Genomic DNA, 124,211 nt, shown 5'->3' on the forward strand with positions numbered 1-124,211 from the left:
TACACTGACAGGGGGTTACATAACCGAACGCACGGAACATTTGGTTCACGTAGTCGACGGTAATGGTGGCACGAGCTATCGTGCAACGGAGATACATGAATGTCGAAAAATACCTTATTTACAGGCTGAATGAGTTGCACGATTCGAAAAAACACTTTCCCCAGCTTCAGAAAGTCCACAAGAACTAAAGTACTTTCTCGTCTTTTCTCCTGTAAATTTCAAGAAATGTGTTTCCGGTATATCTAATCGTTACCGTAGTTTTAAAAATGTAGCATGTAAAAATGAACTAGGAACTAGGGGTTCGTAGTCCGAATCCCAATTTTGACATGAGTGATTTCTGCGAGTGTCACCTTCATCAAATCATTACTCATCCTCGATTACCCACAAGTGGCAGAAAAGCGAAGTAAAATAATCTCATTCACTGCTCTGTTAAACGAACTATAAAGCCAGGCTTTCTTTCGCTTGATTTTTTCGCTTTACACTCTCCAGTTTAAACTTGAGAATTACTAATTCCACTTTAATGATAATAATAATAATAATAAGCAAATTTTTTCACTCCTCAAAATCTTCAAATTTCTAGCTTCTTTATTTGTTGATAAATTAACCTTTTGAAATCGCCAGCTTTGTGCACACGGGTCCGGTCAGTTAGGTTCAATTTATGGCCAGCTAGTGGTTTCCCGAGTGCTGTTGGATCGGTGCCGTGTGAACATAGTTACGGGAGGGTGACGGGGGGTTGTTGGAATGGCGGGGGGGAGGATAATATGCTCTTAGGTTGAAAAAGAGTATAGGGCTCCTTCAAAAGGGGCGCTTAAAATATTATCCTATTGCCATATGGCAACCCGAGTGGGCGGGTTTTGGGCAGGGACGGAGAGGGAGGGCTCATGTGGCTAGTGGTATGGAAATGTAAATTCACCATTAATGTTTCCTGAACTTGGTGCTCGCGAATACGTTCGCTAAAAGAAACTGCAATGTTGCGGTTATTGGGGGGGCGGTGGGAAGAGGCGGGTCTGGGCGGAGCATAATAATAGATTCTGTACTCTGCTGAAGTTCGCGCTCTGAATATCAACAGGGTTTGAATCGTTTACGAACGGGAGGGGGGAGGGGATTCCACTGCCATTTGTGATCGGGTTGTTTAATGAGGAACTACATGGCAATTACACATTTCTTTAAATCTAATTTTTACCCTTAGCAGTAGCCGAAGCCTCTTGGTCGTGTTGTTGGATGCGTGGATTAAATATTAAGTTAGATATCCTTCGGTGGTTGTCTTCTATACATACCAACTAGAGCAAGCTCTTAAAATGCTTGTCATTTAAATATTACCATAATATAAGCTACTTGGGTGGGCTGGGGGGATCAATGAATTCTATAGTGGTCTAATGCTCGCCACCTCTGCATGGTGCGAAAAATCCGGTCTTTACTAGAGTCCCTGGATGTATGACTTTGCCGTCATATACGAGTACTCGCGACCGCCATTTTGTAGGTGAAAAATCTTGGTTTGCACTTCAAATAGAATTGGATGTTATGGAACGCAAGGCATCGCGAAGCTATAATTCTTGTAATAGATTTGAATGAAATGCCCGAATTTCGTCCATCATTTTAGAGGTGAAGAAATGAAATTTATGTGAAAATTAAACAAATGATGCCTACAAAATTTGAGGTCAAAGTCTTACTTGGGTTATGTTTACAGGTGATAATAGAAAAAAAATAATAAAAACTATAAATCGGAATTCGAATCCCGGTCTGGACATGAGTGTTCTTTGTGAGTGTCCCTTGATCAATTTAATTATATCAGCACTCATCCTCATCTTCGCGATTAGCCAAAGGAAGTAAAAAAAAGCGAGGTAAAATAAAGCATGCCAATCTTAACGCTAATTACGACGATTAGAGTGAATGACGAAGTGACTCTTAAAGTATAACCCCTCTGAAGGACGGGACTCGAACAAGGGACCTTCATTTATGAGTGTACAACCGAAATAGTTCCTTGTAGGGAACCTTATCTAGGAACTCCTTTGCTATTATGTAGAAGAGTTGGCCGAACATGTCGTCAATCGTGGTCGCCATCTGAGACAGAACTGCTTTGCTGTTGTCCGTCAGGATTATGTTCATATCGTCGCCTGACATGAATCCTGAAATGTAATTAAGGATAATAGCGTGAATCACTGAAGATTGTCCTTGTAGTCGCACTTAAACATTCGTATGATGGAACATTATGTTATTGATCACATCACAAAATGTTACCAGTGACGTACACTGAGGAGTAGCTAGTCTAGCAGAGATAGATCAATCAATCTCACATCTCTAATTATTTTCAAATCACAGTTCTTATTGTCTTGTTAAAGCCATAGTTCATATGCAACACCTTTTTTCTCTCGCACTTCTCGTCACTCGGTGCGATCCGTGGGCAAAGCTGGGCTAGCTCGCTTTTCCTCATCCTCAACAGTTCCAGAAAGAAACGGCCGTCCGAAGGAAAAGGGAAGATTTCTGCCTCTACCTCCCTTGCCCCCCGCAGCAATGGTTGAAAGTCCGTGCTTTCAGGTCCCCCAAGGGGAGGTCGACCTCCGTGGCGAAGTGGTTAGCAGAGCGCGCTACAACGCCAGGGGTTCCGGGTTCGAGTCCCGGGTAAGGCATGGGTATTTGTGATTGTCTGTCCTGAAAAAGTCCTGAAATAGAAATGTGAATGAAATGATATGAGTGAATGTGAGGGGGGAAGCTTCCGCTTAGGGGGCTTTCCTTTTTTTATCAAAAAAAAAAAAAGTCGGTAACGCGTCTGACTACCATGCTAAAGGTCCAGGGTTCGATCCCCGGCCGGTTCAAATCCGGGAACTTTTCTAACGATGGAAGCGGCACCGGCGCCCACCCAACGTCGAATAGCATGGGTACCTGGGGGAAACCCTGGGGGGTAAAGGCGGTCAGGGGCGTGGTGCTGATCACATCACCCCCACTCGCGACCGGATCAAGAAAGTGTGGGGCGTTACACCCACACCCCCTATACGCCTTCATGGCGTGGTGCTATGCACAGGGGAACACTTTACTTTACTTTTTTCACTTTTAATTTACTAAAGAACTAAAGGGATAATTTTCTGCAGTACATGTACTTATGTTCTCTGTATTTACACACAACTTTTTACACTTTGTACAATATGGTAGTATATTATATTCGATGACGTCATAGCGTGGGAAAAACCTCATTATTTTCCCACGGTGTAAGCAAAAATTGCTGACTAAGTGTGATAAAGCTACTAGTTAACTACTATCTTGCATACATAACTTGGACAGTAAGTTCTCATTCCATAGCAATTTAATAGCAATTATATACTAACGACGATAATTCTTTACGAACTTACAGTAAGTGCGGTTACCTGTAATAAGGTGTATGGGCGTATGGCCCTATGTTCTTCGAGGAGGACACTTTTGGAGGAATCCCGGACGTGTTCTTCGTAACCGTGGGGATTTTCCAAAGCCCAGATCCTCACATTTTGTTTGTTTTCCCCGAAAGATGGACAACAGACTCAATGAACCCATCTCTTTATATAAGATTTTGCATAGCAACGCAGAACCCAAGTCTCTTATCTAGTGTTGTCCACGGGACGAGACGGGACAGGCTTTTAAAAATTCGAGATGAGACGAGATTGACCATGTGTCATGAGACAAACGAATATTTTCGAGACGAGACAGCATTTCCACGAGACGAGACAGGGCAAAGTCTCGTCTCGTGGGCAACACTACTCTTATCCTTGTCGGTAGGTTTAAGCGCCTGCAACAATTTCAATCGGTAAGGGTAAACTTTCAAATGTTTTCGCAGAATCTTCCACACTGTTGTCTGCTTCAAGTTCAATTCTCTGCTTGCACGAAACGTTGATTTTTTGGAGATTCTGACGAAAGTCGCACGCACACGATCGACTGTTTCATCACTAACTCCTTGGCCGGCCTGTTGATTTCCTCTTTCAGATACACCCACTTTCTTTAAATTGTCTCTACCACTTTCGAAATGAGTGCCCGCTTTGTGTGAAAAGTAAAGGTACTTTATGCAGAACGGTAGAGATTGGATTTTATTTTTATCAACATTATATACGAGGGGGGGGGGGGGCTGGAAAGTTCATGAAATCACCCAGAAGAAATACAGCTGAAACAACCATTTTAATACATTATTCAACGTATTCCCCCCGAAGCTCAATACACTTTTCACAACGATGTTTCAACATTTGTAACCCTTTCAAATAGAAGGTTTTGTCCTGCCATGCAAACCAGCCCTCCACCTCCTCAACCAGTGCCTCTTCGGACGTAAAATGTGTGCACTTGAGATGTTTTTTGAGGTTTGGAAAGAGGTGATAGTCGGATGGGGCGAGATCAGGGGAATAGGGTGGGTGGGGTACACAGGTAAAGCCCAGATCCGCCAGCAATTGCATGGTTTGATGGGCCTTGGGCGAGGGCGCATTGTCCTGGAGAAATTGCACACCACGGCTCACTTTTCCCCGACGTTTTTCCTTCAGAGCCGCCTTCAATTCAATCAAATATTGGGAATAAACAGCAGCATTGATGTTTTCACCCTGTTTAAGATATTTTATGAGGATGACACAGTCCTTATCCCGAAATACCGATGCCAGAACCTTCGCGCTGACCTTTGACTTCGGAACTTTTTCGGTCGAGGAGACCCACTGTGGCGCCACTCCATGGGTTGCTTTTTAGTCTGTGGGTCATAATGGTGAATTCATGTTTCATCTTCAGTCACCAGACAGCGCAAGAAATCATCAGGGTGTTGAAATTTGCGCACGATCTCCCGTGACATCTGCACCCGCGTTCTCTTCTGGTCAGCATTCAGACATTTGGGATTCATTTCGCACTGAGCTTCCGCATGTCCAGATACTCTGATATTATGACCCCCACATGCTCACGCGATATTCCCAGTTACGCAGCAATGGTTTTGGTGGATATGCGCCTATCCTCCATGAACATGTCGTGCACTTTGACAATGTTTTCCGTGGTCACTGCACTTGCAAGCTTGCCAGAGCGGGGTTTATCTTCAGTCTCACCATGTCCAGTCTTAAAACGCCTCACCAATTTGGCTACTGTTGTATATCCTGGGGCATGTTAACCCAAAGTCTCATGCAAAGTTTTATGGATATCCATGGGGGATTTGATGACACTGCGAAGCTCATTCTTCTCAAATTTCCTTAGGTCCTCCGCCATCTCTCCTTACTGAACGTGAAACAAAAAAAAATAACAATGACAAAAGGATCATATGCAGGATAAGAGGTTTACAATATATGCTCTTTCTAATGGCTTCAACGATTTGTTTCAATTTTTATTTCTTCTGGGTGATTTCATGAACTTTCCAGCCCCCCCTCGTACATATTTTCCAATGTCATATAAAATTTGAAACGTTCTTCAGGTGAAAGCAACGTTCTGAACGAATAAGAGAGGAATATTCACTCAGAAAATTAAATATTATACTCTCACAATTCACTTTGTTAAATGTTGTAAATGGACTATACTTGACTAATCCTGTGACGTCATAGAAGCTGGTGTGAGGCCCGTACATAAGTATAAGTATCTCGAAGGCCCCGGTTCGTATCCCGGTCTAGGGTGATACGCCTTGTTCATTTTGGCGATATGTAATAGTTTATTTGTTTTCTGTTAATTTGTAATTTTTGCTATATATTTGTTACATGCAATATCGGAAGCGGAAGTCATTTCCGGTTTATAAACATTTGTAGAACTGTCTAATATTTTATTGATTCGGTTGCCGGAACAACATTGCGTGAAAATGAAAAAGTAAGTTGAGTTGCGTTGAGATGATGTTAATTTTGTGAAAAACGCTGTTATAAAGGAAAAGCCGCAGCTTAATTGAAAGGTGATTGTGTTTGTGAATATTGTTGTTATTTTGCAGTTAATGTTTAATGGTAAAATGTGTTATTAAACTTGTAAATGACAAGAAGCTATTTCTTTTTCAAATCGTTACGTCCTGAGAATGCTCATTGTAGCATAACATTAAGGAGAGTCTCATAACTCCGCCGCACAAGGAGATTGGGTAGTTACCGTGACGTAGTGATCGAGTGGCGAACAACAGAAAGGAACGTCACAAGGGGTCCCGTATACCGGGTGTTCTTTCTCATCGAGACAGGGAAGATCTGATGTGGTAGCTTGGAATCTCGGCACGTGGATAAGATGGATAAAGTACTACAGTTATTATAATTATTAAATAATAATATCAATGTATTATTATTTCAAAGAAGGGCAGTGTAACTCAGGGGCGAACGGCTACAAAAAGCTGGACAGTAAGGGCTATCGACCAGTGCCCGCCACTCTCTTGTCATCATCTCCAACGTCACCACGGCCTGGCCGTCACCTACACGAGGGAGCCTAGGAGAACCTGCCTGCTGGGTGAGCGTGCTATGTTCGATCTCCTTCCTACCCTTATCTACTACTCTGAAGATGAAGTACACACACGAGTGTAAAAACCATTATTTGATCTACTCTTCTATCCCAAGCGACGGGTTCCTTACCTAGCTCAATCTCAAGTCACATAAGCGCCCCTCCCCCCCCTCTTACCGCCCTTCAAATACCACCGTCTTTGTTAATAATCAACTTTGAACACTTAACACTTGGAAGGTGTTCTCACTATTAAATGTATATATCAGACGCTTCATCTTCGAAATGAGGCTTGTCCACCCTAGCATTAGTTCCTCGGGTATACCTACAGTAGAGGAAACAAACGAGAAAAAAGGTCCTAACCCGGAAATAATTGCAAAACAAATGTTATTTGTGCCAGATTGTGCGGAATGGTATAGTGAATATTATATTAAAAATCCGACATCCAAATGTTTGGGGGAAATCCGCCATCTTGGAAAATGGCGGCAAAAATTCAACTTTAAAATTTAAAAATAATAATATCTCGAAAGCGGTGCATTGTACACAAAAAGTGAAGATAACAAAAATGAAAGAACAGAAAATTTGTTAAAATATGTTTTTCGTTTGATAGAGCTACCATAAATTTTAATTGAATTAGAAAGATTCAAATATTTTCCTTAATTTTTTGAATTCGCGTAAAAGTTGGTCTCTGACGCAAGAATAGCGTCTTACGCGATGCCTTGCGTTCCATAACATCCAATTCTATTTGAAGTGCAAACCAAGATTTTTCACCTACAAAATGGCGGTCGCGAGTACTCGTATATGACGGCAAAGTCATACATCCAGGGACTCTAGTAAAGACCGGATTTTTCGCACCATGCAGAGGTGGCGAGCATTAGACCACTATAGAATTCATTGATCCCCCCAGCCCACCCAAGTAGCTTATATTATGGTAATATTTAAATGACAAGCATTTTAAGAGCTTGCTCTAGTTGGTATGTATAGAAGACAACCACCGAAGGATATCTAACTTAATATTTAATCCACGCATCCAACAACACGACCAAGAGGCTTCGGCTACTGCTAAGGGTAAAAATTAGATTTAAAGAAATGTGTAATTGCCATGTAGTTCCTCATTAAACAACCCGATCACAAATGGCAGTGGAATCCCCTCCCCCCTCCCGTTCGTAAACGATTCAAACCCTGTTGATATTCAGAGCGCGAACTTCAGCAGAGTACAGAATCTATTATTATGCTCCGCCCAGACCCGCCTCTTCCCACCGCCCCCCCAATAACCGCAACATTGCAGTTTCTTTTAGCCAACGTATTAGCGAGCACCAAGTTCAGGAAACATTAATGGTGAATTTACATTTCCATACCACTAGCCACATGAGCCCTCCCTCTCCGTCCCTGCCCAAAACCCGCCCACTCGGGTTGCCATATGGCAATAGGATAATATTTTAAGCGCCCCTTTTGAAGGAGCCCTATACTCTTTTTCAACCTAAGAGCATATTATCCTCCCCCCCGCCATTCCAACAACCCCCCGTAACCCTCCCGTAACTGTTCACACGGCACCGATCCAACAGCACTCGGGAAACCACTAGCTGGCCATAAATTGAACCTAACTGACCGGACCCGTGTGCACAAAGCTGGCGATTTCAAAAGGTTAATTTATCAACAAATAAAGAAGCTAGAAATTTGAAGATTTTGAGGAGTGAAAAAATTTGCTTATTATTATTATTATCATTAAAGTGGAATTAGTAATTCTCAAGTTTAAACTGGAGAGTGTAAAGCGAAAAAATCAAGCGAAAGAAAGCCTGGCTTTATAGTTCATTTAACAGAGCAGTGAATGAGATTATTTTACTTCGCTTTTCTGCCACTTGTGGGTAATCGAGGATGAGTAATCATTTGATGAAGGTGACACTCGCAGAAATCACTCATGTCAAAATTGGGATTCGGACTACGAACCCCTAGTTCCTAGTTCATTTTTACATGCTACATTTTTAAAACTACGGTAACGATTAGATATACCGGAAACACATTTCTTGAAATTTACAGGAGAAAAGACGAGAAAGTACTTTAGTTCTTGTGGACTTTCTGAAGCTGGGGAAAGTGTTTTTTCGTATCGTGCAACTCATTCAGCCTGTAAATAAGGTATTTTTCGACATTCATGTATCTCCGTTGCACGATAGCTCGTGCCACCATTACCGTCGACTACGTGAACCAAATGTTCCGTGCGTTCGGTTATGTAACCCCCTGTCAGTGTAGCAACCACGCGGTAGTTTGACAGGACGACGTGTGAGAGGTTTTTTTTTTCAATTTAAGGTAAGACTAGTTTACGTCCTTTTCCTAAAAAAATACGTGTCATATATCGTTGGAAAGCTTATTTTATAAGGAATTCAACAACTTAAATCCCAAAGCGATGAATAATTTCCTGAAGGAGTAAATCGAGAAAAACCGATGTTGTCCGGATATGCGTAATTGAACGTACTGAGGAATTTTTTTGGGAGCCATTTTACCATACCGGGAATTTCTCCATTTTGTTTGAAATTCGGCATACTCACTAATTTTGGCCCCCTAATCACGAATCTGCAGTTAAAATTTAGCGCTCACACGTGGAAATAGCAAAATAATCTAAATTAAGTGCTTACTTCTACACCCTCTATTTCCAAATTCCCCACCGATTCCGGGCTCCTCCCCTGGGGTAATTGACCTACCGCCCCCAACCGCTAACGCGGCCCCGCATCCGCCCCGTCTCCCCGGCATTATCTATAGAGTCCCTGTTAAAAGCATGTCAGAAATTGGCCGGATTCACCTGCCCCCAAATAAGCGCCAAATTTTAAGTGCAGATTCGTGATTACGAGGCGCAAATTAGTAAGTATCCCAAATTTAAAACAAATTGGATAAATTCCCTGTATTGTTAAATTATACCTTTTTTTGATGATGAAGCACATATTTAGGGGTGAAATGAGTACTAATGGAACCTAACCTAACAGGCCTAACCTAACCTCGTATGCATACCTCGTCCCCGTTAATGGTTAGTGGGGCAATCGTGAACAGAAAGTGTAAAAAGAAAAAGGTACTTACCCAAAGAGACGCCGGCTGCCGCACCACGAACGTTTTGTGCGGCATTTATCGGTTCATAAGTTTGGTAACACTGCATATGAGCTGACGATCGACAACGCGAGTCAAAATTTGGCCGCCAATTAGCAACGACCAATAAATAACAATAATGTTAAAAATAACGCTTTTTTCATGAAAAAAAGTTATCCCAATTTGAAAAATGTTCCGCTATGCATATTAGGTAAGTAGAAATGAATTTCATTTCAAAATAAACGAGTTAAATGTGTTTCCGGGATATCTAACTGGTATCAAAACTACAAATTCGAATTAACAATTTAAACAGAACAGTACAACAAAATTACATTATAAAATGTATATTATATTATATATTACCTTAATATCTCTAACAGAATGATCATCTAGGAACACCTCATACTATGGAACTGCTGGCAAAATTGTTTTCACAAAGAGAGGACCAAGTGACATGCACAAATGTATTACTTGACTTACGGGGAACTGCACATATTTATATAAACACCATTAAAAGTTAAATTCTATGGTCTCCAAGATACGTTTTCTAAGGAAATAGAAACAACAAACAAACATAGAACTGTTACCTTGGATTCACATTTCCAAACATTGTATTACAACAATAATAATGGTAAAATAATTAAGCCTTGTTTCCATACTAAAAACACTAAAGTTGCTGACCAAGGCAGCTTATTAAGAATTAAAAGCACTTTACACGTACCTTCTATCAGGGTCTTGCTCAGACGAAGAACTAAACTTAGACCTTCATAGAGGGTAGAAACGTTACGTGTAAACTGCTATTAATTTTTAATAAACTACCTTGGTCAGCAACCTTAGTGTAGACAATAACAAATAATTCCTGTAACAAATAAATACAATACCCAACGCGGTACTGCCATTCCTGGACGTCAGACCAAGAAGAGAACGTGACGTAGGACGTGAATTTCAGCAAAGTTTGAAGGCGTATTTTTTTCAAGAACCAAAACAAATATCGCGAAGATATCTTGAACATCTCCTTTTTGCGTCATTATTCGTAAAGTGAATGCTGTCCGTATGACAGTTTGTATCGAGTCGTGGAAGCGGCAGACCGACCCGACGACAAAAAAAAACAAAACAAAAAAAAACAGAAATGATTGGTTGATTGATTTGCTGTTTTAAGTACACGTTATGCACTGTAAACCTAATCGGATCATGCAAATGGCTCTCAACCGGTTTCTACCTTACCTTAAGTTCAAAAATCCGTGTCTTACCCCGATGTGAAACTTCCTTTCTCTGTTTCTACCTTCATGACCTTATTCAATATTTCCAGTTCAGTATACTTCGGTAAGGAAACCCACTACACTGAAACTTTTTGTTAACTCGTGTATTAAGGAGAGAACCTTTCGCTTATGCTCCATCTAGAGACTAAGTATGCAGTTCAAAATGCATTGCATTATTTATAGTGTACGGCGTCATTTGTTTGCATTCATTCGCCAGAGAAACATTGTTTCTCGGAAACTGATAAAATATCAGTTACAGGGTCATTGCATTTTTACTGTCGGCACATTATTGATTTAATTCTTATTAGTCCACCGTGCATTGTTGCATCGTTGTTAGGTAGAAATATGATTGTTATAATTAAAAATAAATGATAGTTTTCTGAAAGGTCATATGAAGATTCTTGTAAATGATATTTATGAAACAATGGTTTATTATTCAAAATTATTATTATTATTATCGTGAATGTATTCATTCATCTGGCTATTGACCTAAGGTTGGAATTTTTCTGACCTTGTCCTCACATAAAGCGGCTCTGAGACCCACCCAGCCTCGAATCAATGGGTACCTGGGAGTGACTATGGGAGTAAAAGCGGCCGGAGCGTGGTGCTGATCACAGCACCTCCAAAGTGACATAAGTTGAACGAGTTAAGGCGAGGAGGAACAATTACGCACCAGTTGTGATTTTTATTTCAATATCGTCGGATTGGGCACTGCTATTTAAAAAAGGGTTTAGTATGCAAGAGAGCGTAGCTTTTTTACTCTACATATAACTATACACCTTTTATTTTTTTTAAAAAAAAGAAATAAAACGCACAAGTCTACTACATACAAGTTTATTGTTCTAAAATTAACCTATTACAAAATGAATACAAATTCAAAGTAATTTTACAAAAGGTTATACATAGCGTTTACACAACGCTTTACACTTTTTTATAAGTCAGGTTATACATATACAGAATACATAGCGTTAACACAACGCTTTTCAGTTTCTCAAGCAAGATTGTACATAGAAAGTAAACAGCTTTAACACTATGCTGTTATATTTATACATTATAACTACTCAAAGTACAAAGTCTTTTTTGTTACTTTGTGGAACAAATAGCTTCCCAGAACTCGTTCTGCAAAGAGCGATCATGTATGTGAACAGCGTGCGAATCTCAAGCACAAATAGAATCTGGTATACAGGGTGATTCTAAAGGTATAGTACAAACGAAAACCACAGATACCTCCCATGAAATAGAGACGAAAGTTCCCCTTCCACTTTGCCGAGAGATGCCTCCGTGAGGAGCTAGACAACGCCGAAAACGTGTGAAAATGAACTTCACACCTCTGTACAGCCAGTACCAGTGAAGATAGAAAGGCGGAACAAACGAAGTCAAAAGGAACACCAAAGTCGCCCATCCGAAAAACACTAGGCGGCAGCTGCGCAACGCATGCGCATGGGGTTCCACAAAGGAAATAGGAGTGTCCCGCAAGACAAGTGAAGGGAAAGGGTAGCGATCGACAACGGTAAGGAGAAAAGAAGCTATGAAGCATGAAGTAACAATTGCACAGCGGGAAACAAACACTATGACTGAAGCAGTGCAGTCGAGAAAAGTAGTGCGGGGTTGCAGAACCACGGGAGGACGACGTAGGATGTAAAAACACACCGAGAATGCAAGCAAAGTGGTCCGTGACACTCGACAGGCAACAGACGCGTACATGGTTCGGGGCAGAAATGGCGGCGCTGGCGGTGCAGCGCAAGGGGAGTCCCGAAAACACAGTGGGGAGACACCGCAGCAAGAACAAAGCACGGTGCAACAAAAGAGAAAGAGGACCGGACGGGGAATGGTACCTGTCAAGGAGACAACAAATGCGGGACGAGGGATTCCCCGTAGCAGCACCGAGGGGATGTCACACAGAGGTCGTGCGCCAGCAGGACAAACACAGGAGGTTATTGCTAATGAAAGGTGCACGTACAGATAGGACCACGTACCCCGTACTGACGTTGTAACAAACGTCGTGATGGGGCCCAATCAGCCTCTTAGAAATGAAGCCGGAGGCACATCGCTGGGTGGGAGCGGGCGAAAGGCTGCTGGAGTGTCGTACGGACCCCACCACTCCGTACGGTGGACGACACTAATGGACGAGGTCGGAATGTTTCCATTCCGATCACCAGGTCCACCGTTCCCAGACCTGACGCGGCTGCTTGCTTCCGAGCGCAACCCCAGCCGAACAACTCGAGTCCCTCCTCGGCCGCAGCCTTCCGCTCCGAAACAAAGCGTGGCCTCACACCACCGCAGCCGCACACTGCCGCGTGGGTGTGAAACCGGGCCGAGCAAGGCTGGACAGATAAACTGCGTGAGACAATCGTGTAATGAAGCTACGTGGGGGTATGCAAGTCTGTTCAACTGCTGGGTTACCCCACATTGGTGTACACAAACACCACACGATCGTACGTAGTGCTCCCCGTCGGCTCGAACAAGACGGACGAAGTACGTGTTGTGGGTGAATGGGGCAAGAATGAAGGACGCTACATGTGTTCCACGATGACAAGGCTCCAGAGTACATGGCCCCACCTGACGGCAGTGGTCAGGTAGTGAAGAGCACAGGCACGGGTGGCTCAGGAACGTCAGCTGATTGTACCACAGCGTCGTGCGGACGTGTGGGCTGATTGGAAGTGCAGCGTCAGGGAGCGTGTCAGTGAAAGAGCCGGTGCGGTGGTGGTGTGCTTGACGTACGACAATTGAGTACGTTGTTTCGAAGCCGTTGTGACCAGTGTGTGTGCCACCTGTGCACTGCAGTACAGTATTCCATAATTGGCACTATCCTCACCGTACCATGGAACGCTACACATTTGTAGAACTGAGGGACATGCATTTTGTCTACGGCCTTGCAGATGGCAATGGCCGAGCAGCTGCACGCCTTTATCGCGGACGGTATCCGGAGAGGCGACAACCCGACAGCACGTTGTTTTCGAACGTGCACCGTACCCTTGGTGAATCGGGTGTGTTACGTGCAGGCCATCATGTCGGTCACCCAAGACATGTGCGCACCGCGGCGGTCGAGGAGGGCGTACTTGCTCGCGTGGACGACACACCGTCCACTAGCACCCGTAGCATTGCACGTGCAGTGGGAGTATCACAGTCGACAGTGTGGCGTGTCCTTCATGATGATCTGCTGTATCCCTATCATCCACGGCGAGTCCACGCGTTGCAAGCTGGAGATTACCCACGACGTGTGGAATTCTGTCAACGACTGTTGCAGTTTTGTACCGACGATCCCCGCTTTTGCGCCATGTGCTTTTCACGGACGAGGCAACATTCACCCGTGAGGGCATCTTCAATTGCCGAAACAGCCATGTGTGGGATTATGAAAATCCACATGCAGCAGTCGAGGTGCACCATCAGTAGTGTAATTGATGCTATTATAAACTCAACAAATGATGAGCCCCCCTCAGGCAGATTTGGCTACACTTAAAACAAGCTCAACATGCCCATATGAGCTTTTTGCTCAAGTGTAGCACCCTGTCTAACCCAAGATTTTTGTAAAAATGCCCTCGGGAATTTCCCGAAACTACAGTGTACAAATGATGAGCCCATTCAGATTGATTTGCCCACACTTACAAAAGTTGCATCAGCCAGATTGTTGTCCATAAGCTTGTTAAAAATATGCCCCTCTTGATATTGTTTTGGATACACTTGAAATTAAGCCAAGATCCTCATAAAACCCACACACACACACACACATATTTACTTCCGGTTTAAGTTCAATGGATACCAGGTTCAATTTGTTTATCTAATATTAAAACAATGTAATATGCAGAGACTTTCTAGAATTGCTCTGTAACTCTCTCATTTCTTACATCATAAACATATGATTTTTCACCTATGAGAATAACACTACATATGGTGTCATCAGGGAGTGTATCGTGGAATTCACAGATAATTTCAATGTTTGTCCTGTCATTAACCACAACCTGTTAACTTTTTGAGGTGTTGATGACAAACATGGGTCTCTGTGCTTTGAATTCATCTGGTGTGTAATACATATCAGTATTGCCAGTAGTGACCCTTTTGTATGCTGTAAATGCTTCACATAATTTAAGAAAATCATCCTTGGACATGTCTAAATTATAATTTTCTCTAGGGAACACCTCATTTCTGCCATTTTTAAGATATATGTTCTTGATGTTGCAGTTATCAAATTTACTTGAATTTTTTTCCTGATTATTGTTTCTTCCAGTCTGAAACAGAACCACCACAAAATCTGGCATGTCATATTGTATACTGGAGAATGAATTTGTAGCATCAAACTCATAATAGGTACCAGTGGCAGGCTTCTGTACACATTGATATGTATAAAATTGTAAAGGAATCTGTGGATTTTTTAGAATATCTGCTTTGTATTTAAGAGCATAACTGGCTTCATATTCAACAACTGGCATTCTTAGCTCCATAGTCTGAATAATGCATTTGCCTTCATCAGGTAGGGTATTAGGCAGAGCTTCCCCTGTAGAGTTTAATGCACTGTACCTCATCAAAGCATTATTATCATTGGCAGCTCTTCTAAATGTAATTCTTAAACCACCCTTCCACATAATATCTTTGTAATCTGAGAAGAATCCTGGCAACAGGCGCATGGGGAACAGCACTGTGTGGTTTTTAGATAATATCTTATCACCAGCCTCAAATCCACCTATTTTGTAGTAAGAAGCCTCGGTTTTGGATAATTTTAGTGTGGCCAAAGCTGTGGAGGTAATACCCGGATAATCTTCTCTGTTTATAACAACACCATGTTTTCTGATCTCAATTTCAGAGAACAGATGTGGCACAAAATTATCCACCAATCTTATGTTTGAATTTGCCGGATAATCTGTACCATCGAGCTTTACAACATCAAATTTGATGTATAGGTCTGCTCTGTGGGGGTGTATAAAGCCATCCCCTACATCAAGATCAACCTCAATCTCTGTGTTGGGTTGATTTAAATTTGCAAATCTCCTCCTGTTTGGGGGGAATGATTGAAGCTCATAACTCTCAATATTTTCCATTTTTTTTGTATGTATTTTTATTTAAATATTAATCTCTATGATAGCAGTTGTTGTGGCTCCAGCAAAATCAATTAATTCTTCTTTTTCATTAGTGACCATCAACTCAATATAATCTATTCTGTTATGACACACAGGAAAATATAATGTTGGTGATGGAGTGTAGATGATGGGCTCCATAAATTCAGAATTAGGTTTGAATGTTGCGATGATGCCAGTTTGTTTGTGAGTGCCTATGCCATTTGATTTGTTAATCATACCGTCGGCCACATTACAGTGAATATTCAGAGTCTCTATGGCTAAGAATTTAGATATATTAATAGCAGTGTGTTTGATGGCTGGTTCAAGTTTTGTGTTGTTCTCAAATCCTAACAGCTCTCCTATAGTACCCAGATCCACTGTTTCTGTAGCAGATACAATCTCTACTCTGTGAGTGACAGAATTTTGACTTAAAACTATACCTCTGGGTAATTGAGCATTTAGAGTAGATAGATTATACTGCCCTGGAGTGATGACAATTTTTTGATCCCCTACTGCAATTGTGTTGTTGTGGTGTGTAATATTAGGGATCAAGTACATGCCATAAAATGCTCTGAGAGATATTGTTTTGGGATACACTATGTCATCATGTAATTTGAGTTTCAATATTGAATTTTGGCTGGTGAGATGGAATACCCCCATGATGTTTTAAATACCACAGGGCTTTTTGAAAATTTTCAATTGATGGTTTATTTATTTGAGACATATATCTAAGAACAGATAAACACAAATGTCCACAATTAACATCTTTGAAATTTTGAACACGGGCATTATTGTAATAAAGATTAGCTGATTTTAGATATTTTACTAAATTTTCAGGTGGAATACCTCCAAATGAATCAAACACAAATGCCTTGTTTTTTAAATATTTAAGATAACAAATCCAGTGAGTGCCCTGATTTTTGTACTTATCCAAATTAACTATGCCACACTCTTTGTTGAGTGGTTGTTCTGGTAAAGAATCAGACATGTACACACCTCTAAAATTGTTGATGCCCAGTGGCTTGATTAAAGCTTCAATATCTTGGTTTGTAAGCGGCTCTTGTTTTTTTTAAACTTATTCATGGCTCTCTTAACACCTTTGCCTTGTTTCTCCATGGCCAGGTTATGGCGCCTCTGGTCATCTAATTCTGCCTTATTTTTCTTGGCGTCTATTACCGTTTTTGCTATGGCAGCTGATCCCCCAGCCAAGCTCCCCACAGCCCCAAGTGCTGCTAAGATGGCCGGGATAGTAAATATAAATCCACCCACATGTGATTTTTTTCTAGATTGCTGTAATTTTTTTAATTGGGGGGTGCTAAGCAACAATTTCATACCATGGCCCTTGGCAAGACAAGAATTTTTTTCTTGCGCTGCTTTTTGGTTAAAAGACTATCAATAGTTTTAAGAGATTTAAGACCTGCATAAGGTATCTGATACATAACACCCTTGGCCTTCATCCTAGGTTTATTATATACATATTCACAGCCCCCACCCCAGTTTTTGTTTGGTGTTCATATCTATGGTGGTCCCCAATGCTGCTATTTTTTCACTTAAAGAAGCATCTTTGCTTACAAATCTACCAAATGCAGCCTCTTCTAATTTCTTGTCTGCAACATGTCGCCTATCAAGATCAGAATGTGTGTTGTATGCTATGTCATGGTCTCTACAAGCAGCATCTAGGGGATTAACACCAGGATCCCCTCTGTTTAATCTATGGTCCAATTTTGTACCGGGACCACAATATTGATAGCCTGGAATGTGTAGTTCAAATGGCAGCTTGTTTATAATGTCATTAACCAGCCCCCGACCCTCAGAGATATTCCAAAATTTGGGTGGTAGAGTTTTAATAATTTTTATAAGCTATCCAATCCCCTTAGTGTCATTCACTATAAAATTAGACAATTTGGTGCTTATCATGTCCATAATTCCAACCTTTTCATTGTAAAAATTGTGGTTGCCAGCATTTTCCTCCCCAGCTATCACCAGCAACCTATCTACAAGTTTCCTGACATCATCAACCCACACAAATTCTTTAGGCAGGGTGTTGTATTGTTTGATTCCACTACCAGTCTTGATCTGTGACCATATGGGCTTGATTAAATTGTTGTATTTTGCTCCACTGCTCGACTTGACTCTTTTTTGTGTGGGATCATTGTTCTGGTATAGAGCATCTGATTTTATTAATATTTCTTTGTAATACTCACAATCTTGATCTGTATAGCTGCCAGGTCTCTTCCTAGTCATCAGTTCCCACAATCCAGGTGTTCCAGGATACTTAACAAAAGCACCTTTTTCTCCAAGATGAGATTCTGAATATACAATTATATCATCTCCCATAAATGTTACTCTGAAATTGCCAATTCTATGTATGATGCTACCATCACGCTCTGTGTCAGCATATAAGCCAAAGAACTCATCTTTGTTGTCTTTAGGTGTGCTTAAATATTTTTGAGCAAGATGACCCAATTCAATAGGATCCTGAGTAGCTTCAATTCTTCGAGGACCAACAGGACTAGGTGTATGAAGACTAGAAAGTGGGGTGAATGGATAATCTAATATGTTCCTAGCAGCTACAGGTACAAGCTCTGTGATCAAATTTTGATTTTGCTCTGTAACAGTTTTGATATTTTTACCTAATTCACTAATAGCATCAATAATAGGCTCTTCTGTTTGTTTGTGTTTTTCATAAATTCCTCGGTTCTCTGATTTCCATCCCTTAAATCTTTTTACAAGATAATCTCTTAATTTAAGCTCATCAATGATTGGCCTTTTCATGGTTATTTATATATGTTTCAATGTCTAGAAAATTGTTGATTTTATTTCTGTATTTGCCACTATTGGGTGTTCTTGTCATATCAATTGTGACAAACCCATAACTGTCCTGGTTCCAGCACCTACTGCAAATCTTAGAAAAATCATTGTAGCTCAAGTCCCCACCTACATATTCATCATGTATGTGTTTGAGGTTGGTATGATCTTGATGAAACACACATATAAAATTGCTCTTGTCTCGGATCAGCTGCTTGGGTATTTTAGAAAAAGTCTGTGCCAGGTAGAAGCAATCAATGTTTTTGTGTCGCCCCTGTGTAAAGAAATTTCTAACCTTGTTTTGATTATCCAGTATAATGTCATCAAACACAACAACAGAGTTATCAAGACATTCATGGAGTGGCTTAACATCTGATTCAAAAGTGGCTATATCCAGTCCATCATATAGCTTCATCAGCTGTTGATATTTTAATTGTTCCAAGCTCTTAGAGAACACATACAAGTGCCTGTTTTTCCAGTCTAACCAGTTGGGTGCCAATAAAAAATTATCAATCATTAGTGTAGTTTTACCACAAGCCGATGGGCCAACAATAAGACATCTAATATTATTAGGCAGCAACTTACCATTTCTCTTAATCTGCTGTTCAGGTTCTGGCAGCCTCTTTATAACATCCCAGGTGCTCATATTATCACTTTGTCTGCATCGATCCAGCTGTGTTCTGGGAGTCCTAGCCATTTGACAAATAACTTGTTGCCTTTTCTGCGGATGATTTTTTCTATGAGATATGTGTCAGGCTGCTTAGTTTTGCTGAGCTCTTCTTCATAGAATCTGCCTTTGAGAATTTCTCCTCGGTGATCTTTTATTATATATGTGTTAAGGGTCCCAGGTTTAACTTGAACCACTGTAAATAATTCAGTGCTCCAGTTTCTTGTAAAGCCTCTTTTGAATAAGTGCTTATATTTGCTGATTCTTACTTCATCACCCACCTTGTATTTGGCTTTTCTTGTTGTTGGCTGATATTTAGGATAATAAACAATGCTGATCAATTTTTGCTCATCAGATGAAGTCACTTCAGAGGGTTTCATGTTGATTGTGGAATGGACCGAGTTGTTATATTTATGTAGAAGTTCTGGAAGAATATTAAGCCATTTATAATTACCTTGAAGTGTAAATTGTTTATACATATGATTTTTTAGGGTTTTGTTGAATCTCTCTACAATTGAGGCCTTGAGATCACTGTAACTCGAGTAATGTTGTATTGACTGGCTTTTAATAAATTGTTGGAACACAGAATTATAAAATTATTTGCCATTATCTGTTTGCAAATAGCGCGGTGATCTTCCACTCTGATTGATGATTGTTCTAAAAGCTTCTGTAACACATTTTCCAGTCTTGGATTTGAGTGGCACAGCCCAGGCAAATTTTGAAAATGTATCTATGACAGTGAGTAGATACTTGTAGCCCTTGTTGATCTTGTCTAAGTTTTTCAGCTGTCCACTTGCCATTTCCACCAAGTCGCTCTGCCATAAATCATCTATGCCTTTTGTGACTACTGGCAGTCTCTTATAATTATGTCTGGCTTGTCTGTGTAATTCATCAACAATAATTTGTCTAGACATAATATGTAAACAAGAATATTGCAACTATAGGGTGTTCAGCAGCTGATACTACAGGATTTTCTAAATATAATTTGTCTCCTATTTGTATATTAAATTCCAGAGAGCCATCATCTTCAGCATAAGATGTTTCTAATGTATTGGGGTCTGTAAAATCCTCTAACTCTACACTGGTGATTTTTGCTTTGTTATCAGCATTTGTTATTGATAAGGTGGGGTAGTGGTGTGCCTGTGGTTGAAGCCAATATTTGATCTTGATTGGTCTAAGTGTGCCCCCAACAAAAAACTGGTAATAAAATTGTGCAGGGGACAGCATATATATTTTGCCACCTGGTGTAAATGGTGAATCATATTCTTTGTTGGGGATACTGTACAATTCAAGAATTACTGTATGTTTAGGATTCTCGATTATGCCAGTTATTTCTTTTTCTGCTGTAAGCAATCTACTTGTTACAGATTCAAAGTGCTCATTGATAGTCCTAACAACATCATCATGGCCTGGCTTGATCTTTATGTCCACAACAAGTTTCTTGTATTGTTGCACAATTTCTTGTAGCTGGGTGGCAAAAACAGACAAAGCATTTGCTTGATTGGATTCCATGGTCCCTAGCTGTTGCTTGATATTAGCTACAATTTGCTGTAAATTTTCAACAACTGCTAATTTTGAATTTTGAGCAGTAAGATCATGGACTTGTCTTCTGATATCCTCAAACAGGGCATGCAGTTCATTAATATGTTGATTAGTTGGTAGAGTGGCCACTGTCTGAGTAAGGTGCTTGATCTCTGTCTGGATATTCTTGATATCGTCTGATTTCAATATGCGATTCACAGCTCTCTTAATATTTTTAAGTTCCTGTGATGTAGGCAGATTTGATACAGTATTTTGCAAATATTCAAGTGCCAATTTCACATTGTTTAATTCAGAAGCATCAGCCACATTTTGCATAGCATCTTGGAGCAGGGCTATATCTGCCTCAGTAGGTGTTGATTGTTGTAAAATTTCAAGTTTTGTTTGGATATCATCGATGAAGTGATGAAAATAAGATAGCTCAGATTCAGTGTTGAGGTTTTCAAGCTTTGTGATATGTTGCTGGACACTGACAAGAGTGTCTACAATACCAGGCAAGCGGGATTCTAGAGATTCTTGTACATTTGTCAAATCATTTTGCACTGCTGCTATTGTACCCTCAAGATGGGTTATGGTACTTTGAATTTTTCCAAAATCTTCATATGTTTCAAGTTGCAGCTTGATGTATGCAACACTCCGAGTTATTGCACTCAAAGCATCAGAAGATGGCAAGTTGTTCATAAAATTTTCAAGTGTCTCAATTTTTTCTTTAACCTCGGCTATGGCATTGTTCAGAGGGCCCAGATTAGGTATCTCCAGTGATTGAATCTGTTTTTTTAGAGTGGAAATCACTAGATCAAAATCTTCTTGTGATTTTATGCTTTTGACAATTGTTTGGAGCTGTGTCTGGACATTATTAATCTGCTCTTCCAATTGTTGTTTCAATTGCTCAGAGTTGGTGGCCTGGGTTTTAAATTTGGCTTGAAGAGCTGTTACAGCTTCTTCTAAACTTTGAAAATTATCCAATTTGGCCAGGTCAGTATATTTCTGAAGCAATAATTTAAGTTCTGAGTCAATTTTAAGAAGAGGGTCCATGCATTGTGATTGTAAATTTGTAATTTCTAATTGAACACTGGCATTGAGTGTAGTTTGTAAAGCTTGTAAATCACTTCTTAATTTCTTGACTCTGACATCAAGCATCAGAATCTCATCACTGTGATCTTCATGCCTTGTATGGCCAAATATATCATTAGGCATTTTGATTTAGTGGTTATTTATTATTGAATATCTAATTCTTAATTCTATAAAAAAAGGTATAAGCTTGTCATAGGATCCCGGGACCTCAATATATAAGCAGTCACCAGCAGAAACAGTATATACAGTGCCAGAAATCATGTTTGAGTGCTTTATCCTGTAAATATTTTTGCCTACTGAAATCTTGACATCACCCTCAGGGGTTGTAATAAATTGTAATTGACCACCTACAGGTAATTGGTAATGATTTAAATTATTGTTAAATATGTACAATGTTTTACCTGTTTCATCATCAACATCTGTAAGTATGCTGTTCAGATGAATAATTAACAAAGCACTTAGTTTAGATATTATATCAGAAGAGGGTTGTGGTGTTGGCAGGTCCATAACAGCCTGTTTTTTGAACCCAAATAAGTTCATAGGCATGTTTATTTATTTCAAATCATGCTCTGTAATTGGACATTGATTGCCATTTTTCAAATCACAATGACCCCATGGTAAAGTATGTATGCCACATGATAAAATGCATCTCTTATCATCATGTGGGTCCAGAGCCAGTTTTCTTACAATATTGCTAGTCAACAAGTGATCCACACACTGAATTAAGGATTCTGATGTTCTGATTGTGCTACATGATTTGAGGCAATTTTTGTAATCTTCAAATTCAAGCTCTTTGTCTACAGTCACTCTGCCAATACCCTTGGCTTTTTTGGCAACAACACCACTACATGTTTCAAAGCTGTACATCTTGGCCCTTAACCCAGCAAATGCAACAATAACATCACCAAGTGTCTCATCTTTTAACTTGCCAGGCACCTTTTTGTTGTGGTGTTGAATTTTTGAATGTTCACTGGTATCAAAGTATTTAAACAATTCAGGCTGGGACATATCTTGATAAACATCTTCTGTCTGAATATCAAGAACAAAACTATCTGTGTCCATGTACATCAGTTTTACACGATCCTTATAAAAAGGCTTCAACACATCATAATACAATTTTAACATGTGTAATTTGACCAATTCCAATATCACAGCCCCTACATAAATAGGCTTATCAAACTTAATCTTTGTTTTTTTCATATTAAAAAGTGCCATATGCTCATCATAAATTCTTCTGTAATTGAAGTTGGGCTTTGCTATCAATTTTTTGCTCCGGCTGGGGTCAGTAATTATTTTAACATCAATATGTTTTCTGACATTTTCTATTGTTTTGCCATGCACAGAATTGACCATCAATTTAAACAAGGTCTTACCAAATTGGCTCATTGCAGATGTTCGAAGCTCTGTGTTTGTATCAATATATGGCTTCAACCATCTTGAGTGCCTGAACCTCAAAACTTTGCCAACTTTGCGCACTTGAACAACATGATGCATCAGGAACTGGAGGTTTTTGTAATATATGACATAATCCTGTTTTGGCTCCAGAGTCATCATCAATTTCTTTTGTTTAGAGCCAGGTGAGCACTTAACCTCAGGAATTGGGGGCAGATCAGAAAATATCTTGTGTAAATTATCTGGAATTGTCAGATCAACCTCTAAGAATAGGCCATAGTTACTGTCATCAAAATCCTTGAGATCTTCAATATTGAAATCTTCAACCCACTCAAGCCCTGCATATGGCAGTTTATCCATCATAGCATAACCATAGAGGCTGTTTGCATCCACATACAGTATATAATTTGATGGCAGTGCTGGATCATAATCAGGAATATATTTGTTGTTAGCTCTGGCATATCTCTGAGAGCATTGCACCATGCCTCCTCTTATACATTGCTCCATAAACAGATACATATCTTGATCTTGGATCAGATCCAATTGCATTTTAGTGTTCAAAAACATTGCAGACCATGCTAGGCCTGGCGCACTGTAAAAATACATTGGATCCAGCTTATAATTTTGCATGGAAGATTTTCTGAATGCCTGCAGTATATCAGCTAAGAGGGTCACATCAAGTTTTAAATATGCCTTGTGATAATCACCAAATGACTTGCATTTTAAATTGTTCCACATCAATTGGGCATGGTGATAATCATCATCAGTGATTCCAGATCCTCTGATTTTGCTGTAGAACTGTTGTTTTGGTGGCAGAGAACACTCATCAAATTTAGAAAAATCTGTAACATAGTCATATGGATATACACCCTTCCGCCTAATTAATTTCAGGTCCTGATTTGGAAACAAAGAACATGTGATTTTGAATTGATCATCAGATAATTGAGTGGCCAGTGTAGCCAGGCTAGCAGACAGAATTCTGTATGAATCAAGAAATCTTAAGTGAATAGGAACACCATTAACTTTAATTATATTGCTAATAGCAATATATTTCTCATTATTTTCACCTAAAATATTTAAATTCTGCTTGTCAAACCCCTCGTACCTAATCAAATGATGAAAATCATAATTGGATGCACCATGGCAAAATATAGGGACAAATTTTGGTCTCTGGATCTTAATATTACAGTTATTACACAGTGCCATTAAAAATTTACCATCTGTATGAGAATGGTGTTTCACCTTGATATTTGTATCTGAAAATTCAGAATCACATACCGGGCATTTTTCTGCATTGTTGAAATCTTCAATCTGATCCTCTGTTAAAGGCAACATGGGTTTTGATTTTAATAAGATATTAGATGCTATGTCATGGCCCTCATTTTCTATTCTATGTGCAAATTCTTTGATAGCATTTGGTCCCATGTATAAGTGTGGTTCACTAGCTACACCATCCCGTATAATTATATAACAAAAGCTAGACGGTTCATGTAACTGGTATGGTGTAATTGAAGATTCATCAGGGTCTGGGCTACAGAATGCAAGAGGTTTGAGATTTGATTCAAAATCACAGACTATATATGCTGGGTGTTCCAACAAGGCTTCAAACTTTTTGAATTTGACATTTTCACTTGGCATTGGCATCACCATATGAACAGGTTTATGGTTGCCACAGTATTTCAGATGCTCAAGTAACTTGTTTTTAGCAATTTCTGAATTCACTTCCCGAACCCCATTCACCATTTTTTGACCATCAAATACAGTTAAACATCTTCTGCACAACTTAAATATTCTATTAAATTTGTCTAGTTGTTTTCTTACTAAAGCTTCAAGATTTTGTATCAGAGTATAATGGTGTGTATCATCCCCTTCAATTAAGAGCAAATCAATCGGAACAGCAGAATCATCATCAAGTGTACTGATTCTGAGAGGTTCTATCAAGCAATTGCCACGGCCAGTAGAACAAATATATACATTAATAGATAATTGTTTACCATTGATATCCCTGGCCTTTTTTTCAAATTTATCAATATTCTGAACTGACATTGGATATTTTAAGCCCCCCATTGCTTCATTAAAAATGTGTTCATGCTGTTTATAATAACTTATTCTCTCAGGATTCCTTAAAACTGGAAACAAAGCAGCTAAAATACACCACAAAAAGCATTTCTGGTCGGTATTTTCTATGTTAACCACGGCTCGTTTGTTTTTAATATTGGCAGGTAATAGCAGATATGTAGATCCTTGTAATGGGCTGAATTCAGAAATATTAACATATAACTTGTGTGGAGATCCGCATAGGCTCCATCCTGATTCTTTTGCTGCAAATTCAGAGTGATTAATATTCAATTGATCTATCAAACTGCTTATTATTTTGTTTGAATTTGCATTTGAATATTCAGGTACAGTTTCTGTTATGTGGGGCTGTGTAAATTTTGTGCCATTTGGCTTCTTATATTGTGTAAACAATTTGAGGGACAGCTTATAAGAGCCATTTTGTGCATTAAGAATTGCCTGCACATCAGGATTTACACTGTTCAAAAAATTCTTAATACCACATTTTTGCTCTGATACACACCGGTAATCCCTAAGTTGGCCATTAAAACTGCTATGGATAGGTGGTGCATAGCGTGGCTGCTTTACTGTTCTAGCATTAACAGGTGTTTCATGCTTCCTTTTCAGACCAGATGTAGATGGTTGTGGGGGCAATGTTGATGACTGTGCAGAACAAGAGCCTACATGTCTATTGAAATATGCCTTGCTAAATATTTTATAGCATTTGGAGCATATTTTTGTGGGAGTTCTGCATTTGTCTGGGTTACAATTCTTTTCGTGCCTAGCCCAATTGGGGCTGGATATATTCTTATTACACTGATTGCAATATTTTTGATTTGGCATTTTTGTTGTTGGTTTATTATATAAGATTTCCTGGGGTTCAATTCAAAATTTTGTACTTAATATATATATATATTTTGTTCAGCTGTATGCTTTGTATATTTCTTGTGTATATTTAATATGTTAATATTATTAATTTTTATCCTCGGTTTATTATATAAATTTTTTTGGGTTTTAAATCAAAACTCTATGCTTACTATGACAGGTTGTAAAGCTAATAGCCTACAAGTGGAAAAAGAGAATAAATATTGATCTACACTGACCTAGCACAAATGCCTGCACAGACATGCATGTCCTAGAAAGGCAATGACCTAACACTGTGTGTTATGTATTGATTTTTGTATAACAGGCTGGGACAGATATAAGCCTGACTCTAAATATGAGTGGATTACAACAAACAAGCTGGATGTAACAAATATCAGATTTTTTTATACAAAATATAAGCCCTTTTGTTCAATATATCAGAAATATATTTAATATGAATAATAAGAAATGTTATATATTAAACCAAACAGGCCTGTAGTATGAGAAGCACTGTAACAACACATATGTACTCCTCAGCCACTCTCACAATACTGGCTGATATGTAATGGAAAATCTCTTTATATACCCTAAGCCGGTCCGAGAAGAAAAAAACAGGAATTTCCCGTGAATTTTGTTTTTACGGGAAATTCCCGAGGGCTTTTTTTACGGGAAATTCCCGAGGGGTCATATTTTTCACGGGAATTTCCGGAGAGCTTTTATTAAAATTATCTGTGAATTCCACGATACACTCCCTGCAGACACCATATTTAGTGTTATTCTTATAGGTGAAAAATCATATGTTTATGATGTAAGAAATGAGAGAGTTACAGAGCAATTCTAGAAAGTCTCTGCATATTACATTGTTTTAATATTAGATAAACAAATTGAACCTGGTATCCAATTGAACTTAAACCGGAAGTAAATATGTGTGGGTGGGTGTGGGTTTTATGAGGATCTTGGCTTAATTTCAGGTGTATCCAAAACAATATCAAAAGGGGCATATTTTTAACAAGCTTATGGACAACAATCTGGCTGATGCAACTTTTGTAAGTGTGGGCAAATCAATCTGAATGGGCTCATCATTTGTACACTGTAGTTTCGGGAAATTCCCGAGGGCATTTTTACAAAAATCTTAGGTTAGACAGGGTGCTACACTTGAGCAAAAAGCTCATATGGGCATGTTGAGCTTGTTTTAAGTGTAGCCAAATCTGCTTGAGGGGGGCTCATCATTTGTTGAGTTTATAATAGCATCAATTACCCAGTTTGCAGTGAATATCTGGGCAGGTATCATCGATGAACAGATTATCGGTCCATACCTGCTGCCACCACGTTTAAATGGCCGCCTCTATCGCACCTTTCTTGCATCAGTCCTTCCGGAGCTGCTAGAAGATGTACCCCTCAACGTGCGACATCGTATGTGGTTTCAATTGGATGGAGCGCCTGCACATTTTGATGGCACAGTGCGAACCCTTTTGCACCGTACCTACCCACAGCGCTGGATCGGCAGAGAGGGCCCCGTCCCCTGGCCCGCCCGTTCGCCTGACCTCACACCAATGGATTTCTTCTTGTGGGACCATGTGAAAACACTCGTCTACGAGACCCCGGTGCCTGACAAGGAAACATTGGTAGCGCGGATACTTGCAGCATCGGCCGAGGTGTGTACCATGCCAGGGATTTTTGATAGGGTTCGCCAGAATTTCCTGCGACGCTGCAATGCCTGCATTGAATGTGGTGGTCGTCAATTTGAGCAACTTTTGTAACAACGTCAGTCCGGGGTACGACTACGTACTACGTACTATTCCTATCTGTAAGTGCACCTTTGCGTGGCAATAAACCTCCTGTGCCCGTAGTTGCTGTGTTTGTCCTGCTGGCGCACGACCTCTGTGTGACATCCCCTCGGTGCTGCTACGGGGAATCCCTCGTCCCGCATTTGTTGTCTCCTTGACAGGTACCATTCCCCGTCCGGTCCTCTTTCTCTTTTGTTGAACCGTGCTATGTTCTTGCTGCGGTGTCTCCCCACTGTGTTTTGGGGACTCCCCACGCGCTGCATGTGTTTGTTTCCCGCTGTGCAATTGTTACTTCATGCTTCATTGATTCTTTTGTCCCTACCGTTGTCGATCGCTACCCTTTCCCTTCACTTGTCTTGCGGGACACTCCTATTTCCTTTGTGGAACCCCATGCGCATGCGTTGCGCAGCTGCCGCCTAGTGTTTTTCGGATGGGCGACTTTGGTGTTCCTTTTGACTTCGTTTGTTCTGCCTTTCTATCTTCACTGGTACTGGCTGTACAGAGGTGTGAAGTTCATTTTCACACGTTTTCGGCGTTGTCTAGCTCCTCACGGAGGCATCTCTCGGCAAAGTGGAAGGGGAACTTTCGTCTCTATTTCATGGGAGGTATCTGTGGTTTTCGTTTGTACTATACATTTAGAATCACCCTGTATAGATAGGCCCTTTCCCACAAAAGGGAAACTTTTTTGTTGGCTTTTCGTTATATTTAAACAAACAGAATATAACCTATGATATCCATGGTTGCATACTATCTGAGTCTGCATCGATAATAGCGAGTTCTTTAGGAATAAAGCTGCCAGAATTGTCGCGGAATCCTTGTAAATCAACGACAGCCATCATATTATGATCTGTACTCCCTCCAGCCTGGAACTCAACTGATTATTATTTTGTATTATCTGGGAATATACCACGGTGTTTATCTATCTGCAGTAAAGAATAAAATTCCCAATAAATAATGCACGTGACCGCCGTAGGCAATGGAGCAGGGAATGACAGTTTAGCACTTACACTCCCATCACGTACTATGTCCCAAGTAGAGTCAATTTCCATTGTGGGTGAAAGAATAAAGGGATACAAAGCAAATCCATTATCAAAATCATCTCGGGAGAGACTGCTTCCTGTATTCTGGTAATGTATTCCTGTTCCAGAGAATAAATTGTAATATGCCTGGATAATATTTTTGTCTGTAAAGTTTGGGCAGAGAGGTTGGCTTGGAACTTGGAGTTGAATTTTATTCAATCCAAAATCATGGAAATTAAATGGTTTTTTATGTATTTGACCATTGAAAGCTGAATTTTCAACAAAACCTAGTATTACACGTTTAGAAACAGTGCCTAAAAATATATTATCTAGATTATAAGAAGTAATATTTTGAGGGATAGTTATTGATTTTACTTCCACGCGTGTAATTGGGTATTTAGCTGTAGTAGTTTCAAGAGCGTTTGCAGGAGCAAGACCTATATCTGGTGATACAGAAACTCTATTTACATAAAGAGGAATGTCCTGTATTTCTACACGATAAGAAGTATTCTCGGCTGCCATCAATGAAAATGCATCGTTTGATCTATGTAATTTAATTCTCATGGACACATTGTTCAAGAGAAGACGAGGTTGGTGCACAAAATCAGAATACAGTCGACCATACATGTCGAATGACCAACTTTGCGCAGCAAGACTCATTCGTTTTTCAATTCCTTTATTTTCAGTTAGATTTTCTAATTTTGCAGGCGTATCGCGATACCAGAGAGCAGCAGTGAGATGAGATTTTTTAGCCTCATTAGAATAGTTGAGTAATGTTTCAATGTATGCTCTGTAAGCGTAACACCCTGCAGAGGACGAAATCAATTTGTCATTTAACGAAACGTCGACCTGACGGAATGCTGAATGTAGAAAATTGTTTCCGGGGGCAACCAGGTTATCGGCAGCTAAGGCCGTACCATCTGGTTTAGTTATTTTACATTTTAGGTACAGATAAATGTGCGCTGGATCAATGTATTCCCCACTGTCTCCAGTAATGGCAAACTCGACTGGACTGTTACTAGTTAAAAAGATGAAATGGGACGATACTCCACTAAACAAGAATTGTCTATGCTAGTTTGAGTTAATGGCAGAGAAAACAAATCCAATTCTGTATTTGTGCATTCCGATGAGTTACAGTTTACTAACAACATGGTAGTTAATTAGCGAATATATCTCTGTGTATCCTTCGCTTCTTTTTGCGTGACTGGCAGGTAATAAAGGGTGGTTCGAATTTTATAGTTTTAGCCTTTCGTTTTTGTTTACCTTTTCCTGAAAGAATCTGAGAAATTTTTCTCTCCCCCTTTTCACGAAGAGCTTGACCTGCCTGATTTACACGATCTCTGAAAGATTGTTTGAGAGGTCTGTTTTGTAGAACATCCCCAACAAACTCCATTCCCGAATGTAAAGCCTGCTGGCCAATTGCTCTAGTTCCTTGTTTTAATAAAGGGGCAGCAAAACGAAACAAGCTTTTAAATATTGAACCGAGGGCCCCGTGGCCTTTCTGATACGGAGAACCGGAAAAATAAGGTAAACCTGTTCCCGCCTGGTTGAGATAATAATCTCGTTATAACTGACGTCTATCGTATCTCATTGTCGCTTGAAATGTAGTTTAACACTCAGATCTCCGAAGGCAAATGAGAGTTTACGACCTGTGTTGTCTCTTAAAACTATTTCTATTGTATCAAATAAATATTTCGATACATGCATATAATGAACAGGGTTAAATATTATAGATAGTGACTTGGTTTGTGTTCGAACTATGTTGTTGTTTAACTAGATTTCTATTTGGTTCGAATCCTAACTGCAGAGCCAAAATATCAGAGAAGTTCAGTGTAGATAACTGAGCATTGTTTTTTCCCTCAACAATATTGCTGGACTGGTTATAACCGAATCGAAAAAGCCCTTCTCCAATATGATCTTGATTTAAAACTTGTAAAATAGAGTCCACACTTGAATAATATCCAGGGCGAACAATCGTTTTACCGCTCTGTATACTTGACTGATCTGACTCTTGGGTATAAAAAGTCCACATAATTTCATTTTGTCCTTTTTGAATATTAAACAAACTGTTTGTGAAATGAGTCCACCAGCTATTGTTGTCGATTACCTCACGTAATCTTCTGGGCATAGATTCAACAAGTCTATGACAAATACGTGACCTGTTCTGTATAGTTCTCCATACGTCATACACGTGGCCACTTAATTGTTCTCTTGTTCTTTTATAGCCAGGTTCCCATTCTCTCACCATAATGGACCATACGTTTTCAATTGGATTGAGGTCTGGTGATTTTGCTGGCCATTCGAATGGCTGAATGTCAGGGTGATGTGCAAACCATTGCTTCGTTCTTTTGGACGTATGGATACTGCAATTATCATGAACGAAGTTGATGATGGGCATTTCCTCCCGAGGATAAATAACGCGAACTGTCGGTAGCATATGTTCTTCAAGCATTTTTTTATATATTCTTTGGAATCCATCCTCGAGGATATTTCTACGATATCTCCTGCACCAGTTGCACTGATCCACGCCCAAAATGCCACTGAAATTCTTCCACTTCTTCGACTGCTACGAACATATCTTGGATCATAACGAGTTCTGTCCGGTCGCCACAAATTAATTTGGCCATCTTCATCCGAACAAAACCCTTTCTCGTCAGTCCAAATTACTGTTTCCCAAAAGTCATTTGTCATGGGTAGATATTGTAAAGCGAACCCAAGACGAGCATTTACGTGTTGCGCTGTGAGTTGCACTTTCTTCGCTGGTGTTCTGTGCCGTATCCCCGCAGCTTGTAGACGCCTTCGTATTGTATCACTTGAACACTGCAGTTGTAAATGTCTGGCAACAATACTGACTGAAGGAAATGGATGATTTGCAATGTGCTCCACAATAGCAGCATCTTGCTCTCCCGATGTCACTCTGCGGCGCCCTGTTTTCCTTCTTGTTTTCAGCAACAATATTGCTGGACTGGTTATAACCGAATCGAAAAAGCCCTTCTCCAATATGATCTTGATTTAAAACTTGTAAAATAGAGTCCACACTTGAATAATATCCAGGGCGAACAATTGTTTTACCGCTCTGTATACTTGACTGATCTGACTCTTGGGTATAAAAAGTCCACATAATTTCATTTTGTCCTTTTTGAATATTAAACAAACTGTTTGTGAAATGAATTTCAGACAGACCCACTAACCAGCCTCCAAACTCAAGCTTAACAGCATTAGAAAGTTTATTAAAAAAATGAGAAGGTGTATTAATCGGAAAAAATATTTTTGGATGCATTTGAAACCAAAGTTACATAGTATTCATTCTCACTGCCTTCAGAAATCATTATTCCACTTTTTTAAAATGTAATGTAACGCTTGACGCTTCAAACTCAAATGGAAGCAAAGTTCCATTCTTTGTTTTTAATATAATTGCAATTGTTTCAAAGTAACGCTTCTCGACTTTTAGATACTGCCTGGGCTCAAATATATAACTTTTTATTGCTCCATATTCATCATCAGCCACACTAACCGTTCGTATTACAGGGCATATATTTGCTTGATATTTGACAATATCTGTGCATATGTTGATTTCACGGGGAATATGATAATCTAAATTACAAGGATAAATAGAACTTGATCTTGCCGTACCTGGACCAATAACCGAATGTATAGATAGATATTTCTGACTGAGGAGTATCCAACGAAAAACCAAACACTATAGCTAATTGTGGAGATATATATACACTTTCATAATTTCATCTTCCTCTAGTGTTGTTTGTGTATACATACTATGCGTGGACAAAGTATAGCCAAATTGAACATGTTGAGCAAGCAGTTTTCTTTTTGAAGGTGGAATATTGTTTAATATTAATGGAATATTGGAGTAGTAACCTTTAGGAACTATACTTTCACTATGAAAAATCTGGCCCTTCTTTTTCGGTTTAAATTCATATGAAATGCTATTTGCATCGGAAACAATATTATAAAAACTCTATAAGTACTCGTACGATCACTAATTATAACAGTTTCCTCTGCCCTACTAGGTAGATATCCTTTCTCGAATTTCATTTTGGCTTTACATATCCTTACATAATTACCAATATTAAATTTAAATTTGATATTATTGGTTTTTTGACTTGTATTGTTTCTAGACTGAGACCAGACCTGCAATGCATTATTTTCGCTCACCTCAACAGGAGCCATTTTTATAGAACAGTGATACGAGTGATTATATGATTTTACTACAAGGGGGAGAATATCTATATATCGATACGTATTATTGGCTGCGAAGTGTTTATACAATTTTGATTTTAAAGTACGAATAAATCGTTCCACTACTGCTGCCTTTAGTTCTGAATAAATAATGAATAATATTGTACTTGTCAAACACTTTTTTTTACTTGAGCATTATAAAACCCTTTTCCTTGATCTGTCTGCCAGTAAACAGGGGGATATTCTAACATGCTTATAATTTTAGTAATTGCTTTTGCCATGATTTCACCTGACTTGCTTTTCACTGGTATACAGAACGCTTGCCTGGAAAACACGTCAATTGCACAAAGTATATAGCGTATACCGTCATTGTACTTGGCGATATTCTGCATGCCAAATCCATTTGCATAAGTTCCAGGGGACAAGTGGTTTCGTAGCGTTTACGTGGGAATTCTTTTCTAACTGGAACATGTAAAGTATATGCATCTTGTTTTGATAGCCACTAACAAATATTCTTTCGTGATTGCGTAGAATGTTTGGATAATTTTTCAGTATTGGAAAATGAAGTCGGTAGTTCATGTGTATAATACAATGTTTTAAGACCCATACTTCATATATCTTCCCATATAAACTCAGCTTTCCTATTTCTTGAATGGGTGGAGGTGTGCGTGTAACTATATATTCTTTGGGTATGTTTAGAGAATGAAGGATAGATTGGAACTGATCTCTCCCGACAGGATCTCAACTTTTCTTACGGGGGCGAACAGAATCATTAATCAGATCAATGATATTTGAACCCTGAATTATTTTTCCATTTATGTACACTGTTCCATATGCGTCCCAATTAATATATTGAGAAGAGAATAGTCTTTTAAGCAAAAGTTCTGTTTTTTCTGAACAGTTTTCGGTGCTGAAGAAAGAATTTGTGGCAGCTTATTTTCTTCTTCGATCACAGATAGGTGTGTGGGAATAGGCTTAGTAAAATTAACAAATGGTCGAAGTGCCTGTTGGTAAAGTTTCCATTTTTCACTTTCCCCTATATCTTCACGTGCTAATATTGTACGAATATTAGAATCTAATCTTGATTCGTGTCTCTGAGCTTTCTCAACGGAGGCATGCATATTAGTTGCAAAGTCCTCGGGAACAAGAATCATTTTTCTCACGCTCATTGTGAAAACAATGCACTACCTAATGCTGATATAATCGGACCGATTAAAAATGGTTAAAAGCCGGCGCCTTTTTGAATTAATATTTTCTTTTTATTTTTGAGCGAAGTGCCCTTCCCCGCTAGTTTACGCAAACTGGCCTTATACTTTTGAAGCTTGGTTTTTTGTACCCCTGAAAGCGGAATATTACCGCGTACTGTATTGGCTGCACATTGTCCTAGTACACGAACTAGTTCTGGTGTTGCTCGTTGCAAAAGGCGTTTCCGTTGAATAGGCTTTAATTTACACAATAATTTAAGTGCCGAAGCATGTTCTTTGAGTTGTGATGTCATTCTGCCGTTCGCACAAGAAATGGTTTGTTTACATGCTTTCCAGTGGCATAAATAGTGAATTGTTCATTGGGGAAAATATGCGCCCTCATACGTAAAATTTCAGGTGTATTTTGTGTTAAATTGAACATTAAATAACTGTGTGGTGTTTCAGTTACATCTTGAAAATCTTCCAAAACACTTTTACTTTTGTCAGGTTTGAATTGTCGTGCTAAAATGTATTGTTTGGTGTTTGTCACGTGGATTTTTGAATATCACAAGATAGTGTAAGTTGAGGCTTATGTCTCTCATTTTAGCACCTTTGTAAAATAAGTTTTGTACTATAAAAATAACACTTATATTTTTGTGATGAGAATATTTCATAAATATAGCTGCAACAGCTGAATCTTTGCTGCTTTCATTCATTAGATCATCAATGACAATTAATCCAGGAGTTTCAATATCCATATTTGCTACATCGGAGATTCCTTCAATAAACTGAATATTTGTATTTTGGCTTAATTTTAATCTGGGAGGATCCGCACCATACGCCCATATTACTGTCTTTGGAACTTGTGTAAACATTTTATGTTTATAAAATAGAAGCTTATCCACAAAAGTGGTTTTTCCACTTTGTGACGGCCCACAAACCATCATTGCAAAAGGGTGTGTAAAACGCAGTTCCATGTTGAACAACACACGTTCTCTGCTTGAAGCGCAGACATACAATGGCACATTTATATATTATCATAAGTTTTAAACCTAACTATAAACCACAAATTAATTTTATCTTTTCTTTTCAGGACGAAATTAAACAAGAATGCAACGTTTGTTGGGAGGTGGGCTTCAGAGCGAAGAAGGCACTCATTTACCATCTGAGGACCGAACACCGCCTTCTGCCGGTGCCCCCACCACCTCGCCGGAGCCGCAGAAGAGAGGGAAGGTGCAGGTATTGTGGAAGAAGAAGGAGAAACGGGGAGTGTCCCTGGGTCGCTCGACAAAAAGAAGCTCTACAGAGGGCCTTAAATCTTTAAAAAACAATAAAAAATAAAACAAAACACTCGTTTCTTATTTAGATACCTTATGGCAAGGTATTATAATTTCCCATTTTTCTACGTTTTGTGTGGACTGCTTAGTGTGTTTTCTGCTCAGATGCAGAAACCATTTCAAAATTGGCTTTTCGTTTAATTTTACGTGGGTTCTCAACAACTCGCTTTTCAATTTCTCCTTTGACCAGTTGCTTAAAATAATCAAAATTAATCTGGAGTCGAGTTCTGTAATTCATGGTAATGCCCCTTACTTTAATAACATGTTTCTCATCCTGAGGATCATGTTTGTTCACCATCTTATATGCATAGTTTTTGGGACCACCACCCAAAAAGCATGTAATTTGGTAGGGCTCTTTAATCTCATCCGTCATTTCACCAAGAAATGAGCCTGTAGAAATAAGATTTTCATGTTCATTTTCTACATAGAACACAGAGTCCGTATCCACGTAGTGAATACTTTCCTTGACTTTGTCCATAAAAGAATATAAATGCATTATTCCATAAGCAGTAATAAACGCAGAGACAAGTACATTTGAGAGTACTGACGGTTCGTTTTTGCTTTCCAAATCAATATAATTCACTAATAAACAAGATTCAGAAATAGGGACAACATTACTGATTTAATACTGTGGATTAAACACTATATCATGGAATTTCTGTTCTGTATTTACAAAAATAGACTTAGTTTTTAAAGTATTTTCTGAGAATTTCCCATTCAAAGAATTCAGCAGAATTTTGGAAATAAAACGAAGTCCAGGGTTAAGTGCAATTTCATCTTTTACAAGTTGAATTCCCTCATGATCAAAATAATCTTGAATATACTTGTCTTTGTCATGTTCTGAACTGCAGCCGGAAGGATATCCTGAGGACTGTTGTTTCAGTCTAAGAAATGTGTCTACATAGTCTTTGAACACATTATCATTCTGGTCAGCCGAAGGAAAATCCCAAAATTCATATATTTTGAGTATTTTGTACCCTTTTTTTACAGCCAGTTTCAGTTCTTCCGATACCCAGGTGACATGTAAGTATATTTCTTTATCTGTGTGTGTACATTGTTCTTGATTCTCACTTTGTGCACAAATTCTGCATAAAGCAAACATTAATTTGTTATTACACGACATGACCAGTACTGGTAATTATAAATCTTTAGGTGGGAGAATATCACATTTTACAACCCCAAACACATTATCCAAGGTTGGAAACTCTCACGTGTAAATCACTGGTTTCCCTGTAGGCATTTTTCTTTGCTTCATCATTGCAGGGTAAAGGGAAACTACATCTAGCAGTTTCATGCTCGTATTTTCATTCTCTTGTTTTTCATAAACTGCCCTGAAAAGTTCTGTGCGTCCCCCATTAAAAGCTTGTTTTGGGATAAGTGGGTTATTCAGGGAATAACAATTCTCAGCAATGAATTTGCGTAATTCTGGATCTTTTTTAATTTCCTCATTAAATTCACATTCCCATTTTTCTACAACCGTGTACCCCATTTGCTCTAATATTTCTTTACGGGTAACAGTACGTTCGTACCTATGGTCAAGGGTCTCGCCAGTCTCGTTAAGAGGCTTATCTCTGTTTTCAGGAAGGCATTTCCGACAATCGTGGAAATAACAACCATGGAAACTATAAACAGTTTTGCTTTCTTCATGGAGCCCGTCCAACATATGACGTCCTATTTTAGCCTCCCCAAGATTACCTGCGTGTCTTAGATTGATTTTTTCAGTACTTTCAACCCACTTTAACCACTTTAATGCAATTAGAGACTGTTGTTCTTGTTCACGAAATCCAAATGGCGGAACTTTAATAATAATTTACTTCTAAATATCAAAGAAGCTAAAGACGCAAGAGTCGAGCAGTGAACAAAGCACTGTATTCCAGTCAGATTTTCGATTAGATTAGAGAATTTAATACATGCAGCAGCAAGAATTTCCACATCTTTAATACAGTATTCGCGCAACTCTTTTTGAAAATCAAAAATTTTCCCTGATTGGACAGTTTCCTCATGCTATTTTAGCATATCTTCTCTTTCTTTGGAGGACTTGAGTAGATAGTAAATATGCCTTTGAGATCAACCCTGATTTTTTTATCCCTAAGAAAACCGCACCAAAACCTCAAAAACTCACTTTATCCACGTTCCGCGCCTCATTTATTGCGCTGACGATGTTTCACAGCGAAGAAAAGCAGTGATGAGTGAATGCACTTTCTCATCCTTCAAGGATGAATGCGCCTTATCGTAATTTTCTAAGTCCGGCCATGTTTATATATCGTGTCCTTTGTAAACCTCGGAACGATGTGTCTGCCACACACACACGCGCGAGCGCGCCTCTCATTATTTCTGTATTGTGACGTGTTTTTTTACAAGCAAACAAACAAATAATAATTGTTTTTTTTAGGATTCCTGGCCCCTAACCCCGCCACGGTGCGTGGTGCCCAACCAAAAAAAAAAGGTTCTAACGGCTGCGGTTAGATAACCACACCTCTGTAGAGTTTCACGTGTTTTTTTCTCAAACTTCCATGAAACCCTACAGAGGACCTCCGTAATGCATGCAACGTGTACTAACGACTCTAGCGTTATTTTTTTATGTTGTAAAAAATTTTTGATAGTGTTATTTGTGAAATAGAAAAAAGTTAAAAAAATATCTGATCATAGGAAAAACAATCTTGATGAAGATGGAGAATGTGTTACAAACAAAAAAATTGCATGCTTTTTTCTAGTGTGTATGTGTATGTGTTTTGATGTTCGACAGCATCTGAAATCGATAAAGTAAAAAAAAATAATTTCATTGTTAATTTTCTCATGTAAGAAAAACAACAACAAATTTTGTGCAAATTCTGATTGTAACTGATAGTGCAAAACCTGGTAAAAAAAATGCTCATTGTAACTGATAGTGCAAAAACTGATGAAAAAGACATTGTAACTGATAGTGCAAACTGGTGAAATTCTTATTGTGCATATTATCATTGTAACTGATTGTGCTAGTACAAATTCTTATTGTAACTGATTGTGCAAGTGCAAAAAAAAACTTCTTATCTACATTGTGCAAGAAAAAATATTAAACTTGTTAAAACTGCTCTGTGACCCTCTCGTTCTTCACGTCGTACGCGAACGACTTCTCTGCAATCAGGATGACGCTGCACACGGTGCAGAAATATTAGAGCAAATGGGGTACACGGTTGTAGAAAAATGGGAATGTGAATTTAACCCATTAGTGCCCAGAATATTTTTTTCAGATATCTGTTTTATACTTGAATATAAGGCTATTTAGGGTCAGATAATATGCTTAACTTCAGTTTTGATATGATATCTTTACTTGTTAAAGAGTGGAGGGGGCCACAAATGTGGGCACTGGGCACTAATGGGTGGGGTGTTTACTTGCCCACATATGTGGGCACTGGGCACTAATGGATCTCCTGATATTTATTATAATAGAGCAATTATGTAAGTCACTCTTCTACAAGAGCTTTAAAGTAATTTTTATTGCAAAGGTTCTAAATTTATTAAAGTACAGTTGGTGTGTTAAACATTTTATGCACAGAAGTATACTAGAATTTACATAATATCATCTTGTATATATAATGGTATTTTTTTTCTTAGTAAATTACTCCCAAAATATTTCGTCTACATGAGCTTCAAATAAATTTATAATGAAAATTTCAGTATTTAGAAAAGTATCTCTTCGATTTTTCACAAGTTTATTTGTGACTGTGGAACCGTTCAAAACATTTGATGTGACATCCCACGTTGCACTTTCTGCACTTTTTTCAAGTATTCTTCTTCCACTCTCCACATCGTATTTGTGTCTTGTTGGTTTCTAAAATGTGAAGAGCACCATCTGGTCGAATATTATCGTCAACTCGTTTCTTCCCAGTTGTGGATATTCGTGACTGCCTTGGACGCTCTTGTGTGTACCTAGCCAAATAATTCTGAACTACAAAGCGGGTGAATGCTGGTGCCCAGTGGGTGTTAATCTGTACAGCTGCCAAGCATTATTCATTGTAACATTTAAAAAATAAGCAATGAGTTGCCAATACCATTTTTTGTTTCGAATTGTGATGCAGTAAGTAGATATGTTCTGATCCATTTGGTCTATTCCACCCATGTAAGTGTTGTACCTCACAATGCAAGCTGGCTGATATATAAAAATATGCTTCTTTTCTGCTCGATACCATCTTTTACTTTTCCCCAATGGATGCACACCACAGCTTGTCGATGCTACAGTTACAACGTTGTTGTCATTGTATTGCACCAAAGTTATTACAGATTTTGTGTCTGTTACCTGGTTATACGAACCACGGATTTCCTTCTTGAACACTTTGGAATTAAGAGGAGCATTTTCAACTCGATTTACTCGGATTGTACCAACTGCATCATGTCCTTTTTGAAGTAAGGAGTCAAACAATCTGAGGGACGTAAAGAAATTGTCCATGTACAGGCAATATGTAGTTTCAGGTGGCATTTTGTTGACCAGTTCCGTAACAATAAAACCACCTACTCCAAGTTCAGGAATAGTATTACCTGTTGAAGACCTCTGGTATGGCTCTGCTTGAATTAAATATCCTTAACGATTCGCAAGACACCATACCTTGTATCCGAAACGTATAGGTTTCCCATGAATGTGTTGTTTTGTGGGATGACGTCTATAATACGGGACCATGGATTCATCTATGGAAAGATGTGCATCATTAGGAAAGAAACGTAGCCAACGTTCATTCATCAACAACAACAATGGTCGAACTTTGCAGAACTTGTCACTTTTGTCTAGCTTTGTATTATCACATAAGTGGAAATATCGTAAAATGTCTTCAAAACGGTATCGAATGAAAGCCTTTGAAATTCCTTCTTGATGTGTGTCTTCAGCAGCTTCCCAGTACATTCGTTTACGAGACACTGTGCAATAGCCACTCAAAAACAACACTACCACAAACAAACGAATGTCATCTTTTGAAACACGAAATGAATGATTACCACGCTCCAGAGCATAACCATTTGTACAGTCAACAATGTGTTGTAAAACTTCATCATCGAAAAACATTTCAAACAGGTCTGTGGGACTATAGTTATTTTGCAACCAGTCGGGCCTTCACCACACTCATTCAGATTTGTATGGTACGTCACAGGATGTCCATTTACGTGAAACTGTCAATTTTGGCTTATTACATTTGCTTGAAATTGGATGGGTTTCACGTTCTTCAAGAGGAGCAGAACCTTCATCCCCTCAAATCCGGATCTCTGCAATTCCGTCTTGAGTTATTCTTTTAGCGATAACTTCGGCGCCACCTCGAAGCTGATTACCAGATAAATGTGTGATATCAAATTCTTCTTCAGAAGCGTTATCCTCATCGCTGGCCAATGCATTTTTAGGTGGTTGAATGTACACATCCGCATGAAGTACGTCATCCCCATCAAGAAGAACTGCGATTTCTTCAACATTTAGCCTGGAAAGAAAAATAAATGCTTGTATTTACCTGATACCATTAGATATAAACAAAATTTTATTCAACTTGAAAAGAACGAACGGTAAGGAGGCATTAAATGACAGTACTTCCAAGCCTACCTTTTATATCCTTCCATTTAGAAAAAATCCGATGGCTATATAACAAAACATACACAAAGGAAATCCGTTTCCGCAATGAAGAAAACTCATAAACTTCAATCGTTTTGGTATATAATTTATAAATGCGATGTAGTAAATATTCTATGATCCTTTTGCAATCAATGTTTTTGGGTAAACTACAATTCATGTGAAATATAGGTCTACGGCTCAATGTTAAAAAAATAGCTACGAAGACTGCTGTGGAAGTTCACCCACCCTCTTGTGCCCAGTGCCAACAAAAGTGGGCAGTAAAAATTGTACCCTTACTGTTACTATGCTATGAAGTTCAAGGAACCTTTTACTTTATAATAATAAACATAGATCGTAGTAATTTAAAATGACCCTAACAAATAATAGGTAGACCTGTTTAAAAACAATGAGAAAATAACTTACCTTCTGGAACTCGCCATGCTCGTAGACTTATCAACTACAACGTGCAACGTACTTCAACAATAGCTCGCGCCAAAACAAATGCAACGTTCAATTTGATAACGCTACTGCAGATCACTGTTGCCAACTCGTAACTGATAATACCAACAATTTCATGATCAATTTTTATTTACATAGTTTGTGGGCATGATCAATAACTCCCAACAGGCGCCAACAAATGTGGGCACTGGGCACTAATGAGTTAATGAGGAAATTAAAAAAGATCCAGAATTACGCAAATTCATTGCTGAGAATTGTTATTCCCTGAATAACCCACTTATCCCAAAACAAGCTTTTAATGGGGGACGCACAGAACTTTTCAGGGCAGTTTATGAAAAACAAGAGAATGAAAATACGAGCATGAAACTGCTAGATGTAGTTTCCCTTTACCCTGCAATGATGAAGCAAAGAAAAATGCCTACAGGGAAACCAGTGATTTACACGTGAGAGTTTCCAACCTTGGATAATGTGTTTGGGGTTGTAAAATGTGATATTCTCCCACCTAAAGATTTATAATTACCAGTACTGGTCATGTCGTGTAATAACAAATTAATGTTTGCTTTATGCAGAATTTGTGCACAAAGTGAGAATCAAGAACAATGTACACACACAGATAAAGAAATATACTTACATGTCACCTGGGTATCGGAAGAACTGAAACTGGCTGTAAAAAAAGGGTACAAAATACTCAAAATATATGAATTTTGGGATTTTCCTTCGGCTGACCAGAATGATAATGTGTTCAAAGACTATGTAGACACATTTCTTAGACTGAAACAACAGTCCTCAGGATATCCTTCCGGCTGCAGTTCAGAACATGACAAAGACAAGTATATTCAAGATTATTTTGATCATGAGGGAATTCAACTTGTAAAAGATGAAATTGCACTTAACCCTGGACTTCGTTTTATTTCCAAAATTCTGCTGAATTCTTTGAATGGGAAATTCTCAGAAAATACTTTAAAAACTAAGTCTATTTTTGTAAATACAGAACAGAAATTCCATGATATAGTGTTTAATCCACAGTATTAAATCAGTAATGTTGTCCCTATTTCTGAATCTTGTTTATTAGTGAATTATATTGATTTGGAAAGCAAAAACGAACCGTCAGTACTCTCAAATGTACTTGTCTCTGCGTTTATTACTGCTTATGGAATAATGCATTTATATTCTTTTATGGACAAAGTCAAGGAAAGTATTCACTACGTGGATACGGACTCTGTGTTCTATGTAGAAAATGAACATGAAAATCTTATTTCTACAGGCTCATTTCTTGGTGAAATGACGGATGAGATTAAAGAGCCCTACCAAATTACATGCTTTTTGGGTGGTGGTCCCAAAAACTATGCATATAAGATGGTGAACAAACATGATCCTCAGGATGAGAAACATGTTATTAAAGTAAGGGACATTACCATGAATTACAGAACTCGACTCCAGATTAATTTTGATTATTTTAAGCAACTGGTCAAAGGAGAAATTGAAAAGCGAGTTGTTGAGAACCCACGTAAAATTAAACGAAAAGCCAATTTTGAAATGGTTTCTGCATCTGAGCAGAAAACACACTAAGCAGTCCACACAAAACGTAGAAAAATGGGAAATTATAATACCTTGCCATAAGGTATCTAAATAAGAAACGAGTGTTTTGTTTTATTTTTTATTGTTTTTTAAAGATTTAAGGCCCTCTGTAGAGCCTCTTTTTGTCGAGCGACCCAGGGACACTCCCCGTTTCTCCTTCTTCTTCCACAATACCTGCACCTTCCCTCTCTTCTGCGGCTCCGGCGAGGTGGTGGGGGCACCGGCAGAAGGCGGTGTTCGGTCCTCAGATGGTAAATGAGTGCCTTCTTCGCTCTGAAGCCCACCTCCCAACAAACGTTGCATTCTTGTTTAATTTCGTCCTGAAAAGAAAAGATAAAATTAATTTGTGGTTTATAGTTAGGTTTAAAACTTATGATAATATATAAATGTGCCATTGTATGTCTGCGCTTCAAGCAGAGAACGTGTGTTGTTCAACAAGGAACTGCGTTTTACACACCCTTTTGCAATGATGGTTTGTGGGCCGTCACAAAGTGGAAAAACCACTTTTGTGGATAAGCTTCTATTTTATAAACATAAAATGTTTACACAAGTTCCAAAGACAGTAATATGGGCGTATGGTGCGGATCCTCCCAGATTAAAATTAAGCCAAAATACAAATATTCAGTTTATTGAAGGAATCTCCGATGTAGCAAATATGGATATTGAAACTCCTGGATTAATTGTCATTGATGATCTAATGAATGAAAGCAGCAAAGATTCAGCTATTGCAGCTATATTTATGAAATATTCTCATCACAAAAATATAAGTGTTATTTTTATAGTACAAAACTTATTTTACAAAGGTGCTAAAATGAGAGACATAAGCCTCAACTTACACTATCTTGTGATATTCAAAAATCCACGTGACAAACACCAAACAATACATTTTAGCACGACAATTCAAACCTGACAAAAGTAAAAGTGTTTTGGAAGATTTTCAAGATGTAACTGAAACACCACACAGTTATTTAATGTTCAATTTAACACAAAATACACCTGAAATTTTACGTATGAGGGCGCATATTTTCCCCAATGAACAATTCACTATTTATGCCACTGGAAAGCATGTAAACAAACCATTTCTTGTGCGAACGGCAGAATGACATCACAACTCAAAGAACATGCTTCGGCACTTAAATTATTGTGTAAATTAAAGCCTATTCAACGGAAACGCCTTTTGCAACGAGCAACACCAGAACTAGTTCGTGTACTAGGACAATGTGCAGCCAATACAGTACGCGGTAATATTCCGCTTTCAGGGGTACAAAAAACCAAGCTTCAAAAGTATAAGGCCAGTTTGCGTAAACTAGCGGGGAAGGGCACTTCGCTCAAAAATAAAAAGAAAATATTAATTCAAAAAGGCGCCGGCTTTTAACCATTTTTAATCGGTCCGATTATATCAGCATTAGGTAGTGCATTGTTTTCACAATGAGCGTGAGAAAAATGATTCTTGTTCCCGAGGACTTTGCAACTAATATGCATGCCTCCGTTGAGAAAGCTCAGAGACACGAATCAAGATTAGATTCTAATATTCGTACAATATTAGCACGTGAAGATATAGGGGAAAGTGAAAAATGGAAACTTTACCAACAGGCACTTCGACCATTTGTTAATTTTACTAAGCCTATTCCCACACACGTATCTGTGATCGAAGAAGAAAATAAGCTGCCACAAATTCTTTCTTCAGCACCGAAAACTGTTCAGAAAAAACAGAACTTTTGCTTAAAAGACTATTCTCTTCTCAATATATTAATTGGGACGCATATGGAACAGTGTACATAAATGGAAAAATAATTCAGGGTTCAAATGTCATTGATCTGATTAATGATTCTGTTCGCCCCCGTAAGAAAAGTTGAGATCCTGTCGGGAGAGATCAGTTCCAATCTATCCTTCATTCTCTAAACATACCCAAAGAATATATAGTTACACGCACACCTCCACCCCTTCAAGAAATAGGAAAGCTGAGTTTATATGGGAAGATATATAAAGTATGGGTCTTAAAACATTGTATTATACACATGAACTACCGACTTCATTTTCCAATACTGAAAAATTATCCAAACATTCTACGCAATCACGAAAGAATATTTCTTAGTGGCTATCAAAACAAGATGCATATACTTTACATGTTCCAGTTAGAAAAGAATTCCCACGTAAACGCTACGAAACCACTTTTCCCCTGGAACTTATGCAAATGGATTTGGCATGCAGAATATCGCCAAGTACAATGACGGTATACGCTATATACTTTGTGCAATTGACGTGTTTTCCAGGCAAGCGTTCTGTATACCAGTGAAAAGCAAGTCAGGTGAAATCATGGCAAAAGCAATTACTAAAATTATAAGCATGTTAGAATATCACCCTGTTTACTGGCAGACAGATCAAGGAAAAGGGTTTTATAACGCTCAAGTAAAAAAAAGTGTTTGACAAGTACAATATTATTCATTATTTATTCAGAACTAAAGGCAGCAGTAGTGGAACGATTTATTCGTACTTTAAAATCAAAATTGTATAAACACTTCGCAGCCAATAATACGTATCGATATATAGATATTCTCCCCCTTGTAGTAAAATCATATAATCACTCGTATCACTGTTCTATAAAAATGGCTCCTGTTGAGGTGAGCGAAAATAATGCATTGCAGGTCTGGTCTCAGTCTAGAAACAATACAAGTCAAAAAACCAATAATATCAAATTTAAATTTAATATTGGTAATTATGTAAGGATATGTAAAGCCAAAATGAAATTCGAGAAAGGATATCTACCTAGTTGGGCAGAGGAAACTGTTATAATTAATGATCGTATGAGTACTGACACCCCTACATATCGTATAAAAGACTGGAGCAACGATCCTGTCAAGGGCATTTTCTATGAACCAGAATTACAAAAAATTACACTTGATCCAGACAAACCATTTACTATCGAAAAAATTCTAAAACGAAAGGGAGATTTTTTTCTAGTAAAATGGAAAAACTACCCCCTCGCATGTGCAAGTTAGGTACATAAATAAGATATTACGCGTGTTTAGGTTAGTTGCCATTATGCCGCGGGACGAATTCTATGTTACATTACCTTCCAATGTAAACTTGAACTTGTTTCCTGATAATAAAATAGCACATTACCGTACTAAGCTGAGTGAACCAATATAATTAAATGAACAGTGGGTGGTGGCGGCCACAGAGCTTCATTTAAATTAGAGTTTTTATAATATTGTTTCCGATACAAATAGCATTTCATATGAATTTAAACCGAAAAAGAAGGGCCAGATTTTTCATAGTGAAAGTATAGTTCCTAAAGGTTACTACTCCAATATTCCATTAATATTAAACAATATTCCACCTTCAAAAAGAAAACTGCTTGCTCAACATGTTCAATTTGGCTATACTTTGTCCACGCATAGTATGTATACACAAACAACACTAGAGGAAGATGAAATTATGAAAGTGTATATATATCTCCACAATTAGCTATAGTGTTTGGTTTTTCGTTGGATACTCCTCAGTCAGAAATATCTATCTATACATTCGGTTATTGGTCCAGGTACGGCAAGATCAAGTTCTATTTATCCTTGTAATTTAGATTATCATATTCCCCGTGAAATCAACATATGCACAGATATTGTCAAATATCAAGCAAATATATGCCCTGTAATACGAACGGTTAGTGTGGCTGATTATGAATATGGAGCAATAAAAAGTTATATATTTGAGCCCAGGCAGTATCTAAAAGTCGAGAAGCGTTACTTTGAAACAATTGCAATTATATTAAAAACAGAGAATGGAACTTTGCTTCCATTTGAGTTTGAAGCGTCAAGCGTTACGTTACATTTTAAAAAAGTGGAATAATGACTTCTGAAGGCAGTGAGAATGAATACTATGTAACTTTGGTTTCAAATGCATCCAAAAATATTTTTCCGACTAATACACCTTCTCATTTTTTTAATAAACTTTCTAATGCTGTTAAGCTTGAGTTTGGAGGCTGGTTAGTGAGTCTGTCTGAAATTCATTTCACAAACAGTTTGTTTAATATTCAAAAAGGACAAAATGAAATTATGTGGACTTTTTATACCCAAGAGTCAGATCAGTCAAGTATACAGAGCGGTAAAACAATTGTTCGCCCTGGATATTATTCAAGTGTGGACTCTATTTTACAAGTTTTAAATCAAGATCATATTGGAGAAGGGCTTTTTCGATTCGGTTATAACCAGTCCAGCAATATTGTTGCTGAAAACAAGAAGGAAAACAGGGCGCCGCAGAGTGACATCGGGAGAGCAAGATGCTGCTATTGTGGAGCACATTGCAAATCATCCATTTCCTTCAGTCAGTATTGTTGCCAGACATTTACAACTGCAGTGTTCAAGTGATACAATACGAAGGCGTCTACAAGCTGCGGGGATACGGCACAGAACACCAGCGAAGAAAGTGCAACTCACAGCGCAACACGTAAATGCTCGTCTTGGGTTCGCTTTACAATATCTACCCATGACAAATGACTTTTGGGAAACAGTAATTTGGACTGACGAGAAAGGGTTTTGTTCGGATGAAGATGGCCAAATTAATTTGTGGCGACCGGACAGAACTCGTTATGATCCAAGATATGTTCGTAGCAGTCGAAGAAGTGGAAGAATTTCAGTGGCATTTTGGGCGTGGATCAGTGCAACTGGTGCAGGAGATATCGTAGAAATATCCTCGAGGATGGATTCCAAAGAATATATAAAAAAATGCTTGAAGAACATATGCTACCGACAGTTCGCGTTATTTATCCTCGGGAGGAAATGCCCATCATCAACTTCGTTCATGATAATTGCAGTATCCATACGTCCAAAAGAACGAAGCAATGGTTTGCACATCACCCTGACATTCAGCCATTCGAATGGCCAGCAAAATCACCAGACCTCAATCCAATTGAAAACGTATGGTCCATTATGGTGAGAGAATGGGAACCTGGCTATAAAAGAACAAGAGAACAATTAAGTGGCCACGTGTATGACGTATGGAGAACTATACAGAACAGGTCACGTATTTGTCATAGACTTGTTGAATCTATGCCCAGAAGATTACGTGAGGTAATCGACAACAATAGCTGGTGGACTCATTACTGAACACACGTCAACATTATTTGAAACATTGAAAATCAAGTTTATATTATGTTTGTTTGAATGAGTGTGTCCTTTCTTTCTTTCTGTTTTCCCTAGAGACGATATATTTATTTTCTTTGAAACATTTTGAACTCTGATTTTTACAAGGCTGTATTAATTTAGCATGTGACACAATGGTCTCAAAATATGGCATTTCAGTTTGGAACAGGCAAACTAAAGTCGAGTTTGCAAAAGCAAATACATTTTTTTCGCCCTTGTAACTTACTGTTTCTTCCAATTATCGAGTGCTTTCCTTGCTTTGCTTTGCTCTAGGTCACTCAGTCGCCATTTTTGTTGTGAGCATATACTAAGTTTGATTGAAGCTTATCCTCTATCCTTTCATCATACAACTTGACTATGGGCTTCAGGTTTGACATCTTAATAGAATTTCTATCAAATATAAATCATCAACTTGAAATATGTTTCACTTACTAGCTCCTACTTTCCAAAATTTGGTATGTTTGGTTTTCTGATGATACACGTGATATCGTAAAATTTGAATATGATAGATTTGTATTTTATACCTATGGAGATTACTTACTTACTTTTGTATCTCAGATCTCTTGAAACATTCCCTCCCCCCGACCTGTTTTCAAGGATCGATCCAGCATCCACCTCACAGAAATTTCCATCTCGATCATTGCATATCAATTGAGTGTGGGTCTTCGTGAATCTTCCCTGTAATGCAGACCCATAATTTGCTCTAGAGCATGTGAAGATAACTGAAAGCAATACTTGCGTATATAATTTCAATTTTGAACTATTTATTCATCTATTACTTCTTTCATTGTGGGAGGGAGACTGGCAGTCGGGAGATAGGCCAAGGCCCTTCCAGGGCTGTAGAGCCACGTTTTTTTTATTTACTTCTTTCGGTCCGGGGTTTCATACGCGGTGGAAGCAACTAGTGGTTCGGATCTCACAACGTACGTCAAGTCCCGATTAGCTTTTCTATGCAAAACGTGGATTGAAAAAAATACTTAGTCAAAATTTGTGACGGTTAGTTACTGATCGCAAGTTGCATTGTTGCAGAATATGCGGATACTAGACGTGTTGAAAGCAGAGGTGTTCATTTGGAATCAAGCTCCCTCACCCTCCGGAGTCTTCCGGAGGGTGAGGGTGAGGTCTGCCCTCACGAGGGTGAACACATCTGGTTAAAGAATCACGACGATGAGGATGAGTCATGATATGATAAAAGCACACAAAAAACAATGCCCAGGCGGGTATTTTTTTAAAAAAGGAATACACCTTTTCGGTAGTATCCCCCGTCATTCACACATTTCTTAAACTTTCACACATGTCAATTTTTACTCTAATTGTTTCTCGGATATGAACGAGATGTGCCTTCCCAAACGCCCCGTCAAACAAAAAGCGGATTTTCTCCGACGAACACATTTTGGATCTAATACCACTCATAAATTAAGTGTTCAGAAACAGATATTAGGTATGAATATACGATGAAATACTCCTTGGCAATTACAAATAATTATAAGCTAACTCGTGGCCAAGAGTTTGAACGATGTGACTAAACTTCCCCGCTCTTGCTTCCGAGTTCGAGGCCTGGTCTCAGCATGGAGTTCTATCTCTGCAGTGTTTCCTTATCAATTTAATGTAATTATCATCCATCCTCATAGTTGCGACAAATTATAAATGTGTAATGGTAAAAACAAAGCAAAATAAGAAAAAATATATTGCAACATTACTGCAATGTCAGAACTACGTTGGCAAAAAAAGTGAACACCAGATCATTTTCAAACAGGCATTTGGGGAGAACTGTGTAGAGGTAGACAGACAACATGCTCCCGAAAGTTGCCAATAGACATGACCTTCGGTACTGAAGTTATGCGTTGAGAAAACTTTGCTTGAGGCTCCTCAAGCGTCTTATCACAAATGCCTCGGTGTTCGCAGCATTGCCAACTCATATTTCGTCGAGAAAATCTTTTTTCTCCTAATTCATTTGCTGTTGATTGTACGACTGCATAACACACGAAAGCCTACAACTGTTTCAGATCTTGCAGAGTAGCAAGCATACTGTTATTGAGGAATGCACAGATTTTCTAGGGCTCTCGGATACGCACGACATTTTCATCGAACGTCCCTTGAGTTACCAGTGCTTTTCCCTTTGCATATACAGCGTGCACGAATAAACCAATTGTCCTACAACAACACTTTGAACCTTAATCACTGGCGGTGATTAGGGGGGGCGAGGGGAGTAGTTGCCCCCTCATATTTTGCCACTTTTGCCCCACAATATGCTAAACCTTATCTACAAAGGGAAATAAACTGTCCTTGCCCCCCAGTTTTGGGACCTTGCCCCCCTCCCCCGGTTTTAGAAACCAATCGCCGCCACTGACTTTAATCTATCCAATAATGTGCGGATTATGTTTATCTAGTGTAGCCTATTGTTTGATTGAAATAATATTTTGAAAGTTGCCCCTTCTTTTATACTATTCCAGTATTTCCTTTTTTTTTCGTAAGCATTTCTTACAGCACTTAAACGCCCATGACTCCACATACAATTAAAAATATTACAAATCTTCCGTTAAGATATATGAAGATCCATCCTAAACCCCCCCCCTCCCCTACATACACACACACACACACACTTTCCGCATACAATTATGGTTGAACAACTGCCTTCGAGAACATTGTAGCCCAGTCATTAGGTGTTGAAACAGGCGAACAAAAATTACCTGTGACAAACAATTTTGTTTCTTTGGAACTCCAAAAGTAGCTCGACTCGGAAGGGAAGTTCAACTCAAACGTATAACCTTGAACCCAGAACGTACCTCGAAACCTTCCTACCGGCAAAACCTGTGGAATTTTAAGAGTGGAATTCTTATTGAAATTAAGAGCACACGTTACGCAAACCCACAAAAAAATATTCCTAACTTGATCGTTGCTGGAGATAATAGTTGCTTGTGAAACCTGTGCAAAAAAAAAGCCAGAAGTTGTTGATCAGAGGTTGTTAGCTGGGATGCTGCTTGTTAAAGAAACAGATGTCGTGAAAAAACCGTGGGAGGGATGCTTAGAGATAACGTAACTAAAAGGTTGCTCGTGTGAAATTCCATAGGAAGCTGCTTCATAACTTGTTTCTCTGTCAGAAGTTCCTCAGAAGCTTCAACCATGGGATCCTGGACGGTCGCTTTGATTACAACTGCGGTCGTTTGCACCGTCGAAGCCGCACAAATTCGTAAGTTGCCTGTTCCACATATTCTAAGGACGTGTCCGATAGGTTGAAGACCATACTTCAAGCGAGCATCCTCCGAGTATGCTCTTGCAGTTCAGTCTTGAAGTCGTGTACTGGATGTGAAAGCCTTTGGAATTGCACTTCGACAGTAGCGCCAAATACGACCATTAGATAAAACTGAGGACATATTGTTTTTCCCGCGTATTAAGCACTTGTTTTTTACCGTAGAAATCACATAGGCTTTTAAAATGTTCTCATACATGCATTTCAACGCATTAGAAGAACTTCAACCAACAACTTGCTGAATTTCTACCTACGTGATTTCAAGCAAATGAACCACGAGTCAAGTACTCAAGCCTGCAACGATGGGTTGTGACAGTCAGATTTACCGTCATTATTATTATTATTATTATTATTCATGTATGTAGCGGTAAAAAGACGCGTTGATTCAAAGTGTTGAGTGTTTTAATTTGTAAGATTACTTATTTGACTTTTGCCAAGCCGACGGGAGGAACGAGACGTTCGCGTGTGTTAAGGGCGAGCACCTGAAGGGTCACGCTATGCGTCTAAAGCTTAGGAAATTCGACCGTAATGACAAACATTTAAATATCTCGGTTTCCAACGGTCAGATTCATGTGAAACTTATACCAGCGCAGCGGCATGTGTGCAAGGACGGATGTGTGGAGTTTCGTCACGATCAAGCGACAATTACGGACGCCAGATCAAATCGGTTCTAATTGATCAGTTTGTGGACAGCGATTGCAATTGAGCTATGGGCGACAGCCAGGCGGAAGCTTAATCCGCACAAGTCAACTTCGGACACGGTACGTCCTAGTTTGGAGACAATAGAGCAAAGTGGACTGACCTCTTCGGAAGCGTCGCTTCAACGATCGCCTAGCGTCGTTTTTCAAAATCTAAATAAAACGAAGGACATGGTTTTTCGTCACACAGTCTTACCGCGATCCTTGTAGCGAGAGAAGCTCCGTGCTACCTCTCCATATACAGTTTTGCCGCGATTCTTGGAACGAGAGCACCTTCGTGCTACCTTTCGTGTACAGTGGACTTTGTTGTGTCGTGCGAACACCAGTGTGTGTGATAGGCAGTAAGTCTACACGAGTGCGCCTACCTCAACCGCTGGGGGAAGTTGAAGCGAAACCGTGTTTCCGTGATTACCTTACGCCATTTATAATTTTTGAGAAACGAGGAACACCGGAAACTATGGCGGGCTAGAGGAAGAAGAGAGATGGGGCGTTACGTCGATTCGCCTGATGTCAGAAGAAGCTACGCCGACGATGCCTACCGTCCGCCACGTTGACGCCCCGACGACGCCTACCAGCCGCGACAGAGAGACGTAGAGAGAGATGTTGACGCCCCGACGACGCCGACGACGCCTACCATCCGCCACGTTGACGCCCCGACGACGCCTACCAACCGCGACAGAGAGACGTAGAGAGAGATGTTGACGCCCCGACGACGCCGACGACGCCGACGACGCCGACGACGCCCGCTCAGATGCGACGTCCGAACCGCGCCATACCACGGAGATCCACCGATCCCGAGAGGAAGAGGAGCCGGGGAACTAGGTGTTTGAACCCTTTTTGCATCTTCATCGTCACGACCCAGGAAACCTTTCGCGTGGATACTATGTGTTTTCAATCGCCCGTAAAGACGCCAGGATGCACCTCGGAAGCTGAGAGTTGGTAATGTATTCATCTGTGTGAACCTTAACACGTGACGGCCCGATTGATTTAGAGAACGCCCTTGAAATTCGTCGACATTTTGAAAACGCCCACTCAACTCGAACTTCATACCAAACTCCCGTCGCGCTTGTCATTTGTAACCTATTTGTCTCAGGTCAATTTTTCTTATTCCTTGTGATATTTTTTTATGATCTTAAATTCATTGTTTTTTTGTGCTCCTTTGTATTTGTTTAAAGTGCGTACTATTGGAGTAAAGCGCCGCCCGCTTAATTGCATATTCTACTTGAGGTTTGTTCATTTTTATGTGTGAGCGCTGTGTCGCTGCTAGCTATGTCCGGTCGCATATGTGATTATTTGTTAAAGTATTTGCCTGGTAATGTGAATTGCTCGTCGCGGCGAAGTGTTTAAGTCCCGCCTGCTAGAGAGTATATGTTTGCGCCACTCAACGGAGGTTATTTGTTATGTTTGGAACCACGTGAGGTCTTGTAAAAGGAAAACGTCCGCCCACGTGAATGTAATTGCCGTTGAGACGCCTTTGTTTATACTGGTCAAGTAATGTATGGTCACCGCGCCGACTAGTTTCTTTTTTAAAAACAAAAGGTGAACTTAAGTAAGGGCTGGCTAGGATTTAAGTAGCACTGGAGCAAAATCACAAATGACCTGATTAGACAAAAAGTAAGATAAAATTAATTGAGAATGCAATAATTAGGGCTTGTCGTCATAAAACCTGTACATGTCATGTATAATTTCTTGTGTCGATGACCCCATGAGGATTGAATCTGAGAGAGAATGTGAGAGTGCAAGTGTGGGGACCTGTAATAGTTCCATTTTTGTTGGTTATGAATAGAATATACTTTTTATTTTCATGTTAATTTTGGGCTATATCATTTTCGTATGCATGTCGCTACCCGTGATTTTCAGGTATGCAGCTAGCCGCTCCCCGGCTACAGGTAAAGAGGTGGTAATTTGGAAGTACACATGTCTTTGTTTTTATTCGATATGGCTTATTACTATGCACTGTTGGTCACCGGTTCCTACACACGAACTTAACCTGGACCGTAACGCTATTTCGCTTGTCCGAGGGAGATTTTGCCGCCTCTATCTAGGTAGTGGTAGCATTTGTTTTCCCGGGCAGGGGAGGGCGAAACATACAGCGTGCTCCGCGAAGTAGTCTCGATTGCTCGTTTCATTGGCGCTTTCGAACTGCACTAGGTGACGTCACTTTCGACAAGACCATACTTTAAGTATGCTCTTTACCTCTCGGACACAGCCTCCGCCTCAGCAATGCATTTTTTGGAATATTTGAGTTTAAACTTTGTTATTCAGCGTCTGCCACTTTCGGCTAATCGCGACGATAAGGATAAGTGATGGTATGATTGATGAAGGGATACTCGGAACGTTAGGCCCATGCCCAGGCCGGGATTCGAACCCGAGACTACTAAAGTCGTTTTCACGTTCAGAAGACACAATGGGCTCTTATGGGCAATGCTTTTCTTATGGGAAATACGAGCGCGCTGTTGTCAAATTTCTGGATTTACAAATTTAGCTTAAGTAAAATCGGTACCTGCAGTTTTGCAGGAAATTTTGAAGAGAATACGATGGTGAACACAAAAAACTGGTAACTTGCTTACATAATTTTAGATAAATTAAAAACGCAAATTTTCTGTGAAAACACAATTTTTACATTGTTTTCATTCCTAACGTTGAAACATGCCGTAAAATTGAGGCATTCATTGTTAAAAAAATTGACACTGTTTTTTAATTGTCATAGGTGATGGTGGTACTCAGAATTTATCAATACTTTAAAGCATATTCGCATTAAAAAATATTCAAATAAAGTATGTGGAGATTCTTTATATTCGTGCAGTAGAAAATGTCGTCGCTGGCCATTTTTTGTTCTGTAATTCCAAGTAAAAACTTCCAGCGACAAAGTTGTGGAGAAAATAATGAAATTATTTTTTATAACCACTCAAAGGTTCCAGAAATATTACTTCCATGCATTTGGAGTTTCTTTTTAACCCGAACCGCGCGCGAAGTAAGGAGACGTTGTCTGGCCATCTTGAGCCGACTCACCACAGCATTCCGGCTATCACCACCAAGTTTTCGAGTTGTCATTTTATTTCCATTCAGTAAAAATATGAACTTCATGCAGTTTGTTATAATAGAATTGAAATTACTTAAATTTAATAATTGACAATTATTTCCAATGCTGCTGTTGTGAGCAACATTAGTGCTGTCGCAAATACACGTTGTTTTCGTTTACATTACTGTCGACATTAATACTGAAATGAAGATCACCTTTCAGTTTCCAACGTACACATAAATTCATAGACACCATATTAACCTTTGAAAGGCTTTCCAACACGTGACAAAATATGGGTCTTCAAGATAGAAATATGACATGCCATGCTTGAGTCATTCACGTCTTATCAGTTCACGTGGGCCATAACTCATTTGTTTGTTTGGGTTGCAACTTGAATTTAACCCATGTGCCAGGTTCCCCTTACTTGAGTGAGAGATCTACTTTGGTCTGTTTAGACTTTTTCCCTCTCCCGAAAAAGTGTTTTCAGTTGCGTGAGCTCTCAGTGATTTTTTTATTTTTTTAAGTGATTTCTGAAGTGTCATAATCGTGCATTACACTCGCGTGTGTAGTGATCGCAATGGATCATAGTAAAAAGGGTAACTGTAACGTTCACAGTATAATATTAATATTAATAATTACATATAATTATCATTATATATACAAAATATGTTAACACCTTCATTGTGAAGGAAGGTCATCATTTCCCGGCGACATGAGCTAGCGCTGTATTGGCAACACTGTGCGGTTTCTCCATAAGCGCCGTTGTGTCTTCTGAACGACTCTAGCATCGTAGCGTTCTGTTCTAGCCACTTCTCGCCACGTGGATGGACGCTTTTTTGTAATAGTACAGGGGTGAAACCAAGAACAAGACAAGACTTCTGTTAAATCCTGACCAGGAGAGACTACGGGAGATTTCACACCGAAGCGACAAGCGACACGCGACACTTCAGGTATTCTCCAATCGAACGCAGGCTTGTGCGGTCTGCCGTGCCGCTACTGTGTGAGATGTTGCTGTTGCTCGGCTAATTTCCAAGCGGCATGTGTCGCTTCTCGCTTGCCGCTTTGGTCTAAAATATCCCTCACACCGAAGTGACACAGGTCCCTTTAGACTATAACAGAACATTCTCAGCGCATACGCGACGAACAGACCGAGGCGACACGATGATATTGAGAAAACTGGCCAATCCAAACAGCACATGCAGCTTGTTGTATTACTTTGGTACAGAAAATTATATTTATTTGTGAATTTTCTTTATAAAATGAAACATCTCGCTTCGGTGTGAAATCTCGCTAAGGGAGCTTTCAGACCGAAGCGACACGCAGTGGGCGACAAGATACAAGCGACCCGTGTCACTTGGAAGCGAAATATATTGACTCTTTCGTACCGAAGCCACACAACAACATTGCACGTACCGCTCGGATTAATCACATTAATTAAAGATAGAACGTATTTTTTTTTTTTTTTTGCTTTTTCGTAATAATAAGCACTGATTCAGTTTTCTATATAAATAATTCAAAATAATGAACGAATTTACAATCGCCTGTTTTAATAACTTCTAAACTATAACAGTAATATATAATAAATTTTTATTTCATTAAGCCGGCTCCCGCGGTGGAGTGGTTAGCACATCGCGCTATGACGCCAGCGGTTCCGGGTTTGAATCTCGGCCAGGGCATGGATGTTTGTGAGTGTCCATTCATCAATTTCATCATATCATCAGTCATCTCCATCTTCGCAAATTTGCCAAAACTGGCAGAAAAAGCGAAGTAAAATAAAGCAAATCAATCAATCAAACAATCCATCTCTTTCATTGAAACTCAACAATGGAGACGCGTAGAGCGGCAGAGCTGTTGTCATAGGCGGCAACTTTAGGGAGGGGGGGGGAGAAGGCACAAGACACATTGTATAGCCTACTTATTTACACATATAAGATATTGTTTATGCCAACCTTGCCCCCAAAATTTACCTTGCCCCCCAAAAATGTATCTTACGTTGGCTCATCTGCCGTTGTAATGTGAGATACTATTGTTGTAACGGCCTCCCCGATGGCGTAGTGGTAGCGTCGTCGCCTTGTAATCAAGGGGTCCCGGGTTCGATACCCGGTGGAGGTATATAGTGGTTCGGATCCCACATTAAACTGTAAGTCTAGTCCCGATTAGCCTTACTGTGTATAAAGTGCACTTGAAACACCAAATCAATCAATCTATTGTCGTAACGAATGTCAATATCTTGCGGCTATTTTAATAGTTAGTTAGTCAACAATATGCTGTGGAATGGTGGTGACGTACTTGGGCAGTCTAATCGAAATTCACACTTAATTTAATTTGCAGGTGCATAAAAATTAATATTATAGTAGTATAATAATACCTATGACATTCCCCCTGTGAGTTTGAAATCCCCTCCGGAGAAAAGTGGATGGATTCAACACTGATCTCAAGGAGGGCAGGACTTTCTCCCTAACCACCTCCTCTGTTGCCGCCCTTGGTTTTACGAGAAAGAAATAGTTCGTAAAATTTTACGTAATTTATAAATACATGGTATGTGGGAAATTCTCTTTCAGATAAATTTTGTTCGTTAAACTTAGAAGAAATTCAAAGTATTTAAATAATCTAGTTTTTACAGTATTGTAAGTTTTATTCCGAATACAGGACACTTCTCCATAACAGACATTTTTACTTTATTGTTGTCGGTTATACAGAGACTACTGTACGCTACTATGTATAGACTGAGACTGCTTCTAAATCGAGACGAGTTCACTTAAAGAAGAATATCAATTTGTTTCTTGGCTTGCTAAACACTTTCCTTTTTCCTCTCTTCTATCTCAACGAACGAAGCGATCCTAGTGGTGTAAGAGGGAACTGTTTCCAGTTCATTCACAAAGCCACCGCTAGATGTCACTGCTGCAGAGTTTATACAAAGACTATAATTTTTATGTGCTTTCTTCTTTAATTAAGACTTAAATAGTACAATATTTGAGGACTAATTATTTCTTTATACATATATTATAAATTTTTGTAATATTTAACATCATTGACAGCAGAAATCAATGTAGATTTATCTGCTTCCCACCTTTAAAATATTACGCAATGTCTATTTGTATCGGTAGCCAGAAAATTGTAGTTAATGAAGAAGTAAAATAAAGAAAAATACAATATTTGTAAGCCATTCAACCATGGCAGAAATAAAATATAATTTTACAACACATGCTACTGAGAAATTTTATCATGACATTTAAAAAATCACTGCCATAATTATCTTATCCGGGGAAAGAGTTTCCCTTAATTTGGAGTCCAGGAATTATAATATCAAGAAAGTGTTGTTCATTGTGGCAGTATTATTTCCCCTGTGACTAATTCGTAAAAATCGTCGCGTGAGTAGCAGTGACCACGTTACACGTGAATTCGCGTATAACTTCGGGAATCTCATACTTTTCTGGAGATAAGTGCTTCAGTTTTCGGGAATAAAACATAGCAAAATCTTCACAGCCATGCAGCGCCTAGAGGCATGAACGTAGTGAAGGTGATGTGATTAGCACCACGCTTCGCTCGCCTTTATCAGTCTACTTGACACCAGTGGCGAAGCGTGCTGTCTCGGGAAGGGTAGGCACAGGAAGGAGCAGGGTTTGGGGGAAGGGGAAGATGTGATTTTTTTAACAGTAGTATGTTAAAATATAGCCCCTAGAAAATAAAAGATAACATATTACCTGAATCTCGTCTACTTAAGTCGGGATAGTGATTGTAAAGGATAATGTAGTGATTAACGCTCTCGCCTTATAATCAAGAAGTAGAAGGTTCGATTCCTCCTGGAGGCATTGGTTCAGATTCTACTTTAATCTAGTCTCGATTAGATATCTGAGAATAAAGGCGCTTCTGTCTCGAAGGTCAGAAAAAAGTGACAATGAGACTCCATGTTCTGACCACGCGTCACCCAATGAAAAAGCCGTTCTGTAAGGCCCTAGCCATCTTACATTTGTTAGATTAAAGCTGCTCGTAAAAATTATTTGCTATTTCAATAACAGTATTGTAAATGTTTCTCGCATTACAGAAATGGTTGGTTCACTTGATCGTCACTTAGCGTTTATTTCTTTTTAATGCTGACCTCCGCGGCAGATTGGTTATAACAGCGTGCTACGACAAGGACCTCAGGTTCGAATTCCCACCTGGGCATAGATGTTCTTCGTGAGTGTCCATTCGTCAATGTCATCATATTATCGCTCATTCTCATCTTCCCAATTAGCCAAAAATGGCAGAAAGCCAAGTAAAATAAACTAAATCTATCAATCAATTATTTCTTTTTAACTTTTTTATGCATATAATTGTTCTTCAACAGGCGACTTTTAAAAAAAATTATAATATGATTTAGAAAATGATGAAATGCTAAATGAGAACACGGACTGTGTAACACACCGACCAGAAAATTTCAGTAACATGAATTTTCTCTATACGTTTGCATTGTACGTACAGTGGTGGAAAAAAGTTCTTCCCCATAAGACTTTAATGGCAGTAAATAATGCCGGAAAGGTAGGCAACACACATTGCACCTTTAGGTGATCGGGTGATTCTGTCTGTCTCAAGGACCAACTCGTCTTTTATGCAATAGCCAACAGACACAGGAAATGTAGGAAAGTCACGTGACATCAGGTGGAATGTTGTTCGTCATAAAATCGCCTTTTCTCAAGCCAGGTCGCAGAACCGACAAGAGTTATAGCCTATGTCCGAAAATGATTCCCCTAAAACCGTTGAACGAAACGCTAAAATAATTCTTGCCTTAATTACAAAGGCTACTATACTATATGTGCCGCGGTAGCTCGGTCGTTTGGGAGTTTGATTACCATGCGAGAGATCTGAGTTCGATCTCCGACTGGGGAGAATTAGAATTTTGTCCACCTGTTCAAGTGGCTCCTGCGCCCACCCAGCGTCGTATAAAGTGGGTACCTCTAGGAAACTTGTGGGGGGGAAGGGGTAAAGGCGGCCAGGGGTGTGGTGCTGATCACATTATCCCCACCTTCGGCCGTAACAAGAAAGTGTGGGACCCTAACTCCGCACCCCCTACACGCCTTCATGACTTGGTGCAAAGCACAAGGTAGCACTTTGCTCTTTCATTTACTAAACGTCCCGATTTTGTCGGAACAGAACTTTCTAATTTCTATGTGGACTTCTTCCAAGTTCCGTAGGGATGTGAATAGGCTCCAGTTTTTCTTGACACAATTCATTCATGTTATATTTCGTTATAAAAACCACGGCCGATGTCCTGTGTGTGTGGGGGGGGGGGGGCTATAATTCAAACATGTGAGGTGATACTTTCTCACTACTCCATTCTCCAATTCTTCGTATCCGAAATAACTCTCAATTCCACACACTGAAAATGTAGCATTTCCTAGATCTTAGCATGCAAATATCTAGCAACAAAGTAATGTGTAGGCACATAGTGGTTCGGATACCACTTTAAACTGTAGGTGCATTCCCGATTAGTCTTACTGTGCATAAAGTGGACTTAAGACACCAAATCAACCAACCAACACAATCCCGTTATCGTCCAGATTATTGAAACCAGAAGCTCCGTCGCGAATAACATAAGCAGGAAGACAATGTGAAATTACCCAACAGAAACAGAACCTACAACGGCTAGATTGGATTAAATCGACGATACAGCACGCGTTCTGAAATGAAGAAGAATACGAAAGTTGAAGGACCTCGATACACACACACACTTTTCCTCCCCTCAATGGTAAGATTTCTTTCTTGCAGAGAAGCCTTTAGGTAGGGATTCAAGGCCACGACGAAAAAGTGTTTACATGCAATGACGGGACCAAAACAAGGGTCTAGTTTGATATGAAAGCTGTGTTCCTCCTTATTTCGTACGTCATTGATAACAGGAACACGCCTCGTCTGCTACCCCTAGTTTCGTAGAGCAGACGCTTGTTTGCCACCCTTTGGTTCCGTGACCTTCGCTCGTAGTTAGCAAGAGTGAATGACTCACCAGATACCTGTTGTCTGTAAGCTTATGCAAGAATAGATATTTCGTTAGCGTTTGGAAGTATTGTTTCATCTGCAGTTATATCAGTTAACGTTCGAATTGTTTCCTAATGGTTACGTTATTTATAAATTAGTTCTCGAGAGTGAGCTTTCTATCTATTTGTATGGGGGGGGGGGGTATACAGCCTGCATGTATTATTTTTTTTCCTGAAACAAGAAAAAATTCCAAGACAAAAAAAGAGTCGTAGAAGAGTAGTTAACAAAAAAGAAAGAAGAAAACGAAAATGTAAATGTTTATATAAATTATTGTATAGATCGAGTAAATAATATTTTCTCACGGGGCCTCCTCGATGGCGTAATGATAACGTCGTCACCTTATAATCAAGGGATCCCAGGTTCGATACACGGTGGATGCACGTAGTAGTTCGTATGTCATTTTAAACTGAAGGTCCAGTCCAGATTAGCTTATCTGTGCAGAAAAAGTAAAAAAAAGAAATTGTCACAGTGTAAGAAAATTTTATGTTCAACCACATACAAAAGGAATAATTTATTCCATGTTGGAGTTCACATTTATAGCATCTAACTAACACAATTATGGATCCCAACGTATTTTCTCAGATCCATTTTAATTATACGTGCATGATAAAATAACAGAAGTTGAGGAAAGAGAAAGCCAGGCAAAACACAGATGCCTTCTCCAGAATTTCAAATCTCGTTACTTAAGGTTCTGGGTTGAAGTCCCGGGCACGCATGACTCTCTTGTTCTTGCCCTTTTATCTGCTTTAATGTATTTAATCATAAATCGTCGTTATGGTTTACCTCCAGGGGAGGAATAATGACAATAATTGCCAATACAAAGCCAATAACGAACAGAACAACAACTCAATTAGGGAGATGTCAAGAAAGAAACAAGACTTTACAATGTCTCCGTCTCTCGGTTTCTCGAATTGAAAATTGCTCTCCCGTTCTCGGTCTCGGCTAGTTACATATAGAAATCGAAAAAGTATACATATATTTCATATATCCCGGTTTTATAGGAGATTTCGTGAGATATGAAATAAGTACTCTTCGATCATGTTTATTTTTATTAGTTTTGTTACGTAACATCACTTTTCTTCCCAGCCGTGGACGACTGACCATTACATGAAATTAATGACGAAATACTCAAACACCTGTGACAAGGACGGTACTCAAATCCGGGAACTTTGGTGACGAGATCGAAGGTTGACCACTTAATGAGCTTGCCACCGAGTCTGCTTAATGTTGCTTGTGTCAGGTAATTCGAAATAACTGTCAATATCCCACATTCATTATCATTTGTTTCATAATTTATCTTATTGATGTTATTAACCCGAAGTCGAAGAAATAGTTGAAAGGCAATAATGCAAGATTGAATGTCTATGATGTTACTTCGTGCCGAATAATATGACGTGATATTATGATATGAATATATTAATAATATAATATGCCTAGTCATTCGATTGATTGATCCAATTGCGCACACAAAATATGGTATAATGTCCACTCCTAACCAACCTCCGTGGCGGAGTGGTTAGCACAGCGCGCTACGACAGCATGGGCACCTGGTTCGAATCTCGGCTTGGCCATGGGTGTTCTTGGTGAGTGTCCGTTAATCAATGTCATCATATCATCACTCATTACTCATCTTCATCGTCGCTATTTGCCAAAAGTGAAAGAATAGCGACACTAAATAACAAAAATCTAATCAAATGGAACATCTTCACCGATTTAATTCTATACCGTACCAAATTCCCAGTTTATTACTGCTTCTTGCTTCATTTTACAGCATCTCAATTGTTTTCCGGTTCGAAAACAAATGGAATGTTGTTTTGTGCAGTTGATTGTGCATTGTTTCGTTGTTTGGATTGTTTAATTAACGTCGCATTAATTAGTTTTAGACCAATCGTGACAGAGGGAATCGAGAGCACAAAGGAAGGGGAAAAGACAAGTTAGAGACCACGGCTCTCTTTAAAGGTAGGATTCCTTGAACACGACTGAAGTGACTGCAGAATATTATGGATAAAATTTGTTTCGCTTTTTCCTTTTATTTCTGTTTCAGTTATTTTACTTCGCTTTTCTTCTCCCACTGACGTTAATCGTGTCGGTGAGGAAGAATTATAAACTCGTGAAATGGACGATGGGACAAAATAATATATATGCCTCTCCCACGGTTCGAAACTGTAGCCACAAAATATTGTCTTATTTTTAAAATTTACGTCAAATATGGTTTCACTCGTCTCTTTCTCAAGGCGTTCCATTGCCTCTCCGATGGCGTAGTGGTAACGTCTTCGACATGTAATCAAAGGCTTCCGAATTCAATACCAGATAGAGGAACATTTGGTTCGGATCCCACTTTAATCTGTAGGTCCAGTGCATAAAGTGGACTTAAACCATTAGCGTGTGGCATGTGGCCTGTGATGAGAACCATCATTTCAGTGAACCTTCTTGACAATGACTAGTATCACTCGAAAAATATTTTCTTACGAGTAGATCTTGTTAAGAAACCAGTTGCTGAAATGTTCTTCTTGAGGCCACGTAGCACCCAGCTGTTGTTTGTTGTTGCTGGGGCATGAGTCATGTGACTCATGCTATCAATGCTCAATCCTTCCCGAGAACTCAGATCCACCAGACAAACTTAAGCGAATAATTTGTTATTTGGGTTGCATAAACAACAGGCTTTAAGACGTTACGAAATTCTAGGTACCGTGGCCCAGGTAATTCTTTCTCCGACTGTACTTTACCCCATTTTAAAAGTAGCGCGTTTTCAGTTATGTCGCTAATCATGAAAGGAAATTTCGTCTCAATATCCCTTTCCTCAAAGAAATAAAATACTTTCCCTCTCTGAATCGAGATTGGTGTGGGGCACATCCAGCAGCTAACACTTCGCGAAAAGCGGTTCCTCAAAAGAGCTGAAAGCACCAAACTTAGCACTGGTAACCAACTTGCATGCATTATTTGCAGTTAGAATTCTAATAATGCCTACTTTGATAGGTTAGGAGGCCAGGCTTAGAGGTGTTAGCAACACATTTTCGCTACATGTTAGCAGCTGGGTGTGCTCCGCTCCCGGCACAGCTCTGAATCTTCCATGGAAACACTGCTTCAACAAGCTCTGTACGTCCACTGCCTGCTTCGTCACGCGTTGGTACACGATCGGCACTCTTCGGAAGTCAGGGAGAAAGGGTGAGAGAGAGAAAAGAGGCCGGCCTCTCAGGCCACATTACAGGCGAACGTACCCCTGAAATTATGCTTTCCCGCACGAATCACATAGGTTGTTATGGGACCAGCTGAGGCACTCTCAGGCGGGCCTCGCTGAATGCTCAGATACGGTTCCAGGCAGGGTTGCAAACTTGCGGTAATTGTCGGAAGACCAAGAATTTCAGTTTTCTTTTATTAAGCGTCGTTTAATGAAATTTATAAGTAATAAAATAATCCGTTATAGACAAATATATTAGGGTAGGCCCGGCCTCCGGGCCTCATAGGACGCTTCGCCACTGCTTGACACTCACTCACCCTGGTAGTATGGATGTCCGTAGGATAGTTTTTTCAGGTAGGGATAGGCAAGGAACTTTTCCCAGGGAGACGGGGAAGAGGGATATTTCCTATCATAATAGTATTACCCCCTCAAAAACACTCATTCAGTTTGAAGTATCATGTTCCTGCAACGTTCTTATAATCATTTAACATAAATTACTGTGACTAAAATGAAATTATATGTGTGTTAATTTTAATTTTCCCCGGCGGAGAGCCGTGCACCCCCTTGCCCCCTCCCCATACGGACGTCCATTCCAGGCATAAGGTTTTTATTTGCCCAAATCTTACACTCTTTGATGTGTATTTTCCCAAACCTTGCACGCTTTGATTTGTATTTGATCCAAACTTTGTACAATCTGATTTGTATTTGATCCAAACATTGCACTCTTTGATTTGTATTTGATCAAAACCTTGGACTCTTTGATTTGTATTTGTCAACGCCTTACACTCTTTGATTTGTATTTGACCTAAACCTTATACCAAGCTATAGGACCTGCTTTGTGTAGTAACAACTTGATTTTAAAGAATGTAGAAAAATCTTACTTAAAAATACAAGCATTCCTGGATGTAAGGTTTGCGTCAAGTAATACATTATACGCGAGTCAATCCTTTTCAAATAATCTGCGAAATACCGGAACTCTTCGTTCTTGAGACCGATACACAGTTGTCTTAAATTATTTAATTAAACGGCATGTTGATTTAATACGCAATAGATTTATATCATATGTATTATTACAATGGGCAGAAAGTAATAAAATTACCAGATGGCTTTAACATCAAACTTTATTATCTTTACATCAAACTAGCCAGTTTTCAATATTTTCTGTCATTCTCATGAGCTTGTGTGCCAGTCCTTTTAACGTACGAGACAGTAGTACATTTATTTTTTTCCACACAAAATTATATTTTTCACATTGCTGTATCAGTTTATAAATTAGTGAACATACCTATAAAAATGTTTAATTGATATTGAAGCATCGAAATGCATTTTAGTGGAATACTTTACTGACAGAATGATTTCTTTCTGTAATCTCATATAGTTTTAAATTTTAAGTGTGTCAGAACATTTTGTGCTTTTGAGATTTCGGGTAACTTGCACTAGAAGTCTCAAGTGCTTATGTACGTTCTAAATAGTTCCTGATTTTTTTCTATATCCAAGCTACTGGCCTCACTCTAATTTACAAGACAATTCTTGCAGCAAAAACAGAAAGCTTTGTACATATTTCAGTGAAACATGCAGGCTGCTCTAAGACTCGAAACCATGTCTTTAGCATATCATGCCATTGCTTTACCTAGCACACATCCTGGGTACCAAATCGTACGGAGAAAGCTTTTGGTTAAACAAGCAATTCACTTAAAAATAATATTAAGTACTCCATTATTTTTTTGTGTAGTACAGTGACACTTGTGTAAGCGGCCAATTTGCCTCCTTGAAGCTAACTCTGTTTCTGCGCATGTCTCTTGTTTGTTCTAATGCAGATTTTCTTAATCTCCTGGCCCTGCTATTAATTATACCGGGATGCTAGAGGTTCTTCTGAAACATTTTTTTTCAATCAACATTATTTAAATCAAATTATTTAGTAATAACATAGTTATTAGCTTTCCGAGTAAAACAACATAATCGTCGATTTCGTAATTACTTTTAATTGGAATTTTTCGGTGCTCAAAAGGCCACTAAAAATCAGACCTTACCAAATTAGTTTAGCGATTTTGGAAAGTACAGGATTTGACTTGTTTGTTTCTTACTTAGCGTCGATTTTCTGTCACTTTTGGCTGATCGCGAGAATAAGAATGAGTGATGACATTAAATTGATGAAGAGATACTCACAGAAAAAAACATTAATGTCCAGACCGGGATTCGAACCCAGAACCCCTGGCGTCGTAGCGGTTGTTTCCCCTGTCATTCTCTTTCTTTGTTTTATCATATCAGTTTTACTCAGTCTCTCGATTTTTTTCATTCAGGACAAACACAAACATCTATATCTTACCCAAAATTCGACCCTTGAACCCCCTGGCATCGTAGAGCGATGTGCTAACCACTCCGCCACGGAGGTCGGCACTACAAGATTTAATTAGATTCAGTGGTGTAATTTGAACTTAAACCTAAAGGTCAAATCACCAACCCTGAGACCTTCTGTAAACAAAACCACCTGCATGCAGAAAGCATTGCAAACTCATAGAAGGAAAATATTCCACACGAAAATCCATACTTCTAATAACCTTGTATCCTACTGTACATACTGAAGTTCACTTGGTATTCATACATATTTAACATTCCCTTTGCGCATACTGGTTATGTTAAGCCTATTGTAAGCAAATGTAAGAGATTACTTATTCATCGGGTATTCCCGTTAACCAACAGTGAATGAAATTTTCCCACGCGTGGGATTAGTTGACGACAGTTCCATTTTCAATGTGGATTCTGTGCAGGATAACTGTCAATAATGACTGCATTTAGCAAGTTAGACTGGACAGAATGTTCGATTCTTGCACATCCATGGAATCCGAACTGTAATCAGGCTTATCTTGAGTTATTTCGTGTTACTTTCCGAAGTTCTGTAGCATTTTATTTGCTGTTTCATCTGGTGAGTAATGATTTGATAAGAGGTTTTTTTTTGTTTTCTTTAAAGATTTTTCGCATTTCACATTAGTCTCTTCACCATGACAAGTTTGAAATATGAAAGATTTGTACTGCGTCAATGAGTTAGATAATAGAATTTTTGTCCAGAAAGCACAATTTTGTCATTATCAGAGCCCAGATGTTGCTGAAAACAAAAATTCGAGACCTTGAAGACGATTGTTAGAAGCTCGAGATAGAACCAAATAAACATTACTTTTCAGCTGTTTTTTTTTTTTTTTGCAATTTTAGTTTAAAGATGATTAAAGTTTTTTTTAGAGTTTTTAACACTATTCTACTCCTTCGTATTTGTTTTGTATATTTTACTCATGTTTATTTCTCACAAAATTCTAAAATGGATAATCCATCTTATCTCATCTGATCTGCAAACTTGGCGGTTTCCTTTACATATTGAAGCTTTGGCAAGATTTGTGCCATACATTCTTATTTGTTATTTTGACCTTTTATCATGTCTTTGTCTTTGCTTCATTTTTTGGCAGTTATTCACTTTGTACAACTGTCGTGCAAAGTGATCACATGACATTGTATATGGAGTAGGACGTTTGTGTGTTAAATGTGGCTAGGTAGCTACTGGACCTAAAAAGTATAGTAGCACTTATGTTTTCCCCATTAGTTTCAGTAGTTTAAAGCACCAAACATCCAATTGTGTGTATTTATTCAGGTACTTTCACAAGCACATGGTTCCTTTGTTACAAAAAATTCACACTTACATTTTAATATATAAAGTTTCGATCATATTCTAATAATTTTAATGTAATAATTTGAAAATATTTAGCTCATCAACTTCTGCTCCCTACTCATTATTTAGCATCGATCTGAGTAAATATTTCTACATCACAGTTATTTGTTCACTATTTGAATGAATTGAGTCTTCTTTTAGGCCATGATTTGACAGCGAGAGAATACAAAACATTTCACCTGTTCACATAAAGTTATTCATCCTACGAATTTTGTATGACTTACAATATAACTAAACCAATTTTCAGAATTCATTCTAAACTGAAGATTGCAGTGCCACATCTTGAATAGATTCTCTTGGGCTATCGACCAGGTGAGTTGTGGAAAATATCCCAAGCTTTCGAGAGAGCTAACGTGACACATCTTCAGGTTCACTTCTACTCTGAACATAAGAGTCACGTTAGCTCTCGAAAGCTTGGAATATTTTCCACAACTCACCTGGTCGATAGCCGGAGAGAATCTATTCATCATTCGTCACCAGGAAAGCTTCAAGTCGTACTATAAGTTGCTATGTTGAAAATCATTCATCATTGGGCGTAAGGTTCGATAACTTCCATAAAAAGCTTCAATGAACTTTTAATTAAACTCTATTTAGCCTGAAGCAACATCTTCGAGACATTATCAACATTGAGGTCAGAAGAATGTTTCTCACATTGAAATGTTGACTATTTTGCATATAATAGGTGGTGATAATCAAGTTGGATATATATACAGGTGGGTTTATCTGGTATTTTCGAAAACTTTTGGAGTAGACTGGCAGTGGCGTGCCAAGGGGGGTTTGTGGGGGTTATAACACCCCTTTGGCCCAGAATTCATAAAAAGAAAAAAGAACGTCAAAGATAGGAAAATATGACAAAATGAGGGCCGACTAAAAGTATATATAACCCCACCCTTTCGAAAATTCTGGGCACGCCACTGGAGATTGGTGGTGTAAAGATGAATATTTGCTAATATGAATGTTAATGTACAGTAAGTTACACAAATATTAACAGGCAAATTGTTCATAACTATTTTCACCCATTTTCTGTTGCGTCCTTTACATAGTTCTTTTCCTTTCTTGAGCATCAAATTAATTAAAATAAAGTTTTAAGAATTAATTGTGAATAATAAAATTATTCTTTTAATATTTCTTTGAACATAACCAATAAATAAGGATAAAGTTGATTAATCGCCTAAGTCGAAGAAATGTGTCATAACTTATTGGTAGTGTCTGCTGCCACGTTCTTTTTCTGCTGGAACTTAAAAAGAGATGCGCGTGGCAGCAAACTCGGTCTTTGTTTTATCGTGATTTCATCATGCTATGTTTGCAATTACGTCTGTAACACTGTGAAGTTGTAGCGATTACTTTCACATAAATGTTTTAAGATTAGGTCCCTTAGCATTCTTCTAATAATAAACCTAAATGCTCTCGTAGTTAGGTTCCGTTAGCATTAAAATAATATCGTTCTAAAGAAAAAGGTTCTAAATTACCTGTACATTCATTCCCACTAATCATAAACTTGCATTTTTCACGTCTTCATCTGTTCTTAAGATTTGTAACATCCTTTTAGCAAACGAATTACGTGGCAGGAGCAAATTTGACGCTTATTCTTACTGCTGACACGGGCAGCAGACTCTGCCTAACTTAAGCCCCTATCACACGGAACTGGATTTCTAGTAGGAACGCTCTAGTTGACGCCGGACTGGCTACCCATTTGCTAGTTTTCGCCTCACACGGTACTTGTTATACTGTACTTGTCGATAGTCTTTCGTTCCCATAATGGCGGCCGCGCGAGATGTAAACAACGTATCACTTCACACTTTTAAAATGCGATAACTATTCAACGGAGAGGAATATCGCTTCGTATTAAATGGTTTTAGGTAGAGAAGAATGGCGCTGATAAAATACATACTTTACAACGTTTACTATACACGTATGGAAGAATATTTTAGCTTTTTCAATTGTAAACATGCCTTTCGTGCTGTATGCACTCGGAAACCACAGACAAAAAAGGCTACTTTGCAAACTCACAGATTATCTTCACATGGCCAAACTTTGCTCTGATTGGCTGTTCCACAGAATCTAGTCGAAGAAGTTAGTAGCAATTAGAACATGTCCTATTCCTCAAAACCAGTCAAGCAGTCAGCCAGGCGGCCATAATTTCTACCTAGAAAGTCAGTTCATCCCCAACTAGGGCATTCCAACTAGAAATCCAGTTCCGTGTGATAGGTGCATTATTTCAATTATGTCCACATTTTATTAATTTTGAATGGACGAAATAAGTTTCATTTTGACTACATTATTTTAATATGCTCCGATTAAATCAAGAAAAATCAATTTGACATAATTTTTATAAGCCAATGCCCGTCTTATCACACCTAATTCGCCCACCTTTATATACCTGACTTGGAGACATTCGATTATGACGCCATTGTGGAAATTTCTTTGTTCCAGGCGCCCCCTCTTGCCAAGCGACGGAAGTTCACGAAGCAACTGGTGAAAGAATTGCCTCTTAGGATTGTGAGGGGAATATGCTTTATGACTGGTCACATCACAGGATACGTAATACTATGTTGTCAACTCAGGTCAGTCTAGTAAATGTTTTCAGGCATCTGTAGGAAATTTCTCGATATTATAGTCACTGGTCATTATTACTGACATTTGATTTGATTTGAAGTTCAGAAGTGTTGCCAGTATGGTTAAATATTTTGTTTTCATAGAGTATCAATTGTTTCAATTTCAAGGTACTAAGTGCATTGACAGCAGTGTGTACAATTATGAAGACGTTTAGATTTAGAGGTTTGTATTATTATGGCCTTTTCTGCGTGCATTTTTGTAATTAAAACAGTTCGTTGACATTGACATGTAAAAGACAACACAAACGATACCAGTTGAAGGAAGCATAGAGGCCTTCCGTGAGAAGAGTTCACAACGCTTCCTTTCTGCATGACTTACCTTCAGTCAATGAAACGGTAATGAGGGAACTTTAAAAGCTTCTCCGATATTGCACAGTTCACTTGAGTAAAATAGGAAGCAAAAGAGAGAAAAAAAATCAAGAGCAGGAGTAACCAATGTTTGTTGTTCCTTTAGATATCTCAATGTATATTTCGATTGTAACAATTCGTATAATTGTCAATGTTTTCTTTGTGTTCGGGATAGTGAAGTCCAGGCACAACGCTAGAGGGGGAAGGGAAGGGGATGGATGGGTGGGTGCCCCGATAGACCAGTTCCCTCCAGGAAACAAAAAAAAAAGACAAACTCTTTTTAACCCAAATACGCTTTTTTGTTCGGTACTTTTTCGGTTTCAATTTTTCAGCCTGTCACATCGCACAAAATGCAGTGAATAAGAATGATATACAGTCATGGGAAAAATACTTCTCCCATAGAGCCTTAATACCAGTAGTCTTATGGGGGAAATATTTTGTACACTGACCAGTATTACCTTTGCCGTCAGTTGTACGTCCTTTACCCTCTCTGGCGTCGTCACTGTTAGACATAGTAGTTTCCTAGTGTCGGAATACTTAAATAAATTTGTGCATCTTAAAACCTGAACTACTCTGAAATGTTGTAGACTGAGATGTATAAGCATATCCAAGCAAATTGCGCATTCATTTTGTTTTATACACTACGAAGCTCCATAATATGAATAAAACATCAACGAAGCAGACCTTGAAAAAAAAATGGACATACAGAATAAAAATAGCAACAGGGCCGGCTCTACCGTACGTGTAACACGTGCATTTGTACGGGGCGGCAAGCTGTATAAAAATGGAAGCTGCATTATTTGAGGCAGTTTGGTCGTCTTGGGGCGGAGAAAATTCAAATTAAATCCATTTGCATATGCAGTATAAATCAGAAACGGATAAGAAAAGCGAAGAGTAACTGCGAAAGGAAGAGGTGCCGGTGAGGTGTGGGTGTATTACAACGCTATCTATTGTTTGATCGCACGCCAGTCCTCCGCCCCCTCCCCCTGTTATCGAGGTTTGAGTTAAACTGACGTGTCGCATTCGGTAGTCGGAAATAGAGCTGCATTGTTCTTTGACGTGTTGATCGCGAAAGGTGCTGATGATAGGTATTGCCGAATCGCACAAGACGCAATAGTAAGTAAGTTTTTGTCGTTGCTGGTTGCACCTCATTTACGATCTTCTGTGTAACGATAGTACAGGTAGTGTATGTCGTGTGTGAGAACGCGCTATCGGGTTTGGGTGTGAGAATGTATTGAGAGACTTGTGTATTTGTGCTGTCATTAAAACAACTGGTTTGTCAAGTCGTCGTAAGAGATTTAAATATTATTTGTTGTATTTGTAATTGTAAACTAAGGTATGTCTGATAAAAGGGAAAACTCTCGGGTGTAGAATATCGTAAACAAAAACGAGAAAAAGAGCGCAATATAGAAAAACAAAGTAGAGGGAATGGAAGAAACCATAGAAGATGGACTCACCATTTTTACTAGAGAATTCACATTCCATGAAATGAGAAGCTGGCAAGAAAACTTTAGAGAGAAAATGGAAGGAGGCCAAAGAAATAGAAAAGAAAGGAGAAGACATCATGAATTGGAATGGAGGACTCAAGATAAACAAGGAATGGAAGAGTGTGTTAGAGAAAGTTGAAAGGATGAAGAAAAGGAATGAGGAAAAAAGAAGTATGAAGAAGGAAGGAAGAAGAGAAAAGAAGAAGACCAGAGGAGGAGGTATTCATCCATAACCAAAAAGGCAGGAGGGGAGGGGGAGTGGTATGCAGGTGGTTCTAGACTCTTGCTAATCTTGACCTGCCAATCACCTGTCAGTGTAGTAGACCCATTATTCAACAACTGTCAGGAGGTGATACCTTTAATTCCTTTGGAGAAATCTTCCTAGATAAGGACTGTCAACTAGATTTGTTGTTGTGTGGCTTGTGACCCTGCTATGTGTATGTAATCTTTCTGTGTGTAGTGTATTTCATCATTTTAGTTTAGTTCTTCGTCTGAGGAAGACCCTGATACAGGGTCGAAACGTTACGTGTTAAGTGTTTTTATCTTAATAAACTGCCTTGGTCAGCAACTTATTTGTTTTAGGACAACAGAAGTGAAAATGAAGGGGTTGCAGGTGAGCTGCAAGAATTAAACCCGTTTCCCTCAAATTTCAGAATTCAAATTTTTTTGAAGTTCTAGCTCTATCATTTCAGCATTGTCTCCCTGTTGTATTTTTGTAAAAATGAGAATAAATTTTTGAAAATGTGTTACAAATTTTGGTTTTTGAACTTCTATTAATCGAACATGCCAGAAATTTCGGCGGGGTTTGAACCCTAAACTCCCCAGCCTAAATACGGCCATGGAGCTTTGCACAAATTTCTGAAACTTGAGGCAAGCGATGTAGTGAAAGCCGTATAATTCGAAACCGGTGATTCTGAACTCGTGGCAGGTTGTTCTAATTGCGATCCTGATGATAGTGGTGTATTTCAGCAAAAAGTGAAACAGAATCTTCTTTTGTCGGTGCTCAGGATGTAGTGGAACTGTATGAAGAATATACAGATCCAGCAGATTGGAATTCACATTTGAGTGTCGCTGAAAGAGTGGAGATCGTTTAAAAATTGCCCGAGTCTGCTGCCACGCACGTGTCAGCAGTAAGAATGAGCGTCAAATTTTCTGCCACGTAATTCGTCTGCTAAAAGGATGTTACAAATCTTAAGAACAGGTGAAGACGAGGAAAATGCAAGTTAATGATTAGTGGCAATGAATGTACAGCTAATTTAGAACCTTTTTCTTTAGAAAGCATTTAGCGATATTATTTTAATGCTAACAGAACCTAATCTAACTACGAGAGCATTTACGTTTATTAGTAGAAGAATGCTAAGGGACCTAATCTTAAAACATTTTTGTCAAAGTAAAGCTACAATTTCACAGTATGTGTTACAGACGTAATTGCATACATAGCATGATGAAATCTCGACAAAACAAAGACCGAGTCTGCTGCCACGCGCATCTCTTGAGGTTCCAGCAGAAAAAGAACGTGGCAGCAGACACTACCTTAAAAATTTAGACTATGGTTCTGTTTTTCGCAACTTTGCAAATAGAAAAGCTAGAAAAGTTCATTTGCAAGCTTTCCAACTTAAGGAGGGAAAGGTACAAAGTGAATAGTGTAATCATGAAGAAATCCTGGTTTACTAGGCGTACATAATTGTATATACATAGTTTATTGTAAATAGTGATGAAGTGAAGATATGTTACTTCATGTACAACGTTCTGGAAAATGTACATAATGGACATTTCCACTTTGATATGAAAAACGTTTTAAATACATTCATTTTACAGAAAATGACACAAACATGAGATGTGCAAAATATCTCGGCGATATTTGTTTCGGTTCTCGAGAAACACGCCTTCAAACACCGCTGAAATTCACCTACTACGTCACGGATTTGAAAACGTCCTCTCCACAGACAGGAGGTCCTCTGACGTCATCACTTAGAAATGCGTGCAGGCGGAGCTTCTGCTCGTCCCGTCAACTTAGCATGAGGCACGGAAGCGACAGAAAATTCACTTGTTACTGTGTAAAACCAGTATCTTACAACTTCCAGTGCAAAAATCTATGCTCCATTTCTTGGAGATGAATTATGCCCTAGCAGTATAGTAGTATTTACTATAATTCAGCCACTCGGTAGAGGGTTTTCCCATTAGGGTGACAAAGCACACCTTGTAACAGTCAATGGCTGAACACGTGAACAGCCTTGTTCATTGCGAATACATAGGTTAGTTCTGACTGGCAAGAACTTAATGTTATAGGAATGTCTTTTCTGGAATTACATTTATTTTCGTCGTAATATTTTCTTCACAAATTTTAAGATAATACTTTTAGAACACACTGGTTTACACGCCAATTTCTGCAATATAGGAGGTGATACGGTATAAAAAGGTACGGTGAGTTTTTAAATTTTCTGCAGTAAATGACAGTTTTCTTCAGTTAATATATATATTGCAAATTTTTGTATTTAGCCTACTTTTACGTCGCTTTTCCGTTCACTTTGTTTAACCGCAACGATGAGAACGCATGGTTAATTTATTATGTATCATCTCTAACATCACATTTCTTCCCACTTTTGGCTAATCGCTACAATGAAGATGAATAACTACAAGCAGTATTCGAAGTCGGGGTGCAGGAGTACACCCCCCCCCCACACACACACACACTACCACCAACTGCATAATCTAAGTATCACCCAACCTGCCATGATAAGAGACGAACTTTTTCTTCTGTCCCATCTCATTTCGAAAACATTCACTTGTCCCATTTACTTTTATGAGACGAGACGGAACATGCCTCGTCTCGTGAGCAACACTAACATTAACAATAGAAGCATCCCCCTAGCTGTCCCCAAAGTCTCGAGCAAACATCCTCCCATGTAACAATTTCCAGTTCAATAAAATGTTACTCACAAGGAAACAGTCATACCCAGGTAGAGAGTCCAACCTGGAACATGCGACTTCCTCAGATAAATCATGAAATTTGTGTATAATAATTACAACGCCAGTTCATTCCTGGTAGTTCTGAATCTGCAGTTTGGTTTACATATATAAGCAGGATAATATTTAGTTTTCGAGGGCTGTACCGTCGAAACGAGGAGTAAAAGAAATTAAAAAAAATATTAAGAAAGTTTTTGTTTGTATTTATAATGATAAGCCTTTGCATACGTTGTTAATTCTACATTTTTCTAGACTTGAGACGAGAACGAGAATTGCCTCCCAAACCGAGACGGATGTTTATAAATTGAGACGAGACTGTCAATGAGACATTTACAAATAAACACGAGACAGATATTTACAACTCTCAACGAGAATGAGACCAAGGCTGCCATGTCTCGTCTCGATAGGATCCTTAGTGGTGAAGTTGTGAACCAACCAATTAATGCGTTCTGGGTAACGAGATGAGACGGCTTTTTTCTCAGTACAAAATTCAAAATAATTATATCGTACCATTTCAGTATGGGATATTGTTATACACATGGGGGTATATATAGTTCACGGGGGGAGGGATGGATCAACTTTTGGTATGATTGGGGTTTCTTTATTTCGTAAGTGAAAATCCAGGACACTGCTGGCCGGAAGCTTGTTGGGGAGCATGGGGGGAGGGGATGTTGGACCCGACAAAGTTGTGTGTTTGTAGTCACGAAGTATTGATACTTTTCTGTTCATCTTGTGTCACTACGTGACATTTCTTTAATATGATTCGAGGGGGAAAAATAACTGATTTGACAGTCTCAATGCAGTTTCTTATCGCAGAAATTCCGAAACTATCAGGAAATTGCAGATATTGGTCTGCAGTCCCATCTGGTGTGTGGGATTACGAAATTTCCTTCCCATCCGTATCCCGTCCTATACGTCTCTAATTTAAGAGAATGAAATAAGTCCGAAGGATTTTTTTATGAACAAGCGGATAGAACAAGGAAACTGGTAATTTTAGTGAACCAAAAAAAGAGGGGGAGGTTGAACCCGTTGAATCCCCCTTAAATACGCCCATGGTTATACACATTATTTCCTTGTAATAATACATAAACTAAGTATAGATATGTACTGTGCAACGAATGTAATCTTCTCAGTGTATTTTCTCTTATCTGCACAAAAATATTTGATCATAATTTGCGCAACAGAAATGGAACACAAACTGAAATTGCTTTATGGAAAAGAAAGTTAAATAGGCTTTATAAGTAAAGTGAAGAATGTGAAAATTCCTATTTTGCACTACATAGGTTACGGTAAATATCGACAAATATAAGTTTAAAAAATATTTTGAGTGTCTGGTCAGCAACCAATTTTATAAGCAATATTTTTCGCATGACCTGAGAACACACACGCAGCTGAACCCTTTCATTTATCTAGCACGGATATTTCATAGAAGAATGATTATTACAAAGCATAGCTTTCCTTTCTCCTATCGCTCCTTCTTCCATTATTTAAATCGGTACAGATTTGTAAAACTGCTGCACGTGTTCGCTCACCGTGGGCTACCCATCCGGAACTGGACGCTCGAAGCAGACGACAAACGAGCTCTCCCTAAGGAGTGACGTAGTAACATGGCGGCGGCGTGTTTTCAGCGCAACGCTAGTCTCGCAACTTTGGAAGTCTCGTTTCCGCCTTAAACTGGACGCAGAGAAACGCGAGAACTTGAAGGGGTCATTTTTCCAGGGTGTAGTTTTTAAAATTGTTGTAAAAAAAATTGAGTGGAAATGTCCATTATGTACAGTATAAATAGTCATGAAGAAATAGTGAAACAAAACATGAGAGCTTAGTTGTTCATACATTACGTTCTCTTTGTACGTATTTTGGGGTGGGGGCGGCAAAATTCCTCGGGCCGGGGCTGAATAGCAGGAAGGAATTTGGCCGGTAATATTCACCAATCCCACTCTACAAGTGTAGACATGCCCGTGAATTTTATGGGCGTGGGACGATTGGTATTTGCTTTATTTTCCGATGTTTTAGCCTAAAGTACACCTGCTTTTCATTCCACTTTATTTAGCAAATGCGATATTACCTTGTTTATATTTTGACAAGGAATATAGAAGTATTTTAGGAAGAGCATTCCGAGACACGGAGCTCTCCCATTGGCCAGAAGCCGCAACGAGCTCTGACGTGACCAAGGGGATCTGTCAAGGGGCGAGGCTCGCGTAGCAATGGAAGCTTACGGGAAATATTTTCATTTTTAATTGTCCATATCTTGGTTCTATTAACCATTTGCAGAAGAATAATAAGCAAACCGCAAGGAATAAGAGCTAGGCAATAATATGAAGAAGTTTACAGCACGCAATTACAATAAATGGCGTTATACAAATCAAACAAAAAAGTAATCACGACTATCCTCTTATATCGCCCCTAGATTGAAATCTGAAGTTCCGTATGGGTAAATAAACACAATTTTGCGTATTAAATATTTCGTTACCACACCAATACTTATTATCCTTCATACCTTCAAATTTTCACAGATGTTTGTTATTAATAATTTGTTCATTATAATTTATATATCTAGTATACATAGGATGTCGCTGTCGCTGTTGTTATATGACGTCGCTTTTCTACGTATTAAGGGTAACCACAACAATAAAAATGAATGATGAAATGATAAATTTGATGGGCTAGATGAGTGTGGCAAGCACTGGTGTACGCAGGGGGGGGGGGGTGTTTAAGGGGCTGCAGCCCGCCGAAATTCTTAGAAAATCAAAAAATCAAATGAAGACAGTAATGAAGTAAAAAAAACAACTTTAAAATGACCCCCAATAACTATTTTTGTGTTTGAATAACTTTTAAAACGAAGGATTAAAATGGTAATTGGAGCTCGTATCTAATGAAAATAGAACAGCGACAACGGGATATCAGCGAAATTGATTTTCGGCGATACATTCTATGAACCAATCTCATTCTGTTCAGTAAAGGTTATTAGATTCATGGCACTGAACCCGCGTACAATTTGAATTGAATTAACATAATCCTTGAGTGAGGTGGAAATGGGCTTTGGATATTTTTTTTGTGATGCAAACATGCTTTCGCTTACATTCGCAACCGTAACATCAAAATATGTTTTTTAGAAATTAATAAATAAATCATAAATGGATAAAATGCAATGTCGTGGGAAAGCGTAATCCCTTAATAAATTCAAGGAAACTCGTGCCAGCTCGATGGCGAATCTGGTCAACCGCGTGTTCGACTTTGAATCCCATCACTGAAGTTCCCGACTTGGAGTCACGTCGTGGGCATTGATGTTCTTTGTGCCTGCCCTTTCATCAATTTTATGTGATCAACACTCATCGCCGCGATTAACCAAAAGTGGTAAAAAAGCGACGTCAAATAACAAATACATGAACAATAGGCCTGGCCTCTGTCTTGGTTTAGCAATGTGATTTGTTAATCACTATACGGTGGAGGCCGAGGCGGAAATAAATATCAGTAAGAATAAAAATTCATTACAACTTACCCTTCCTGAGACTTATGATTTTGAAGACGATGCTACCCACTGTCGTCTTTTTCTCGCTGCACTTGCTTCCATGGACTTGAGTTTCATTAGTTTATTCAAATGTCGAATTCTAATAAAAGTTCTTGTTCTGACATACAGGGAAATAATCTTTTCGTTAATTTCAGGAAATTTCGACTGAAGTACTGTCTTTAGAGTGTCCATAACTTTATGTTGCTTGGAAACAGTTGACCCATGGAAGGATGCAAACACAATCTCAAATTGAATAACTTTTTCCATATCCGAACCACTACGTGCCTCCACCGGGTACCGAACCGGAATCCCTCGATTATAAGGCGATGACGCCACCACTACGCCATCGGGGAGGCCCTCAAAATAGAAATAGATGTGGTGCCAGATTCCTTAAAGCCCCAATTGGTAAACTCTGCAACAGCACAAGAATGTTTACCTTTGGCACGCTTATTCATGGTATACACGTAATACGACCTAAAATTACTCGCTTTAATATTCAAGACAAACAGCAAAAGCACTTCTGTAAACGAATACCTGATCGCTACTACTGGACCTGCAGATTTTTCTGACATCTGGGAGAAATCTGTGCCTCGAAGTTGGCTTATACCGAACAATGAAAGCCATGTCGCTTTCGGAAACTGGAAGCAATTACTTTCCATTTGAATGTTCCCAACTGAAGGTATGAACCCCCTCGGTGTACGTCAAATCGTCTATCGCAGGGGTTTCCAACTGGCGGCCCGCGGGCCGCATGCGGCCCCCGTTGCCTTTTTCTGCGGCCCGCGAAGCCAGTTTACAAAATACATTAATTATTAAAATACGTTCTTTTTTTACTGAAGGAACGGATGCTCTGTGAAGAAATACAATATCACAGGTAGAATTGATTTTGCAGTCAATAATGATAATCAGAAGAATCTAAAGTGACGTAACTTTCTCTTCACACCACGCATTCTACCTCTTCGCTATGCGGAATGAACTCGGCCGCTTCCGCGAAGGCTTCACTCTTTGTGTTCAGAAACAAACTGCAGAGATCTGTTTTACTACGCACGAAGAGATTTCCAGTGTTCCAACTCGGATTGTACTGGGACTGATTGTTAAAGTTTGTGCAAATATCGAAATGAGCAATATCTCCAAAAAACGTAAGATTGAAAATTAAAATAGCTTCTCTCCAACTTGAATTGCGTGATTTGCAAGTTCCTTCAAACTAGGCAAGAAAAGGGGCCAGAGTTTTTCAAATACCTTTGAAAAGAACGCTTTCCAAAGCTTCGTAGTTTTGGACAAAGAATGACATCGATGTTCGGCAGCACATACACGTGTGAAAGTGTTTTTTCTTCAATGAAGTTCATCAAGAACCGCTACAGAAGCCGACTGGCAGATTATTCACTGCTTCACCTTCTGAGACTTTCAAATACAGAAATTCAAATACAACTTTAATAAAAAAAGCAGATCGGGCTCAATTTTCACATTGAACACTTATTATGAAGGATTCTTATTTGTATGGTGTGTCTTTAATTTCTTTCAATTCGTCAATAAGTATTGGGTTTTTGTGAAATAAATTGTAATTATACAATTTTGATTTGTAATTCCATTGTTTTATTGTCTCATTTTAGAAATTTAGGTCATGCGAAAGCACTACATTTTCAGTTCAGTACTTACAATTTTTGTAATTTTTAACCCCCCCCCCCCCAAAAAAAAAATGCGGCCCGCCTATCAACTGCTGGATATAATTTTGGCCCTCGGACCTTTTGAAGTTGGAAACCACTGGTCTATCGCATATCCCTTACCTGGAGAAATCGCTAACGTAACGCTCTATGAACTCAGAAGCGAACCTTGGTTGAGGCATGGGTGTATATCATTGTGTGTCTTATCTATTTCATTTTTCATTTTCTTTTCATTGCCCTAGTTTGCTCTATATGTCAAAAAGCGACGTGAAATAATAAAACAGATTGATTGAATTGGCGTTTTAAGTCCAGTTTATGTACATTGAGGCTAATTGTACCTACAGTTTAAAGTGGGATCCGAACCACTACGTGCCTCCACCGGGTACCGAACCCGGGATCCCTCGATTATAAGGCGATGACGCCACCACTACGCCATCCGGGAGGCCCTCAAAATAGAAATAGATGAGAACGTTAATTGGTTCAGTAACGATCTCGCTACCCAGCGAAGGTTTAAGGCTCGAGTCCCGCCTTGACATTGTGTCCCTTTGCGAGTGTCCATGTATTTCATCTATTCATTACTCATCCTCTCCTTCCAATTAGGTAAAAGTTACAGGAAAGCAACCCAAAAATAAGAAAAAAATATTTGCCTCGTAATGACGCAATTTGACAAGGACGACCGCAAGATTTTTTCACAGGAGAGGCAGCAGTGCTCAAGGAGGGAAAGGTTTTGGAATGTTATCTCCCTAGTTAAGAATATCCTCTTAATGAAAATTCCCCCACTAGGATAAATTGCATAGACATCCTCCACCCACTGCATTTTGTCTATGATTTTGCAATATACTCGTACTTATTATGTTATGCAGCAGTAACTTCAATTAATTCTTGTCAACAATAAGTCGCCCCTGCAAGGAAGTTGCTGAAATTCTACTGCTGGAAATTTTTAAAATACAACACTACCTGAATATATGTACAATATATTGACATAATTTGATGCATGTTTCTTCCGTATCAAAAAAAACACTACGTGTTAAATAAAAATTAAATAAGAAGGATACTGTTATAGACATTCGTATTATTGAAACTGATGGCAATATTTGCATTCATACGGCTTAGACGTTTATTATTACGTAACTGTAACTTCATAATAATAATAGTTTTACCCACACGCACACAACACCGACATTTCGGAGCTCATACCACTGCATTTTACATACTAGTGACTAGCGAGGCTCTGGCGTCTGGACTCGTGGCCATTATAATCCTCGGTGGGACTCGTATTGTGTTGTCCTTACATGTTTATGATTGTCCCTTCATCCGCCTCATCTTATCACGATTCATCCTCATCTTCGCGATTAGCCAGAAGTAGCAGAAAAACGAAATAATAATAAATCAATACGTATGTATGTGTCGTTCATTTAAAGACGAATTTCTACTGGGTTGATCGCTACTATGAGGATGAATGATGAACTAATGAGTGGAGAATGAGACAAACATTACTATATGCCTTACTATGGTTCAAACTGGGGCCTCTGGCTTCCTAAAGAGTTATGCTGTCATGGAGACCCGTTATATACATGTAGAGGGACTTACTTAATCCTTTCCGTTCAATCTTACTCTCTCGATCCTGTTGCAGTTATCTCCACGCTATAATTAATTAAGTTACTAAACTATTTGCATGAAAATATGCGCACGAGACTCTACTCCCACCCCCCTCCAGCACACACAGGCATTTAAAATTGTTTCATTTTACGATTTTTCGGGTGATCTATCTATTGTGCTCGTCTCAAGATGAGACTCTCATCTAATAATCATTTAACTTCATTGCTGTGTCTCGTAATCAAGGGGTCCCGGGGTCGATACCCGGTGAAGGTACATGGTGGTTCGGATTCCACTTTAACCTGTAGGTCCAGTCCCGATTAGCCTTACTGTGCATAAAGTGGACTTGAAACACCAAATCAACCAATAAGCCAACCAACCAACTTTATTGCTGCGTGTAGAAGTGTAGACAAATAGTGTTAAAGAACCAAAGACATTGATTCCCTTTTTGCTGAATTCAGCATGAATTTGTTCGTTTGCCATCCTCAGTTAACTTGAGAAGGTACGGGAAAGCAGTGAAGAAGAACTACATGTTATAAACATTGCTTCCCAAGAGTTATAATCGCCTCCATGAGGCGATAAACTTATATGATTTTACATGTTATTAAGCGGCCCGCAGCTGAGGGATCCCCTTTTTGACGTCACTCTAGCAGAAGACCTTTACGTGCCGCCGTAGCACGGGAAGCCGGAATAGCACACCCTGATATTTTGAGTTAAAATTTCGTTAATTTATTTAGAAAACCACTCAGATTGCGCCTTCCTCCTCCCACCCTCTGAAGAGAGCGGGTGCGATCATCAATGATCAGGAGAAAACACAAGCAACCTCCTCATCTGCTTCACGCTCAAAGGAAGGCGCTATGATTCTTCATCGTGGTTGAGTCGATTCCGTGTTTCGGGATCAACGTAAACCAATCATACTACAGAAATGATCCTGTGAAGTATGATCTTAAATTTCGGAAACCAAAAATTTCTATTTATCTATACCTTCTAAATTAATCACAAGTGAGAATGTAGAAATTATTTGATATACAGTATTATTTACTTATAAAAGTTCACACAGCCTTTTGGTTTTATACATTAAACATTATTATAAAGTAAGTATTTAAAAAACATATAGTGTCTACTTGAAATAAATGTTCTGTAACTCTTTCGTTTACAAGTACATGAATTCTAAACTCTGCCATCTAGCGGTCAAATTATAAGTTCTTGTATTATGCCATACCGCCGTTACTGCATAATAATGTTTCGTATTATGTTTTCAAATAAATTTCAACCGTGCGAGTCACTGACAATGAGAAACATTTATTGCAAATCCAATGTTATGATAGCATGGGGGGACTAATGGGGCTACAGCCCCCCTCCGAATTTTTTAGGAAATCAACATTTTCAAAAATGGAAAGGGGTTTCAACTCCCAAAAAAGAAAAGCCTTGGATGCAATTCATTCGCTTCCCCCACATTTGTTTAAGCAAAATGCAGTTAAAAGGTTGCAGCTTCTGATCCCAACATATTCAGCCCGGGAGTCGAATCTATATCACCGTGCATTAGAAATGTTATATAGTTTGTTCAGTTATTTATCTATGTATGTTTTGGATCTCTCTGAATTTGATTACAGTGGAAGAATGGCGGCGATTAGGGGGGCGAGGGGGGCAGTTGCCGCCACTTTTGCCCCCTCAAACTAAATCTTGTCTTTGCCCCCCAGTTTTCGCACCTTGCCTCCCCCGGTTTTGGAACCCAATCGCCGCCACTGCAGTGGAACCACAAACAAGAAAGCCTGCGTAGACCCGCTTGGCATCGTACTCCCGCGAGGCGGGGGGGGGGGGGGCAGGGTGGACCATGCTTCCTTATGGCCCGAACTGAACGGATCGAGGGGAAGGTGCACGAGGGATTTTAGCCGAAGGTTTGTTTGTGGTCGCTCTCTATAACTTCCGTGTCGTATTCACGCTACGAAAGCCCTACGTTCCAACACTTGGGTATGGCATCTTTTCATCAATTCGCCATTCATTCTCATCGCCGTAACCTGAGGTAGTAGAAGAGCGATGTTAAACAACAAAAAAGTATTTTAGTTATGTAACGCACCAGCTGATTTGATAATTCTTATTCTTTTATTTGACAGGAAACTGCTTGGAAGATATCATTATTACACTGCCATTCTTCTACCAACTTTTCTTGCTTCATTTTCATTCTTCGCCGGCGATGAGGCTCAAAGGGAATTTTACACCAAGTATAAGTTTAATTTGGTAAGTTCAACATTCGAAAGTAGCAAAGGTTTCTTATCGTAGTGATGTTATCAAGGTGGCAGTGGCGGCGATTAGGTTCCAAAACTGGGGGCACAAATACAGTTTAGTAGATGAGGTTTAGCATAGTGTGGGGGCAAAAGTGGCGAAAAGTGGGCAACTGCAAGGTGGGTTCATCAAAGATTGAGAAAAGTCATTGGTTTATCAACGATGACGTAAGATGCGTGCTTAACCCTTATAAAAAATACAATAAGGCCCGGTATCAGTGGCGTGCAAAAGGGGGGTTTGTGGGAGTTATAACCCTCCCCCTACCAGAATCGTTCCCTGAACGCATGCGGTGTATGCTGCGCATGCGTCAATTGTGGGGAAAAGGACCTTGCTCTGCGACGACATTAATGAGTATTTCTAAATTCTAATTTCTTCATATAGGAGAAGTATTTATTTTACACGAGAGCGCTCAACTAAGCTTATATTACATACATTCATTGGATCTGAAGTGAACGAAAGTAATAATTCTTTTCCCACAATTGACGCATGCGTCACTTCAGATCCATGAAATGTAATATAATCTTAGTTGAGCGCTCTCGTGTAAAATAAATATTTCTCCTATATGAAGAAATTAGAATGTAGAAATGCTCATTAATGTCGTCGCAGAGCAAGCTGTCCTTTTTCCCACAATTGACTAATGCGCAGCATCGCATGCGTTCAGGAGACGCCTCTGCCCCACCCTTTTGACCCAGAATTCCTAAATAAAAAAGAACGTCAAAGGTAGGAAAATATGACAAGACGAGGGCTGACTACCAAGAAAAGTATACATAACCCCTCCCTTTCAAAAATCCTGGCCACGCCACTGTCCGGTATGCTATAAAAACGTAAGATTTCATATTTACTTCGTTTGGTAACGCTCATGCTTTGATTGATTTGGTCCATTTTACTACTAATGTTTCAGAGCCTCCCTGATGGCGCAGTGGTAGCGTCGTCGCCTTGTAATCAAGGGGTCCCGGGTTCGACACCCGGGACAAGTGGTTCGGATCCCACTTTAAATTGTAGGTCCAGTCCCGATTAGCCTTAATGTGCATAAAATGTACTTTAAACACCAACTCAAAACTACTAATGTTTAAGCATCACCCCACTGCATTTGATATATCTATATGTAGTATACCTAGGTATATTCCACCTACCTTAGGTTCAAATTCAATTTCAAATTTCCCTTAGGGCGGGGTTTGGCCTGTGTCTGTTCTCCCACCTAACTGAAAGGTAAATGATATATCAGGGAATGGTAGAAATTCAAAACGCACATTCCATTGAAACTGTGAGGTATTATTTTCGTCTGATAAAATCGGAGACGTTCTGAACTCTTTTTTTGCCCTTGCACTTTTCAACAAAAGTTTGCTTTTCCAGGCCATGGATCAACTGCTGCGCTATCTTCAGGCGGAAGGAATAATCAATTTGACAGCGCCACGGAAAATATTCGCGTTCATGCTGACGAGTGCTACTCTGCTATTCATGCTAAGATCTAATGCGTTCAAAAGTGATGGGGTGTACAGAAGTCTAAGGTAAGAAGAAAGTGAAAGGACACATTTTATGAAATTCCGGTTAAGTTGAAATTCATATGATTATGTTTAATGCACACAAACTTTCCCCCGTTTTAGTTATATTTATGATATTATTTTGAGACCAGACTGTCTTCTCTTTTCGCTAATCAATTATACTCTCTATTTTCTTTTTCTACTGTCTATGTATTTATTTCTCTCTATCTCCCTTTTTCTTTATCTCTTCTATTTTCTTTCCTTTGTTTACCTGTTTCTTTCTATTTTTATTTTCCTCTGTTTGTCTATTTTCTCCCTACCTCTCTTTTTCATTATCTCCTTCACTCTCCCCTTCTTTTTCTCTATCTCTTTCTTACTATCTTCTTTTTCTCTTTCTTTCCCTATCACCTTATTTCCTTTTTTCTTGTTTCTTCCTTTTTCCATGCACATTTCTTTCCTCTTTCTTTCACCATCACCACCTTATTTTTCTTTCTCTCTCTTCCTTTTTCCATGTACATTTCTTTCCCTCTGTGAGCAAATATGAACTGACTCGTTCTCTGTCTCAAATAGGCGTAATTTGGCTGCACGGGAAGTCACCTGCCCCCCAAAAGTTTCAGGTTTATTAGAATTTACAAGTTAAGGGTAATTTTCTAAACCTATTGGAACCTGAGCAACAAAGAAACTGAGATTTATTTAAATCAGTGTCTGCTATACAGAACACATCAAATAACTGTGGTACTATTAAACTACTTCTGCTGTTTAATTGCAGTTTTTTGCTACCACCAGAGAGTGTGACGTCAAAGAAAGAGAAGCCGACACCAACGCCACCAAGTCCTCTCTGCTCCGAACCTTCAAACGGCAGTAAGAAAGGTCTTCGAAATGTATGGAAGGCCGTGCTCCGAAAAATTTATGCTGGCGAAGAACTTCGAAGTGAAGCTTGTTCTCACGAATACAATTGTTTACATTTTGCAGCAAGGGTGAGTGTATAAGTCTGTAGCTATATTTAATCATATTCTTGTGGAAGAAAATCTTGTTTTTAATGGTTATACTCTAGTACTTTCAGAATTGTTAGATGGAGTGGTTAATGGGAGATTGCATTCACATTACCTCAACTTTACTAAAAACAAAAATTGACGTTGGCTATTTTGAAAGGGAAACAAACAAAGGAATCATAGTCAGAACTCAGGAGGGATTTAAAAAATCAAAATTTTTGTCTCTTTCTCCTCTTCTTTTTCTCTTCTTACTTCCTTTCTCTTTCTCCGATTTTCTCTCTATCCTTCAATTATCAGCTTTTCTGCCCGTTTCTCTTTTATACCTTCATTCTTTCTATCTCTGGCTTCTCTGTCATTCCTTTCCTTCTGTCTGTACTTTTCTTTCTCTCTCGTGTGTCAGTGTGTGCGTCCGTGAAAGGGATTTTAATATATTTATTGGATTGCAAGGAGCACTTAAAATATAAGTAATGTGTTATGAAATCTTCAAATATACACGTTTAGAAGCTTCTTGAATTGTAGCCTAACTGTAGTTGACGTTGGAACAGAAGGAATCAAAGGTTGTTTGTTTTCAAGATACTTGATGCTCACATAGGCTAATCGGAACTGAACCTGCAGTTTAAAATAAAATCTGAACCACAGCGGAGTGTGCCTCCACTGGGTCGAACCTGGGACCCCTTGCAATATGAATCATAAAGGCTGTAATAAGGGGTCCACACACAAATAAATGGAATGATTTTACAATCTTCGGAGATTCATAGCGAAATGAATTTCTCATTATTTACTTTCGCATCCTCTGAATTTCTTCTTTTGTTTTCATGTACATTATTTCTAAAATATATATTCCGTTGCAGGGGATTCTAAACTTATTCATACTGGGGTACAGCTTAGCAATTGTTCAACAGATGTTTACGGAAGTTATAACAAGAACCAAGCATAAGGGATTTCTCAAACGTTTCCTGTTCTCAGTTGATCATCTCAACTTGGGAGCATTTCTTGGAGGATTTGTTGGTTTGTATCGGGTAAGTTAATTGCACAACAATCATGGTCAAATGCGTATTGTTTCACAAGGAATTTTCACACTGTGTAGCATGCACTAAGTATTGAACATTTCTGTTACTGTCTTGAAACTAAATTTAAATTAGTTTAACTAGCTACTTAAAAGAGATGTTTCATGTAAGGTCATAACAATCTACAATTTTGTAGTCATATAGTGTAAAATTCCATATTTTGTACTTGTTGTTAAGGCACAAGTAGCAAACAAAACACACTCTTATTTGACATTCACAAATACTATCTCGTTCTTATATCATAGCTCTACTGGCGTATATCCAAGGTGAGGCATTGCTGTTTTCTTGTGTGTACTCATTTATGCTTTGATGGTAGTGATTGTCTTTCAATTTAGGTTGATTGTGGCAATTTACACCATTTATAAAACGGAAAAAGGATATTATCAACTTTATTCACACAGATGTGGTATATAATGTAATGTTCTTTACTTCAGCTTTTGCATTTTTCCATTTTATTTCCAGTTGTCAAATTGTACTCTGTGCTGGTTGAGGAAAAAGGATTCCAAATATCACGCTATTCCTGCAGGCTTTCTGGCTGGACTATCATTTTATTTCCAGCCAAGCAGTACAATTCTTATATCAGTATTAGTTCAAATAATGCAGGTAAGATATCTTAATTTGCCATAGATTGATTGATTGATTTATTAGCATCTCTTCAACTTTTACAAGAGTTTGGAATTGTAGTATGTACAGAACTTTGTGCAGTGTTGCCACTGGGCACTTCCCTTGGCTGAGGGAAAAAGTCCCAAAGTGGTAATTTGAAACTCGAAGATCCTTATTTCAGTCTTCGATTCAGGATCGGAAATCATCCTGTTATGATATCCCACACGAGCCTTAAAGCAGTTTCCTACGACCCTTTCTTCGCTTTCCAAAACCAGTCTGAAACATGAGATTTCTTCCATCCAAAACTTATAATGTTGTCTCATACATCCTTAGCATCAGATGGCTCTTAATTTAATTCTAAATCAGGATCATTAGCCCGAAACGTACACTCGATTTCTTTCATCTCCAGTCTAGGATGATGATGTCTTAAGTCATTTTCACATAATCTTTACTTCTACTCCAGCCTGAAATTTCCAAGTGGTTTTTGTCATTCTGAGTTCCCAAGTCTTAAACTAGTCTCGCAAACCATTCATTCAATCCTAAAATCAGGAATAAACTCCACTCAGAATGGCAACGAATAACAACAATAGAACAGAAATATTGAAATAAGACAGCACAAGAGAATTTCCTTCACTCCTTCAAGAGATTTTCTTTCTTTAAATACACAATGAATATGAACAAGGATTGCAAAGTAAGATCTAACGGGATATGATTAAGGTTCTTGCTGTCTTAATTTAATATCACTGATCTTTTGTTTTGTTACTTGTCATAATAATTGTAATATGAAAAAGTAATGTAAGCTTATGTGTTTTCTAATTGTAAATAATAATTCAACAAATTGCCTACGGCGTCGAGTTTTGAGTTCCAGACTGTGTTCTAATACCACAAATAAATCCTTGCTTTCGACCTCAATTTACGATCGAAAGTTAACTTCAAACTCTGCAATCCTTACTTCAGTTCTCAAATCGGAGGCTATGCCATCTTTTCTGATTTATGCATTTTATGAAACAGGTAGATATAAGAGAGTCCGAGATAACACAATACCCAAAATGCAAATTTTGAATTTACAGATGCTGTACCAGAAGGGTGTATCTGGGAATTACTTACCTGTTATACCTGGATCGCAGTTTCTGATGTATGGGATTAGCTCAAGCTCATTGTTCCATGCAAGCATTCTTCGTCCAAAGATTTGCCCTGAAGTCTTCCAGGCTTTGGTGGGTGGACTTTCTGGTGGGAAGTAAGTACAATTAATTGTATTTATATAATTGCACATTAACATTTGTCATCTTCACAAGACATCATTCATTCTTTGATGCTTTTGACAGCAACGCCTTCAATTGGTTCGAAGTTCGTATTAGCGTCATCTCACGACAGAACTCGACTTCAACTTTATACATATTTTTAAGTCTGATACTAAATGTCTGTGCCTTTAGAGAAATATCTCCTAACTAAAGCTCTAGTCCAATGGATTAAGTACTGAGGAATTTTATGTTCAAGTAGGGTTGCACATTCCATGAAAAATACACCATACATATATATTGCTTATACATTATGTAATTATCGTAAATTAATACATGGATAAAAGTTTAACTGAAAGATATTGGAAAATGAAGCACGATGAAGATAAAGTTTGATGCAGATCACTTCGAAGCTCACAAATATAATTTGCGCATGTCTTCTATTTATATATATGATAGAGTCGGGTGCATAAAATTTACCAGGCAAATCATCCATTGACAATACGCAATACCCAATAGAAAGTTTAAGAATGGGAACAAATCGTCAACGAAGCAGTTGGCAACCTCTCCAGTGTAATCAACATAATCTTTCTTTGAAAAGCTATTAAGGTGTAAGATGCATTAAGTTACCTTAGATGTGAGAGACAAATGAACGAAAGAAGTGGTGGACAATTTGCCTGGCATCATACTGCAAAAGAGCATATTCGAATTGTACTTTTCCTGCTAAAATAAAATTGTGCCTATAGATGTGAACAATTGACTCTTTGCTTGCCTTGGTAATTATGCATTTTCAACAATTCTCAATTTGATTTATATTTCTAACTTATATTTGATGTATTTTAGGTCATTTATGATAACCAGAACAGTACAGTCGGCTTTGAAGAATGGTCAGATCACTGTAAATTCGTGAAGTCAGTAGGAGAACTTCCTGAGATTGCTGTACTTATGGATCAAGTCTCATTTCTTCGTCAGCGTGACCAGTCTACTGTGATACTTCAGACTAATGAGAAGCAAATATATACAATTTAAACTGTAAAATAAAAGTTAATTAAATCATGGGGCAATTTATTTGGTATTTGTATCCAGTCCTGCTTACGGCGTATGCAGTAAAACTTAATCTGAATAATACATTTGTATATTTTCATTCGTATGAAATATAAGCTGTTGATTTTGTGTGTCGGTAAGAATTTTTTGAATTGGCACTATTAATTTTAGAACACAAACATGATAAAACAATTACTTTGCTAACAGAATGCCAGTAAGAATTTTGCTCACCTAATAGCGAGTATGATTCCACGAGCAACCATCGAGGAAGTGGTTCTGGTACGACTATCACAAGGTCGATCCATGTGCCCGAACCCCAGCATGACCTATTGTGTGCCGAACGATATTTCATTGCTTGTTTCAGCCTGTGCTGTTAGTTGTAAGGATGAAGAGGACCATAATTGTCAGCATCTCCTTTAACGAAAGTTAAAGTAAGTGCCATTAACTTAAATGCTTGGTTGGCATTGCGTTAGTTGTTAATATTGTTTATGCACCTGATTGCAGCGTGACTGTGTGGGCGTGATAGAGGGTTCCCACTTTTAACTGTAGGCCCAGTCCTGATTAGGCTTTATGTGCATAAAGTGGACTTAAACAACAAATAAATCTTTTCTCGAACTAAATGACTGTGACAGTAGCGGCGATTGGGTGCCAAAACTGCGCGGAAAAGGACAGTTTTACTTCCTCTTAAAGACAAGCAAAAAGTGGGAGCAACTGCCCCCTCCCCTCCCCTAATCGCCGCCACTGCTCTGTGATTAATATAGTCAAGAGTTTATGAAACATGAAATACTTTATTGATTCACCTAGAAGGCACCTGCCTTGTAAAAAAGAAATAGTAGATTTCACTTAGTACAGTGGGATTCATAAGTATTGCCAAGCAAATTGTGCATCACCATGTTTATAGTGTTTGTCTCGCGCAATCAGAACTGCAAGAATTGAAACAAACAGTCAAACAAGCTCTACTCCAGTATTCGTAAATATCTAATCCTTAAAATCACGTAGGTTGCCAGAGAAAATTTAATGAAAATTGTCGTGGACAATTTGCCGAGCAATAATTGTGCATCCCACTGTACACTCGCTTCTCAATATGTGAAATTTATAACTCGTACTTTCAGTTACACAAGAACCACTACAATGCCACTATTGAAATTCAGTCATCGATCTTCAATTCTAATCTGATAAAGATATTTAGAAGCATAGACAAGGATAATATATATATATCCTTGACATAGATCCTACACCAGCATAATAATGCAAATACTCAATCGATATTGGGTTACATATCTCAAGTTGCGTATGAATTCGAAAAGAAGAAATTTAATCACATTTATATGTTCGAAATAAACTGCAATGCTACTTACGAGTCTTGTTGAATATCTGATGTCGATTTTTATGTCAGTGCTGTAGTTGATTGCAAGAAAAAATCACTTTTATGAGGTGAAGATTAACGTGAAAAATCCGTGAACAAAAACAGACATTACTAAATATAGATATAGTTTCGAAAATAAACTAGAATGGAAGAAAACGGGGTGAGTATTTTTACGCAAGCTGTTTATAGTTGCGTTCAAAGCTTCACAACTTAAAGTTTGAAACAAAACGAAGTCAACTTAGTATGTCAATATTATAAGTAAATATCTAATGAATATTATTTAGCACACGACAAGATGTAATGTACCACCACGCAACATCATTTCAGTGTGATCTGTTACACTCTGTCCATCAGTTAGAATGAATATGTGCAATATTTTATTGTTGTTGTTGATAACTGACGAACTAGGTGATTGGGCAAGAGTGGCATTGCCCTGCCTTGATCAAGATTCCAAACTAGAACCTCTGGCCTCGTATAGCATGTTACACAAACCACTTTGCCACACTTAGAGCAACACTCTGGTATAGCCTACTCTCGACTCGAGTTATTTGAAGAACATCCAGTATCGAATTCGTAACTGACTAGAAAACCTAACCATGAAAATAACACATACTGAACAAAATAAACCGTACAAAAGGTTGGAATATCTGCTTTGCATAATTATATCCTCGGAATTTAACCCTTTAAGTTGAAAGTGAATTTTCGGTTGAATGTATACTGTTATCTTCCTGTATGAAAAAAACTGTTTCGCTAGTATTGAGCATTGATCCATCTTGGTATGGGAATCTATTAAATTACAAATATCAGAGTAGAAATACTTACATCAATCCCGAGCACATATATGTAAACTTTAAAAATGACAACATAGGACTGCAAGTGATACAATTGCTAATAATAGAAATTTATTAATGTGTTAACTGTTATAATATTTAATGTAAAAGTCGGATTTAAACTATTATAAACAATGTAACAAACAAGAAACAACAGAGTTTCACTAATATCTGGTCTTAATATTGATTCTAAAAAATCTTGTATTAGTTGCATCCACTGTTAGGTTCGGGGTAAACATATTTCGAAATATTTTCCTTACCGCAACCCCTTGTTATTTTAAAAGAACACTGTTTTAGAAGAAAATGTTATAGGTACCCAGTAACTCCTTCTGGTAATTTCATTAAAAAAGTTATTACTAGGCAACAGCCTAGTAAACAATAATGACTATACTTATTATAAGATCTAACAATATCATATCTAACGTTGAAACAAGGGAATCCGTTGTGGCTATCAAAATATATAAATGTTTCTAAGAACTGTTGGCAGAACAATGGGCTTACCGGGCTCGGGCCCTACCCGAAATTTTGCAAAATTATTTCTCTCTAAAGAGTGGTATTTTTTCATCGATTTTGGGGTGCTGAATTCGAAAAAGATATGACTTGTTGATTCGCTCTTGCTTGTTCCATGTTATGCAAGGGAAAGTATGTTGTGTGTATGTGTGTTTGAATGCATTTTTCGCAATCACGATAATACGAAGAATGTTAATCGATGCCTGAAATTGCTTATAACTGGATTAAATTGCATGAACGCATTATTCATACACAATAAGTCACGAAATAATGCAACTTTAGCATCTCACGTGACTTTCTTGTAGGTCAACGAGGCCCTGGCCTCAAACGTCACATCCAGGATAATCCTCTGCAAGGTACTACTTTGTGTCCCATCCATGTGCATTTGTGATTATCCCGTCATGTATTTCATATAATCACCATTCATCCTTATCGTCGCGATTAGCCTAAATGTTGCAGAAAACGTCGTAAAATTAAACAAATACAATCTATACTTTCCTGCTCCGTAGTTAAATATTTTGTTGCCCTAGGTAGGATTGTGGTCCCCCCTCCCACCCGCACTACCAAGCTCGGTCCTTCGATATTTTCTGCTAATGCCATGGTTTGTCATATTTACATCCTAGAAATTTGGAAATGAGGAAACAAAGAAAAACTCATTGAAAAATAATATTGGTTACATTTAAAAATTCGTAGTTTGCATTTCTTATTTTTTAAAAAAAAGTATATTTAAGAACATTTCGGTTATGTCTTAGTGTCTGAAAAAATCTTTAAGTACTTAATATTATTACACCTTTGGGAAACAAAATATTCTAGGAGTGTGTTACCAGAAGATAAACCACAAGGAAAACAAGAAAAAAAAATGTTAAGAATAATAAGTTTTAAAAAATCAGAGTATACAGTATGTTCTCAGTAGAAACATTTTTTTAATATAAAATTATTCAACTCTGCTTGAAAAAAATCATCGTTATGAACTATAATTACACATTTTTTTTAAGTAAAATGTACAAAATATTTATTTAAAACAAAAAAAGAAGCTTTGATTAGGGCATAGCCTATCCCTCGTTACGCTTCTCGTTCTTTCTTGGTGGAGGCACATAGTGGTTCGGATCCCACTTTAAACTGTAGGTCCATTCCCGATTGGCCTTACTGTGCATAAAGTGGACTTAAAACACCAAATCAATCAATCGTACTTTCTACTTACACAGAGAGAGAGAGAGAGAGAGGAAATGAGACCACATAATTTCATTTCAGTCTCAGTAATTTGCGTAAATTATCATAAAGGACTGATAATTACAAGTAAGATTAGTACAAATCGTTACAGGAACAAGATAGTTTCAAACTAATCCATTGTTGTATGGGGAAATGCCTTACTTGCCCTCCTCCTGGAAAATATCTTAAGGACACCCCTGATAGAGAGAGAGAGAGAGAGTTAGAGAGAGAGCAAGAGTTGAAAATCTAGAGAAATATACTGAACAACCGAAACAAGTAAAATAAATACATATACAAGGGAGAAATCAATAAGTTATATTTACTTTTACTTAACACACGTAAACATTTAAAACTTTCTACCAATTTTTCACAAAGTCCCCCCTGAAAATTTTCACGTAGGTCTAATTTGTGGTCATTTTGGTGATAAAATCGCACTAATACACTTCTAGATTTAGAAGTCTGCATGAACCTCTAGACGAGAACGTTACTGTAGTTTTAATATCGAAACGAGACAAGACTCTTCCAAGCCTCGGCTTGTTCTTCGAAAGATCTCCGAGATTTGTGGGCAACTATTGTTGTTATATTGACGGCAAGGAGTGGTAGTTTTGCACCAGGCTGGGCTCTGCTACTATAAAAATATTAAAAGAAAATTTAAAAAATATTATAGAGAGTATGGATTTCTCTCCATGTTGCAAGTGGAAGCGGTTTTGTATGTTGATAAGCTGGATACGATGTTTGAAAAATATGATGAATAAAGTATTTACAGAATCCCATGTATTCCTTGTGGAGAAACAACTTCAAATTCAAGTTACGGCTAATGAAATTGGAGTTTCAACTTTTCCTCACACAACTGAAATCCTCAATGGGTCCTGTTTCCATTCATGTGTTTTTCTACGCCATCGGAAGTTTGATATTCCAAAGAGAACAAATAAAATGCCATCCCCACTAAGATTTCTCCCCCTACGACCATCCAGCGCACATGCCTCTCTTTCTCCAGCTCAGCGCGAGGAAAGGTTGGTTAGGGAAGAGCAGTTTAGGGTCCTCGCGTCTGGCTGGACACAAACTGTTCCTCCTGCCCTTGTACCTTACGGATTCAACTGTCTTGATGAACCCAAGATCAATTGATAGGGATGTACCTAATATAAAGTTTTGGTAGGTGACAATTTGACATACGTGAGGAAATATTTATGCTGCTCTTTCTTTCAGCCCTCGCCGCCTCAGGTGGGTCCGTGCGCCTACCTAATGGCACAGTATCGAAGAAGTGGTGGCATGTTTCCAATGCCAGGTCAGATGCCACCCAGCCCCGTCATGGCCTACCCGTACCACCACTCCCCCCACTCGCAACTCTTCGTGGGGGTGGCAACCCCTCGTCCTCATGAACCGAGACTCTCGACCCCAGTGGCGGTCAGGAACTTCGCTCCTCTGAATCTGGACCTTGGCTTGCCGAGGCCTCGCTTCGGCGACATCCGTCCCGTGCACCCATTCGCCTACAACCGCTTTGCCATGCCCCCGTTCGCCCCCCTGAGGTACCGCCAGCCTGCGAGACCCGTGCTGTACTTCGATCGAAGGCCCGGACTCGAACACGCGATCCACGCGGAAGGTGAGACTGTGAGCGGACCAGGTGCTGAGTGCGAGGAGGTTGTCCAAGAGCAGCAGGGTGAGCAAAGTGAGACACTTTTCTCGACGGACATTCTGGAAACGGTGGAAGAGGCCGTTGTCAATGTTGACGAGACGGGGGAACCTGAGGACCGATCTTCTGAGACAGAGTGTCCGTCTTTCCCAGCCGAAGAACCAGCGGGCAGTGCCGATGAGGAGACGCTGAAAGAAGGTAACAACTCTCCAGACAACAATCTGTACTTCGATGATGTGGAGCAGGCAGTGTCATCAATAGATAACATCCTTCAGGAGACGATTGCTAAGGATTTCCAGGCCGAAGTAGAGGCCAGCGCCGTGAAGTCATCGGAAGACGATGACTTGCCAACTATTGAGGTAAGAGACTTGCAAACACTGTGCGAATTAAACTTCTTGCTTTGGGGAGGGGGGGACAACGCTAAGGCCTCCCGCAGGATTTTTTCTCGCGGGGGAGGGCATAATAATATCTTGCCCTTCAGTCATATAAACTTGTATTGTTGAACTCAAGCTAGCTATTACATTTGCCACATTAGCTTGGGTGTGTGAGCTACGCTAAACATTCATTTACAACACTGTCTTAAAAGAAACTTGTCATTTAAAATCATTTTGGTTCATATCCAGATGAAAACAATGCTATTCAAACAAAAATTTGTCGATTCAACCGTCAACACTAGTCGGAACTGAAATGTAAGCAATAAACACGAGAGAAGAAAGTAACACATATTCACATTTAAACGCTGGAATACTTCATACATTGCGTTTGATACTTATAACAAAATTATTCGAATTTGCAACAAAGAGCGCAAGGAACTTACCTTCCCTGATCAATCGAGAAGTAGGATGGTTCTGGATCTATTTCACTTTTACAACGATAGTTGTTAAATCACCGCTCTTTGTAATCCTGCCTACATACATAAAATTCAATGACGTATTTAGAGGTTGGTCACAAGGGTCAGGAACCCCTCCCTCGAAAGACTTACCAAGTCTAACATTAAATATGCAAAATATTTGTTTACTGTTGTATAAAATGATTTATTTTCGCGGAACTTACATCGTTATTAAACAACTTTGCGTTAACACTGCCTACGAAAATTGATTCACTAATAATAATACGAGTACGCATAAAAATAATAATCAAGAACTACTTTCATCAGCTGGACCTGACAACTTTTTGGTTTTCAATTAGTAATCCATTTAATTTTTTTACATTAATTTCTTTGGCAGAGCATATGTTTTTTATACAAATTTTAGTGATCGTAATTAGAAAATAGGCACATGGTGTTATTGTATCTCTATTTGTATATTTATTTACCTGTTTTTTTACGTTAATGCGATAATAATAATAAGTTAATTGACCTATTTTAATAAGATTTATATTTATTTATTTATTTGAACAAAACAAGCGAATGCCCAATTATAGTGTTCCATATTTTCAGATATTATTAATAGAATATCAAGCTTATTAATTGATTAATTTATTATTATTATTAAATGTGATACATTTTGTTTGGACCCCTCCCGAAATATAGTTCAACATTGCCTACACGTAGATGTTGACAGACTAACATTGTTAGAACGCACGAGCAGAGCACTGTGAGAAAAGTATTTCAAAATGCGCATTTTTTTAATGCATATATTTTAAACGTTTCTAACATGATCACTGGAACAATGTTGTTTCAAATATACTCATTTGTAAGTAGCAATCAATCCACTATAATATTAATGGAATGCATGGAATATGTAATTTTGGTCTTCTCAGTATGGGGTGTGTCCCTCTTCTGCCCCCCTTCCGGATGCGCTCTAATGATGTCTGTATTGCAGGCTGGAGGGCGGCCTGTCGCAGGTATGGCTGAAGAACCCGAGGAAGAAGTGATACGAGCTGCGAAGTCCCTCTTCAGCAAGAGGACTCGAACCCTCTACCACTGGCTTTTTCCTGACACACCCAAAACCAAGCTGAAGGCGACGGTGTCAGCTGCCTGGGACACTCTGTCTCAGCATGAAAAGAAGTTTTACGTCTCCCAGGTACGTTGGTTTTATCACTATCCTTTTCATGTTCAGGGCCTCCCCGATGGCGCAGTGGTCCCGGGTTCGATACCCGCTGGAGGCACATAGTGGTTCGGATCCCACTTTAAACTGTAGGTCCAGTACCAATTAGCCTTATTGTACATAAGAACACCAATTCAACCAACAAACCAACCTTTTCATGTTCGAATTAAACAAAATCCAAGTAGATGCCTAAACGCACGGCCATGAAATTAGGCGGGTGGCAGAAGTTTGCGATGTTGCCACGTCGGAGCACAACCCCTTGTGTTTAAGGGAACGAAAGATCTCGTTGTAGAGTTGGCCTTTGTATTCCACGTGATACAAACTGACAGTATTTGCTCGAAAGACCAGGGATGACACAAAAGTGCACCGGAGAGAGGTCGGTCTGACGCTCGAACTAAATTAGGCAACGCAGCCCGTTTGACGTTGCCACACAGTGTGCGGGAACCAGCGAATGTCGTCCCGCTCACGCTTTGCTTTTCCCACATGTGGCACCAGCGCAATTCCGCCCAGTCTCCTATTCTCATGATCGTGAGTTTAGATATTGTTAAACATCAGCCCACAAAGTAACATCAACTCAGATTTGGTGTAATACGAATAGAACACACCTTTTGGTGTTAATACGAGATTGACGTTAAGCCACCATTGTCTGGCCAACAACACGAAGCATTGATTGATTTGTTTCGTTTTACTTCGCTTTTCTGCCACTTTGGCTAATCGCGAAGATGGGGATGAGTGATGTTACGATGAAATTGATGAATAGACAATCACAAACAGGCTGGATTCGAACCCGGGACCCCTGGCTTCGAACAATACCAAGTATACCTAGGTAGAGTCCTTCAATGAGCGTCTGGATGGGGCGTTAATTTCAAGTTACACAAAAAGGCAGAAAGCGCACTACTTCGCCAGGCGTCCTCTATTCGAATCTCGACATGGGCACGAGTGTTCTTTGTGAGTGTCCCTTCATCAATTTCATCATATCATCACTCATCTTCTTCTTCACGATTAGCCACAAGTGGCAGAAATGCGAAGTAAAATAAACAAAATCAATCAATCAAAAAGCAGAAAGAGTGTTATTTTCATTGCTAATAACTGTTTCTCAACATCTTTTTAATGTTTGAACTGTAAAATATGGCTTCCCAAATATAAAGAGATACAAAGTCTGTTAGCTGTTAAATTATTTTATCGTTTATCACAGTTTATATATATATATATATATATATAAATTAAAGAAGGAGAAAGGAAACACACACAGGACAGTGGAAAAATTCTGAATTTTTCCACTGTCCGGTGAGTGTCTCCTTTCTCCTTCTTTGATTTTTATTTAGCCCTTTTGGCCCTCCTTGCTTTCATCCATTTATTTCATTATATATATATATATATATGTATGTATGTATGTATGTATATATATACACCGTTTATTGCCATTGACTTTGTTTTATCCTCTGAAATGTTCAAGTTATAATGAAGTTTGAAAACAGACCTGTATATCATCTTCACTTGCTGTCATCAATATCTGGTCATCCGCAAACATAGGCGCCGACTCCATGGGGCTTGGGGGGGCTCGAGCCCCCCCAATGTTATCAATCTGGGGCAGAGCCCCCCAAATAATTTTGCTTTAGAGAATCTAATGTATTATTTTGCTTCTCTCATGTAAAGTTTACTCTGAATTGTGCCACATTAACTTAACTTTAAATATACATTTGAAATGTTCTAGACCATCAACTTTGGGGGCTGAGACCGCTAAACCATCAACTTTGGTAGTGGTGGGGTGGGGGTGTGCTATGACCACAGACAGCAAAACACATGACTTATTACTATATTCTAAGTATATAATTATGAGTATTGTTAAAATTTTTACTAAGAAGAGTTTCAAAAGACGATGTGCATGAACTAGGGTAGTGGATGGGACGTTTGGGCTACAAATAGCTCTCACATGACATTCAGAACGAGATCATTGATATATTAGGGAGATCTGTCTTGCGCTCCGTGGTAGCAGATATTAAAAGTCGGGAATATTTTGCTATTATGGTTGACGAAACTTGTGACATATCCATCCGTGAACAATTGACATTTTGCATTCGAACTGTAAATGACATTTTTAATATTTTTGAGGAATTCATGGGCTTTTACGAGATTCCGAACACTGAGGCCAAAACTTAAAAAATGGAGGGAGGAAGTCATTCATTAATTTATTTCAGTAATCAGAGCCCCCCCGCCAAATAATTTTGACAAGTCGGCGCCCCTTAGTGTTGTCCACGGGACGAGACGGGACAGGCTTTTAAAAATTCGAGACGAGACGAGATTGACCATGTGTCATGAGACAAACGAATATTTTCGAGACGAGACAGTATTTCCACGAGACGAGACAGGCCAAAGTCTCGTCTCGTGGGCAACACTAGCGCCCCTGTGCGCAAATATTACTGTTTGTAGTCTCGTGTTTCCGTCAAAGATTTAAAGGCTTTAAAGATTTCCATTCCTGAATTATTTTATCAAGGTTAGTGCAGAATAAATAATAATGGAGAAAGACCACATCCTTTATTTATTTCAAAGGCTTCCCTCGTTATTCCATGATCTCCTTTGGTCTTCACTAATGTAGTTTCAAGAAATATGCACTTTTACGGTTGGTAATGTTCTAAAACTTCCCATAATTTGTGTTTTTACTCGGCCATATCACATTAACCTTTCAAAATCTAAAAATAACACATAAAGTGGACAATTAAATTCCTTTCTTTTTTTAATTAATTATCTCGGTACAAATATAGCATAGTTATAGAACAGTGACCTTTAAGAAAACTACATTCCTCTTCTCCAATTTTATCTTCTGTTATTTTCTTTAATTTTTTTTTTTACATTCTTGCATATATTTTATATGCTGTAACTGTAGGTGAGATTCCCCTATAATTTGAGCATGTAGAATGTGAGAAAAAAATTAGTTAAAAGTATTCAATGTCAATACCTGTGCATTACTACACTGCACACATCTGTTTGTGTCAGATCTAAAGGTATCATTTTTTAATTAAAAAAAAGAAGCATAAATGTGTATTTGTGAAAACATGTACCAAGAGACCCCTAGCGAGAATTTTATTCCGAGGGGTGGCTCATACCTTATCAGCAGCCGCCACTTAAAGCCGAAAAAGTGGGGAGGCTGAAGCCCTGATGATAAATTTCTCAGTATAATTATTACAACTTATTATGCAAGATGTTTATCCTGCTAAGGAAGTAAAATTGCTTACCACTATCCACTATTAAAATTAGATATTTGCAGGATTTCGGGAGGGCGTCAGCCTCCCGAATCCCCCCGACTACGTGTCTGTGTATAAAATTAACCTTAACCACTAAGCACAATGTGATTGTAACCAGAATCAAGAAGACCGCAAATTTCATCTCCCTTTTTAATGTATTCAGCATTACCCTCTCAAAGAATTACTGCGCGTAAAGAAGTTGAATTTTTAACCAATAGGTGGCAGCACTCACCAGGTAATCATTTTTGCTAAAATATAATAATAAAAATGAATGTTGCTGGCAAGAATTTTAGATAAACAAATGTATAAATATACATAACGTAAAAATGTTTACCTCTTGAACATCATTTTTAAGAGCATTAATTGTTATATATACATTACTTGAAACTGTCGCGACACTTTTCTTGAAACAAATCGGTTGGTTGAAGCTCTACTCGAAATTATTTACCTTCGTGAATTCTCTTGCATTCGAAATGGACGAATTCCTCTTTTTGTAGGAGTAAAATGCGGGTGTATTGTACCCGGCTCCAAAATTGAATCCAACAAACTGTTATTAAGTAATCTATTTTACTCACAATGAATCAAGTGTTTTCATTATATTCTGTCGTTGAATTGAAAGTTTTAAAAAATACTGATTATTCTCACGTGAATTTCAAATTTATGCCTATTAATCTGATAATAACTTTCACTCTTATTCCATCCATCTTACTCGTCATGAGCTTCTTCATTTATTTATATTTTTGAATTTCATGCTTACTTCTTTTGCACATATATATATCTGTCTTGTAATTAAGGGACAATGAGTTTGATTCCAGTGCAATGCGATATTTCAGCACTTCCCAAACGTCACGTTAAAGAGCGTACTTGAGGGCACAGGACCCCTCAAAAAACTTTCCAATTATTAAAATTAAATAATCAAAAGTTATTTATCATTTATTATATAATCGAAGACGAAGGTTATTAATTTACGCTGAATTTACACAAGGGCAAGCATTGGATTAGGATCATACGACTTTGAATTGTCAGTACTTTAGAAGATTTATAATAATGCCAATAAAATATTAAACATGAGCTTTACTTTTCATGAACAGGACCTAACATCCTTCTTTTTATTCAATAAATATTCATTTTTTAAACTTTTTACATGAATTTCCTTACCAGCAGAGTTGTTTTTCTATAAATGTGAGCGATCTTAACTACACGTAAGCTTAAGCTAGATAATGAATACCTGCTTTTTATCTCCTATTTAATTTACGCATTTAATTATAATTATTGTGAATAATATATATATATATATATATATATATATATCAACGTATTAATTATAATTATTGTTATTACTATATTGTTAGTATTTCTGGGACGCTTGGTCCGGACTCTTCCCAAAATATATTTCTACATACGTGCCCAGTGGATTGCCCAGAGGGGTCATAACCCCCTCCCCGGTCCAATATTCCTAAAAGAAAAAAAGGAAAGATGGCAAAGATAAGGAATGACTGACTACCAAAAATGTATATAATCCAACCCATCCCCTTTCGAAATTTCTGGCACGGCGCCTGGTCAAGTCGCCAGTAGCGTCCAGAGAATTCCGTTCGCTGCAGGCACGTAGCCCGAGTGAGGGCTCAAGGGGCTGAAGCCCCACCCGAAATCTTTCAAATATATATTTTAAATAGTGCATAGTGGTAATTAATTTTACTTCATTAGCAAGATTAAACATCTTGTATAATAAGTTGTGATATACTGAGAAATTTATCTTCAGTTCAAATCCACCCCAATTTTTCGCCTTTCGCCTGCTGATAAGGAATAGGTCTAAATATGGGCGAAGGTTTAAATATGGGTTTTGGAGTTATCAGCGTTCCCGGGTGCTGCAGCCTGGCAGAGGCTATGAGAACTGGTTATCTGTCAAGGACAAGGGTTGCGGCGCCAATTCGCAAAAGAAGTGGTGGTTAGTTTCGGCCTTGGACGCTGTTACAGAATTGCGACCTCCGAAAACTTTTAGCGGGTATGTTTTAACTCAGCGTTTTCTGAATTCTCATCTGCTTTGTATATGTTATGATATTAGCGGTACATAAAACAAATGTGGGCTTTTATAATGCCATGATTTGTTTGTGAAATATGTACCACAGAGTGTGAAAATAAATTGAAGAAGGCAAATAGCGTGATGGTCTAAATATGGGCTATGGCATGAGGTCTAATACTGAGATCACATTTTCAACAAATATTTGGATGTTTTTCTTAATTTCGATTTTCCCCATTCCGCGTGATTTTCAAAACAACAATGTTTTAGCGACAAATGACTGTTTTTTTTTACTTTTAATTGCTTTTTCTGATATTACCATTAGTAGCCCATATTTAGACTACAATTTTGAAATACTTCATTTTACCACTTTTTTTAAATTGCTTTTTTTTTAAAAAAAAATTGACACCTTCTATACTTTAGCATGCTATTACATATAAGTATAATATTTCATAGATATGCATTTTAAAGGCAGGTGCTTGATATATTAATTTTTTCCTCCGAAAATGACCAAATGAAAAGGGGAGCCCATATTTAGACCTTTTCCTGTAATCTTAACGCTGTCACCTTGACGTCAAGGGGCCCAGGGTTCGATTCCCAGTGAAGGCACATTACACAGTGGTACGGTTTCCAATTTAAATTGAAGTTCCAGATCCGATTAGCCTATCTAAGCATAAAGTGAACTTAAAAAACAAAATTCGACTTTTTGTTTTGCACATTTGGATGCTACGAACTCTCGAAAAATGACATTTTCTATCTTATATGTAAGCAATCACGTTACAAGAATTCACAGTTGCCACTGACATTTATTATTTCCCTTCGAAAGCGACTTTTTTTAAAAAAAAAAATAATAATAATAATTGAAATTATAATTTTAAATGAGTCCAAACTTTCTTCAATAATTTTACTTTCCAGGTACTAGGAAGGTTTGGTCTACGAGCGTCGAATCTCATGGTAAACCCTCAACTGGACGGCTTGAAATGCCCAAGCATAGACGTTCTGAAGCAGCAGGCGTCCTCCACACTGGGAAATATTGACAACGCACCGCCATCTACAGCCGAGACGGAAAGAGCCGTCCAAGACCTCCTCGCATCCTGTGATGACGTCAACGGGTGGACACCGTATCAGCAAAATTCGGATGAGAGTCAAGATACACCAACTCCTTCCAAAGGCAGAGGCAAGAAGAGGAAATGTGCGAAAGATTGGGACAGTGCCAACGAGATAGAAAAGGAAGAGGAAGCTCTTATAAAGCGAAGGAGGGAAGAAGAAGACGAAGAACTCGAACGGGAACTTCACAAGTTCCAGAACATGACCGAAGACCCCTTTGACGATGTGTGGGATGAGCCAGACGATCTATATGAAAACAACTCTCTAATTTAAAATATAATCGTCTACAAGCAAGCAGTCAGACCTCGGTATTCTAACTAAAGCTTGTGTTCCAAATTGTATTTGCAAGCGAATAATTTTTGAAACAAGTTATATTTTTAGTCGTTGCAAGGTTTTATGTACAAAAAATCACATAGCTTTCCTTTTGAAGCGAAGTATTTTATACAGAACTTTCACGAAGATAGATCTAACAGTTGTATAAATAATCTCTATCCTGTGGTTACCTTGTGTTCTGATCACTGTCACAGTGAACTGGACTTGGAATAACTACTTTAAATTGTTCTAACAAATGGGAACTTCGTATAGTTTGGGCAAAAAAGAAAAGGATAAACGAATTATTGTCAGGATTTTCTCCACAGGGCTGGACAAGATAACGTACTCGGACATAAGTGTGTATAAACTATGTACAATGTACAGAATGCACATAACGGTTGTATCAAGGTATTTAGAAATGGGTAGATTAAGTTTGGCTTAGTTTTGCGCAGGTAAGCAAGAAAAATAAACAGATAATATAAAACAAAGAAAATACCGTATACTTTGTAGAAATTGAAAAAATTAAGATTTTAAAGTATTGTGTCGATCATCTTGATTATTTATAACTAGAGCCCGGAAGTTTGGCAAAATGCCTCTTTTTATCTACTGCATATATTGATAAAATTTTTCCGGATATACGTTTCTTAGGTTGTTTCGAATGTTTTGGAAACCTTTTCATTTTGCCTATTTTGCCTATTTGGGACCCCACTGCCTATTTTTAATTATAATGCCTTTTTTTGCCTTTTTCAATGAAATTTGACATTTTTTTTTTAAAAAAAATGTGTATATAAATTACTTTTCTCCCAAAAAAAAAACGTTGTTGGCATTTATTTTTCTTCCGTTTATTATGTGAATAATTTTCGCCTTATTTAAGTAATATTGAACTCAAGCATTTCTCAACATTGCTGAAGGAGAAAAATGTGAGAAAAAGGTATTTCATGCTGAGTTAGGATATTGCCTTTCGGTTAACATTTCCTTGTGAATGATTGACTGCTGAAGTGGACAGGTTGATTTCGAACACAAATAAAATATTTCTGAAATCTCCCTCTCGAACCCGAAAATTTCAGGAAGTTGTGATTGAGCTTAGTTTACCTCAGCAACCAGTCTTGACGAGATAGGGAACCTGGATATCAGCAGCTATATATTATGCTAACAACCTTCAAAAAATCAGTGAGGTGATCGATGCTCTTCCAGAAAATGAAGCGGCTTCAATTCGTGAAGTGAAAAAACTCCTGTGCTATTCAAGTTTACTTTTGCACATTATGGTGCATTGCCAGAGACAATTACAATTATAGCATCCATGAAAATCTTCGAGGAATCTATGCAGCAGATGATGGAAGTGCCAGGAGAAAAGGGGTGAGCTGTTGCGGAAAAGTGCTAACGGGTAGTGAGTGCAAATGAGGACTTGAAACAATTGAAAACAATTTGTGATATTCTAAAAGGTGAAAATGCTGTTACCAAAATGAGTCCAGCTACATTAGCTTGTTATATGTATGCTCCAATAACTTCTGTCGAAGTAGAAAGATCATTTTCTATTATGAAAAACATTCTCTCTGACAGACGACTATCAATGAATGTTTAGAACTTAAAAAGCACCTTGTAGTTATGTGCAATCAAGACGGAGAAAATTGAAATGCTCTTCCCAATTTAGATTTTAACATTTTGCCAGAAATTATAGATAAAAGTAAGCGACTTCTAAATGTGCCTTTTTTCGGTTTATTTTGCCTTTTTTTTCATTTTTGGTGCCTATTTACCACATTATAAATGCCTTTTTGCCTGCCTATTTTAACGAAAATAAATGCCTGAACTTCCGGGCTCTATTTATAACTTAGGAGTGAGATCGGTATATAATTTTGTTGAAAACAGGGACGGCGCTACAGGGGGCTAGGGAGGGCTGAAGCCCCCCCCAAACAGGTCTCAGCCCCCCCTGTAGTCCCTAGATTTTTGTAGTACGATAGATGTATTTTGATTGAAAACTTCAGTGGTAATTCGGATTCCACTAGAAGCTGTAGGTCGTTCCGATTAGTCTCTGTGAATATAGTGGACGTTAATACAAATGCGTCAACTAATCATTGCAATACGGTGCGAAAATCAACATTCTTGGGCAATTTTATTGCTCGCAGTCGTAGTCCATGTTCATTAATTATCATGTGAGGTTAGAAAATAATTTCTGTAGTACCATCATAGTGGCCAAATTGGATTCAATGCAGGAGAATTAATCTTTAAAGCCCATCTCAAACTATTGATCCAATTCTGATTAGTATTTATGCATAGTATTATATATTCTGAAATAAAATGATAATTTTCAGAAATTATTTTCTCTAATCAAAATGAGGGGTCTCCCCGATGGCGCAGTGGAAGCGTCGTTACATTGTAATCAAGGGTCCCGGGTTCGATACTCGTTGGAGGCACATAGTGGTTCGGATCCCACTTTAAACTGTAGGTCCAGTCCCGATTAGCCTTACTGTGGAAAAAGTGGACTTAAAACACCAAATCAAACCCAACCAAATCAATCAATCTAATCAAAATGCCCAGTGCAAGAGTTCTAATTATATTCATTGCTTTTATGTCAATGCAATGGAGGTGAAAATGTAGTGAAAATGTTTTTGTTTCTTGAGAGTGGCACCTTCTTGCATCCTCCCCCTTTTTAGCCCGAAGTTCTGAATTTCTGTCGTTAAGCAAGAAAACGTAAGGTATTTCATCATGGCAGAGAAAATGGTATCATTAATATACTTTCTATTCAAGACCGGTATTTTTTATTTGATGCTTGCTTTATTAAGTTAGAGCCGCTTTTCTGAAGCACGAAAAGCTACAATCTTTCCAAGCTTCACACTGTTAAGAATGATTAGGACATTTTTTAATTATAGCAGAAAGAAGTAAAAATAACAACCTTTAGCAGCTGCTAGCAATGGTTGAAAGCTTGAAACATTAAAAATTGCCTTTTACGAACTTTATAAGTTTTGTGTTATTGAAATGTGTATTGCCCCATCAACCGCTGCTAATTGGGAGTGGACTTACAGTTTAAAATGGAATCCGAACACAATGTACCGCCACCAGATATCGAACCCGGGGGTAACGAGAGGTTGAATGCTCTATGGTTCTGTCCTTCAAAGAGCTTTCAAAATTTTTGGATTTAAACAAGGTTGTAGCTGCTCATTAAAACATACGTCTTATCCTAGTTTCTTGAGGTTCATTTTTTCAATTTAGCGAAAAGGTGTTCTAACATGGAAGTAGTGTTACGTGTAGTATTTATACGTATATCCAGAGAGTTGTTAATGAGTAGTTTTTATGATGTATTTTGTACTGTACATATGAATAGTAAGTCTGTGATATTATTGCACTCAATAATGGTTTAGGAAAATAAAACAATATAATTATTGAATTTTATTTGACATATAAGATTCGTGCCCCAAAGTATTTTTGTATATGATGGAACAAAATGCACCATCTCAGTGATCTATCTTCAGTTCTGACTGTCAAATGTGTCAGTGGTAAAATTATACCGTAGTAAAGTATTAAGTAAATAAATTTTAACCAGTATTAGTTAGCCCCCCCGAGAATTTGATCCCGAAATCTGTAACCCCCTCACTTATTTCAGGCTGGCGCCGTCACTGGTTGAAAGTTGAAAAATATTGGCAATGACCATATCAAATTTTTTAAGTATGTAGTAATTGTACTTCTGGGTTGTAACAGCCCCATTTACTTTCAATGGGATTGCCACAACCGAACCAATTTGCTTCATGTAATTTGATTTATTTTGCGTCTCTCTCTTTTTTTTACCATTTTTGTAATCGCGACGATGAGGATAAATGACGATTAGATTAGATGGATGTATGGCTAGGGGTGACCAGACACACACATTCAAAAAAGAGGACAGAGCAGGCGAAAAAGGAGGACAAAGTCATAAGAAAAAGGACGCAGCAAAGAATGGCAACACATTTGCCATTACTTATAATTTGATCAGTATATAAAAATCTTAATAACACTTTGCTTACAGAGAATTTTGAGGTAATCTCTTTTAATAACTTCCTCTTATCTTTAAGCAAAGAAAGCAATCTCCGAATCTGTCATTTAACAAATGACAAAGAATATCTACAATTTGAAGCACATATTTTTACTCCATTTCTAATTCTTGGATATTAGAATGAAATATCCCTACAAGTGAATGCCATGAACATTTCTATCACTCTTTCAGCAGTAGGTGAAAGTGACAGCCACCTTACACTTTACCTCATTTTCGTTTCTTCCTCCATCCTTTAAAAGCTGGATATTTTCTTGAAAGATCATTGTTGAATTTACACTTTCGCTTCGTTATTTCATGAAAGTAAATATTACTTAATAATCAAAATTTTCACTACGCGTTTCTGTATCGTGTATGTAGGCCCATAACTCGAAAATGAACTGGCCGATCTCCTGGCGGAATGGTTGGCACACCACGTCACAACGCCAGCGGTCACCGAATCTTACCTGGGCATGGGTGTTCTTTGTGAGTGAACCTTCATCAAAATCATCATACCATCGCTCATATCCATCTTCGCAATTAGCCAAAAGTGACAGAAAAGCTAAGTAAAATAAACCAAATCAATCAATCAAAATGGAACTTAACAGACTACGTGCGTTCCAGCAGTCTCAGAGGGCGAGACATCGAGTTAGAACTTAGAATAATAGTAATGACTGGGGTGCCGAATTTTCCCTATTTGCCATTTATATTCCTTTGTAGTAAAACACAGGCTTCAGTGTTTAAAGTTCGTTTCATGGTGTTTCAAGTACTAAAACGCATTGCTATAGTTCCTATCGTGCTCAAAAATCGCTATTCTGCAATTTTTGCATGCTTCAGTTGTTTTTTTTTTACGTGCCTTTGGCTTTCCCCAGATTCAAGAATGTAAGGCTTTGTTGATGTTGTACTGACTGAAATCTGGTATTTACCAGATTTGAGGGTCTCAATTGATTGGAACAATATTTCAAAATATTATTTTTGTTACAATGGTGCAAATTGTTTTTTCATCATTTGTTTAAATTCGCTCAGTAGTTACCACAAGCTGTTTTGTGAGAATTACTTTTCCCCACAAATGTGAATTTCAGTCAAAAGAGTGTTAATTAATACTAATAGTTTGTTATCATACTTTTATGGATAAAAGTGTTATATGAAGTGTTAATACTAGGGGTGTGCGGGGCAGAATTTTTTTTGGTCGGGACGGGAAAATTTTACAATTTCCCGAAGCTCTGGAAATCTCGAATTCTACGTCATTTTCACTTTAAGTGATTATTTTTGCATTTATGGAATAAAAACTAACAATTCCCGATAAGTTCCAGACACTTACAATGCAGAAAACGTCAAAAATTAACGACTTTTTAAAGTGAACATTCGGTATTTTATTTCCTGACTGCTCGGGATCACGCACACCCCTAGTTAATACAGTCTGTGCATTGTAAGAAGAAAATTGAAATAAGTTCACATTCATTGCCTATTTTAATGTCTTTTCTTAGTTTATAGTGCCTTTTTAAGTGCCTATTTCAGAGGTTTTTAGTGCACCCTATTAATGACTCAGTCGGGAAAGTGATCGTGTTGAGTTCCCAGATGCTAGGTGAGCATTGCTCGAATACTTAACGCACCCCAAGTGATATGCCTTAAACGATGATCATTATATGTAAAAGCATTCTCTAGACAGCACATTGGCTATGGGCTTTGCTATAACTACTCTTTCTAAAAAGGAGGACAATTACCAATATCTAAAAAATCCACCAGAACGCCGGACAGACACCTAAAATGGAGGACATGTCCAGACAAAAGAGGACGTCTGGTCACCCTATGTATGGCAAACATACATCCCACAGTGCGAGGAGCCTCATTAGACTGCGAGAATGTAAATATTTTCTAGGATCAACACTACATGAAACATAGATTGACATTTGAGTGTTAGCTTAGGGCTATTAGGATGATATCAACATTAAAACAATTCAATTTAAATGCTATAATTGACAAACCAACTAGGATTACAATTACTTCTCAAACATGTATAGATCAAATAATCACTAATATTACTAAAAGTGATTGGATATCAAGTATAGGTGAAGCTGGACTGTCTGACCATTCGTATCAGAAACTTGAAATTAATATTCCTAACTTAAAAACTCACAAAAATAAAATCAATAAGGATGTTATATATACCAATAAAAGAAATTTTAGTATGGAACATATTAATTATTTTAACCAACTCTTAAAATCTGAAACGTGGGAAGATGTGTACAGAGCTCAATCTGTCAACGACATATTTAATGCCTTCATAAACATATTCCAGTACAACTTTGAATTAGCCTTTCCTGCCAAACCATATAGAAATAAGCAATCTCCAATTAAAAAATGGATAACGCAAGGAATTAGAATATCATGTGAAAAGAGAAAAATGTTGTATAGACTTAGTAAAGTAAATGCCGACCCTTATTTTAAAGAGTATTTTAGATCCTATAAGAAAACTTACAAACAGGTAATTGCTGCTGCAAAGAAATATGAATATGATAAATTAATTGCCACCTCAAATAATAAAAGTAGAGCTATGTGGAATATTATTAAACAAGAATCTGGAACTATATATGATAAATCTGGAATTAATAAAATACTAGTGGCAAATGAAGAAATAACTCAACCCAAAAATATAGCTGAAAACTTCAATTCCTTCTTTATAAATCAAATTGATAAATTAATCCAACAACTCCCTGCACATAAAAAAAGATATCAAGGAATTAAAACTAATAATCACTCTATGTTCATATATCCCGTAACTGAACACGAACTTGATTCTCTCATAAATGCTCGCATGAGGAAGAAAAGTGCAGGTTATGATGGGATACCAGATGCTATAATTAAAAAATGTTCCCCCAATATCTTAAAAGTGCTTACCTTTTTATGTAATGAATCTTTTAGAGCTGGAGTTTTCCCAGACAAGCTTAAATTATCAAGAGTTATACCTATTTATAAAAAGAGTGACACCTCAAGTATTGATAATTATAGACCAATATCTCTATTGTCATGGTTAGATAAAATCCTAGAAGGACTAATGCATAAAAGATTGAAAGACTTTCTTACAAAATTTAATATAATTACGTCTAGTCAGCATGGATTCATAGAAAACAAGTCTACAGAAACTGCACTTTATGAATTTATTTCTAACATTTTACATTCAATGGATTCAAAATTAAATACTGTAAATATTTTCTGTGACCTTTCAAAAGCCTTTGACTGTGTTAACCATAAAATACTAATTGAGAAATTATATAAGTATGGGATGGTGGCCGCCGTGGCTCAGTCGGTAACGCGTCTGACTACCATGCTAAAGGTCCCGGGTTCGATCCCCGGCCGGTTCAAATCCGGGAACTTTTCTAACGGTGGAAGCGGCCCCGGCGCCTACCCAGCGTCGAATAACATGGGTACCTGGGGGAAACCCTGGGGGGTAAAGGCGGTCAGGGGCGTGATGCTGATCACATCACCCCCACTCACGACCGGATCTAGAAAGTGTGGGGCGTTACCCCCACACCCCCTATACGCCTTCATGGCGTGGTGCTATGCACAGGGGATCACTTTACCTTTTTACTTTACCTTTATAAGTATGGGATTAGAGGCCAGGGAGTCGTAACGTACCCAATTTGCGTTACACGGTACGTTCCATTTTGTAGGAGGAAGAGTATGGTTCAGCTGGTACCCATGTAACGTAACGAAATGCAATATGTTATAGACTGACGTTACAGAGAACGTAACAAAATGTATTATGGTAGATATTAACGTTATAAAGGAACGGAACGAAATGAGCACATTGGAACATAACGTAATATGCAATTTGATATATACTACCGTTACAAGGAAAGTAGTAACGAAATGCATTGTGGTATATACTAGCGTTACAAGAACGTAACGAAATGCAACATGGTAGTAAATAACGGTACATAGGAACGTAATGAATGCAATCCTCCGTAACGGAATGAAGTGAAAGGCAATATGATTAACTAACGTTACATAGGAATGTAGCAAAATGTAAACCACTGTAGCGGAACGGAACAAAATGCAGTTGGGTACATACCATCTGCATAAGGAACGTAAATAAATTCAGTATGGTAGATGTTAACGTTACAAGGAAAGAACAATTCACAAATATTAGCTAGTAACGTTATAGGCGCGTGACGAATATAATCTATTTAACATCAAGGAAGAAAAAGGAATAGCCAAAATCTCTTACCTTTCATTGGAACATTGCGAAAAATAACTCAGTATATCGTATGGGATTAATGTGAAATAGCCGTGAAAAATATGGTTGTTTGTAAAAAAATGAATTTCAACCAGGGTTGTTAAAGGGCCAGGAATTTTAAATCAATTCAATTCCGGTTCAGCAGGGAATATTAGCAAACATAAATGGATCAGGACTGTAAAGAGCCTCTTTATCTATTTCAATTCGTTCCAGGGACATTTTCTCCTGATCAGTTGAAATACGGCACAGGGACCTTCTTTCCGGATCAATTTAAAGACGGTCTAAGTTCCATATTGAAATGAAAGAATACGCAACTTGGACCGAATTTAAACTGTGCGATAGAAAAGTTTCCGGTCTTATTGCGGAACCCAATAGAATTTATGGGTTCTTGGACGTTTAACAACCCTGATTTGATATTAAATTACATTTTTGGCTCGAAATTGAATAAAGCTTCCAACTAGTGTAGAAATGAGTAGCAATAGGCGTACGCACGGGGTGCAAGGGGGGGGGGCAAATGCACCCCCCTAATCATGGACATCTGTCGATATTTTAGACGCAAGGAAATATGCCATATCCATATGCATATTAACCCGATAATAGTGTTGCGCCCTCAAGAAACACCACTTGAATTCGAAATTATCGCATTCCTGCATCCCCATTATAATAATTAATGTAAATTACTATGACAAATCAAATTATACGTGTGAAATATATACTTTTAGCTGGCATTCGTTTTCTAAAGGGGAGAGGTGGCCATCCTCGCCCCCCTTTCAGATTTCCATGCCCCTATATTATTATACTTTATTCCAGAAATTTAGGGTAGACGAATCATATCGCCGGTTATTAAACGATATTATGCTCTTGAAGAAAATGTAGTATTTTGAAGCCGATGAAAGTTCACAAAGGAACAACGGCGGAAGAAGGTGCAGTGGCACAACGACAGGGGGCAGGGGAGATTAGCCCTCAAACTTGTACAGAAATCAATTCTAGGAGGTAAGGAAGGCAAACATTGGACTATAGAAAGAAAGGTTGCAGAATCTAAGAGTAGCAAGACAAAAGGATACTCAAGATGGATTTAGTTTTCACGTCTTTCGTGCACTATTTCTTCCAGACTGCGAAGAGCACCTGCAAGGGGGCACAGAGGGGCAATTGCCCCCTCTCGATTTCTATCTTTATACCAATTTAAATAAAGTTATATAACAGTTGGGCTGAAACGTTCGTAGGCTAACATAGTAAAAAATATTTTCTTGACAAAATTCTATTTTATTATTCAATATAGTTGCCTTCGAGGGCGATACAACGATTATAGCTGTCATACAATTTTTCGATGCCATTTTTATAGTACGATTTCTCTTTAGCCTCAAAATAGGCCTCAGTTTCGGCGATTACCTCTTCATCAGTGCTAAATTTCTTTCCAGCGAGCATTCTTTTAAGGTCTGCAAACAGGAAAAAGTCACTGAGGACCAGATCTGGAGAATATGGTGGATGGGGAAGCAATTCGTAGTCTAATTCATATAATTTTGCCATCGTTTTCATTGATTTGTGACACGGTGCATTGTCTTGATGAAACAGCACTTTTTTCTTCTTCAAATGGGGCCGTTTTTTCGTGATTTCGTCCTTTAAACGCTCCAACAACGCTATGTAATAATCTCAGCTATCTCGATCAACTTCACTTTACGATCATTTAAAATTATTTTGTGGACTTTTTTTATGTTTTCGTCGGTAACAGCCTCTTTGGGGCGTCCACTGCGTGCATCGTCTTCGATGCTCATTTCGCCTCGTTTAAATTTAGCAAACCACTTCTCAACGGTTGATTTTCCTGGTGCAGAGTCCGAATAATGTTTATCAAGCCAAGCCTTGGCTTCAACAGTATTTTTTTTCGCCAAAAAGCAATGCTTTATTAACACACGAAATTCTTTTTTATCCATTTTTTCACAATCACAAAAGCTGCTTCACTCACAATGCTATATCTCACGAACTAATTATCCGGCAGCTGTGAAATTTATACACGTATCTTTTGAAGGTTAGTACTAAGTAAAAATCACATGGATTTAATTCTAGTAACGCCATCTATGAGTCAGCCTACGAACTTTTCAGCCCAACTGTTAAACTTGGACAGTTGCTGCTGATTACGGTGTAAGTTTTGCCCGTGTAAGGTAATAAATAGATTTATTATTAATTTTTGAAGCCGCACCGTTCATTTATAAACACACTGTATATGAGCCATTGAGAATTCGAGTCAATTTAAACATTTTGCGTTGTTGCGAGATTATCTATTAGGATAAAATTTGGACATAAATAATCTAAGTAGAAAAAGTGCAACTTGTATATCAAAATTGCCATGTCCATCTGATCTCCGAAAGTAGTGTTTAGCACGTCACATTTCAAGTATATGATTGCTTGATTTGGTGTCTTGAGTCCACTTTATGCACAGTAAGGCTAATCGGGACTGGACCTTCAGTTTGAAGTGGAATCCGAACCACTTGTGCCTCCACCGGGTATCGAACCCGGAACCCCTTGATTACTAGGCGACGACGCAACCACTGCGCCATCGGGGAGGCCATTTCAAGTATAGTCCATGATTGTATCTAGTATATGAACGAGATTTGTCCCTCCTCTCAAACAATTCGTGGCTTGTCCCCACCGAACGAACTGTGTCACTTATAAATTAAGTTTCCGAAAGCAGGCATTATGCATGAACAGAACAAAAAATACTCCTGAGAAATTACAAAAATTATAAGCCAGTTCGTGACCGGGAGTTATTGACGGTCTCCCCCCCCCCCCCCGCCAACCTATCCGCTTTAGGTTCCGGGTTCGAGTCCTGGTCTGTAAATATCTTTTTTAGGTGTCTCTTCATTAATTTCATCTATTTATCATCCATCTTCATAGTTTCGATTAATTATAAAAGTGACATAAAAGCAAAGCAAAATAAGAACAAATAAAAATAATTGCAAAATGACTACAATGTCAGAACTACATTTGAAAAATAAAATGCGAGCAGAAGATTCATTTTCAAACAGGTATTTGGGTAGAATTGTGTAGACAGACAGCATGCTCCCGAAAGTTGCCAATCCACGTGTAGCATGACCTTCGATACTGGGGTTGCGCTTTTTCAGGAAAGTTTTCTCGACCCTCCTCAGGCGTCTTATCAAGAATGCCTCGGTGTTCGCAGCATTGCCAACTTATTTTCCGTCGGAAAAAGTCTTTTCCTCCTATTTAATCTGCGGTTGGCTCTACAATACATCATATTAAACAAGATACAACAACTGAATTACGGCGAAGTAGATTAGAAACCCTGCGTGCTGAAGAGCAGCTTCGATAAGGCACCTGAATTGTTTCGAGCTGAACCAGGAAATGGGCGATCTTTATTCCCGAAGGCCATTCCGTAAAACTAATGCCACAAGAAGTTTTCTGTGTGGATTTGAGAGCATGAAATTGTAGGTTGATGATAGTACTACAAGACGTCAAGTGGATTTTTTTTCTGTTTCGTTATTTTATATAGCTTTGCTACCTATATAGTTTGAATAACTAATCAATCATTTGATGAGCAGACAAACACGAAGAAGCCGATCCCGTGGCAAATTAGTTAGCGTAATACACTGCGAAGTCTAATGTCGGATTAGAAAATATGGATGGGTCATTTGTCTTTATACCACTTCCATCACCTATCACATCCTTTATCATCGCGATTAACATAAAGTGGTAGATCCGAAATAAAAATAGAACCTTTGCATGAATGTCCGAAAAAGAGGCAAGGGCACGACCCACCTGGAAAAGGAAAGTCAATCAAAAATTATATATATCGCGCAATTGCATTTTAGCTATAATAATATATGTTAATTATTGCATGAACATGATAACTTCAAATTAAAGCAATGGTTTTTGAGGAGACAACACTGTTATGGGGGAATATGCACCTTGTTTGCCCCCCCGCCCCGGAAAAAAAACTACCTTGCTTGCACCTCCCTGGAAAAAAAAATCCTGCAGACGTCCATGAACCTTTGGTATCGACTTCGGAGTATAAAGCTGCAACGTGCCACCACTCGTAACTCCAGGGTATGCCGAATTGGCAACACATCGCTCCTTGCTCCGGCTGGTCAGTTGGGAGCACCAGTTCTCACCCAGGGATCGGGATTAAGACGATCCACCCTTCCTCCAGAAAGGAAACCACCGAATTGCGACACGTGACAGTAAATAAAATTCCAAATACTTTATAATTAAAATGTCCAAAATCTTTAATCACGAATCGCGCGCGTGCATACTGATTCGCACAAGTTAAAAGTTATAACTTATTGGGTCATGCACGCTCGCAGGCAGTCATAAGCAATTTATTTAACACGAGAGTCCGCGCACCGCCTTCAACTGCTACCTCAAGCGCGAGGTGCAGCATAACAGATTGTTCTAACTTACAATACAAACTCATCACATAAAATAACACAAGAAAAACTGATAATTTATATAACACATCAATGTTAATTAGCGATAGTAAGCTAAAGTTAAGGTTGGCAACAATTAAAAATGCCAACGTGGAAGTTTTTACATCGCGAAGAACACGAAGCGTGGTTCCCCTACTCCTAACATAAACAGCCAATAGGAATACGATATTTTATTGAAAACGAGGGAGAAATACTTTGCTATAATATTACAATATTAAACTATATAGAAATAACTAAACTGATTTTATCAAATAAATCATACTTGCCCTTGTACATAAAAAAATGATTAAATAAATATTTAGTTTATAAGGAAGACAAATTACTTCAATCTTGTACATTGTTGAACAAAAATCGATATTAAGAAGAAATGTACTTAACTTGTGCTTCAAAAACAATGAAAACGTTGCATATATTATTTGGGATCCTATAAATTCTGAATAAATGTTGCAAAAATACGCGAAAAAGAAAGTAAAAAAAAATACGTGAATAATATTATAAAATATAAAGAAACGTAATATATACATGAATTATAAAAACAATTAACTATAAATAATTTAATCCAAGTTCTTAACTTGAAAATATACGAATAAGACAAATGCCAATATACAACTGAAATCTGCCCAACATGGCGGTCATTAGAAAGCATTGTTTCTTCAATGTATAGCGCGGCAATAGACCGCGACAGCCTCTTATTTGCCAGGAAATATCAACACGAGAACAGGGATAGGAATTCCTCTTATTTTAGATTTTCTCAAGCTAATGGAGTGCATACATTGCTCTAAGCAGGATGCTCTCTACCTTATGATGGGAGCAATGTATGCGCTCGAAACATTGGACGCTAACGCCGATTTACGCTGGCTCGCAAGCCGAGAACACTGTTCGAATCTCCACAGGAATATAATAAAAATGTATCATACCCAAATGCCACATCTGGTGTAATACCTAACGTGCCAAATTTTGGAAAATAGGAGCTGGTAGCGCCACTTCCCCAGGATTATTATCCTTGGCCTGCAAGCAAGGTTCTTGTATGTGTGACTTTTCTGTTTCTCAGACTACGTGTGACTACCTACACATTATGTGAAACAATAACAAACAACTTCCCGACCGATTTCCAAGGCTCGTTTCACCCTAGCTACAAACTACCACTTCGATCACTGCATGCACGAGTGAGTAGTGGTATTCGCGTGTCTTCCCTTTAATGCAAAACCACAATTTGCTCCACAGCATGCTAAGATTTTCGAAAGCAATACTTGTGTGTTAATTTAAATTTTGCCCTGTTCATTCATCTATACAGTATTTACTACTTCCAAATTTGTGTGCCTGTCTTGAGTTTGCATTCTCGTGGCTGCTGCCATATTGCGTAGATGAACGAAAAACACACTCAATATACCAAATTGCTTGTATGTAGACATCAGACGATAAGAGATGAAACAATTGCAGCCTACAATTTCCCTCAATCAACTACAATTGCCATCTGAGTATGAGAAACCACTTGCATTCTAACCGGGTTCGATTCCTGGTGGAGGCACAGTGTTTCATTTCCCACTTTAAACTGTAGGTCCACCCCCAATTAGCCTATCTGTGCATACAAGTGAACTTAAAACAAGACAAACTTTCATTCTAACCTCAGTCAATTGTGGGAGCTGCTTAGAAGTAGTAGTGTTGCTGGCATGGTGGACTTCGGTTCTTACTTTTGCTTTTAACAGATAGATACATTTTGAATAATAGTGAAATCAAAGTAATCGATTATTTTACCGAATGACAAAGTTATAATGGAATTGTGTTATCTCCATTACAGAACAACTACCTAATCTCATTCAATTCCAGTGTTCTATCTGGTAGATAGATATATCAACCTTTGCAATGATGTAAACTTTCAGTGCAATGGCGACAAAGGTCCAATAACTATAATGTCAAACTTTAAAGGTTTCCTGACAAAATAAAAAATTGACAGATCATTTACATTCTCAATAGACATGTTGAAAAAAAGACTAATATTCATTTTTTTTAAATTTCTTTTTTTAGCGTAGGTAAAAGGAAGTCACTTGAATAAAGTGGGAATATAATCAAAATGTCCATCAGCTATTCATTGATTTCAAAAAAGCATATGATTCGGTCAAAAGAGATAAATTATATAATATATTAGTCGAATTTGGAATACCTAAGAAGCTTGTTATTATGATAAAAGTATGCACCAGTGAAACAGAAAGTAAAATTCGTGTGGGTATTTATGTGTCTGACAAATTTACAATTCATGATGGGTTAAAACAACGAGATGCATTATATCCATTGCTCTTTAATTTTGCCTTAGAATATGCTGTTAGGAAGGTAACAGAAACTAACGAAGGACTAAAATTAAATGGTGTGACTCAGTTGTTAGCATATGCAGATGATGTAGACTTATTAGGGGATGATATAAATACAATTAAGAATAATGCTAAAATACTTTTCAAAACTGCTAAAGACAGGTTTGGAAGTTAACAAAGAGAAAACTAAATATATGCTTACAGGCCGAAACCAAGGGTTAGGTAATAATCAAAATCTAATTATTGATAACTCGTTTGAACCAGTTTCCAAATTCAAATACTTAGGAGTAATATTAACCAATGAAAATTATATTAAAGAGGAAATAAAAAGTAGGCTTAATTCAGGAAATGCATGTTACTTCTCTCTTCATAAACTTTTGTCTTCTAGTTTAATAACTAAGAAACTAAAAGTTAAAATATACAAAACAGTAATTTTGTATGTAGTGCTCGTATTATATGGATGTGAAACTTGGTCCCTTTAATTGAAAGAGGAACATAAATTGAGAGTATTTGAAAATAAGGTTCTTAGGAAAATATTTGGACCTAAAAGGGATGAGGAGACAGGTGAGTGGAGAAGGTTACAAAATTTTAGAACTACATAATTTGTATTCATGTCCAGATGTTATTAGACTGATTAAATCAAGAAGACTTAGGTGGGCAGGCCATATGGCACGAATGGGAGAGGAAAGAGGAGTTTATAGGATTCTTGTTGGGAAACCTGATGGTAAGAGACCTATAGGAAGGCCAAGACCAAGATGGAGGGACAACGTTGAGATGGACCTAAAGGAAATCGGTAGGGATGGAAAAGAGTATATAGATCTTGCTCAATATAGGGACAGATGGAAGGCCTGTGTTACTGCAGCCATGAACATTCGGGTTTAAGAAAGCTAGAGAGTTAGTTAGTTAGTTTAAAAGGAAGTAACTAAAAATGAGTAAATAAAAAATATTACGTGGCAGAGTGGTTAGCACAGCGCACTACGACGCCAGGGGTCCCGGTTTCGAATCCCGACCTGCACATGAGTGTTCTCTGCGAGTGTCCCTTCATCAGTTTCAGCATTTGTCGCTCATACTCATCTTCGCTTTCTGAACCGCCAGGTGTACAGCACGTGGCGTAGCGTTTCGCGTCCGAATTCCAGGAACAGGCAGCTTACGGTTACCTGACCAAGTAGCGTTTCGTCCGAGGGCTACCATCCTAATAGTGTTTAATGAAGCAAACTCTTGCTAACACTCTTAAATGCTCCATCGAAGAAAATATATTTTTTTGTTTTAATATTTCTTTCCCTCTGGAAATTGCAAATCTCACCTTCGTAGTTGTCAGATAGTAAGAAAGTGTTACCATCTGCCATGACTAAAATTTCTAGATCCAAGTTCACTTCCTCTCGACGATTTGTTTTGATTTGATTTGTTGTTTTAAGTCCACTTTATGCACATTAAGGCTAATAGGGATTGGACCTACAGTTTAAAGTGGGATCCGAACCACTTGTGCGTCCACCGGGTATCGAACCCGGGACCTCCCTGTCGACAATTTGTCTTGAGTCTGCACTGCGCTGTCTATGCAAATTAGTTCTAAAAGTTGTAAACCGAGGTATACTAGTCACCAATTCCATCGCTGCGAGTGGTTAGTCAAGGTGTGACTCATCAGCCAGGCTCGAACGAAACGCAACTCATTAAACCGTCGCAGACGAACTGTAGCATTTTTCTAGAAATTTCGCTTTCCGACGAAACGCTACTGAATCGTACAGCAGTCCCAATGCCTGTTCCAAGTTGCACAGCTGCTTTCGGAGCTCTTGGTTTGGAAAGGGGGTGGGGATGAGGAAAGGGTCTTGATTTTTTATACTGAAGCTCGTTCATTTCGTTCTCCTATTTCTCTTGGTTGAATTTTCTGAGATACGGAATCTCCCTCATTTTGCTTTTCATTACGTTTTATTGCATCACCCACGGTACGCTTACATGTACTACTTAACATTTTCAATTTCCCTGTACCCTTTGGTTAGGTACGGTAAAAGTAAATAGCTGCCATTCGTCAAATGTTGTATTTTTGTTTTTGTTACCCATTTTTCTCGTACTTCAGTCAGGGAGCAATGCAGCTACTGGTAACAAAGGTAGTCAGGAAGTAGCATCAATTCTTCCTTCCCCGCACTGTAGTTGACCAGTAAAAAAAACTATGTAAAGCCTCGTTTCTATTACCACAAATTTGCCGTGCAACATGACGCGCGGCATGCGACGCTGAATGTGCCAAGCATTTGTTGAAATGGAAACTGTCTGCAACATGCCGCGGCGCAAGTGCCGGGGACAAAATTGCCCCAAACGATTAAGACGCACAACTTGCGCCGCGGACAATGGAAACAGCCTGCAGCAAGTTCCTGGGGCATGCGCACTAGAGTAGAAACAGACGACGCGACTACCATCTGTGGTCCAACAAGATTTAATAACAATGCAAAATCACTTACAGTCATTCTTACAAAGTTTTCGTATCCCCTTTGAAGACGTAAGTCTCTCATCAACGAGTTATACGCTCCTTCCGAATTTCTTTTCGCTAGAAAACTTCTAATCCACCATCTAGGTCATTTTCGCCTCTTTTTTTTTTTTTTACAAGTTCATGGTACGCGCCTGCCATAACCACAAAACCCGCCATAGTTGTATTGTTCATCTTTACACAAGTTAAATCACTACCAAATTATTACACTACAAGAGAAGAAACACTGACTACTCTAAAGCACAATGGGACAACGCTACACTCAAGTCCTGCACTCCGGTGTTGTTGCGGGCGTATTTTGCAGAAGTAGTTTTGAATTGGAAACAGTGCACTAAATGACGCGCAACATGCGCCGGCACATGTTGCGCGTCATGGGTCTGGAACTTGTCAGAATGGAAACGTAGCTTAACAGAAACAGAAGGCTTTCACGATTTGTCTGAATATTAAAGTGATCTCTTTTTTCACACCCAAACATAAATAACTATTTTCAGATTTGAAAACGTAACAGGGGTGTAAGGTACCTTCCACGTATTACATTCAATCCTCAACTTCATTCCACGTAGTACACCCTGGACTGCTCTTTGCAGACTAACGAGACTCTGGCGACTGGCCCTATGGCCAGTATAATTCTGTGTGTTCTCCTGCTTTCTGTCATATGTGCTGAGTGCCTCTTTACAGCCTCAGCTTTTAACCTAAGTCAGAATATTTTAATATTTCATTTATGCGACATTACAGTTATGTTATTTGTTATGGTAAGGGGCTGCACCCCGTATAACGTGGCGGGTGCAAAATAGCCTAAGTGCTGACGCACCCAAAATTTAAAAAAAAAAGTTACATATAACTTTAAGAAATGCGTATAAATATTTCACCATCGTTTATATTTATGTACATGTTGTTAATTTTCAAATATTGTTAAGAAATGCAGCAAAATGCTACGTATTTGATTACTAATGTGAGCCACTGTATATGTTATGTTTTTATTTCATGAACGATGTATGGTCAAACATTACTTTGCAGAGCTCCGTGGCGAATTGGTTAGCACAGTGCAATACGACGCCACAGGTCCCGAGTTCGGATCCCAGCCTGTGCATTATTTTCTTTGTGATGTCCTTTCATCAATTTTGTCATTTCATCACCCATCCTCGTCTTCGCGATTAGCCAAAAGTGGCATAAAACCAAAGTTAAATATAACAAATCAAAATCAAACATTACTTGGCATGACAAGAATGGATAGGTTATTTTGAAGCTGCTGTTATTAAAAGCAAATTGTATGTAGCTTTCCTAGACAGAAGTTTCACACACAGAAACTGA

General features: G+C 38.5%; 2 protein-coding genes and 1 non-coding gene across 3 annotated transcripts; 2 read left to right on the forward strand and 1 right to left on the reverse strand.

Annotated features, from left to right (window-relative positions):
- Positions 1 to 51,582: 51,582 nt before the first annotated feature.
- LOC145997046 (transmembrane protein 135-like) lies at positions 51,583 to 91,190 on the forward strand. Its single transcript, XM_083133665.1, has 9 exons — positions 51,583 to 51,602; positions 70,721 to 70,851; positions 84,581 to 84,704; positions 86,103 to 86,257; positions 87,000 to 87,207; positions 88,074 to 88,241; positions 88,752 to 88,892; positions 89,963 to 90,129; positions 90,974 to 91,190. Exons 2-9 carry the CDS (start codon positions 70,805 to 70,807, stop codon positions 91,038 to 91,040), a joined length of 1,077 nt encoding a protein of 358 aa, XP_082989791.1. The 5' UTR covers positions 51,583 to 51,602; positions 70,721 to 70,804; the 3' UTR covers positions 91,041 to 91,190.
- LOC145997851 (small nucleolar RNA U3) lies at positions 83,207 to 83,414 on the reverse strand. The gene has a single exon (XR_014443239.1). It is a non-coding gene; the product is annotated as a small nucleolar RNA U3 (small nucleolar RNA).
- A 1,329-nt stretch (positions 91,191 to 92,519) lies between the features above and the next one.
- LOC145997047 (uncharacterized) lies at positions 92,520 to 106,027 on the forward strand. Its single transcript, XM_083133666.1, has 4 exons — positions 92,520 to 92,700; positions 96,296 to 97,078; positions 98,543 to 98,743; positions 104,942 to 106,027. Exons 1-4 carry the CDS (start codon positions 92,686 to 92,688, stop codon positions 105,404 to 105,406), a joined length of 1,464 nt encoding a protein of 487 aa, XP_082989792.1. The 5' UTR covers positions 92,520 to 92,685; the 3' UTR covers positions 105,407 to 106,027.
- The last annotated feature ends 18,184 nt before the right edge of the window (positions 106,028 to 124,211 follow it).

This window comes from Lepisma saccharinum, chromosome 13, assembly GCF_977018435.1.
Source record: "Lepisma saccharinum chromosome 13, izLepSacc3.1, whole genome shotgun sequence".
In the NCBI taxonomy this organism is placed as follows: Eukaryota; Metazoa; Arthropoda; class Insecta; order Zygentoma; family Lepismatidae; genus Lepisma; species Lepisma saccharinum.

What these genes read in the sequence shown, in the direction of transcription:
- LOC145997046 (XM_083133665.1), top strand. Translation starts at nt 70,805, where the DNA reads ATGACTGGTCACATCACAGGATACGTAATACTATGTTGTCAACTCAG. An exon ending in ATACTATGTTGTCAACTCAG is followed by an intron (nt 70,852 to 84,580) that starts GTCAGTCTAGTA and finishes TTTATTTGACAG; the next exon opens with GAAACTGCTTGGAAGATATC. An exon ending in TATTAGTTCAAATAATGCAG is followed by an intron (nt 88,893 to 89,962) that starts GTAAGATATCTT and finishes TTGAATTTACAG; the next exon opens with ATGCTGTACCAGAAGGGTGT.
- LOC145997047 (XM_083133666.1), top strand. An exon ending in ATGACTTGCCAACTATTGAG is followed by an intron (nt 97,079 to 98,542) that starts GTAAGAGACTTG and finishes TCTGTATTGCAG; the next exon opens with GCTGGAGGGCGGCCTGTCGC. An exon ending in AGAAGTTTTACGTCTCCCAG is followed by an intron (nt 98,744 to 104,941) that starts GTACGTTGGTTT and finishes TTTACTTTCCAG; the next exon opens with GTACTAGGAAGGTTTGGTCT.